The sequence below is a fragment of the Pyrgilauda ruficollis genome, unplaced genomic scaffold, assembly GCF_017590135.1.
Source record: "Pyrgilauda ruficollis isolate IOZ18807 unplaced genomic scaffold, ASM1759013v1 scaffold15, whole genome shotgun sequence".
Classification (NCBI taxonomy): domain Eukaryota; kingdom Metazoa; phylum Chordata; class Aves; order Passeriformes; family Passeridae; genus Pyrgilauda; species Pyrgilauda ruficollis.
In genome coordinates this window covers 9,732,916-9,866,876 of record NW_024513654.1, presented here as the reverse complement: position 1 = coordinate 9,866,876, position 133,961 = coordinate 9,732,916, and the positions used below count along the sequence as shown (strand labels likewise).

At 44.3% G+C, this 133,961-nt stretch overlaps 2 protein-coding genes and 1 long non-coding RNA gene across 5 annotated transcripts; 1 reads left to right on the top strand and 2 right to left on the bottom strand.

Annotated features, from left to right (window-relative positions):
* Positions 1–12,844: 12,844 nt before the first annotated feature.
* MXI1 (MAX interactor 1, dimerization protein) lies at positions 12,845–68,519 on the top strand. 2 transcript variants are annotated; one of them, XM_041461357.1, is made up of 6 exons: positions 12,845–13,116; positions 23,732–23,864; positions 39,978–40,007; positions 64,002–64,116; positions 65,286–65,457; positions 66,633–68,519. In XM_041461357.1, the coding sequence occupies exons 1-6, from the start codon at positions 12,921–12,923 to the stop codon at positions 66,794–66,796; spliced, it is 810 nt and encodes a 269-aa protein (XP_041317291.1). In that variant the 5' UTR covers positions 12,845–12,920; the 3' UTR covers positions 66,797–68,519. The 2 variants fall into 2 exon arrangements, with proteins under 2 accessions (XP_041317291.1, XP_041317292.1); XM_041461358.1 differs by lacking the exon at positions 12,845–13,116 and adding an exon at positions 22,528–23,006.
* On the bottom strand, positions 57,352–61,852 carry LOC121350211. The gene is made up of 2 exons (XR_005954638.1): positions 61,123–61,852; positions 57,352–60,974 (listed from the first exon to the last, which is right to left on the bottom strand). It is a non-coding gene; the product is annotated as an uncharacterized LOC121350211 (long non-coding RNA).
* Positions 68,520–74,213: 5,694 nt separating the features above from the next.
* On the bottom strand, positions 74,214–84,023 carry SMNDC1 (survival motor neuron domain containing 1). 2 transcript variants are annotated; one of them, XM_041461359.1, is made up of 6 exons: positions 83,870–84,023; positions 83,146–83,265; positions 79,646–79,788; positions 77,659–77,820; positions 76,684–76,837; positions 74,214–75,907 (listed from the first exon to the last, which is right to left on the bottom strand). In XM_041461359.1, exons 2-6 carry the CDS (start codon positions 83,263–83,265, stop codon positions 75,770–75,772), a joined length of 717 nt encoding a protein of 238 aa, XP_041317293.1. In that variant the 5' UTR covers positions 83,870–84,023; the 3' UTR covers positions 74,214–75,769. The 2 variants fall into 2 exon arrangements, with proteins under 2 accessions (XP_041317293.1, XP_041317294.1); XM_041461360.1 differs by lacking the exon at positions 83,870–84,023 and adding an exon at positions 83,385–83,838.
* Positions 84,024–133,961: the final 49,938 nt, after the last annotated feature.

The window sequence follows — 133,961 nt, the reverse complement described above, 5'->3', positions numbered from 1 at the left end:
TTAGCCATGCCAGGGAGAGCTGCAGAAGAGCAAGTTGTTTAGCCCTCAGCTAGATGCAGTGAGAGCCAAATAATCCCTGAACTGCAGGGAAAATGTAGCCCCCAACATCAGCATTTTGACTAGCTGTGCTTGAGGACCTTGCAGGGACTGACTTTCTCAGTGAACGTCCTGTCAGCCCAGGCCCTTCCCTCTCCTCCATGCCCCCACTGGGATGGAAGAGGAAAGGTTGCTGCAGATGGCTGAATTTCTGTGTCCAGGGTGTTGAGAGCAACTAACTGGCCCCTAATAAAGCTGCCGTGTTGTGGGCCTCTGGGTGTGGGGACCTGCCTGAGCTTGTCTCTAAGCTGGTGTTTGGCACAGTGGCACTAAAGCTTGGGGACACTTCAGGTCCCTGCACCAATGGCCATGTGGGGCAGACATGTACCCAGACAGGTGCTGAGCTGGGGCCTCAGGGGTGCTCCAGAGGACCAAAGCCACCTCATCTGAGCTGTACTTTTCCTAGAACCTACAGAAAACTCTGAACACACTGCAGCAGCTGCAGTTTACACAGTGCTTTGCCCTTGGATGTTGGACACTTTCAGCCCCAATCCTTCTTTAAGTGGATGGACAAGACAGAAGCTGGCTATTAAATCCACTCAGCAGAATGGGAATGTGGGACAATAATTCCCTTTCCCAAACAGGAACTACCAATTTCTTACTCCAGTGAGTATAAGCATCCTCCCCTTTCTAGCAGGCAGAGGTACAGTGTTTTCAATACTTACTCTTTCCATCTGGCTAGACAGCTCTCTCAAACACCAATACCTATAATTACATATATTATGTATATTTGTATATACATATTACACATGCTAATTATATCTACAGAGGCATTAAAACATTTACCCTGCTTGACTTCAGTTTTATTTTAAAGTTGGCAGCATCCAACCAACATTAGGAATATGCTGCATAAATAAGTAGAGTTTATTTAGATTTATTCAACAGTGTTTACAGCTAATAAGTAACCACGTCCATTTAAGTCCTGATCTGCTGGCTGGCATGTCACCTACATGTGATCATTCACCTTCAGCTGGAGCAGCTGGTTCTTCCTGGATTTATTTAATGGAGCTAACTTCACAAATGACCTGGAAGAGGCACATTGGGCAGAATTTGCTCTGCCACTGTCAGTCTAATGGGAGAATATTTGGGCATTGGAGTAGTTTTCTTATAAACAGATATGTTTATAATGTCTTACTCCACTTGGCTTGGTTTCTACCTTTCCAGTTCCAGTATGGACATATTCCCATAAGAAGAGAAGGTCTGGCAAGCAGAAAGCATTCCCCAGTATCAGCCCATGCCCAGCATATAGATTAAATAGCTTTTGCTGCACAAAGCCAGACGGGCTCTTTGAGCAACACAAGAGCACGTGTGCAAGTGCCACTTTTGGCAGCTGCCTTTAATTGGATAGATGCAGTTATGAATTGATTTTAGGATTTGGGGATTTAGACAATACAATTCCTCCAGTCATAAAGGAATGACAGCACCTCTTAGCTCCTGTGTTAATCAAAATGCTGTGTCCAGGTGCTGGGATGGCTATTTCCATGGTCCAGCTCCAGTGGTGGGAAGGATGCTCCTCCCTGCCAGCCAGTGGCTGTTGGATGCCCTGTGCTGCACTTTGGGCAGCAGGGATAGTGTCAAGTTACTGATGTTTCCCTTCATCCCTTTACTCCCCTGTTGGTTCCGTGTCCATTTCCTGTCTCTGTGAGTTACCTTGTCAATCTCCTTAACGCCATGTGCCACCCCAGTTCATCCAGCTGTGGCTGTCAGAGAGCATTTAACATGGCAAGGGAGAATGGGAGTGTAACTGAGCTTGTCTAGACATCACTAAGGCAGAGAGGTGAAAGGCTCCTTGAGTGGTAACGCAGTGAACAGGAGCTGCTCCAACAGCACTGCCAAACCTCTGCCCATTCCTGCCTCCAGCCCTACACTTGGGAACACCACCAGGCTGTGATTTGCCACCAGCCATGGCTCACATCTACTGTCCTGGCAGACAGGACAAAAGCCACTAGAAGTGAGGATGTGCAGTAAGTTACCAGCAGCTCCCAGAGAGCTGATGAGCAGGTGTGAGGTTTGCTGTTGCATCACCTGCTCCCAAACATGCTCAGGAGCACTGCTGCACAGGAACAGGACCTACCCCCAAACCTACCCACCGATGGGTGCTCCCAACCACCCCAGGCAGAAACATGCACTGTGTGTGCTGTGCAGCCCTTTGCCATTGCCCACACTGAGACTTTGGTGTGGTGGAGCTTTGGAGGAAGCCAGGAAACATCCCATGCCTGCCTGCCAAGGATGCAGCTCTGCAAAGGCAGTGGAGCCACATTCTGGAGACCCCCTGACCCCCCAGCTGAGCACTTGGCCAGGGCTCTCCAGCCAGCCCATCCAGCTGTGCTGGGAGCTGACAGACACAGACTCCTCTTCCATCTCTTGGTGGGATAAAAACCACCCACCCTATTGTTCACAGCCATCCTCTCAAAGTTTATAAATAAACCCCATTTCCCTGCTGTCTTTGTGCTTTCCCATTTTGACGCACCCTTGATTTCCTCCTGTTCCAGAGGCCTTCAAACAAACAGCTCCTATTTTTGTTGTTGGTTTGCTTCCTCCCAGCCCGTGTCGGGGCAGGCGCCGGTGGCAGTGCCTGTGCCTGGGCGCACGTCGGGTGCCAGGTGCCAGGATGCCGAGCGCCGGGACAGGGTTATCTGCCAGTTTCCCATAAATTACCCCATGGTGAAGGTGTGGGTGTTAATGTGCAACTTGGTGACAAAGCAGCTGGTTTTATTGCATGTGCAGCATGTTAGCAATGGCAGGAGGATGCTGAGAAGTCTGGGGATGGGATATGGGAGCCTGGTGCTGTCCCAAACAAGTCTTCCATCCACAGGGTGAGGCAGAGCAGTCAGGCTCTTTCAAATCCAAGCATGAAGTGGGTGATCCACAGGATTCACCGCTGACCAGAGAGCATCACACCTCCACTCTCCAAAAAATACTGGAGTGTTTAATATGAGGTGATTCCCCAATTAATTTTAATGGTGATACTTAATTTCTAGGCATTTTAAAGTTCACTTCCTGCTGGCAATTTGCAACCCTTTAACAGCGATTCTGGTTACCAGCATCTTTTGGGTAAATATTTAAGGAACACTAAAATCCACCCATGGTCTATATAACTGCCCTTCTCTCTATCAATACTGGGGATTGCTCATGTAATATATGTCTGTATTAGATGTGGTCATAAATGGAGGTCTGTGCCCTGGGCCAATACAAGGAAGGGTGTGTTTTGCTTTTTCAGCAGTTGCATTGCAAGGGCAGGCTAATTTTTAACTCTCTCCTAATATTCACAGCATCTGGGTGAAATCTTTGTCCGCTGACTGGAGCCTGGGGTACAAGCAGAGCTGGAGAGGGCAGGGATGCTCTGAGCATCATGGTGCTGCAGGGTGAGATGTGGATATGAATGAAGGTTCCCTTTTTGTTCCTTTTTGACTACTTCTGCTGAAACCAATCTCCTGAGAAACACTGAGGGCTAGCAGAGGTGTTATGACAACCCTTCTGTCTCCTAAGTCAAAAAAAACCTCTTGGGTTTTAATATCCACCTGGGTCATTCCCAAGCAGAGTGAAGTTGCCATCTCCCCTATCTTAACCACTAAGGCTAAAAAAGAGCAGAGAGAGAAGCCTTAAAATATCTTGATGCCTGAAATTCAGGAAGAAGAAAAAGAAAAGCCAGGAGAAGGGATGTGCTGAGCTGTAACAACACGTGGGCAGCCCCTGTGCTGGCACAGGCAGCCCAACCCTGGTGACGTTGTGGGTACTCATGACTTCACCCCAGCTCGCCGCAGCGCAAGCGGGTGTCTCCAGTTGTTTGACATTTCCCTTCCTCCTCCCCAAGGCCGAGACGTCTGTCTCTCCATATCCCGCCCATGTCTGGAGCCACCAGCTCCAAAGGGGAGCAGAATCAGACGGCGGAGTTTCCCCGCTCCGCTGCCTTTGTGTGCAAACCGGGTTTATCTGTATTGTTTGACCAGCGCCAGCAAATTACACCCTGCCTAATGCGTCGTTAGGGAGAGGCAATTAAATACCAACCCAACGAGTATTGCGGCCAGCGTGACTGGGGAGAAACAGCTGCAATCTGCATGGCAGCTGGGAGAGACGGGTGGAAAACATGAACCTCTTTATTGATGTCTTTGCTCTACCCTCTGCCGTGTCTGGCTGCCCGGCCGGGTGAAACCTGCGCGGGGCAGGAAGCGGGCAGGGATTATGCCTGGATCCAGTGAGTTTTCTCTGGTTTGACTTCAGCCCGAGTGGCTGGTGGTGCCCATCCTGTGTGGTGCTGGGTCAGGTCACCAGAGGTCACAGGACTTTGCTTTTGCCCTGCAGGGCATTCCTCCAGCTGCTTTGCAGCCCTTGCAGCCCTGTGGGCTGTTCTTGCAGGCACATCCTGTACATCCCTCTAGGATTTAGTGCTCCAGCTTAGTTTCCCATCAAATCAAGCCTGGTTTTCTATGGCATCTTCTTCAGTGCCCTTGCACCCAAGCTCCTGACACTGAGCTTGTGTCAGTGCCACCCCACCACAGCCTCCTGTGCTGTCCGCAGATGAGATTTTCTGTCCCCTTCCTGTTTCACCTGCCATGATCAACAGCACATTCACATCTCTATCCTTCAGCCTCCAGTGCTGAATCACCCCAAGTGTTTTGTAGACCACGAAACCTGTTGCTAATCGTGGACACCCTAATGAATCATTTTTTCTCCTCAGATGCTCTAGGGGAGGGAGCCATTTTGCTGTGGCCTGGAGTGATTTCTCAGTGTTATACAAATAAACAGGGGTAGGTTTGAACCAGGACCTCTGGAATCAACTTCTTGCAGGTGCTGAGAGAATTTCTGTGTAGATTTAGAGGGCTACCTTTGCAAACAGCATTTTTAAGAATCACTGAAGTGATGTTCAAGTGAAGTGCTCTGGCACCTGGAGCAGGTGATGAGAAAATCACCACTGGAGTCTCGTGAGAGCCAAGGATTTAAGCTGGCTGTGTGGACCAAGTTCAGCCATCTGAAAGGTAGAGCAGATAGTTTGTGCTGCTAGCTGCTACCAGCTGTCTGAGAGCCAACAGTCCCAGGTTTATAGAGAGTTTTGAGCCCTAAACAAAGGGTGCACGGGGGGTTCCCGGGAAGGGGAATACCCATGGCAGGGCAGCACATCAGTAACAGAGAACAACCATGTTCCTGCCAAAGCCATTGCCCACAATCAGCTGCTGATTTAAGCAAGGGTATTTGCCAGGTTGGCCCTATCAGAAACGCAGTCACTCTTTCCTGCCCTGCACATTGGTTTGGGGCATTTTATGTGGTTTTATTCTGCAAGTTGTTTGCTCTTTGGGGGATCCTACAGAATCCGAGTCCTGGGGGAAACAACAGTCACAGGGAAGGGCACAGGGTTAAAAGTGCAATGAACAGGTCACACTGATTATTGTCTTTACAACCAGAGATTTTTCTAGGCCAGGCAGTGCAACAGATCAAATCTCTTCTTCAGACAGGTATCTGACAGCACAGTGAGAGTCGTCATCAGTGGAATCAGAGCAGGTGAGGATTAGGAAATGGATTGCAAAGTGAGCAACACACTGGCTGAGGGGAGCAGAAGGGCTGGGGGTGTCACCCCCACTCAGCAGAGCTGGAAGCTGCACAAAAGAAGAGTCAAGACCAGCAGCAGAGGGTTTTGCTGTGACATGACTGCCATAAGATGTGGGGATGTCAGTCCATTGGATCCTGTGGGATCACCGTGGGCAGCAAACCAGAGTCTGGGATGCTGAGATTTGTCCCTGGTGCAATGATCAGCCACGACCAGGGTGAGGACTGGGGATGCCAGGCAAGATCAGCCTGGGAGGATGCACAATCCTTCTCCTTAGTTACAATGACAGAGGGCAGAGGAAGATGAGGAGGAAGCTGTAGGGAAATACTGGGGGGAGAAAATAGCTTTTAAACCGCAGATAATGTTGGCACATGAACAAATGGGTATTAAGTGGTGGGGGCTGCTGGGAGACTGGGAAATTTGTGAAGGGGATTATATGACGTGGCTGCTCAGAATAGTTGGACTAAATGACCCAGCCTATCCCCTCTGGTTTTGCCCTCCCCTTATGGCACCAGGTGCTTGGAGTAGCAGCAGGGCTGGTCTATTTCTATTTGTATTTGAATATTAGGGTGCCAGCAAGTAAAAACGAGAAAAAGCACATCCAAACACTGGTGTGCTTTTTCTTTTCTTGGGATGCACCAGAAAACCCTCCTGCATCAGCTTCTGGGGTCAAAACTTGCCTGCCAGTGGCCTGCAGAGGCACAGTGAGCTGTATTGGAGGGAGATGCTTGTAAGAAGTGAAGGAAATTATTAGGCAACAGCAATTACACTGCAAGAGTCACGAGTTGACTCTGGATGCATTCACTGAACCAGCAGAGCTGCTGGCTGGTGGCACTGGAGGCTCCCAAGGTCCCTCCCAAAGCCAAGCTCCTTGTGGAAGCACTGTCCCCTCCAAGCCATGTGCTCCCTTGCCAGCTGGTGCCCATCATTGTGGCTCCCAGGCAGGGACTGCTTTCCCCTGCCCACTGTGTTCTGGCATTAGGGCCAAGAGCAGCATCCTTGTGCCCCCAGCCTCCAAACCAACCCCAGCAGCCTTTGCCCACCAGGTTCCTGCAGTCTTTCCCTGTGCACTGACCCTTTCTTCTGCCTGCAGGTGAGCAGTAACTCCAGGTCTGAGCACGACCTCTTTAGCCCATGACATTTTTTCTGAAGTTTAACAAATTTTTAAAGTTAAACCTTCATCCAGCCTTTTATTTGGAATAACGAGCATTCTTCCCTTCATTTGAAGGGAAGAATGTAATTTTTCACTATTATTTAGTTGCTGCTGTTGCTGGAGCCGTGTCAGCTGTGCCCTGATGGATTTCCCCACCTTAACACCAGACTTAGGTACCACAAAGCCCAAGTTAGCCATGAAATCCAAGGAAACTAATTTTACTGTGCAAACCAGGATCTCCTCTTTGTAGAAACTGTCTGGTGAGTCCAAGCTGTGAAAGCTTTGGCAAAGCAGAAATAAGGAATTGCTGAAGGACAGTCTGGGGAGGCCAAAACTGAGCCCCTGCCCCTCCAAAACTCTGGGCATCATTTCTGAGTGCTCCATCTCGGGGTGGGGATGGCTGCAAATCTCCCAGGACACATGCCCTTGTAAAGCCTCTGCCTTTCTTTTCCTCTGGGCTTTATCTTCTGCAGCCAGTTTGCCCTCAAGGCCTGAGGGGGTGAAAGGGAAAAACGAGGCACCTGAGCAGGTGCAGTTTGTGCACAGCCCCAGAGATTCCTGGTTTCACAACAGCCACCACCTCAGGAAGGCCATCCTGAGCTGGGGGGACCAGGAGGTTTTGTGCTATGACATCAGTTAAAAGGCCAGCTGAGTGGAGGGACACAAAGCATTCCAAAGTGAGAAGAGGCTCAAACCTCCATTGGGAGGTGTGGGATCCTCTTTCTCTGCTCTTCCCAGCTTGTCCTAATGGCTCCTCAGCCCTAGCCCAGAAAGCACAAATCCCAGAAATGCGTTGGAGAAGTGTTGGATGTCACATTACTGAGTGGAACACAAAAACTCAAAGCTGAAGCATGCAAAATTGCACACTGAGAATATTACGAGATCCTCCCGCCTGGAGCAATGTCAAACGACCTTCTCTTGATCTGCCAGGACTCCAGGATCAATCAGTGTATTCCTAGGAGTGATGTAAAGCTTTCAGCTGAACAGACAGAGAACTAGATCCTCCACTTGGCTCTTTGCACTTGGGACCTTTTGCCACATCCACCCTCCCACCTGCCTTAGCAGGTCCCATCCACGCCTCACAGAGCCACCCAGACCCACCAGGAATATTCAGCATTTAATCCACCCACCAAGAGATGTGCCTTTTTTCTGCTGGCACAAAGCAATTTCAGACCATATGTGTGCTTTCCCTTAAGGGTGGGCAAGAAAAATTCTTTATTATTTTTATATCAGAACTGCACGGCAACTACTGTGAAAGGCCAAGTGTGAATGGCAGAGAACTCGTAGGAGCTGAGAAGAGCTCGTGTCATCTCCCACCCTCTGACAGGAAAGCTACTATTTATTACAAAGACGGAGAGTGGGGAGGGCAATTAGAAGGCTGGAAGTGAAAAAAAGAGCTTATTGTAAAAGCAGAGATCACAGCTCAGGTTTGCCTGATGAATGCTGAGATCAGGGGGTGCCACACAGGATTTCAAGGAGGACCAATCCTTACAGGATTGTAAGGAGGCATTTCAAAGGAAATTAAGTAGAAGCTTTAGAGGTAGTAGCAGGATGAACCTGTAAATAATAGCATCATAAATGGACCTGAGAGAAGCAGTATGGCAAGGCAGGAGCAGGCGAGAGGGACCATCACCATGATTTGTAGCTTAGTTATTCCCAGCACACACCAAAAGAGAGCATCAAGGACAGATTGCAGAGGCGATGTGGCAGCGTGGGCAGCCAGAGACACCCAGTGAAACCACAGAGCTTCCTGAGCCCCAGCAAAGGATCAGGAGTGCTCAAGAGCCTGAGGACCCAGCCTGCATGACAGCTGCTGGAGCAGGCACCTGAAACCCTGACAAGGGCTTTTCTCCTGGAGCACCCCTGAGTTATCCTGATCTCTTGTTTCATTTAGGCAGCAGTGGGGAAGTGAAAGGCCATTGTAATGAGGGCTTCATAAGAGGGCTGGATGCATCCCTCCACTCTGGCCAAGTGAGAGTCAGGCTCTGACAGCACCCCTAAGGACATGGAGCCCTTGGCTGCAAACATCTAGCAGCCCCACAGAAGGATGTGTGGCCCTGCTGTAAATCACGGTCCCATGTCATGCCTTGGGACAAGGGACAACAGGCAGCAATAGCAGGTGGCAGCTGGGGGCCTGGCAGGACAGCCTGGAGCTCCAGGGGAGAGCTACATGTATTAATTATTGACTTGTGAAAGAAGAGATATGAGATTTCACTGACCTCTCTGTATCCTGCGTGCAGGCAGATTTCTGCACCCCCATTAAATCATACTTGGGCAAGGAGAGGGATGATACCTGCACTCACCACTGGGCTGGGGCCATAAGGACTGATGCCAGTAACACTAAAAACTTCCTGGGCCCAACAGCAAAATTTTAGGAGTCACCCAGGTTCCGTGAGAGATCTTCTTCTCTCCCTCCAGGGTACAGCTGCTCCAGACCAGCTCTAGCCCATGCCCACCACAACAACTGTGTCCAGAGACACGTGATAGCCTCCAAACAATTTTTCAATATCTTTGTATCACTCTTGTGCAGCAAGAAATGCCTGCCCATGGCAGAGAGGCAGCACAACTATCACTTGGAAAATGAGTTAGTCCTTCCAAAATGACTGCAGCAGACTTTTATAGGCAGGTGAAATTTTAAAAGGATTACACTGGGATTAGCCTGAAAGGAAAGAGAGCAGGTGCTTCCAGGAGCTTTTGCAGACCAAAATCCAGGGTTGTCTTGGCTCCCACCCTTTAAAACCATCTCTGAACCCTGCCAGGTCTGTCCAGGGGATGATTTACACTGGTGCTGCCACTGGAACAAGCTGAATGGATAACACCTGTGATGTGGGGAAACAGCTGCTGTGTGTGATAGCACCAGAACAAGGTCAAAATACACCCACCAAAGGGGACTTAGCATTTGTGCTCAGAGCAGTAGATCTGTTTTCCTCTGTTCACCCCAGCATGGGCACCACCCACACACGAGATGATTCCCATGGCAGAGGGGAAGGGATGCCCACTTTATGCCCCAGGGGTTTCTCATGGCACCTCACGCTACCTGGCAGCTTTGCACCAAAACCCACACCTTGCTATGTTATGCAGCACTGCAAAATGAAGCACTCCAGCAATCTTACCTCTTATCTAATCCAATCCCCAAATGATGGGGTGGATATTTTCCCCACTTTTACAGGTGTGAATTTGGCAACATCCCTGTGGGCACCCAACCTCTGCAGCCCTGGGCCACGCTCCCCTCACTGTACTGAGGGCAGCCTGCAGCCACAGGCTGCTGATGAAAGCTCCAGGGATGTCCCACATTGTGAGAGCTGCCTTGGCCACGTGCCTGGAAGCAGGGTCCATGCTGATGGTGTGAGCCTTGGGCTCACCCCAGCTCACCCCAACTCCCATTGGGCCCATGGGGCTGCACTCAGATCTTCCACTTTTGCCTGAGAAGCAGCTTCCCATCACCTTGCAGAGAAAAAATTGACAGCGAAACTTCAGGATGAGCTCAAAGGCTGAACAAAGTACAAGAGAAGGGAAATAAAGAGTGCATGCCCTTAACTGGCTGTATTTAGAAGGCTGCAGCTGAGGGTGCTGGACCATGGCTGCTGGATGTGCAGAGCTGGCAATGCTGCAAAACTTCGTCTCTTGTCACTCCTGTGTTGCCTCTGACTCTGGGTGCTTTCCACTGCCCACCCTTTTTTTTTGTACCCCACATCCCACGTCCCCTAAAGCCTCCATTCCTCTTGAGCCAGTTCCCTTTGAGTGACTGCCCTTGGACCATTCCCTCAGGAATACTTTTCTCTGTGGAAGTGCCTTTAAAGAGAAATTATCCTGGAACTAAGCTAGAAGGGAAAAGGATCAAAATTATGATTATTCTGGCTTCAAACCTGGGAAGTCACTGGGAAAAGTGGTACCTGCTGAATCAGCACCAATTCATACAGAGCATTCCAAAAATCACTAGAGAAGTGTTGTCCAGGTGCACAAGGAGGACCAAGAAATGCAGTTGGTAACAGAGGATGTTGCTATTAGGCACAAGATCTACAGTATGGACTCTGGATGGCCATACACATCCTCATCCTCTGGGAGAGCACCTGAGATTTTTAAATCATCTGATTTTTAAGCAATCTGATGCTGGCTGCCTCTGGCCTCTTTGGTGTGTTTTCAGCAATGACCTCTTGTACTTTAAGGTGAGGTCATGGAAAGCCTTGTGCCCGATGGTGAGCCAGCAGAGAGGTGCCCTCAGTGTCCAGCCAAGCTGGACAGCTGCTTGTGTCCAGGTCCCCAGTGGCTGCAGCTGGGGTTGATTAGAGCAGTCCCACCACCAGCTCAATCCCTGCATGATTAGAAAGGCAGAGACTTTCTGACTGATGTTTTAATGGGAGTGTTTGCCCATGCACGCTTGTAAAGCAGGGATCGTGTCTTATCTCAGCCAGTCAGTGGAGTTAATAAAAGCCCAGTACATTCTGAGACCTTCGCTTGCCTGGATGTACCCTATGGCTCAGCCTGGCTCCCACCTCTGCTCAGCCCTTGCTTCCCCAAGGGCTCTTAGGGATGGCCAGTCACCTGCGGGTGCTGGGCACACCTGAGCCTGGCAGCGGTGCTCTGTCCCGCTCCACTCCCGGCGCACCAGGCTCTGCCTTCCTCACTCTTCTTCAGACCGCCAGTAAATCTAGATGATGCTTTGTGTCCTCCCCGCTACATCAGTCCGTTCTGGGCTACCAGACGCAGTGATGGGACAAGTGGTGGCATTGTTGATGTGGCAGCAGCCATGTGGTGCTGCCGGCACGGAGGAGGTGCCAGATGGCCGCGGGAGAGGCTGTGTTGAGCCGCCCTGCACGGGGAGCTGGCCCAGCCCCGGCATGTGCCGTGGGAAGGGCATGTGACCGACGAAATCCTGCAGCCATGCTTCCCAAAAATAGCCTGCCGGCCCCCAGCAATTGGGTGCCGCGGGGATTTCATTGCATGCGCTGCAGTCTGGGACACCGTCCCCTCTCAGATGATTCAGGTCCCCGTGATGCTGCGGGCTCCAGGTACCCATTAGCACTTACTAATACAGCGCTCCCAAACGCCACCACGACCTCCCTTCTCTGCTCTCCAGCCAGCTCCAGTCCCTGGGAGGCCGGTGAGCCCCACGGAGCCCCACGGCAGCCAGGTCCCCACGCCCCAGCACATCTGGGGCGATGTTTCTCCCCAGCCGCTCCCACAGGGCTGCTGAGCGGAACAGACCAACCCGACCGGCCGGGCAGGAGCGGGGCTTTGTGCTGCGAACGTAGCACCGTGTTTCAGGTGTTGCTGTCACGGATAGAAGGGGAGCCAGGAGGGTGTTGGAGGTCACTTGTTGCCAGCCTGGTGCTAGTGGAGTCCACTCCGCCTACCCCCTCAAAATTCATGGACCCGAGATAGCAAATGACTTCTGGAAGTGCAAATCCTTGCCCTTGTCTTCAGTCTGGGTCAGGTCCCGCGCTCCCTCCTCCGGGCGCAGCTACTCTTTCTCACCTCGCTGACTGCAAAACAAGGGAAAACAAGCTGTAGTGTGCCCGGCCCTGACCCCAGCTCTGCAGGGATGGATATGGAGAGGGTGAGGGAGGCTGGTGCATCCTTTGCCTGCTCTCCGCCTTCGATTTACTTTGGAAAAAAAAAATTTATTAATTGCTTTTACAGTTTGAACCCAGAGAGAGCTTTCTGGGGGGCACTGCATAATAGAGGAGGAGTAATTTGACATTAAACCGCTAGTGCTTCATGCCGAGGGGTCCGTTTGGAGTTCGGGTCTTGCCTGCAGTGCTGGCCCCATCGGCCCCAGCGCTGAGCGCAGCATGGGCTCCCCAGTCCGCCTGTCACGCTGGGTCCCTGACCAGGGACAGACCCTCGGGCAGTGGCGGGAGGTGACACGGGGTGACAAGAGCCAGGGCAGGCTTGGCTGTGCCTCTGTGTCCTGGGGGCGGGTGCAACTGGGCCCCCACCAGTGCCACCTTCCCTGGGGGCGCGGTGCCACCACCGCCGGCGCAGCAGCCGGCTGCCCTTTCCACGGGGTCGCTCCCCGCTGCGGAGCTGGAACACATCCCGGGGCTGCTGAGGACCGCGGCGGCCGCCGGGCTCGCCGGCAGACGGACGGACGGACGGACGCAGCGCAGCACGGGGAGGCGGCGGGGCATGGGGAAGCGCGGCCGGCCGCGGAGGGAGCCGCGGAGCGAGCCGCGGAGCGCAGGGGCGGCCGGCGGGGCCCGGTGCCCCCTCGGGGACATCTGCAACACGAGCCCCGCGGCGGGCATGGACACCTTCCTCTACAACGTGCAGGTGCTCCTGGAGGCCGCCAGCTACCTGGAGCGGATCGAGAAGGAGAATAAAAGTAAGTGCGGGCTGGCGGCCGTGGCCGCGCGTGTGCGTGACCGCGGGGCGGTCAAGGGGAGTAAGAAAAATAAACCAAACTTTCGGCTGGCTGCAGGGGCTGGCGACGCAGTGACAAAGGGCGCCGGGGCCGGCCTGCACCCCCCGCGGCAGAGGCGTGCGTGCGACCCCCGCCGCCACTGGGGAGACCGGGCCCGGGGGAAAGTTTGGGATGGAGAGTGGAGCGGGACGGTGCGGGGAGGGGGGGCGCATCTCCGGTTCTCGGGGAGAGCGGGCTCGGAGTGGCACCGAGAGGAGCCGGGGGGGCGGCGGGCCCCGCGCGGAGCCAGAGCCGGTGGCGGAGCCGGAGCGGCGGGGGAGGAGGCGATGACACGTCCCCGCTCCCCCCGCCGGGGCATGGGCAGAGTCACGTAGGCAAGTGGCAGTGCTCGCCAGGTAGCCGGCGGGGAGGAGAGGAGAGGGCAGGGCACAGCAGTGCAGTGTAGGGGAGGGCAGGGCAAGCGTCCGGTGCGGGGCGGTGGCCAGCCGCGCCGCTAGCCTCCTGCTCCGCGGGCGCGGAGGGTGCGCGTAGCCCGCGGCTTTCCCCCGCGGAGCGGTCTGCCGAGCGGGCACGCGAGCTGCGAGGGACGGCGGCACGGCGAGGAAGAAGCGCTTTGGGAACAAAGGGGCGGCCGTGGCCCGCGGCGGAGCGCGGCCGCGGACCCCGCGCAGTGGCGGAGCGCACTCCAGCGGCGCTGCGCCCGGCGCGCCCCGCCCCGCGGGCGGACACATGGCTCGCACATGGAGCCAGCGCGCCGCGCTCATTGGCCGCCGCCTGCTGGGGGCGGGGCCGCGCGTGCCGCTCCGCCAATGCGCGGCGCCGGGGTCCCCCGTGTGACGTCACGCGTTGCCGAGCGGGCCGGTGGGGGGGGCGCGGGGCCGGGGGGGCTCGGCCCGGGGGCTCCGGGACCTGCGGGGACCTGCGGGCCCGGGGGTGTCACATGGACACCTCGCCGGGAGCCCCGGGCTTCGCTCCGCCACCGGCGCTTTGCCCTCGTTTTCCTCGGGCTTCTCTTGTTATTCTTTGTTTTAGCCTTTTTTTTTTTTTTTTTAATTTTCTACCTTTTTTGTTTTGTTTTTTGTTTTTTGTTTTTTTTTTAAATTTCTCTGCCCTCCTCGCTTTCATATTTGGAGTTTTTTTCCCCCCTCTTTTTTCGTCCGCGGAGCGTGTGCTGCGTTTTGTTTTCCGTTTAACTTTACAAAGGGATCAGCGAGTCCCGAGCCACGCGTCTCCATCGCAGCATCACCCTCTGCTCGCCTTCACCCCCTATAGAGCTGTAGGTCCCGTGCAGGTGGCGATATAGGCTGCCCTTGTTCTGCGGGAAAAGCTCCGCAGGCTCCCAGGGAAAGGCATCCCACTGCGGAGGAGCTGCTCTGCCGCTAAAGCTGCAGCCAAAAGCCCTTGTTCTTTGCTCGCCCAGAACAAATCCAGGCTGCTGTTCTGTTTTGGAAAGTTGAGTTAATATTGGGATGTGATTTTTTTTTTTCTCACGTGCTAATTGTTATTTCGTAATGAATCTGCAAAGCCAACTGAGGAGCTGAGCTGCGCCGTGAGCAGCAGCTGCGAGCAGGAAAATGACAGGAGACACCAGCAAGAACTGGGTTTGCATGTGAAAACAGCAGCATCCCTGGTTTGGAAACTGAGTGTGAGACCGCTGGTTTAGGTTTGTTTTTTTTCTCAACGAGCGCTCTTATTGTGAAGGGGAATTGTCAAAATCATGGCTTTTTTTCAGGGTGGGGGGAGATAGATTATAGAATTTTCCTTGCCATTGAGATGGATAGTATCTGATCTTTTATACGCTCCATTTAAAAATGCATCATTTTATACGGTTCCTTGTTTGGAACAGGAAAATGAGTAGGACAGCAGGATGCAGGATTTTTTGTTGTTAGATTTTTAAAAGAGGTGTTTGCATCTAAACAACTCCATTCCTGAGCACTTGTTTTTTCACTGAAGCTTTCACTAGTAATTGTTGAGGTCATAATGTTGAAAATCATCACTTTTATTAGGAAATTCTGCAAAACCTTTCAGTATTTTAATGTGCAATCAGGACATTTTAGGGTGAAAAGTCCCATTTAACCAAAGGTTCAGCTGGTGAACGTGCTGTTCAGAACGTGACCGTCATAAACCAGGCAGCTTTTACGTGTTGCTCCCAAACAAAGAAAAATGCTGCTGGGATTGGAAAACAATCTCTGAGCCTTACTGGCCCTATCTAAACTAAGGAACAGCTGCAGAAGCGGGAGGGTTGTATCCTAATGTATATACATCTCCTTTCTGGGAAGGGATTTGCATGCAGAGCTCAGGTTATTGCACCAAGAGAATGCTGTGCCCTTTCATCTGCCAGGGCAGGGGTGATTCCTCAGTGCACCCAGTCCTGGCAGCCTGACAGAGATGTTTTTAACGGACACTACTCATTACAGTCTCTGAACTCACAATTCACAATAATGGGGGGAGGCAGCTCAAAAAAGTTTGGTGATGGAGACTGCCAGACTCAGTTGCAGTCAGACTTGGTGCTTGCCTGCTTCCTGCAGGATGCCCAGGTCATTTGACCATGGTGTTACAAAGGGTGTAATGAGCTATTTTGGTGTTACTCCCATCAGGAAGGTGGCTGAGTCACAGCCCTGTTGTGCCAGGTGCTGTACATGCAGGGGAGTGACAGTGCCCTGCCCCAAGGAAACAGTCTTAAAAAAACAGAGGTGACAGGTAGATGTTTGTCTCTTTCTGGCCAGGATGGGTGACAGGGACAGAACTGGGTAAAGCACCAGGATGCTGGTTGGGATCAGCATCACAGTGGTATGGAAACTGGAGGGCTTCAGTAGCCAAAAGAAGGAATTTAAGGAAGGGCTGTTAAGGCTGTGAGAGCTCAAGTGGTTTTCCTTGTTCCAGTTTTACAGTTTCTGATAAACTGCACTCAGGGTCCTCATTCATTCTTCCAAGCCTTTGGTGGCTGCGCCATGTTATTCACCTTCTCAAAACACTGTCCTCAGCAGGAGCAGATGCTGTTTGGTAGAGGGGCCCCCTGAGAGGTGGACACAACCTTTTCTCTTGTGGATCCAAATGCTTGGATATCCCAGATATGCGTGTCACACCTGGTGATAAAGAAGAAAGTGCAAGGATGTTTTCAGCCTCCAAAATACACCTACCCTTGTCTGCAGGTCAGCGGTACAAGGCAGACAGCAGAGCCTGCCATGTCTAGGGCAGGACTTTCAGATAAGGCAGGAGTTTCTTACCTGCCTGAAGCTCAGGCAGAAATATGGAGATGATGATGATTTACATTTATGGGTCCCACATCCTATCGTTGTGGTCACGAATAATAGCAGAGGGGCCATGGGTTGGCTGAGCGGTGTGGAAACGGAGCCACAGGGCAGAGAGCCGTGGAGCAGGGCAGGATATACTGTCAGGGCTGTGGCAGGGGGAGGCAGTGTTCAGGAGTGGCCTCTCAGCACCACCCTTATAGCATTCACTTGTATTTTAAAATATTAGAATAAAAATGACCTGTGTTACAGTATGGTGACAGGAAAGGTTAGAATCCCCTTGTCAGACTCCTTGGGTAAGCTGGAGTATTTTTGCTACTGAAATATAACTGAATTATTTTTCCAGCTGAGCCTCTGGGAGTGAATAACAGTGCTGCCTGCCTTCTTGCTGCAGTTCTCATGGTGAGACCACAAAACCCAATCCCAACACACCTTGCTAACTGACATGTACAGGTTTCCAAATGACCTGTTTCTAGAAATTTAAGCTTGGTATCCAAGGAATAGAAACATCACATGAAGAAAGTTACAGTGGCTGTTTTCAGAAATGAAAGTTGTGCTGAGGGCAGCTCTGTTGATACATCTGTAACCTCTGCAAATGCCACTTCATAAATAAGCAGGGCTGAAAATCTGTGGCAGCTGAAATGCTGGAATTTGGAGGATGTTTTTAAAGGGACCTGGAGTAAACTCAGCTGAGGTTTAGTACTGTGCCAGGCATCCCCTTTGTGTGTGTGGACTCATGTTTTTGTCAGCAGGAGTTGCACAAATACGTGATGAGTCCTTCGGATACGATGACTTATCTGTAATAGGCATGGTGTGTAATACATCCTGATCTCACTACAGATACAGACCTGTGTTGCCATGTCCTCTTCCAAAAGCATGAAGGCAATCAAGTCTCTGTAACAGGGGTGACAAGTTCACAAGTCTAATAGAGGTGTGCATGCGTGGGACAGTGGACCTTGCCCCTTGCAGGAGACAGCTAGATCTTCTTCAAGTGCTGCCTATGTTTATCGATCTTCTGACCAGGAATAACAAATGGGTGATCTTAGATTTGTCCTTTGCTCCTGAATAATTCTCTCTGAGGGAGAACACAACTGAGCCTTGGGGATGAGTTAACAGTATCTTCATCATGTGGCTCCTTCCATCGTTAATGTGCTGTGTAGGGTCTTTTTCTGACAAACCGAAGAAATGTCAGAAACCTGTGATTAGCAGAGGGCAGAAGAAGCTGAGACTGCCTTTGGTCTGCGTGCAGAGCTCCCATTGTATCAATGAGAGCTGACCACGTGGCTCAAGGTCAGTGTAGATGGTCTTGGATCTTCTGGTGATGTGATATATAGAGCAGTGTGGGACCCCTTTATTTTTATATTTTTCATCCAACTCACAGTAAACCCCTTTCATTCCTCCTGGTTCATGACCTGGCCACAGTGATTCATGTGTTAGCCACTTCCAGGTTGGCATATTTTGACTCATGCTGTTTGGGCATCAGCATAGAATTCAGAAGGAAGCCACAGCAGGAGAAATGATAGGGCAGAGGTAAAACCATGGAACTGTGCCAGAAGCACTGCTGAGAACCGATCACATCCCTTGTCAGCAGAGCACCCTGAGAGCTGGAAGAGAAGCACCTTCTGCCACTGGCTGAAGAACCCTACCTTCTTGTTATTTAACTGAAGGACTCTGTATATTTTTTCTCATGGAAATTCCCCTTAATTTTGCAGCTGGATCAGTTAAGTGACTTAATCAAAGTTACAGAGTAAGTCACTGACTCAGTATAAATTTGGGCACAACACAGGTCTGAAAACAGAGCACATCTCCTGGAGAGAAGGAGCAAGTGACCCAAAGAGCCAATAGATCTGTGGCTTTTATCTTATTGTTTGGCAGAGCTTAGTCTTTGATCAGAGCATGCACTTTATTCCTGTTCAAACTTTTGGATATCCCAGAGCTTTGGTTCTGAGAAACGTCTGTCCTCAGTGGTGGATGGGTTCCAGGTACCAGCGGGAGTGCTGAAATGGATTATCTGATGCCTTGCAAAAGGGTGAAGCTCCCGGATGAGAAATGAGGCCATGTCCTGTAGGCTCTTGTAGGTCCCTTAGTGAAGGTATTGCAAGTCTTGGAAGGGAGTTGAGTAGGTGGGACTTGGGTTGTGCTCCAGTCTGCTGCTGCAAGTCCTGCAATACTGAGCTATCACAGGCGTGACTACAAGAACAGAGACCTGTTTGTTACAGTGCTGATATGTTGTTCAGATGTTGTTCCCCTCTCTAGAGAAACAGAGATGGTATGGATCTGCTGTTCCCAGAAATTTGGGGAATCACTGAATCTGTGCACGGTTGTGAGAGTGCCAGAAAATGGTTCCCACCAGGGATCTCTGTTCATGCTTTGATTGCACAAGTGTTAGATTTCAAGGATTTGAAATCAATACTAAGAGTTTGGAGGGTTTGTGTGAAGGTGGGCAAAGGAACCGCTTATGGCTGCTGCCATCTTAATGTTCCTCCCAGAAAATGCAGATTTGGTTGGGAATAGGAGGATTTTAGCAAAAGCCAAATACAGAATGAAAAACAAGGCAGCTTAGCCAAAGGGCTTGCCCGTATTGAAAATAACTTCCACATAGCAAGGCATTGTGTTATTTCTAAGGTTTGTGTTCAAAGCAGAGGGCTGGGCATCTTGATTTGTGAGACGTGTTCCTGTTCCACCTCTGACTTAGGGTGTGTCTTCATGTGAGTAATTATGCTGCTTACACCTCAGTTTCCCTTCCTGTCGAGTGGAAAGAAAATAGCTAAAGTAATTTTGGGTTTGAGAAGCTTAAAGCATTACTTTTGGAAAGCTCTTAGAAAATTTCCCTGATGGAAGTTGCTAGTTTAATGTAAGTGATGGTGATGTTGATAAAAAACAGATCACATCTGTTATACTTGATGAAAATAGTACAGCAGCATTTCAGATGTAAATATTAATTGATTTCTGCACTGCAGATTTCTTCTTGGATATTTAAATTATTGCTAAGGAGGAGGGAAAGGCTATCAGGGAGATTAACAAATCCATTATTAAGGCTGGAAATGGAGGGTTGCCGAAGTGCCATTTAATAAAATGTAAAAAGCCCCTTTCTAAAGGGCGAAGCAGCAGAACACACAATGAAAGTGAATCACAGCTGCCAGAAGGGATGCCAGCAGCAAGCACTTATAATCAGAAAACTGTACTTACAGATCATTCGGAGCCACTAAATTAAATGATCTCATTCTCCCCTAAAATACTCTTCCCTTAGCCCCTCCCCAGTGTTGTCTGTGGATTGCTCAACCACATTTAAAATCTGACTTTGGGGGCTTTTTGGTCAGCAGTTGAATGGCATGGGGCCTCTTCATGCTATTTACTTTCCACCCACTTTTGTTTCTGTCACACTCTGGCATTTTGCAGGCTGACCTGCCCACACGAGCCCTTGGGATGGCAATTGCAAGATTTTACAGATCTGCTGTGGCTCCATAGTTGACTTGCCTCTTCTCTAGGACTCCTTCTTTGGGGAAATGTCCCACAGTTTATTCCCAAATTTGTCTTTGTTTCACCCAGTTTTGGTTTTTTTTTCTAATTGTACATTGTTTACTTCAGAAACAAAGACTTGGAAGCTGAGCTGAAGTATAAATGCAAGAGCTTATCCTACATTATTTCACACAGAACTGATCCTGCTGTTACTTCTTTCCAGGCTGATTTAATTCACCATGTGTATCAGGATCCCTCTCTCATCCTCTCTTGTTTTGTGTCTTGAACTTTACCTTCATGAGGCTGACACTCTGATATGCTCTTAACCTACCCTTTCATTTTCCAGCCGTGGGTTTCCCTTTTAACCCCTAGAGTGGCACCACATATCTCCCAATGTGCCATCAGAAAAGCCAATGGCAGTGGATACTCCCAAGGGCCTGTTGTACAGTGATTTTGGGTCTTTATCATGAGTTTGGGGGGTTGGAGTTGCAGGGTTTGGGTTTTTTAATGTTTAGTGTTGCTAATCCTGAGAAGCAAATGCCTCGCTGGTTTTGGAAGTAGGTTAAAGGAAGCACAGTTAGAGCCCCAGAAATGCTCTTGTGTTAACCTCTCTGCTGTGAAGATGTCTGTGCACCTGTGTCCTTTTCCCTAGTCCAAGATCTTATGAGTAGTCCTTGAGACTGCCCAAATTTGGAATTTCCCATGTGCTTTTGACAGTCTCCTCTATGGGCAGTTTCCAGTGTAGAAATATGAGGTGGGGAGAGAGAATGCTTCGTTCCCTGTGTTCTGCCCCGGCCAAAAGCCAGTCTTTGCACGTGCTGTGGTCTGGCTGGGTGTAGGTGCAGGAGTGGAGACTCTCCTGTCCAAGCTAGGGCTGGGACTGGCTTTCCCAGAATGAGGGAGGGATGTCCCAGCTTCCTTTATTTTTCAACTATCCCACCTTAAGAGAAACAAAACAAATGAACCCCTAGAGATTCGGGGATGAAAAGGTCTGTGTAAGAACTGAATAGTGGTATTATTTTTACCTCCATCAGCTGCAATCCTGCAGTTTTCTGAGGAAACCTCAGAAATGGTGAATCAGCAAATTGTGTGTAGAGAAAAGTTAGCTACCCTGAATCCACTTTTTTCAGCTCTTCTCTAGTTGAGTGCTGCCGACTCTTGCAGTTCCATCACGAGTCTCCTGATACTCGGTGCTCTGCCTAAAGCCCTTGCTACCAGCCATAAGCCATTGATTGAAAATCTCTGCTTTTTTGGGATTTTTTTCAAGGTACTTTTCTGTCTCCCATTGTGGTGGAGGAATGTTTGCAAATGTAACCAGCTATGGCCTGAAGGTTCAGAAAATAACCCCAGTCAGAACCACAAAACAATTTGGGGGATTCTAAGTCAGAATCAGTTGGAGATTCAGATATTTACTGTGAATGTTATGATTCTGATCTTGAATGTTTTCTGAGTGCATCCTTTTTGAGTAAGTCAAATATTTCAAAGACTGGTATAATACAATTCTATGTTATCAGGTTTTTAAGCTCCATTCCAACTAATGCTTAAGTTGGTAAAATTCAGAGTGATAGAAGTGATCCAAGGGTTTGTACCTAAATAAAAATCAGGATGTAAATACATTATTAAAGTTCTGAAAAGAGTGATCATACTGTGAAAGCATTTGTTAAAATGTTGAGATGGTCACTGTTGTGCCTTGTTAATAAGCTACTTCAAGTATAGTGTCTGTGGTATCTCTTGTCTATACTCTTGAATAAAGCACATTGAAAAATGGGCCTTGCTCCTTAACCTCCCATATAAAACAATGTATCAGTCACTCAGTGTGAATTCCTGGCACCTTTTTTTAGTTCCATCTCCACAGGTGAGATGTGGAAAGTTTCCACGCTGTGGCCGTGGCCGTGGCTTTGTCTTTTGTAGCCTCTGCTTTATCCTGCCCCAGCCCTGCCAGTTCCGTGTGGGTGGGCACGGAGCCCTCACCTGGGGTGCTGTTCCAGTTCTGGGCTTCTCCGTTCGAGAGGGACACGGAGCTCCTCGCGCAGGTGCAGCGGGGGCTACAGACCTGATCAGGGGGCTGCAGCGTCTCTCCTGAGAGGAAAGGCTGAGGGAGCTGGGCCTGTTCAGCCTCAAAAAGAGATGTCTGAGAGGGGGTTTTGTTAATGTCTGTCTGTTGGAAGGGAGGTGTCAGAGGTTGGACCTGGTTGTTTTCGGTGGTGCCCAGCAATGGGATAAGTGGCAACGGGCAGAAACTGATACACAGCAGTCCCACCTGAATATGAGGAACGGTGCGAGTAATTGAGCACTGGCACAGGTTGCCCAGAGAGGTTGTGGAGTCTCTGTCACTGGAGATATTCCAGAGCCACCTGGATGCACTCCTGTACACTGTGCTCTGGAGTGACCCTCCTTAGCTGGGAGGTTGACCCACCGTGGTCCCTCCCAGCGTGACCCAATCTGTGATTCTGTGACCTGACCACCACCACCTCGGGGTCTGGGTGGGCACAGAGCCATCCCCTCAGGCGTGAGGACAGACAGCCATTGCCCCGGGAGCTGCCCCCGACACGCTCCGGCGGTGCCTCGGTGCTCCCGGGAACTGCATTTCCCAGCCCGCCCCGCTCCGCTCCGCCCCGCCCGCCCGTGAGCGCCGGGCAGAGGTAAACAAAGTGCTGCGAGGCGGCGGGCGGGGCGGCGGCCGGAGGGGCCGGTCCCGCCGCGGGGCTGCCGGGCCGAGGGGGCCGGGGCTGGGATCCTGGCAGGGCCCGGCGCGGGGGCGATCGGGGCTGGCCGCGGGGGCAGCGCTCGGCCGGGCGGTGGGGACGGGGCAGGGGCAGGGTTAAGCGCTCGCCGCTCCCCGGCGGGAGCATCCCGGAGCGGGTCCTTCCTCCGGCATTTCCTCGCGTGTTCCCTTGCCGCCCCTCGCCCTCCCAGGAGAGCCGCCCCCGGGACGGTGTGACGAGGCCCGGGCACTGGGCAGAGACGGCGATCCCCAGCGCCTCCCCACCGCAGCCGCCCCCGTGTCCAGCGGGGAAGCCGGGAGCGTGGGGGCGGAGGGCGGCCCGGGGCTGCGGAGCCCCCCGGCCATGGAGCAGGTCCAGATGATCAACATCCAGCGGCTGCTGGAGGCGGCCGAGTATCTGGAGCGAAGGGAGAGAGGTAATGGGGAAGGACGGGTGCCCTCCGTGAGGGGAACGGGTCTGGGGTCAGATCCCCACCGAGGGGGGAGAGTGACCCCGGAGGAATCAGAGCCAGTGTTTGCTGGCGGGGTGGTGGTAAACCCCCAGCAGTGAGGGGCTGGATGAAGGATAGCGTGATGAGTCCTCCTGATGGTGGTGGGTGAGGTGGAATGTTTTTGCAGAGTGGGGGAGATTGACGTGGATGTGGTTTCTGGGAGGAAAAGGGGGTATTGGTGTGAAAGTTTTCCACTGGGCAGGAGGGATGGTGGTGGGTGGCTCTGGCTCAGCAGAGATGTCAGTGGCACAGTGAAATACATCTGGTTTGCCTGGTTCAGATAGGTTGGGCAGGAGGAGAGAGATGAGGCACTCTCTGGACTGTCATGGTTTTTTTTAATATATTTTCAATGTTTGAGTGGTGGTGACCTTCCTCCAGGGTTGGCAGAGACTTAATACTTCCCTTCCTCCCTTTTCTCCAAGCCCAGTCCACTTCCCTGTGAACATATCCTCTGTCATTTCCCTGAGCTGTTGTGATTAAGGGCCTCCCCAGCTAGGCCAACGTGTTAGTGGTGAGGCCTGCCTGCTGACTTCTTCATATTATTTTTTTCCTTCTTTATTTTTATCTTTGTCCTCTCCTTTTTGTTTTTGGGTTTTTTCGGTTGGTTTTTGTCTTTGTTTTTAATGCCTTGCCTGTTGATTCTCTTGCAGAGTGTGAACACGGCTATGCCTCGACCTTCCCCTCAGTTCCAAGCCCTGGACTGCAAGACCCAAAGCCCACGCGGAGGCTGAGCCGGGCACGGAAATACAGCGGCAGCGGCAGCATTGCCAGCATTGCCACCAGGTACCCTGTGGGCAGCACAGCACAGGGGGCAGGGCTGCCTGGGGGGGGGTCGAAGCTGCAGAAGAAGGTTGGAGGCAGTGGAGAGGAGCTTGCTCTCTTGGAAAAATGGGAAGAGTCTGAACAGCTAGAGGGATTTAGAGCTGGGGCACACAAGTGCAGCGTCCATTCTGGGTCCATAGCACTGGAAGTAGAGGGGACACAGGGGAGCTGGATCTGAAGTGGCACTGCCAGCTGACATCATGCCAAGTCTCAGATGCTGCAGAGGGAAGGAGAATAGGGAGATCTGTTCATAAGGTTTAGGGAGGAGGTAGGCAATAGCTATTCCCATTATATACAGCTGATGTCTTTCCAACCCAGAAATCACTGCTTTTAAGGGATAGTGCATGTGCAGCCTGGGTGCTTTGGGATTGTAATGACAGGCATGATTTGAAGCAAGGAAATGTTTTGAAATGGATCCCCTACAACAAATGGGAGAGAGGGAGATGACTGACTGTAATGTACAACATGTTAAAAATTCAGTTCAGGAAAACAAAGCTGTGTTTCAGTCTGCCTTTCAGGGCAGTGGGATTTTCCCAGCTTTTGATAGCTTGGTAATTGTAGAACTCCATGGTTTTGACACTTCTCTTATTATACAATGGCATGTTTTTTGGTTTCTTAAATCTAGAAGATACAATAGGATTAAGCCTATTGCCTGGTGCTGTGGTTGCATCTGCCTCTTCCCTCTCATACCCATTGTTTTTATTTTTGTTTGCTACCTTCTGTAGGTTTGTTCAGACCTTGTTGAGACCTTCTGGGATAGAGAAACTTTAGAAACATAAACTATGCCTTTGAAAAGGCATTTGCAAGCTTGCTTTTGCTGCAGCAAGGCCTGTGCAATCCATAAAATGGTGGCAGGTGGCTCAGGTGATTAAGGCTTTCTTAAGGCCATTGGGAAGGACCTGTAAAGGCCTAAGGGAAAGGTGCCTTTGCTTGCAGTGATTCTGCTTCGGCAGCATTTGATAATAAAGGTTGTTTGAAGCTATGTTAGGACACCTTGCTGTGGGGAAGTTTTCTTCATCAGGATCAGCATATCTTGAACTCTTTATATGCTCAGTGTTTGTATTTGCTTCTCTACTTCATCCCGCCTCTCCTAATTTGAGGCCAGGTGTAGCTCTTTACTGTTTATCATGAACCAAAGCCCCCAGTCCTGTGACTTTGTTGGAAAATGATGGCAAATGCTGAATTGAGGTCGGTATTTTTCTCTCTAGGTTTCCCACATACTATTTTTCCATCCCACACCTCTTTGTCTCAAAGGCCTTTGTCATGGCAACCTGCCCTTCTCCAGAGGAGGGCTGGAAGCACATCCCCCTCAGGAACTCCTTAGCACTGAATCCAGCAGCCTGTAGGCTGGAGAGGGATGCAGAGCACTCCCAGTCCCTGGGGCCAGGGTGCTCAGCAGTCCCTGCCAGCACACAGAGCTCCAGGCACAGCTCTGCCAGGGCAGCTCTGGTGCTGTCACCAGCCCACTGGGCCCTTGAGCCTGACAGGCTGAATATATTCATGTGGGGGGAAAGGCAGCAGAGAAGCAGAAGAGGTACTTTCTAGTCCTACTTAAACCTTCTTTATACAAGGAATACTGAGGCGAAATTGAATCTTTAGAGTGAGAGCGTTGTTATCCAGAGCGTTTCCTCCTGTGGTTGTTTCAGCCTCAGGGAGTGACCAGTGTCAGGTCTGCTCCGGAGTGGGTCTTTTGGGGAGCTCAGACCTTACATGCACAGTTGGAAATGGAAGTTTCTTTTAGCACAAGTCGTAGCAGCTTGCACTTGCTGCAGGAGATGGCAGGCCTTCCAGATGGCTGAAGTGCCGGGAAGTGACAACTGTGAAGTTTAGGGTGCCTCCAAATTCACTGCAGTGTCTTTTGTGTGATGCTGAGTATAGCATCGGCCTTGTTTAAGGAAGGCTCTGTATCATCTCTTCCTGTTAAAATCAAAGGGGCAATTCAGTAAGTTCTGTCTGGTGGAGTTGGAATGGACTTTGAATTAAATATCAAGTCCTTGATGAAGAACAAAACTTACATTTCATGTGTGGACAGGAGATTTTCTTAGATTGCTTTTGTCTCAAAATGTTTCATTAGTGTAGAGGAATTATGCATTTACATCTCATGCAGATCTTGTAAGAAAACAGCCTCCTGTAAAAATGTCTCTCAAGCAACCTTGAGAAAGCGACAATGTTTTCCTTTTATTTAAAATTTTTTATTTACACACTTTTATGAATTCTTTTACAAATCGGCACGTGTACATTGTTGATGGTCTTTATTGAACCAAGTAATCCATGATTTTGTGGTACAGGGTATTTATGAAGCCTGGTTGCTTGTTTGATTAATATTTTAATTCCAAGTATTTCCCTTCAGCATTTGCAGCCCAGACGTGACAGCTCTTTCCTTCTAACAGGCTCTGTGCTGTCATTACACAAACACCCAGAAAGTTCTGAGGAGCAGAGAGCCCAGTTCTGGATGGCAGTGGTGGAGCAATTCTTATTTTTACAGAACTATGGTGGTCTCACAGTCTCAGCAAAATAATTATTTTCTACCCCAAATAAGGGTGTGCAGATAAGAGGGAAGACATTGCTTCATAGTTTCTAATTCATGTGATGCAATTGTAAGGAAGGATGTTGTAGCTCAGGTTCTCTTTTCCTTTGCTTGTCTCTGTTGTGCAACCAACAGCATGGAGCTTGCTGCAGAGGGCTTCCCTCTGCAATCATCTATATGAATGTGCAGTGTTTCGTGCAGATATTTGGAAGACATAGTGAGTTTGAGTTAAAACATGAATGTGTTTAAAAATACAGTTTTACTTTAGTTGGGGATATTTTGGTATGGGAAATTATCCACCTGCAGAAAATAATTGGAGAATCACAGTCATTGTTACCTGGTGTTTATAATAGACAAGGGAAACTTTTTTTTTAACAAATTCTACTTAACACACAGATGAAAGCAAAAGCCCAAGCAAATTAAAAACCCAAGTTAGCCAACATGTGTTACATTTGAATTGAATATTGCCTCCTTAAATTTGCTCTTGACAAAATTATCTTCTAATTTTTGGAATGGGATGAAAAATGAACAGATGTTTTTTACAGCATGTAGTATCACTTATTTAATGTTACTTTCTTCAGAAGATGTTTCTGGGGCAGAACCTGAGTTCTAAAACGTTGCTAGAGAAGTGAAAGTCTGTGCTGGGAGTGCAGTTCTGTGGGTACATTAAATTGCACACAATGTCACTGGAAACTGCTGTCATGGACCCTACATGTGCAGTTCTAATAGACCCAATTATTTGAAAGGTTCATTATAGTTAGTTAGGATTAGCCTGGCTTGATATTTATACATTTTGGAAAATAATTGAGAAGAATTTTTAATCAATTAAATCATTGTGTCAGCAGGAAATAAAATAAACAGTAGGGTTGCTAAATTATTTTCCCCCCAATAATACCGTCAATTTAATGAAGTTAAGATTTATAACGAAATTCTGAAATTACATTATAATATTAGATTGTCATTTGTGTTTTGTTTTTATTTAGGCTCTCAGGCATCTAGAAAGCCTGTTGTTTTTTGGTCTAATCCTGGGGAAATACCAAGCATCCTCCCAGCAGCACTGGGAGCCTTCAGCTCTCCCAGGAGGCCCATGTTGTTAAGGGCTCTCAAATAATCTATTGCTCAGTTCCATGGGGGAGGGTTTGATCTCTGTCCAGTTTCTTTTTCGTTTCATTTTCCTCTCTTTCCATTATCCTCCCTTGTGTCTGGCACTGCCTCCCAAGGGCCTTTCAGACACCTACAGTCTGGTAGCAGGTTGCTAGCAGAGCTTGGAGTCAGCAGCTGTGATGAGTATGGTAAGGCATTTTGGGCTTGTTATCTTGGAAATCTGGGTGTCTGGGTTTCTTTGCCCTTCTGGCTGTTGTACTGGTGCAGCTCCTCATTTTCTCTGTTGTTGCACTCTCATCTACCCATATGAAACTTTTTTCCCACTTCTAAACCCATCACTTGGTTTTGTGCTGAATCTTCTCTGTAGGCCTTTGCTCTCATACCCTTTGGAACTCTGTCTTGAGGATTGATACAGGGACTGTACTGCTGAAACCCTCAGGTATCCTTGGCTTTAAGTTGGTTTGCTCACAGTGACCCAGAGCAGGGACTGTGGGGTGGGTGTGTAGCTGTGCATGAGGTACTCTGTGTGCCTTAGGTGATGGCTTAACGTGGCACAGGTTCACAAACACGGGTGCAGAAGCTCAGAGACTGTGGCTGCAGGTGAATCTGCAAGTCAGCCTTGGGTGACTGGTGCACAAGAAAGCTGATTTACCACAGCAGCAGTGCTGTGCAGCTGTACCTCACTGTGCAGGGGAGGAGTAGGGGGGGTTGGTGAACATTGCACAGTTTCAATATATTTTATCTTTTCTGTCAAAGGAGATTTCCACCCTCCTCCCCCAACATCTTGCTGCTGACTGAGTACCTGGCAATTTTCAGTCCTTCCTGGAGCCTCTGGAGTTAGGACAGTGCTGTAATTATGATTTTACTGGGAGAGAGAGGCTGTGCAGGTGGCTGAGTGGTTTGCCTGTCTTGTGTAAGGAATTCCTGAAAGAGCAAATAGCTGTGTCAGCTCTTGTTGATCTATTTTTCTGCACAAAGCCCTTACCCCTATCTTCATGTCCCAGAGACCTGGTGTCTGAGACTTTCTGTCCGCAGCTTTCCTGCTTCCTAGGCTTTATAGTTGTTACTTGTTTCTGGATGATACTTTGTTTATTTGCTTGTGAGTTTTATGTTTTTTTTTTTTTAATCACACCTCACTCCACAGCTAGTGGGAGTTGAGTTTTGACTCGCTGTGTGTAGGTGGGTTAGAATCTGGCCCTTGTGCAATATGGGGGTGATAGAGGCTGCTTTCTGCCTCAAGCCTTGTAGTGCCTTGTAGTGAAGCTCTATTCATGGCTCAGGACCTGGCTTTGTTTCATAGAGTACAAATCCACACGTGTAAAACAGAGAATGTGTGAGATCTGCTGTGCCATGTTTTGAGTTACGCTTCATTTTGATCATGTACAAGCAGTGTGATTAGTATCTGGAATCTTCATCTTGCTGTTGAAACTTTGTCTGGACGTACTTGGAGACAGGATCTTGCCTCTCAGTAGAGGGTATACCTGAATATGCTGATTAATTTTTCAAGAAAGGGAAGCTGAACAAAGCTGGGCTGTTAAGGATTGCTTTTCTCTTAGAGATACTGAGGGAGACTGGCCAGCAGTATTGAGTATAGCGAGGTATGTGCATGACTTCTTTTTGAGAAAGCATAATGACAGTATAAATGTTGGGCTGGGAAGCTGGATTGGTGGTCCATGCACAAGAGGCAAATCACCCCATATTAAAATCCCACTGTCTTTGTAGGTTTGTACCTGCATACAGGTGCTCAGAGAAGGCTGGCAGGTAGGACTGTACTGAACTGTTCAGCCTCAGCACATCCCCTCTGCCCATTTGCCCCAGTGCAATCTGCAAGTGTGGATAAGCAGCTCCCAGCGTTGCTGAACCTGCCAGCACTACATTATGTGAGATCCTGATGTGATTTGGAAAACAAAAAAGTACCCCATGTAGGTGAGGTTTTCTCAGCGTCTTCTCAGTGGTGCTTGGCTTTGCAGTACAGCTGGCAGGTTACCAGGAAAACACAGAAAGTGGGGTGAACCCAGCAAATGGCATGAGAAGCATAAACCCCACTCCCTGGTGAGGAATGAGGCCTCCAAAAGGGTAAGAGCTGATGTAGCAATTTCCATAGGGGAACCTACTGTGTTCCTCTTTGTCACCCTGTTTATTTTATAAGCCTCCAAGGAAGAAGATCCTGCAGAGCTGCAGTTCCTGTTTTCCTTTGTGTGTTAGCAATATAGCTGTGTATAGGGATATCTGGGTGGCAGGGAGTCTATGCAGAAACCCACAATTCTAGGCTCAATTTATATTTTGTACTTTCAGTAGTTGTAAAATGTAATTTGTGTTCCCTTTAGACTATCCAAGTTGTGCAAAGAGGCCTTTGTGTAAACCAGAAGTAGGCCCAGTTGTTGATGTTATCTGCAACTGAGCTATAATTCTCTGCTGCGGCATCTTTCTGCTGTGAAGTGTCTCTGTGTGTGGCTGAAGGCTCATGATCCCTTTGTCCTCCCAGATTTGGGGAAATCCTCTACAAGAGTGTGCTGTTGTACAGCAGTGGGAGTCAGTCAGGGCTCATGCTGTTGGTGTTGCAGCACTGCCTAGTTAGAGCTGTGCTGCAGCTGCCGTGGGCTGATTTGCATCACTGATCACAGTGCTGGTGTGATGACAGGAAACTTCACTTTCTGGTTCTTATGTGAAGCTTGTTAGACCCAGCCCCTAGAGAAATTTAGTGTCCTGGGATGGTGGGGAGGATATTTGGGCCAAACCTGGTCTCAGCTGTTCCCGCAATTCTCTTGTTTTCTCTTTCCATTGTATTCACTGTACAGGGCAATTCTCTGGTTTAAGTCATATTCCTTCCTTGTCAGTTGTTTCGGTTTTCTTCCCATCTCAGCACATTTGTACGCTTTTTATATCTTCTCTGTGTAATGCTTCATCCACAGCACATGCAGGGATTTATCCTTCATGCTTTTGTTTAACCTGACCTGGTGCTGTGCTGGGCAGTGAATTGGTTGTCACCTGTAGTGTTGTTTCCATCTGTTCTCCTGTTTGTAGGTAAGACTGACTTTTTCCTTTCCTGCTCTTGATGGAGCTTTCAAATCCATTTCTATTTCTGACCCAAACAGACTGGTCAGTGTCCTGCTGCTGAGTTAATTGTCTTGCTTGTTGGAGTTCCTGCTGTTCATCATCTCCTGATCCCTCCTGACAAACTTCTGCCCAAATTCAAAGACTGGCTGGTATTTGTTCTCCTCCTGAGAGTGTTGGCTCTTACTCCCCACCTTCTTTGAACCAACAAAGATAGGATTTGTTTTTGTTGACTTATTTTGGGCTCTCTTGATCAGAGGCTGTGGTCTCTGGGGCTGTGCACTTGGCTGGCCTTTGCCTGGATCTCTTCTCTATGAGACACTGCCTTGTTGATCAGCTCAGAGAGAACAGGCCTGCTTTTTCCATCTTGCTGGATATATTCCCATCTCTCTTTTCTGTGTTCCCTACTGTACTTTCAGTCCTTTCATTCACTGATATGAAAGTGATTTCACTTCAGTTCTGTTGCTTTATGAATCCAGTTTGAAGTAGACTTAGATGATTTCCAATATTATCTTAATTACTTGTTTATGCTTTGCTGCTTGCTCTGTGAGAAGCAGGCCTGTGAACTGAGAGCAATTCTTTTGCCTCAGTTTTGATTAAAGCTCCTCTCCATAAAATAGTCGATTATTTTCTGAAAGCTTCTCATTTATCTCCTACCATCTGTTACACCATCAAGAAGGGAGAAGTTGTGAGAAAGGACAGATGATACTGAGATTGCTGTTGGGGCTGCTACTCCAGGGGTCATTGCCCAGGTGCCTGGGCAGCACTAAAGCAGCAAATAGGTACGGTAAGGTAAGATGGCACTGCTTCTGGTTTGCCTTTAACAGTGAGGCTACAAAGTGCAGCAGTTCATGAACTGCTTTACAAGCAGCCTGGCCATCTGGGAGCTGTGGGAGGTAGCCACCTTGCAGCCTTCATGGCTGGGGCTGCTTGTGAGCCAGAACTGTAAGAACAGAAGAAATCTAAACTCTTCCATTTTTCTCAGCCTTTCTTTTCCATGGATCTCCCAAATGCTGGATGAGTGTGTCCCTGTTGACAGAATACGGTCCCAGATATAAGGACATCTGTCTTCTCTTCCTGATTTTCTTACAGCCTGTGGAGTCTTTGTGCCTCAATTTCCCTAGTACAGCATGCAGCTAACAGTATTGCCAATGTATTTTCCTGATTTAAAGTATATTTCCCCCTGCCTTCATCTCCAGGCACAGAATTTCAGCAGTATGCTTGTAACATGATAGAGAACTAACAAGCCTAGATAGAAGTGAAGGAAGTCTGGCCTGGCCCACAGCCATACAAATGCCATCAGTTTCTTTTCAAACAAAGTGCAGTTCAGTCAGGTGGTGTTTACTCAAAAAGCCTCACTTTCCCCAGTGCATCTGAAGGCAGTTTCTTGAGGGCAGAAGACGCATGTTTGCAGAGAAGTACATGTTCCCCAAACAGACTGCTGCACTGCAGAGGGCACTGCCTGGGCTATTTCTGGAAATGACCATCTTCCTCAAAAGGGTAATGTTATGTGTGGGAAGAAGCACGTTACAGGGCAAGGGCCTGGCATGCTGGGCCCTTGGATCATTTCCTGAGTCTGCTGCCGAAAGGCTGCACGATCTGGGCACGTCAGATGACCTACATGGGTCCTACCATCTGCACATTATATGGTTCCCACCATCTGTACATTGGGGTAATGCACACACTTTTCTAATCCTGTTTTCTAGAAGCACTATAGATGTTTCAGAGCTTGTAACTGTTTTGAAGAAGATGAGACTTAAGCTCCTAAGTTTTCTAGGTAGATTTGAAAATTGCCTCCTGTGCATTTATTCTTCTTCTGTGAACCACTGCAATGCAGGTACCAGCAACTGGGTTGCTGGTTCTGATGTGGCCTTGGAAGGGAACAAGTTCCTGACCACGTAGTGAAACTCTCATATCCTGCTGGAAGTCAGCAGGACAGGGACCACATAGAGAAGTGTTTGTATTTTTCTGTCCTCATTCTTTGTCATGCTCTTCCTTGTTCATGGGAGAGCTTGGAAGTGCATGGTGACATTTTTCTTCAGCAGGTCATGAAATACACAGTTTTGTCAATATATCAAAAAAAAGGGCAAGAATCTGTTTACAAAAAGCTCAAACCCCCTTGCATCATGGATCACAGACAGGAGTCTTGCCTTGGTGAAGGCAAAAATATTCTTCCTGACATGCGAGAATCTACCTGAATTGTCTGTTCTAAGTTGTTATAGAAGATGTCATCTGCTGCATGTCCCAAGGTGGATGGACTAGGGTTTTTCTACTGAAATGGCTAAGGTACTTCACCAAGTGAACATACATCAGCCTTTGCTCTGATCTGTGTGTACCAGCCCCTTTTGACGTGGTTAACTGTGGCCTGGGAAGAGAAGGAAGTGGTTTCTGTAGGACTTTTGCTCCCTTTTGGCAGGAGTTAGAAGGCAGACAAATGGAGCAATGAATACCACTTTGGAGAGCTTGCTTCGCTCTGGGCTGCTGTCAGCTGCCTGGTGTCCAGTCAGCAAGCCTCTTTCAGGCCATCTTGTTATGGGAGACCCCAAACTGTCTATTTCTCACACTGACCTTTTCCAGGATACAAACCTGGGATCTGATTGTGGAAGTGCTGGTGGTGCTCAGCCAGAGGAGGCACCAGCAGGGCTTGTGCTTAGAACATTCAAAGTGGCCCAGAAAACAAGGTCCTTGAGGGTCTTCATGGAAGTGCTCAGAGGGACATGAAGATGCAGTTCTGTTTTCTTTGTTCCTTAGCTTTCAGTTTGGAAAGTGAGGATGCATGACAATAAATGTGCTTGTGAACTGCCCAGCCACTGCTCTCGGTGAGCCTGTCAAAAAGCCTGTAAGGAAAGCGCCAGTTCTGTATTCAGAGCAGGGCTTGGCTTGAGGCCACACGTTGAACAATAAAGAGAAAACAAAATATTGAATAGCTGCTTGTTCAGCAAACCCAGTTCCTCTTGGCCGTACAGGGCCCTGCATGAGGACAGTTTTCCTCTAGCATTTGGGGCTAGGATGAGTGTGTAGGGTCTCAGGTGGTGCAGGAATAAGCCCACACCAGCACACTTGCTCCCAGCCCGCACAGTGCAGGGGGAAGCCAGCTGGGGACTCCTTTGCTGGCCCCAGACTGCAGCACTGAACGCAAACATTTCTGCTGTTTTGTCACTGGGCTTGGAAAACCTTCCCCTGCAGAGTGCCACCTTGTGCTGCTTATTAGGATGTTAGTCTGGTTTGGGGGAGCTCAGCTTTGGAACTGGGATAAACTCGTGGTGCTCAGCAAGGAGGAGCTGTCTTCCTGCTGTTTTCTCCTGTGTGCTGAAAAAGCAGAACATGCACCATCAGGACAGTGTTGCTTCCCTAGATGAGGGTTATGTCTGATATGTCTGTTGGTTGAGTTCTATCAGTAAATTAATACTGCTTTGTTATTGACTCCCATTTTAGATTGTTCTCTGGCACTTTGTACAGTGGTGTTTGAGAGTCAGGTTAGCCCACTTGGCAGACAGTGGGCAAGACATCAAGGCTGGTTTAGGTTTGGGCTGTTGTTGGCTGTGGGCTTTTTTCTCACTTTCCCAATTACACTTCACAATGGTTATGCGGGTTTTTAGGGGGTATTTGACCCAAGAGTCAGATGGCATGAGTGTTCATGTTAGCTGTCTCTGGGATGCCTGAGAGCAGTTACCTTATCCTGGGGTTCAGGGAACGCAAATTAAGTACCCTCCTCTGCCACAGGTTTCTTTTGTGACCTTGGGAAAATTATTTATAATTTCTGTGCATTGGTGTTGTCCCCCTGCATAAAAAGTATTTGGAAGACTTAATTTAGAAATGTTGCAAACAAAAATAATGGTTATGGGGAGCAGGTACCAAATTGAGAGAGGCTGTGTAAATACTGTAGGTGACTTTGAATATATTTACTTCTTGAAGGCAAGTATGTAGTATACTTTTAAAAGTTGTTTTGACTGGATCTTGCTGGAGGCTTTCCCAATACTGTGTAGAAACCCAGGAGTAGGTGACTTTCTACAGTTGTGAACCACGTGGAAGAGCTCTCTTCTGCTCTTTGGGCTGAAAACAGACTGTGGGGCCATTTCTCCTTTTCCGAAGATGAACAAACCTGAACAGATGCCAGTACGGCTGCGTTCCCTTCTCTGTTGGAGACGGAGAATGTGAACTTTGGAAAGGGTCTGGCTTGATCCTGGGAAAACAGCTTTGATCAGAGCCTTAGGAGGAATCTGATACTGTGTCCGTCTAAGAGCGACAGAAAAACTAGCCAGAGTTTGGGGCCAGGTTAATCTGGTGCATCGCCACTGACGTCAGTGAGAAGGTGAAACAGTCTGTTCTATCCCCTCACCTCAACTCCTCGTGGAGAAGAATTTACTCCGGACCTCAAGGCCAGACAGTGTAGGGGATCATGAGGTAGTAATGGCTTAAGATAATTTTTGTTTCTGGTACTGCTTGGAAGGAAATGTTTTGTTAGATTTGCTGATATGCAAGACTGAGGTGATATTCTTGTTAGACTTGAGGCTGCTACTTGCAAAGGGCATAAGGATGGCAGCAGAAGGACTCCTGTTCCGGCTGTGCCATCTTCTGTTCAGCTGCATTTTGCTCCTCCTCACTGTAGGAAGCTCATGGCAGTGTTGAGTATCCTAAGTTGCTGTGTTGCCAAGGCTCCCCTGCAGCTCTCTGAGGCCCAAACTTCTGGGCATCTCAGAAGTGGGGAGAGTTCACAACTCCCTCAGAAAGAGCCCTTGAGCATCTGTATCTGGGCAAGAAGAGTTAATTCTGTGCAGCCTTCATTTGTCTTGCCATTGGGCTGGAAGCCTCACGTGCTGGTGGGGATGAAGGTTCTTTGTGGGTTTCCCAGGTGACTTCTGCCCTGGCTTCATAGGCTGCTATGGTGTTGATCCACTTGGAACCCTGACAAAACACTGGGGTTCTTCAGCCAGTAAGTTCTGTTTTGTGGACACAGGTGGATTTAAAATGTAAAAAAGCTGTTGACCACCCTTCTTTTCCATGATTTCATTTTGTCTTTTTTGAGGAAGAACTTGCATAAAAGAGAGCAGTAATGTAGTTCAGTGATTTCAGAAGGGTTGGTTATTCTTGGCTTGGGGAATGGAAGAAGGCGTTTCCTGCAGGGAAATTTAGTGGCCCAGTGAATGGGTGTCAGCTGAGCCAGAAGGTGGGAAGGGTCTGTAAAATGAAGAATGAGTTTGTATATGGTGTGATGATGCATAAGCAGGAGAAGTAGCTTAACCGGAGTGAAGTAAGACAGAAGGCAGTTGGCCTGGTCTGCAGACGAATGTTCTTGTTTTGCTAAACATGATTCAGGTAACTGTACCCTAATTTTCAAAAGCTGGTGGGATGTTTCTTTCATTATTAAACTCTTGGTGAAGCTGAGTGGGGTGGGTGAATTAGAAGGAGGAGCACTAGGTCTGTGTAGGCATTAAGGACATACTGGAAGAGGTCACTTATGGCCAGCAGCACCCTCTGAGACAACAGTATATCTGTTGTGGTGCAGATGGAGCTCTTGGAGTCCTGGACCCCTCTGGAGCCAGGAGCTGATGCCAGATACAGGCGGGAAGATGACCAGTTTCAAGAGAGATGAGGGGGTCGTTGGGTCTAAATGCCATCTGTGTATTGTGTAGGACAAGGGCTCTCTAGGGCTGTGTTCTCCTCAGTAGAAAATAGTTACCTCACTGAGAACCCAAACCAAAATGCAGATGTTCTGCAAATGCATGTATTGGCCCATTTATCAATCATAAATGTGTAAGCCAGAAAGGTCAGCTGTGTTTAATGTCATGTGGCAGCTTTGTGATTTTAATTACAGTAAAAACCCCAGTGACAAATGAATTCAATGCTCTTTAGAGCTTGTTCCTTTCTGCTGCAGTTAGTTGTGTTGCTTTACCTGTGCTTGGGCAAAGTTGGGCTGCCTCTGCCATAAAGAAAAATGGGGTAAAGTGGCAAATTACTTGCAGATTCTCATTTACTAGGGGACTTCAGTGCAGCTTAATGTTTCAACAACGCCTTGTTACTGTGTTGGATGGCAAGGTTGCAGGCAACATCACTGTAACTGGTACAAAAAGGTTGTTGCATTTGACCTTAAATTGGAATGACTGACAATTTCTGCTTCCCTCTTTCTTGCCCTCTGTATTCTGTATGCAGAATATCCCTTCCTGTTCTGTATATCCCTTCCTGTTCTGTATATCCCTTCCTGTTCTGTATGCAATTTCAGGTATCTGGGGTAAATTGGGATAACTTGAGTTTGTCCTCTTTCAACTTTTTATTGCATAGACAGGGACTGCTCTGCTATTTTTGTTGTTGTTTGCTTGGCTCCTTTATCTTAAGCTTCTGAAACTCATTCTTGATCTTTTTCCAAGCTGTTTTCAAAATGAAGTGAGCAGGATCCTCCTCCCTAATAACATTTCTTCAGTTTTTAGGAGTAGTTATCAGTTTGGGTGTTTTAAAAAATGACTGCTAAAAAATGACTGCTATAGAAACCTGACTTTAAATGAGGACCCTGCAGATGGTTTGTGCTGGAGCTACTTTTAAATTGCAGCTGACGTTTTGAGCAGTGCCAGTATATGTGCTTGGTCTTTTGTTTTCCCCTCTGAATGTGTCCATACCCACCTGGCTCTGGTTTCAGCTTTGCAGGTTCTGCTTGCCCTGTCCACCTGACAGCAAGGATGTGAGTTCCCCTGGTTTGTGGTCCATGCTCAGCAGCAGTGTCCTTGTTCCCTGGGTGGCACAGGCTGTGGCTGACTGTCAGCAGCAGCCCAGCAGTGTCACACTGAGCACACTGGTTACTTGCTGCCCTACACCCAGAGTGTTCCCTGAGTTTTGGCAATAGTTTTCAGCTGTGGTGTTCATCCTGTACCCATCAAAAAGCTGGTGATGGTGCACCAGGATGAGGCCTTGATTTCAGTCTGCTGACAGTCTCTAAGTTCTCAGTTAAGAGATAAAACCAGCTCAGTTAAACAGATCCAGTTACATTTGTTTCTGTACCTATTTAAGATGCCTATTTTTCTGAGTTGTATCAGTAGAAGCTCTTCCACTTTCTTCCACTTCACTAACAGCACTGTCCTTGTTTAACTCCAAATAAACTCTTAATAACACGTGCAGCCCAAAGATGAGGGGTAAAAACTAATCTTTAGATTAGGAGCTGTAGAAAATGAAATGAGTAATGAACAGAAGAGAGAGGATTTTTTCCCTTTATGTGTTGTGCAAGCAAAAGGAAACTGTCACAGAAAATTTGAGTTAGTGAATGGTGATAGTGGGGAGCAGTGCTGGACTTTTTCCCTGAATTCGGGTGAAATAAAAAATGAAAACTTTTCCAGATGGTCCCCAGTGAGACCAAGCAAAACATAGGCAGGTAAGAGAAGAAGCCTCCCTGTAGGATTGATTCAATACTGCTGAGATTCTTTCGTTTGCATTCAGCTGCAGTGGGAAGGTGTTGGGGGGGGTTGCTTTTTTTCCTTGCCACAGACGTGTTTAAAAGTCACAGCAAATATTTCCTGACTTAGTGAAAAGCCTGTGACCTCTCTCAGTTGTCTTGTTCATCAGAAGGCAGATAGGTAATAAAGAGTCTCCTGTGTGAGAGGAGTAAGGAGAACCTGCTGTTTTAATTTTGTTCACAGCAGTGGGCCAAACTTTGTTCTTTCAGTGCTGGCCTTGGTAATTGGCTCGATATAATACAGGAATTCAAGCCATTGCATATCTTTGGCCTTATAACTGCTAATGTCATAGCCAAGAAGAGTGCCAGTCTCCTGCAGGAACATACAGTAAAAAAGAACAATAAGCATGTTTCAAACTATGCATGGGCAGTGGTTCTAAAGGGCCTCAGCTTGGTCCTGATGGGTTCATTTGGGTCCAAGTTGCCTGGACAAATGGATTTTGCTGGTTTAGGGAGGTGTGTGTAGGGGATTTGATTTGGGAGATTTTCTGGACTAAATATTGTGTTCATGTTTCTGATTCCTGGGAACCAGAATGAAGGCATCCACTACTTTAGGGAGGGAATTCAGGAGTTTTCTCAACATGAAGAGTTTGACTATAGTGTGCCTAGCCTTTAGGGTATCCCATGTCCTGCTAAGCAGGGTGGCTTGCACAGGTATATGCTAACATTTTGTTTTTCCTCTGCTCTCAGCCATGGTCAGCTAAGGCTAATTTACCTTGTTTTTTGCAGACATCCACAGTTTATTCAGCATTTTTAATGCAGTTCTAACACCTGTTAGGCGCTCCTCCTTCCTTTTTTTGGAGGAGCATTTAATTATGACAGGGTTTCCCTTGGAGCACATTCTCCATTCAGTTCCCTAATTGTAGAATTCTCTGTGGGATTCTCCAGATGGGGGATAGAGGATAATCTTCTCAGAGCTCCGGAAGAAATGTGATGCCAAATTAGAGAAAATAGATCCTTTTTATTAAGCTCTTGGGTTCTTTTTACTCTTAATTTAAGGTGACCTTCTGTTAAAGAGAAATGTTGGACAAGTGGCTATCCTTTTAAATAATCCTCAACAACCTTACCTGGGTTAGATTAGAAATCCTGAATGGATTTAAACTTTTTTTGCCACTCATTCTATCATCACAGAGGCAAGGAGAATGAGCTTGCCTGTTTCCCTTTTGTTTCTGGTTGGTTTCATTTTCAAGCTGCAAAGCTCTAAATTAAGAAATACTGGCAGCGTGCTTGGCATGGTGGGCAGGTATAAAGACAAAGCCCCCTCCTTTGTCAAGTGTCACAGTGTCACTTTATGGGTCACTTCACTGCATGCTGGTGTTGTGGCAGTGCTGTTCCCATCCCCAAGGGGTTTCCAGGCATCCTAAATGTGCTACGCAGTGCCAAAGATGTTTGCAAACACAGCAGTACTGGCTGTCCCATTTTGTGCCCAAATGCTGGCCATGTCTGCTTCTGTTAAATTGGCTAAATCTGGCATGTGATGGCTGAAGGGCTCCAGAGGCTGTCCTTACAGGGCCAGTTCTGCTGGAAGGAAGGTTCCCGTGTATTTGATGCACAAATTAATTCTCCAGGAGCTCCTGCGTTAGAAGATGATACCGATATTTTTATGGTGTGAATGAAGAAACTAAAGCACAAAGAAACAACTGCAGCCTTGTACAGAGTTGGTGGCAGTGCCAGGAGTCTGGTCCCTTGTTCTAATCATTGTCTCTCTTTGGGATGTTGTGTGCATTTAAGTCTCTAGGGAACATTTTCTTTAGCATTAAAGGTACCAGCATTTGCACTGGAGGGAAGGAACATCTTGTCAGTAAGGAGGATGAAGTTAGAGATTTTAATGTGTGTAGTTGGTTGGCTTTGCAGTGTGATGTGCCAGTGGGGATGTGTACAGCTTGCAGCAGTTGAACTTTGATGCTCAGAGGTCAAAGGTGTCTAATCCAAATTTTTTTTTATTTTCCAGGTCTACGCACAACGAACTAGAAAAGAACCGGTAAGTAGCTAATGAGCTGAATTCTAAAAAATGTAGGCCTGGTGATTGTAATGAGCTTTGACCTTACTCATGCAGGTGCTGTTTGATGAGCTTAGACAGCTATGAGTGACCACACTGCATCATGGAGTTTTAAAAGGTGGGGGGAAGACACAAAAAGATCTGAAAAAGAAGCTTTGTTTTTGGTTGGTTTTTTTTTTCTCTCTCTCTGAAAAGGCAAGAAGTGACCCAGTTTTGTGACTAATCTGTATGCAGAGTAAATACTGTTCTTCTCCTGACACAGTGAAATCTGATTGGGGCACTTTCCATACATGAGGTTGCTACGGGATCAGGTTTCTTGGGCGCTGGGTACTATGTGTTACCATGAACCAAAGGGCAGAGCCCTGTGCTCTGCACCCTCTCCCCCCACCCTGCACTGGGCTATGATAGTCTCTGTAGCACAGAAGAAAATACCATTGTCCAGAGGCTTGGAGCTCTGGCTACCTGTGCTCCTGTGGAGACTCTTCTAACCTGTTCTAGGATTGTGCCTGTTTATCCTTGAATCTGATGTTTTAGCAAGCCGTGCAGTTTTGTTACTTGGCTGGCTCTTCTATATGACTCAACCCTTTTGTAACAGGAGTTAAAGTAAGATAAATACCATTGAGACAAGGGGAGCTAGTTCACACACAGATCAGATTATCGCCTTCCATTCAGGATGCTATAGTTAAGGTTGTGTCAGGGTTTCCATTATAAACTTATCTTGGCTCTTCTGTGGGATTTTAGGGGGGCTGAGGGTGGGTGTCTGTGTTTTTTGTGGCTGCTGTAACAAAGGCAGTGCTTTGGCCAGCTGCTCCTATGAAGAAACCCCCAGGGTGGGAAGGAAAGCTGAGTCTAAATAGGTTGATTGCCTCCTCTTCTCTCTTAGCAGCCATCATTTAACGAGGGATGGGAGGACTGTGAGGATGGCCAAAGACACACAGAGGCTTTGAGCCAAGTGTGTATTTTCATTCAGACGAGATCTTCCCATGTGGCTTCAAGGGAATTGGAGCTGAGTACCTCATGAATTGTGTTGCCCTCAGTTTCCCCCACATCTGCCTCCCCCTAGAAGCAACAATGCTGGGAAGCAGCTTGGCCTTTGCATGGTGTGGGTGCTTTCTTCCAGCCTCTGCTTCTCCCTCCTGGTATTTTTGAGTATCTACAGAGTTGCCATGGTGTTATCTCTCTGGGTTGATATAGGGAAGGTTTTTTTATTTGGGTAGTGTTGCTCCCTGAGCTTCAGCCTTTCCAGTCCCAGGCAGAGCTGTGTTGAGGAGTGTTGGCTCCTGGGTTTTCCAACTCTCTCTGGTTCTATTTACCCGTGGGGGAAAGAAAATGCAGTCCTTGGGTCTGACCCAGAACTGAAGGTGCTTTTTTTCTCCATGACAACAGTAAATCGTCACTAATCTTCAATGTGCTTATTTGCATATCTAATTGTTACTGCAAATGCTGCTTTTACTCAGTACAGCTTTAGAGCAGAGCTGTTTCCATCTTTCTCTGGACCAGCTTGGTCCTATCACATTGGCCAAGTTTGCGTGGATATGTGATCATCTTCTTCTAGCCTGAGGGCAGGCAGCAAAACTTCAAATTCTTAGCAGCCAGAGTTACATACTTACTGTCCAGCTAAGGACTCTATCCACTGATGGAGTTGGGATGTGCTGGGTACCAGTTGTCTGTGGGAATTGAGGCTCAAGTTTCTGCCTTGATTCCCTGTCTTTAACTGAGGACAATTATATTATCTGAGGTGGGGATACCATAAAGATTAACTATTGACTAGCATGTCAAGAAGATTGACTCGTGAGAGGAGTATTACTACTTGAGCTTCCCCTTATGCCTCCTTTTCCTGAATATTGACAAGGTGTTTGATTGCTGCAGAGTTTGTCCTTCCATTTTCATCTGGTGTAATATCTCTCTCTTCCTCTCCTTTTGTCTGTTATTCTCCTTAGTCCCCACCTGCTCCAGGCTGAAGATTCCTAACCATCAGCCTTCTCAGCAAGGTCTTTCCTCCAGGGCTTCCCATTCTGGGCACTGTATTCCAGGTCTGTCTCAGACATGGTTTTACAAGCCTTTGGTTTTCATCCTTCTGGGAAGGGCACACATTTGATCACATTGGGTGCTCTGTACAGGCAGACTCCTGTATCTGGGAACTTTGGTCAGGAGTCTGATGTTCCTGGTTTGGGATTGTCTATCCCTTGATGCAGATGCTGTGGCTTGATCAGCTGCTCACATCTGCAAACCCAGCTGGATGCTGTGGTGCCTTTGCTGTGTTTGCAGCGTTCATTACCAGTGAGTTGGGCAGCGAGTTGCATACTGGAAGCATTTATTTTCAAACTCCACAGCAGTGTTTTCTGAGTGAGGGGGATTGCTTCCTGTGTTCCCCAGCTCCATGTTTTATTTGCTGTGTTGTTAAGTTTGTCAGTGTCTCCAGACTTAACTGTTGCAAATATAAAAGCCCTGATACTAATGGCTTTGTGGCTGACAGGTGCTCATTTTCCCTATTATTTGAGATTATTCCTTCTAGATCTCACTGTTATCTCTATTATTGACACACACTATAATTTTCAAAATTGTCCACTATTAGGTCTCTGACTTTGTTTTTTTCCCTTCTTGTCTGTGAACAGCAGTCTTCTTATATTCAGTTAAATTTTGGTTTAACCCATTCAGCAATTACACAGAGTTTGTTTCAAGCAGTGGCAAGAGAATATTAGTAAAACAAAATGCTCTTCTCCTTTTTGAATATGTGATTTAACTTGGACTCAGTATTGCAGAGCTGATGATATTTTAATGTGTACCCCTTTAATATAGAAAACCCCCTAAAAATGTATTTTAAAATATTAAAACAATTTTTAAGGTCTACTGCTTGAAAATATTTCGCTCCAGAACACTCCACTGGTTCTGCTAAGGAGCTGTTTGGTTTGATACCAAACATTAGCTGTAATATTTGAGTCCTCTTCTGGCTTTGATTTGGGTTTTTTTCTTTGAAAAGATTGCAGTGACATTTATATAAGGGACTTCGTTTGTTGTAAAAGATTAAAGTTAATTTATACTTATTATCTGTCATTAATCCTCACTCTGAAAAATTTTATTTAATGGGTATGTGTTTCAGTTTATCTATGCTCAGGATGAGTCATAGCTTGCATTTAAACAAGAAACCAGCATTCTTCTCATCTGCTGCAATATGTAACTAAAATGATATTTTTTAGTCCTTTAACACACCTACCAAAAAACCTGATGTGTAAGCAACACTCTTCATTGTTTTCTGAAAGAAAACACGATAAAGTGTGTGACTGAAAAATGAAGTTTGCAAGTGTAATATTTTCTCAAAAAGGGTAACAACTGAAATGCAGGTTAAAGGTAAATGTTGTGTGTTACACAGATAGTGGTGCTAGCTGTTGTCTGTGAACATTTTCGACACATGCCAGTGTTAGGAGGATGTGGTCAGTGTGGTATTAAGGGCAGACACAGCTCTGAGGTGACATCCTGCTGCTCTGTGAAGTGGCAGTTCTGGTAGACCAATACAGCAGTGATGTCTGTCAGAAAAGTTACATCTCCTGACAGAACAAGAAAGAGTTTTGTAATGCTGTTGATCAGATTTAAAAAAAAAAAAAAAAAAAAAAAACCAACCAAAGAAAACCACCAGCATTTTTCTGTAGATCATACATTGTTCTATTAGGTTTTGATGATGATTGCTTTGTAATGAGGCAGAAAGAAGGAAAACAAAGCTGAGTAATTGGGTAAAGAATGAGTTATGAGAGCATATTTTTCTTAGGGTAACAACAATTCAGTTCAAACAAAAGATAGATCAAGGAGGTAAAGAGGCTTCAGGATCACTGAAAATAGAAATTTCTGAAGATCTTGCAGAATTTGTGGCTTTGCAAAAGTACTTCATTTAGAAAGAAAAAGGAAAAAGTCTAAAGGAGGCAAACTTCTAAACCAACTTGCTAAAAGTTTGTTTTGTGTAAAAGCAGAGAGTGAAGTGGTGTAACATCCTTTCTCTCTGATATCTTTTGACATGATCGCAAGCAAAGCAGACAAACACATAGCAAGAATCAAGTACTGTGGTTTTTAGCCTGACTCTTACCAGAATTCCCCATCTTGTGGCTCCTCACCCATTCTTTTTTTGACGTGAGAGACTGTTTATTGCAGAGCGGTTCTCCAAGGCGGTTTCTCACCCAGAGCTGACTGTTGTGCTCGGTTGCCTATCTGAGGTAGTGGATAAGATAAAAAAAAGCCCCTACAGAAAGCTTAGGAGAGAACAATGACCTGGGTCAGCTTGCACTGAAACATGGGGGCCTTCTGAAGCTCTGCAGCATTTGCACCATTTGGTTCTGTTCCTTTAGAATAAGGGCTTTGAGTGTGTCTTAGGAAAAGCTTTTAAGGTAGGGCTTTTAAATAGTGCAGACAAGCTGTCTAGGCTGGGAAAGATAGAAGGAAAGGAAATGAAAGTATGGTGAATCCTTGCTACTCTGAATAGACAAAGATGATTGTGCTTTTGTAGTGCTATATATACTTGCCAAGGCAATCTGATCAGTGTTTGTCTTGAACCAACTAATCAATGTGGTGTTGAGTTCAGTGCTATTTATCAGGAGAGCTGGAACAAGAAACTAATCCAGTAAATTTCATTTGTTCTCTGGAGTGGGCTTTGTTTTCATGCTAACTTCATGTAGCAAACGTTGACAGTACATATTGTTTTCCTCATTAATAAAACTTGGAACCTGTGATGTTCCTTGCAGCAGTCAAACCGTATCCAGCACAGCTGAGCATGCATCTTTCTTTGACACATCCAAAGGTCAGAGCATGCACTGATCCAACTTGCTCCTCGTGGGAACTGGAGCTAAACTCTCCTGTCTCCAAGGCCAGTGTGGAACAAGAGCTGGAGGTAGTTAGCTGTCTTCAGCTCTGTTGTTTGGATGACAGATGCCTCTGTTTTCAGCTGGGACTAACAATTTTTAACAGAGCTGCAGCGTGTTTCTCTGTTTTAGGAGATCTGGATAACTTATTACAGTGCTGTTGCTGTTTTTGCTTAACCTGGAGAGGGTGAAGCTGGTGTTTTTGGAGTAAGGCTGTCAGAGAGCTGTTCTTTCTGGGTACATCAAGGCTCAGCCAGCATTATTTAGTGTCAGTCTGCCTTTTGCTATTTCTTTGCATTGCTCTGAGAACTCTCCAGTCACTGGTGTAACACTGGGGAAGGCTGACCACCACATTTGCTTGTGCAAAGTGCCTTCTTGGGCAGAAGCAGCATTTTGATTCAGTTACAACTGAAAGTCTGCAAAGGCTTTGTTTCACATTGGCTGGGTTGCTGAACATTCTGAACTCTGAGTACAGCTGCTGCAAAGGGACAGTTAGTCTCCATGCCAAGATTTGAAGGAAACAAAATGATCCACATTTAATTTCAAGTCCTTTAGTACTGCTCATATAGGAATTTCTATATGGTTTATTTTTTTATTCAAAGTGATGCAGTGAAGAATGTATGCATGCCTATCATCCTTTCTGCTCCCAGATCTCTGCACGTCCCTTAGGAATCCAATAGCTGTTGAAGAAAGAAGAGGAAAAAGAACAATACTACTATTTTGGATAAACTGTCACAAAGAAAAATGTTTTGGTTTCAACAATGTTGCACAATAAAATCACTGTTATAAGCCATTTTTCAGAAACAGATATTTATCACAAAGCTCTTCTTAACTAAGATGAGTTTGGGGCACTTTCTGATGTATTTTTCTCCCATGGTGTAGAAAGAACTGTCAGCACAATCTGCTTGGCCTTGTCATAATGGTCTGATGCTGAGAATCCTTTCATTGTCCTGCCTCCCAGAAGGGAGACCTGAGAGGAAACCCCCATCTTCAACAGAAACATTCTCTGCAGTCAGGTCTCTGCACCAAATCAGAGGTCACCGGTCTGATTTGGAGTGTGTCATCGCCAGCTGTGGTTCCTGAATCTCTTCCCAAACTTGCATCCTCAGATTTCTACTTGGGTGCATTGCCATAGTTTTGTTTCAGGCTGAACCCTCTCCAGTTCTGTATATTTATGGCTGTCCTCAAAAAATTACAAAGACTGGGCAAATGCTCTCTCTAATCAGTGAGCCTGGACCTCTGGTCCCAAGTAGAAAGTCAAGCATTCAGCTTTCCTGGCTCCATTTTCAGTCATGTCATGGCTCTGTACTTATCATCTCTCTCCTAAATGGATCTCTGGAGACTTTGCAGGCTTGCTATTTTTTTTTTTTTTTCTTCCAGGGTGCTCTTTGAGGTGCTGAGTGCCAGCAGTCCTGATGCAATAACTTTTCTTATTCAAGTGACTAACATTGCTCATGGGCCTGAAAGCATTGCTAGCTAAAAGCCAGTTGGGAATTTCTGCTGTAGGAAGGATGAGGTAATAGGAACATAATTTTCAGACAGATCACCTGTTAACAACAAATTTCAGGACCTTGTACTCTTGGGGCAGAAGTTGGAGTTGTATGTGTTGATCTACATCTGGTACATGTAATAATGTAGCCCATGCGGACTTGTAATAACCAAAGGAATTGGGGTAGGAAATGAAGGAAACATACTCTTGTTCTCTTTTCTGTTTTTACCAAAGTCTGACAGCTTTGATAACCTCTAACCTTATCTTGCAAGGGAAGATGGGAAGAGTGGGACGCCCTAGGTGTCTCCTGGTGTGACCTGTGCCAGGTGAGAAGCAGAAGCATGCACAGAACCTGGATGAAGAAAAGGAGTAGGGACAAGTTTGCATTGACCCAGTCCTTTGCTTCATTGAGCCACATCTCTGGCTGGTTGCTTGCCTTTTCTCTCCTTCACACAAGTTTCCCCTATCCCACCTTCCTTCAAAATTTTGTGCTCACTCCTTGTGTCCCTCTCAGTGTCCTTCTGTCCCCTCAGTGTTGGCCAGGGCCAGGAGGTGCTGCTTGACATCTCCTTCCATAAGGAAAGAGAAGAGGGACACCAAGTGTAGGCACATTTGCTGCTTTGGGAGGCAGCAGTATGGTCTAACTCCTAGTTTTGGTTGCTGTGATGGTAAATGCGAGTGTGGGGCAGGTGTTCACAACCTTGTCTGGGAAAGGAGAGGAGGGCTTCATCTTGCTGTGGTTCTTGTCTGGCTGCAAACGGTACTGGTCACCCTGAGTAGTTTGCATAACTGTGGGCAAACAGACCTCAGAGGTTTCCTGCCGAACAGTGTATGGGAAGACCATAAAACAATTAAATAAGCAATGCGGAACCAAGAGTCAGGAATTCACCTCACATGAAACAAGTGGATAACATGGACAGGACTATGTCGGGCATGGCAGAACATAGCAGTAGATGGTGTAATCTGCCAGTGTTCCTTCTGTCCTTGGGAGTTTGAATTTGTGTGGAAATACAGATCATCTCTTCCTAGTGCTCCTTGCAGTACCTGTGCAAAATTGGAGTATCCTGTTTTTTAGAGGTGAAACAGACCTAAGTCTGTTAGATGCAAGCTGAATCTCAGATAAAAATTTTGGATTTGTCTGAGTCTGGAGGAATGCAGAGGAATCCCTGCAGGTTTTTAGCCCAATGTTCCATTAAGAAGACCTAGGGGCTGTCTTTTGAAGCTATGCTTTATGGGTACACTGCTGCCTGAGCATCACTTCCCATTAGCCATGTAATAAGATTTTCTGTCCCTCTTGCCTGTTAATTATTTACCTTTGAGAGTACATTTATAAAGCAACATGACTTATTTAGGGGGAAAATGAAAAGCTCTTGCAAAGCATGGATGCATTTTTCTCCTTTTTTTTTTTTTTTGTTTGCCTGGGAGTTCAGTACTTATAAGGCTCAGGACGAAGAACAGATTGCTATGAATGGTAGATTTTGCAAATGAGCATGTTCAGCTCACAAAAGGTAAGGCAAGAAAGGGGATGTAGCAGTTACAGAATGGTCTTGTAACTGTCTGTACAAGGGTTTCTGCACATGAGGGGCTGAGGGAAAGGAGGTTTGGTACAGAAAAGCTTATTCATGAAGCCACCAGTGGAAACAGGACATGAGTTTGAAATGCAGTGTTACTTTTATAGAAGCAGACTGTGCATGGTATCAGCAGGTTCACACTTGGTCCAGACTGATTGCAGTTCCTATGGTAAGGGTGTGGTTTTTATCATGGTAGGTAGTAAACAGCTGCACAAAATTTAGTCATGCTTGCAAAGTCAAGTGCAGGCTGCTATCTCTGACTTGTCTGGTTGCTGAGCCAGGGTGGAATATCTAAAAGCATCTGAATCATTTAGAAGCACAGCTCTTAATGGCTCTCGGGTGAATACTTGCTCCTTCGCTTGGGCAGTTGTTGCTCCTCTCTGGTTGTCTCTACAGTGCTGTAGTTATGCCGAGTCATTTGGGGAGCAGTGCCAAGGGTTCCTTACTGTCCAGGACAGTGAATAATGCAAAAACAAAAGGAGGGCATTTGATAGACACTGCTCTTCTTGTGGATGTGTTTGTAGTAAAAGAGCAAGGACCCTTCCACATGGGTGAAGACTGGCAAAGCCATACAACCGTCAGGAGGGATATGTGGAAAGGTAGTTGACGCTGGATTTGATTTTGCTGCTTATTTGTGTACGGGAAGATCTCCCTGTGAGCATCCCAGGAAAGAAAAGGAACAGAACAGGAAGGTTCAGAGGTGAGATCAGCCCTGAGGAGCCCACTGTTACTGTCGCTAGCCTTGAAGAAGAGCCTGGTCAGCCAAGAGTGTTCCAGGACCCAACAACAGGAAGTCACCAGCATTTCCGTGTGCTACTGCAGTGTATGTAATCTCTTTCTCTCAGAGCTGGGTCATGCAGGAGGGATTGCTTTGGCTCTCCCAGGAAGTTCTGGGCAATGTGTCCACCACATTTTCCTCTCAGGAGAGGCTTTGCAGTACTACTTAAAGACATAACTTGGTGAAGAGTTGGGTAATTAATTCTAATTCCACATGGTCAAAGCCCAGCCCTTAGATGGGAATTGTTCTGCTCCTTCTGGAAACTCAATGAAATTGTTCAAATGAGTCATTCGAAAAGGAGGAGCAGTGCAGCAGGTTTATGGTAGAAATCAGAGGCCAAATCAGAGGTTATTTTTTATCTCCTATGTCTTTTATTTCCACCTATTTGGCCTTGTTCCCTGGGGTGGGTTGAGTTGTGGGTTGCCCAGTCAGGTTTTGCCCAGCTGTGTGGGAATCTTCCATAGAGCTTGGAAAACACCATTCATTCGCTACACCCCGCTAATGCCAGGAGCCCCAGTGTGGGGCGAGTGCGCGCCTTTGCCCAGATGCACGGTTACGTGCAAGCACTCACAAAGAGCTTGCAGTTAAAAGCTACGTGCCCTTCTCTTTTTAACAGGGGAAGACAGACCCAGCTGTGTATACAGCTTGGTGTTTCCCTTTGATCTGTGTTTGTTTCCAGTGTTTCTCATAGAGTGCATCCTGGCGCTCTTCAGAGCTCTCTGCCCTTTTCCAAGTTTGCAGCTGTGTAACTGTGAAGCTTGCTGGGGTGCAGCCGGTTTCAGCAGTTTGGGTGGGGGGTTCCTCTTCCCTGCAATCCCTCCTGTTGTTTGCTTTGCTCCTAGTCTTTACTTGCCAACGTGCACTGCAGGGAGCTGTCTCATTCTGCTAATGGAAACAGGCCTTGCAGATGCCTCAAGATCCTCCCTTTTACTTTGCCTGCTTGCTCCTACACACATGGCATTAATACCCTTTGCCAGCTGCAACTGCCACTCTGGAGCAGATCTACTCTGTCACCCAGGGCAAACCTCAGAGAGGTTTCCAGAGACTCAGCACGCTGCTCCTGCAGCTGACTCAGGAGCTGTATCTAAAGGAGAGCAAGAAACTCTGTTCTTCAGATTTCTGTGGTTTCTGAACTTTTCTGAAGCTGTCAGGGATGGGGCTGAGAGGGGCCTTGCAGCATTCATTTGGTGCCCTCATCCCAAGGCAGGATAAGCTCCATCTAAATCTTTCCTGGCAGGTGCCAATCTAGCATGGCTGTATAAGCATTTGTCAGCAGGATTGCACAGGGAAAGAGTGCAGCCTATTGACCTGATTAACTGTGGTTACTGCTAGAAAGTTTTGTCTAACGTCTGACTAAGAAGAAAATTATTTCAGCATTGTTCAAGGGAAGAAAAAAAGCTGTGCAAAAAGGAGTGCCTCTCTGAGTGTGAAGAGTCCCAAATGCTGAATATGGCAGTCAACTTTTCTAGCAAGAATCACTCTGTTAGACCCTCAAAGTATGCTGAGGTGTTGTGGCTGAGACAGGCAAATGCAGGGAACAAAAAATATGGATCTTTTTCTGATGCATGCATTTCCCACTTCACCTAACCCAAAGAGCAACGTTGATGCCAAAAAAAGTGGGAAACTGGATGGGAACACCTCATCTCCCATGGATGTTCTATGTAATGTGACCCTGTTAGGAAATGTGCAGAGCCTGTTCTCCATGGTGTGACATCTTTTAAACTTTTCTTGGCTTGGAAAAGCAGCTTGGTATTCACTGGAAAAAGCACATATGGGGATACATTTCAGTGAAGGGATTGTAAAAGGAGAGGAGAAGTAAAATCTGATATCTAGTGTCATGTACTTCAGGAAAACATGTGGAGGCTCTGCAGAGTCATGAGTGTCTCTTGGAGTTTCTTTGAGTTGTGTGTTGTGGTGATCTTTGCAAAGAGCCCACGCATGGTGGGGAAAGAGCAGAATGGGAAGGAGTTTGTGCTGTGTGTTGGGCACACTGGAAGTGTTCAGCAGCTGTCAGAGTGCAAAGCTTTGGTACACAAGCAGGGGACTCCCATAAGCCTTCCAGGCTGGCTCCCAGGTCTGTGCAGACAGCACTGGCTTGTGCTTTCCCTCAGTCGTCCAGGGAAAGAAAATTGCATGAGGTTCTTAAAGGATTTTTTATTTTTTCCTTTCAAAGGAGCTTTTTCTTTTTTTAATTGTTCTGTTACTTAAAGTGAAAAATATGATTAATCTTGCCAACGCTTGTAATCATCCCTGTAATTCTAGTGGTACTCAGGGCAACGCAGCACCCAGAGGTATTTAAAAAACAGAAAGAAGAGGAAACATCCTATGTAGGTGTTTATTTTTTAGAATAGTGTGATGTTTGAGCTACTGTGGTGTATATTTTTTTTAATGGGGCTTAAACCGTAATGGGATTAACAGCAGGACATCAGAAACTAAAGGTTTTAAAGAAGCAAAAAGTTTTATGACTGTGTGATTGCAGCGTCAACAATATAGCCTTTGTCTTGTCTTCCTGACTATGACTAAACTCCTTTGAAATTCCATCTTGAGAATTTCTGACAGAGATAACCGAAGACCTCAGATAGATTTTTGTTGCATATATGGAGTAGAGAGGAATTACTGGTCCATTTTGGGCAGTGTGGCCATGTTGTACTCTGAGCCTTATTAACTACCAGAGGAAGCTGGATGAATTGGGTTCCCAGAGAATCCTAGTCTCTTGGCTGTTCCCACACCTTTGTCATTGCTGAGCTGCATGAGCACCTGAAAACCAGGAGTAGCTATACCTGGGCAGAACTGTATGAAGGAATTAGGATTAGCTCCATTTTGTGGATGAGTGTGTACTTCAGTTCCTGAAGGATTTACCTGGGGTCGTGCAAGCTGTCTGTAGACAGGTCTGATTCTCACATAAAGGTCCTGCCTGCTGCATAACCCTTTCCTGCTTGTGGAATTGTCATCTCCAGTTTGCTACTTTGCCCTTCCTGAAAGTGCCTGCAAGCTCTGCCAGCTCCTGGCTAACACAGCACTAGGAAAGTCAAAAAGTTTGTCCTTCTGGTTTGTAGTTTGGCTCTCATGCTGAGGAAACCCAGCACAGGCTCTCTCTAGGTGAATTGTGTTTGGATAAAATTACCTTTTATTGTTGTTTTTTTAACTATGATTTTTAACAGCAGTGTTTTTTGAAACCAACAAGGAATCATTCCAGGATGGGATGCAACATAGAAAATAAAATATCTGATTGGTGAAGCAGTAGTGAATCTTGCCTAAATTCATGAGACCCTGAGAGTGACATAAGCACTACAAAAAAGCAAGGAAGGAGGGTGGGACTGTGATTATAAAGTGATGCTGCTGCAGGTATTTCTGTAAGGTCATTATTTTCTTAATACTGCTCTGATAGCAGAGCAAATGGAAACCAGTTTCCACCAAACCAGAGGAGTAGGTGTTCCAGCTCCTCTCTCTTTTTCTTTGTCTTTTAAAATAATTTTTCTTTCCAAAACAAGCCATGAACCTTTCAGTGTCTGGTTTGTTCCAAGTGGGGTCCTAACCCTTTTCCTGCTGGGAAAATACAGGGTCAGCAAGCATAAGGCAGCTAATCCTCCTACAAATGTTAGTTTACTCAACTACAGCTGTTCTTGGGTTGGAGAATCAAATTTGTATCCATTTGTGGCATTGAAGACCCAGACAGGGGTCATAATGGTCTTCTCCAGATGATCAAAGTTCACTAGGTAGAGCTTCCTGTGCTTAATATAATGATTTTTGAGCCTTATTGAAAGCACTGGAAGTTTTGTAGTTGAGCTGAGGCAAATGGAGCAATTTGAATGTCTTAGAGGTATATTTCTTTTCTTGCTTCCAGTCCAGGGAAGTTGTTTCCAAGCAGCCAGCTCCATGCTTTTTCCTTGTTTGAGGTTTGAGCCATCTTGCATCTCTTGGCCTTCACACACTCCTACAGGAGAGAAAGAAAATATGAGGAAAGTGCCCAGTTCAAGGGAAAGGGCAAGGCAGGGGGTTTGTATTGTTCTTTCCTCTTGAAGTTTATATTGTTTTAATTTTCTAGGCAATAAACTTGGCTCCTCTTTGGATGAACTGTATTGAGAAAGAGTTTGTATTAGCACATCACACCAGCTAAGCAGAGGCAAGGTGTGTTTTCACACTCTCTGCTGCCTTCTTTCAAAAACTCTTCTTTTTCCTGGTACCTCTCTATGTGAGTTTAGGGCATGGCTCACCTGCTGTCAGTGTGCTGGGAGCTATGTTCTGCTCCCCTCCTAAGTAACAAGTATAGGTAACTTGAGTTGAAACCATTTGTCACTTAATGTTAGCCAACTCCTAGCCTCTTGAAATACAGTATTGCTGGATTTTCTGTGTAAAAATATATATTTCCTTATATCCAGTAGGAAAAGTACTGCTAGAATGTCTCAAGTTCTCCTTCCTATGCTTTTTTTCCAAACATACATCAAAGAATGACCTTGGCTGGTAATTCATTTTCCTTGGGAAGTCTGAGGTTAAATTTAAAATAATTTTACAAGGTGAAATTGTATGCACTGCTTCCCTTGTTCCAGATGTATGCCCTCTATACCTGAAAGGTACAGTAGATATTTGATGACTCCTTAAATATTTTTGACAGTGTGAAGAGATATTAGATGAAGAGCGCATGCTTTCCTTCTGGCATAAAAGATTTTGTGTAAACAAGTATGTCAAATGGTCACATTCTTAGAATGTACTTTCATTAGGAATTTTCTTCCATGAGGTAAGCTTCAGAAAATAGATGCATGTGATGGGAAAATTCTTAGTGCCTATAACTTACCTGTGTAATTTTAAAAATTATGTTAATGACAAAGAGAACGTCTGGTACCAGATAAGAATTTATTTTTGATATTGACAAATTTCCCACTCATTATTTTAAAAACAGGAAATATGTTTTCCCCAATAACAAGTTAATAGCATCCTTTACTCTTTCAGTGATGTACAAATGTCTGTCTTATGAAGCAAATGCTTGCTTTTTTCATCTGGCTAATGAAAGTACAAGTTTGAAACCTGCCTTGGATTTGGAAGGCATCAAAGTCCAAGGTCTCTTTCAGTAGCATTGCAAAGAAACAGGGGCTTTGAGGTACTGTGTGTGCTTCTACTGCCATGACACCCTGTGGACCTGGGGAGCTTTTCTGCTGTAAGCAGGAGACCAGTCCCTGGCTACTCTCCAGCTGCCTGCTGGGTTGAGCTGTCTGCTGCCTCAGGTTCTGCCAGGCTCAAGTGCAGGCATGGGTCTCCAAGATCCTTGCTAAATAATCTGTTTTCTGGTGGGCACCACCTTTGATTTCTTCTGGAGAGGCTGGAAGGATCTGGTGGCAGTAGATCTGAGCTGGAGAACTTTCCCATTGCCTGGCAGTTTTAGAGGCCATTAAGGATTATGGAGTGAGAGCATCTCTGCTTCTCAGTGTTTGACTGCAGAAGCCTTGCAGGAGTCCAAAATACCTCTTCATTTCAAATGCATTGTGCTTAGCCAGGAAACCTCTGAACAGAATAATCAAGAATAGCTGGAGAGTTTGGAAAATCTTGGCAATCTTTGCCAGTGACCTAATTCTAGCAATAAAGCTGGAAATCCGTAGATTGCAGCAAAGCAGGTTAGTGCCTCCTCTGCAAGGAGGCAGGTTTCTGATGAATGGCACAGCTGCTTTGCAGGCATGTTGGCAACATGCAGGAGGACTCTGCACTGACTTGGCTTTGAGCATGCTGTGTATCCCTAGAAGGATAATTACAATGGTATTAGTGAGAACCAGGGCACAGGACACCGCTGGCTATTTAAAGAGCAGGTCTATTTTTAATCACCTTTTAACAAAGATGGAGTTTTTATTAGACTGGGCTTTATAATTAACCAGCCTGGGTTGTATGTTGATGTTTACAGCTTTCTTTGCATGTTCCCTGATAGTCAAATGCAGGATTGTAGCCATATCTTATGGCCAGGGTAGGAAATTGCAATACCTGCATGCTTGGCAGCACCTTGAAAAGCTGGTGGCAAATGATCTTTGCCTACATGTGGCCATGCCAGTGGCACCTGGGCTGTGTTTTCAAGTCAGAAGGAGAACATGATGTAGAGCATTTGTGGCCTGTGGTGGCTGTTGGGTTTAGCACAGCTCAGCCTAAAAGGGGTTTAGCTGGTAACACTGTCTTCTCTGCTACACTAAAATACATTTAATTGTATTCACCAGGCATTAAAATACTTTCTGACTAATGTCCAAGATCGATAATAGGAGATCCTCAATATATAAATTCAGGGGAAAATCTGCTCCAGAGCATCTGTTGCTATTTGACATCTCTTAATAACTGTTCAAATTTCTTGCAAGGAATGACAAAGAGGAGCTGGGAAGAGAAAGTGGCAGACGGGCGCTGAGGTCAGTGTTAGATATGTATGAAAATGAAGGGGTGAGAGAAAATGCCAGGCATTGATTGATTCCATTCCTCTGCTGGGCAGATGGCCACCTATGCTGCTCTCATCACCTTCTCATTGTGAAGCCCAGGTTATTGCACCTGATCTTTTTCTGCTGAGTTGAAGCAGCCCTGTCTCATTGGTGCCTCTGAAGATCAAAGGGGTTGTGAAAGGCTGAGCAGTTATGTTACCGAGCAACTGTGAGTTCATTCTGGAGGAGGAACCTTCCAAAATGGCATAATTTTTATTACTGTGAGCATCAAAAGCATTCAAAAGTTTTTCACATTGCTTTTTCTAGTTTTGGAAGTCATGAGATTACAGGTAGTCTCTCTTTCTTAGAAATTGTTTTATTCATTTAAATGAAGCTTCTGTCTTCTAGCTCTATAGTTCAAAGCAGGAAACCTCAATATGTGCAACAAGTAGGACCCAAAGGCCCTGAAGTTATGCTGTAAATAAAATTAGTACCAGATATATCACTTCAGATTCAGAATCATAGTGTTGCTTTAGTATAATTATTTGGGATCTGCTTGATTTAGGAATTTTGAGTGCAGACACAGGAGCCTGTTTCAATGTCTGTGCATTTGACAACTGTATACTTGTTCCAAAGAGTTTCCAATCCAGAAGACAGTCAGAGAAGAGGACAGAAACAAGGCCTGGACAGGCTGAAGGATGGCAGTGAAAAGGAAGGTAACAGAGACAGTGTGAGATGAGAGCAGTCCTGCTCCCTGAAGTGCTCTCTGAGATGAGGGTGGGACTCCTAAGTTTTCAGAAGTGTCCTGTTCACAGCTGTGTCTGCAGTGCTGTGGCTTTGAATCCTGGAAGTGGATGCTCTCTCACGTGTCCATGTAACTCAAAGTGTATGAAGGCCAACCCCTGCAGTCACTGAACAATGTGATTTGCACTTAACATCTGCACAGTGTGAACAGACTGATCAGCCACTGGGAGATACAGCTAGGACTGTCAGTTACCACTCCATGCTGCAGCCCAGGAGACATCTGTTCTGCAGGAAGTCCAAATCTTTCAGCCAGATCCCCCATATTTCACCAAAGGATTGGAGGCTGCCTGATTTCCCCTCCCTCCATCCCTTTTGAAAACCATGAAGTAATTAATTTGATTTTTCAAAATCATAACATAATTAAGAGAGCTCTCTCAACAATATTCAGTTTTATGCCCGGAAGGTTCCCAGGAAATGCAGAGATTTTGACAGCTGTGTGATGCAGAGGGAGGTGGAGGAGCATGTCTTTCTCCAGACTGCAGTAGTAGGCTAGAAAGATCCCCATTGGAGTGGACCAGTGGTGGCAAGACATCACTTGGCACAAGGTTTGTTGGTCTTGCAGCTTCTGTTTGCCAAGAACCTGAAACTCTTCCAAAGTTGACATCAGTAATGAGTGTTCCCATCTAGAAGAGTTGAAGATAGAAGTAATTTCTGTGTAAGGTGTGCTTGGCCATACACTCACACTGCAGTGCAAGGCCACACAGGGCTCAGGGACAGCCAGGGTTTGTAGCATGGACACTGTCAAAGTGTGCAGTGGAGAGTGTGGGCAGTGCATGTTTGGGTAAAACCCTTGCTTTATGCTTAAGGCTTGCAGCTTCTGTTGCAGATGGGGAGAACCCCAAAATCGACCATTTTTTTCCTGAGTATTTCAGTTGCTTGGCAAAGATGCTCCCTTTCCCTGAGTTTGGTTTTTTCCAGGTTTTGGTTTTGTCTCTGAGGTGGCCTTTGGACAAAACGCTGCAGTTTTGGAGTACATCACTATGTTGCTGTTTGTATTTTGCTTCCACTTACGGCCTTGAATCACAACTCTGCTTTCTTATGCCCTGTGCCACCCCTTATCTGCCTGGTGCATGGCTTGTGACCAGGCAGAGGTACATTGATTTGCGTGACTTTGAAAAACTGCATTGCCTTGGGGTTTTGGTTTTTTTTTTTATTATTTCTATTATTGTTTTACCATTGTTGGATCATAGATCTCATAATTTGCAGTTTGTTTTTCCTTTGCCTTTGATTTGAGAATACAGTTGGGCGCATGTTCATCTCTAACTTTTGTAGACAGACCTGACATGGTTAAGATAAAGTTGGAAATGTTGCTTGTAGAACTTTTTTGTTCCTTTAAATTCCTATTTATAGTATGTTGTCAAGTCTTTTTATTGTCGGTCCTAAATTTTAATTTCTTTGTTTATTTTAAATGGTAGATCTTTACATCTAAAAATTTTAAAATATGAAGGATTTTTTTTCAATTAATTTTCATGACAGATTTTATTACAATTTGGAATACAAATAATTTGGAATACTAATACATGCCAGGGAGCCATCGGTAGAAACTGACTGGAAACAGGGTCAGATGAGCAAGTATCCCCTTCCAGCTGGGAGCAAACACACGAAAAGAATCGCGAGGAGAGACCCGATTTAAAATCCAAAAGCAAGGCTTGTTGCGGGCGATTTCGCAGCTCGGGTAGAGAATATTAACTTCTAGCTGTGAGTCAGATTTCCTTCTGAGCCATGTGTCCGTGGTGCCCTGCGCAGCCAGGGCGAGCGGGGCTCGCTGCGCTCGCTGCAGGCGGGCCGGGCGCGGCCGGAGGGCTCGCAGCCCTGCATAAGGCGCTGCAGCACCGGCGGCGGGGTCAGCCCGCTCCTGCCTCCTCCAGCCCGCAGCCAGGCGCCTGGAAAAACCCCTTGGCTCGCTGGAGACAGGTGCTCGGTAAAGCAGGGAGCGGATACCTCGCTGAGAGGGCTGGGCTGGGGGTCAGGGACAAGAGTAAGGAAAAAACATCAAGTGCGATGGCTGTTGGAGATAATCAGCCTCTGACCTGTGAATTGCTTTTAGAAGGAAAGCGTGTTTTCCCTGCCCTGTGGTTTTTGCATGTGTTTCTCATTACTTTTATCTCAAAATCATTCCCGTACATTGAATTATTGATGTGGGGTCACATGTGTTTCTCCAGGAATTGCTTTCTTTAACCAGTGATCCCTCCTGAATTTTTTAGACAATCTGTTAGGCTCTGAAATCCAAACAAAGTTGGTGGTTTCTAATTTCAGGGTTAAATTAGATTCGACTTTGAAAAGGCTTTGAGGCAAGAGGTGACATATGATAATGTCCTTCTCCATGTTAGGATCCTCCTTCTTCTGGTTCTTTTGGTTTGGTTCTATTTTTTTAACATCTCACAAAGATCCAGTGTCTGATTTAGCCTCAGTGGAACTTGAGCATATTCCTAATGTTGAGCACATGCTTAAATCCACTGTTGAATTCAAGCCCTATAGACCTGGAGGCATTAGTACAAAAATATCTGGGAAATGCTTCTCTTTTCCCTCAGATGCTCCCCTCTTTCAACATACAAAATTAAGAATTCAGCATTTTGAACTGCTGCTGGAGGCGAGTTGGTCATTTCCTGCTGAGAGGGAGGCTTGATCTTTTAAAGATGGGAAGAGTTTGTGTGTGTGTCTGTGTGTTTGTGTGTGTTTTGCAGATGTTCAGGCCTTGATTCAGCAAAGTCTCTCAGCAGTGTCTGACGGGGTTGATAGTGCTGAGTCTGGTAAACCTGCTGCTCCAGAGCTGGGTGTGTGCACGTTTGCCTGACTCCTCAGCAGAGAAAGTTTCTTTTCTCAGTTTCCATCGCTTCTGCTCGTAGTGGAAGTTGGCAAGGACCCTGCACAAATCCCAAACCACTTCTGGCAAAGAAGCTGCTGTCTCTCTGGCAGTGTTAACATTCAGGGACGGCTCGTGTCTGCAGCGTTTCTGCAGCATTGACCAGAGGAGGATGGAGCAGGCGGTGGGGGGCACCCCTTGTCAGGGGCTGCCCAGGGGCTTGGCTGAGCCCACCAGGGCCCAGGAAGGGAAACTGCCAGTGGCCTTACAGCCCTGGGCTGGCCCTTGCAGGGACCCTGCTGGGCATTGTGAGGGGGTTAGGTTTCCAGCCCCTGTGTAGCCACTTTGTGACCAGCAGACACAGGGCTTGGAGCTGCCAGCACAGGTCCCTCAGCTCTCTGGGGACTTCCCAGCAGGGAGGAAGCTGGTGGCTTTGTGCCCAGCTTGCTGTGGTGCAGAGTGTTGTGCTAGGTTGGTTCCTAACCAAACTCCTCAAAAATGTATTCAGTGGTGGGGGGGAAGGAAACAGAGACCTTTTTTTTTTTTGCACCCACACCTTTTTCTGCAGTGCAGTTTTGATTCAGGCTAAAGAGAGCCCAGTTCCTGCAGAGGGATTTGCATGTGTGTTGTACACTGAGACAGCTGAAGCTGTGAGCAAAAAGCACGCATAAATAAAGGCTTCCTCCCTGTGCTTTATATAATCAGAGTGGGTGATGTCATTGGGAGCTGGAGAGGAGAGCAGGCTGTGAAATTACAGCCCTCTGCAGCCAGACAGAGCCAAGTGCAAGGGGGGGCTGCACAGAGCAAGAGCCAGGCTCCCCTGATACATGCTCAGGACAGAGGACCTTGGAGGGGAGCTGGGGGTAGAAGTAGATAATCCTGATACAGTCAGATAATCCAGATACAGTCAGAAGCTCTTGCACAGGCACAAAGGGAAAGCAGGGAGAACAGCAGGTGCCTAGTGAGCAGCACTGGGGCTGCCATTTCAAGGGCCAGCGCTCCCTTCCTCCACATGCAGCTGTCTACAGCTTATGGATCTGCTGGAAGAGCTGTGGGGCTGCTGGGCTTTGTCATCCTTCTTCTGCTTCAGTCTCCTGGCCCATTGCAGCTCCTGGCAGAGAAGAGAGGGCATCCTTGCCCTGCTTGCCCTCCACGCCCCAGAGGAACTTCCTTCTAGTCCCTTCCTGGCCGCACAGAGGGGAGGAAGCACAAGCAACAGAGGGGCTCTGTCCTAGCCAGAGTGGCCAGGTGAAACAAGATAAAGGGTGATCCTCAGCTCTTTGGGACAGGGCTTGTTTGGCTCTGGGTTTCTGAAACCTCTCAGGTGTTTTACTCAGTTTTTGGCCATCCTGATGCCCCCCAGCATGGGAATCTCAAACAGGAGTTTTCCCTCTCATCAAGCTGAGCAGGAAGAGAGGACCAGGCTCATCTCTTGGGAAAGTGGAGAGCCCCTTTCTTTCAAATCTTTCACAGATTTCTCTTTCAACACATCAAGCATCTACAATGTGCTCAGTATGCTGCTGCGAGAGCCTGATTTTTTCCCACTTTGGCAGGAGGAAGGGCTGCAGCTTTTCCCATCTCCCCTGCAGCTAGCATGCAAAAGCTTCAGCCTCTGCTGAAACTGGAATTCTCCTTCTGTCATCCTCTGTCTTCCTCAGGATCAAGAGAGCGAGAGGCAGCAGCCCTTTGCACCAAGCCTGCCTTGTTTCTCTGTTATATAACAATATGGGCTTTTAGACTTGTTTTTCTAGATATTGGCAGATGCGTCAAATATTGGCATAATCCAGTGGTTTACATGGAAAGCCGTCTGGCTCTGTCTGGAGGCTGCACAATGCTGGTATTTTCATTGAAAACAAGAGCCTGCAGCATTGTCAAAGCCATGTTGCAACAGAATCCAGGTAAACAAGGGGAAAAGACACTCACATCATGGCCTGACCTGGGGAATTACAGCTGCTCAGGGGCAGGACTTGATAAGAAAGATTAATGGCTTTGCAGTTGCTTTCTCTCTGAAATGGTCTTTTAGCTAAGTCTTCTGTGATGGTTTTCAAAGAATCACAAAGTCATTTTAGTTGGAAAAGACTTTCAAGACCATCGAGTTCAACCTTTGACCGCTCACCATCTTGTCAGCTAGACCATAGCCCTCTGTGCAACATCTAGTTCGGTGAGCAGTGACTCCATCTGCTCCCCGGGCTCTGGAGTTTTATTTCTGATGCACCCACCAGTCTGTCAGACCTGCAGTGTGTGCTCTGTGGTTTAAGAACCCATCATAGTCCACTGGGGCTGTTGGAAGTTAAGAGAGGTCAGGGACTGTGATTGGGTTAGATTTTAAAAATAAAAAAGTAAGGAAGGTATTGAATGCTGCAGAGGGGTAACAGCTGGGGAAGTTGTTCAGTTTCCTTCTCTGAAGGAAAGCAATGTGCTCACATACCAGGACAATTTACAGGCTTGGCTGCTCCTTCCCATCCCAGTGTGGCTCAACTTGGAGTGCAAAATAGGGGGAAAATTCAGCGGCAGCACAGAAGTAACGCCTTTGGTCAGACTTCTTTGAGACCTGTCTTAGCTCCGCCAGCACCACCTGCCCCTGCAGTGTGCTTCCAGCCCGAGCCGTTGTGAGCTTATCAGCTCATACCACACTCGTGTCCCAGGCAGGTGGCCCCTCCTGATGCCTGGTGCGCTGGCACAGGCCATCACCCCTGCTGCAAGCCACAGCCTTTGGCCAGCAGCCAGCAGAGCCAGGTGCAGGAGTGGCTTCTCTGAAAATGGTCTGCATGAGCCTGGGACAAGCAGTAACCTTCTTCACTCCACCTTGGTCCTGGGGCACAATGGAAAGATTTTCAAGTGTCTGAGGTTTTATTACATGGCTGGACCTTTGCCTGTAGCTTTCAGGTGCTTAACAGGGTTGATCTTGTTCAGTCTGCATATAACCCAGCTTTTGACGTGACAGATCAGTGCCACCCTTTTGATCGCTGTCTCAGCAATCCAGCCAGTGCTTGCTTCTGTCTGAAGCTGATCACTGGTTCCAGGAATTGCAGTTCCTGGTGCAGCACCTTCCCAGTTCCTGGTAAAACAAAGTGCTGAGAATCAGCCCAAAGCTCCGGTTGTACATGTGTTGTCCATTTCTCTCTGCATTCAAGAGTAGACTATGTTGTCTTTGTCACTGATTGGATGTTGATTCCCCAAACTTTTTTTTCCTGTTGCACAAATAATTTGATTTTCACCATGGGCTGGGAGCTGCCTCCAGGTCTGTGGTACCTGCGTGTAGCAGATGCTGTGTAGCAGTCTGCTGTTAGGTGGAGCCCCCAGATCTGAGCTCTGCTCGATCTGTGTTTTTAACTTGGGCTGATCTGTAGGTGAAGTGTGTGGCTGGAGCTCCTACTTGTGCTATGAGGAGACACATGCTGTAGCTTGATGCCTGTGCTCTGACAGCTCTGACTCAGTGACTTGCCTGTGTGGCCATTCAGGAAGTCTGTGCCATATCCAAAAATTGGTTTCAAACCCCAGAATGTCTTTGACCACAAGATCCTGCTCCTCTTCATTTCTGCACAAGAAGTCAGCATCCAGTCTCCCAAGGGATGACACAAACTGTAGTGCCAGTGTGAACCAGCAACACTTTTTCATTGCTTACCCTTTTGGTCATCATGGGACACTGGGCAAACACGTGTAGTGGGTGCACACTTCTGACCAAGCTCTGTGTTGAATACTGGCTTCCAGGTAGAAAAAAATCCCTCCATGTCAACCATATCGGTTTAATGACAGTGGGGTTTGCCCTAGAACAACTTGAGAAGTAAGAGATTAGATTGATGTGATTACTGTTCTTTCAGTTTGATTTTTGGATTATGATTTCCCTTTCCCCACCCCTGTATTTGTTAATGTTTAATGGAAAACATGCTTTCTTCAGGGCTCTTGCTGGTAATATGCAGCCCTGTGACTGTTATTGAAACAGAATGATGAACCCTTCGTAAAGAGATTTATGGTAGAAACTGTGAGGAGCTCACATCTAAAGCACGGCCAGTGAACACTCCCCTGTGCTGACAGTTCATCAGCAAAACCCCTGACCCTTCCACCCTTAATCATCCTTGCTTGTCACTGACATAATTGCCTGATTACAGACTCCTCTCCCCCACCCCTTTCAAACTGGGTGCAATAGTGCATTTGAAAAACAAATGGAAATGAACTGTCCATGCTCTTTTCTTCTTTCCTTTTTTTTTTTTCCTTCCCCTGCATTGAGATGGATCAGGCTAAGGTTCAGTTTCTTTGTGCCTGAGCAGGGGCTGGGATAGGCTTTCAAGAGTCTTTTGCACTGGTGTTTCTTGCATGTGAATGGTAAAGCTGATGTCATTGTGTTATTGATTGGGATGACAACTTTGGACATAAATCATTAATGTCTGGGAAAGAGAGAGGGAGGGGAAAAAGGCAACCCACACTCGATAGTTTTCCATAAATCTGCTGTTCATCCCTGCATATGTGAACTAGAGGAGGAGACAGTGGGAACAGTTTTCCTCTGCAGCCTGAGGACGATGTGTGTTGTCACTGCTGCCTGAACCATTTACCCCAGAACATGTTGCCATATTCTGCAGAAAATGGATCATATCACCAGCAGTGCTGTTGTGCTGGAGCCTGTCTTTGTAGATGTGAGCCAAGGTCAGAAGTCTGCCCAGGGGAAGGTCTTGGGTTCTCTCATTCCCACAGACCTTGCACCCCTAGCAGCATTTCAGACCTGGGCCCTGGAAGGAGTAAGAGTGCGGTTCTTGGGAACTACTATGCCTCTCGCTCCTTGAATTGCCACCAGGGATTGTTTCACTGTTTGGAATTGACCATTTTTTCATTGATGATCTTAATTTCATGCAAAAAGAAGGTATTCAGGTCAGTTCATAGCAAATGTCTATGAGGTAGCAATGAACAAAGCATGCAGGGGGTAGCAGTCATTCAAAACTGCTTTCACAAAAGTTCTCAGCAAATCAGACAGCAAATGGCTCAGAGAGAGTGGAAATCTATAAAGTACTTGTACCATTTTCCTATGTGCTTTTGCCCCTCCACAAAGTTCATCCAGATGGGTCAGATTATCTTTTCAGACAGCAAGAAAATAAACAGTGTCTGTCAGAGGTTAGCAATAATGAAAGTATTGGTGAGCAGCTGATGTTTGAGGCGTAAATAGTTCAGCAGCAGTCTGTGCTGGTACCTGAGGGGAATCTTGTGATGCGTGGAAACTGGGTAGCCTGAAAACTGCCTCATAGAGGGGCAGAAGAGAAAGAAATTACATTCCCTTGCAGAAAGCGTGGCTCTGATTGTCCTGTTCTCCCCTTGCAGCCGAGCTCACCTCCGCCTGTGTCTAGAACGCTTAAAAGTTCTGATACCGCTCGGACCAGACTGCACCCGGCACACCACGCTTGGGCTGCTCAACAAAGCCAAAGCACATATCAAGGTAAGAGCTGCCTTTCCCTGCTGCTTTCAGTGTGGGCTCTCTGCCTAGAGCTAACTCCGTTGAAGGAAACGTGACACTATTAAAAAATAAACAAATAAATAAAAAGAGCAAGCAAGCCTTGCCCCCTTGGTTAGCCATTTATCATTGCCACAAGCCACATTGTTGGAAGAGTCCATAATGAACTCCTTAACTACAAAAATGGTGGATTTGAAGAGCAAGGATCTTGTTCTGTATTGTGATCGTTTGTTGACAGCTGTATCTCTTTAAAGAAAAACATACCTAGTGCTGAGTGACTGCATTTTGATGGGAAATGCAGCTTTTTTTTTCTGGTGTGCTACTGAATTTCCACTGCCAAAGCATTAGCACAAACCACAAGAGTGTGAGACAGGTTTGGTTTGCTGGAGTTCCATGTGTGAACCTTCCAGCTAGCCTAGCTCTTCCAGCTCCACTTTTGGCAAAGTGAGATGTGAAAAGAAAAGGTAGCATTGTCAGTATCTGGGAGAGGCTGAAATACTTTGTTGCAGGTCAGGATATAGAGAGGGAAGATGGGTGATGAAGGAGGAAAAGTGCTGCCAAAGGGACAGTTAGCCTGAAATGACTCCTCCTTATGCAATGTGCTTGTCGTAGGAAACAAAGAACAGTACCCTGGTAGATTTCCCAGCTGTGATCAAAGAAATCTGTAGTAGGTTATGTAAATCACTCACTGAATAGAAAACTGTTTCTGAGAAATCCTTCTAAACCATGCAGTAAGGAACACAGAACTCCCTGGCCACGTTTTTATGTTGGAGCAGCTGGTGACAAACCCTGGAGTGGATCGGTTTGGGGGTGCGAGGCCCCGCCGTGGGCAGAGGCGGTAATGCAGGTGTCCGATCCCGGGTGGAATGACCCACAGACTGCTGCAGTGCACAGCGTGTCCCCTGGAGAGGCTCAGTCCTCAGATACTCTTTGTACTAATGGGTATGATTTATCAGGACCTGAGAGGTGGAAAGATGTGGGGAGAAGGCATTGTGCTTGGAGACTGTGAGGCAGCTTGGTTCAGGGCACTTACAGCTTGAATCCTTTCGAGGATTTCAAGGAAGGTCTAAGCAAGGCAGGTGACAGGGCAGTGGAGGTGGGAGGGAAGGAAAAAAGGATAAAAGCAATTACTGAATTATATTTGGTCATGTCAGAAACTTGAAGAGGCTGAAAGGAGAAGCCAACACCAGCTTGAGAACCTGGAACGAGAACAAAGATTCCTAAAGAGAAGACTGGAACAACTACAGGGTCCTCAGGAGATAGAGCGAATACGAATGGACAGCATTGGATCTACCATTTCCTCGGATCACTCGGACTCGGAGCGAGGTGGGTGTTGCTGAACCAGCACGGAATTGCCAGGACTCTTAAGTGGGAGAATGAGATTCATCCATTTTTTATCTCTCAGCTTCCCCTTCTTATGGCCTTTGGTGTTGAGGTTGATGATTCTGCTCACACACAGGCACATACACACACATACATATGGAGTGTTTAGTATTTTGCATGAGTTCTAAGTCTGGAAGAATTGTTCTTGCTGTCAACTTGATCTCATTTCCATGGCATTGAAAGAGATGGTAAAGTTGAGATGCTCATTGTGATTTTTGATCTGCTGAATCTCTTGGTATCACAAAGAGGAAAATGTAAGAAGATGTTAGTAAGACTGGAACCAATGTTTCACACACCTACCCCCCAGCCCCCCTACCAAACTTCCCATTGAGTTCACCTTTTCAGTCAAAACTGGCTAGATATATCTGAATGGCTAACTAAATTAAGATAACTTCCTTTTTAAAAATATCCCTGCAGTGGACAGAACATTAGGCGCAATAGATGGTTTGATATTTACTGACAGACCAGAAGATGATGGATAGCTTGGGTGTGAGTCTGTAGTTTAAAACAAAATCCTTTGGAAAATTCCTGAACAATATGGGAACGAAGACACCTGCGTAATTAGATCTTTGCTTTTTAAATATTTCTTAAAAACAAGATGTCTGTTCCAAAATCCACTGAGCATGTGTAAGAGTAACCCAGATCCCCATGGTAATGCATTGTAATTGTGTGTGGTCCTGGCTTTGGCAATATAGTGTCAAGCACTAGCATGTTTAGGGTTAACTTCATGCTCCATTTTCTCTCTAGCACTCAATTTTATCTCTTCCTTCTTTTTTTCTAACACTGGAGTATTAGAGGTCCAAAGAAAGAGGTAGTGGGACAAGCTTGGGGTGTGGGGTGGCTCAACTACGCTGACAGTGTGGCTGGCATGTGGAGGAGTGAAACCCCTTTGCTAAATCCCTACAAAAACCTCCAATGATTTATAAAAATAATACTAATACCTCCCGGTATTAGTCTTTTTATAAATCATGACCCCAGCCCATCCCATTCCAGGGCGAACCTGCCAGATGACCACTTCATTCCCTGCGTTGGGGGAGCCCCAGGAGCTCACTGGCACGAAGGGAGCAGTTGGGTGTGTAATGCTAACCTGTGTGCATTTCTCTCATTTCCCTTTCCAGAAGAGATTGAAGTGGACGTTGAAAGCACAGAGTTCTCCCATGGAGAAGTGGACAATATCAGCACAACCAGCATCAGTGACATTGATGATCACAGCAGCTTGCAGAGTATTGGGAGTGATGAGGGTTACTCCAGCGCCAGTGTCAAGCTCTCGTTTGCTTCCTAGAAACAAGTGAGACAACAGTGCAGGGTGAATTATTTCACTGGGATGATCAAACTGGGTCCTAGATGCCAGTATCCTCTTTCAGAATTGACATATTGACAGCTAGGCCTGGAGAGACCTGTATATAAAGCTTTTTGGGTAAAGGATGCCTCCCCAGAAACCCATATTTGTTCATTTGGTCATGTTACCAATCCCAATTTCTGCTGGCAAAAAGTTAGGCCAAATACTAGTCCCTTTGCAGTCAACGAAATCCGTTTGTTTCTGTGGGACCTGGATCTAGACCTTAGTGATGAAACACTTTGTTTTGAATTTATTTGAAATTGTTTGAAAGAGGATACTAGAAACTCATCCCTCTCTTTCTGTCATGAGATCTGAGAAATGTCAAAATTTCTTACACTGCATTCAGATTGAACAACCTAATTTAGGCCCTTCTGAAGAGCTTTTGTGGTCCTGAAAGGACTGTATCCTACAGTTTACCACAATCTAATGCTGTCATAATGTACTAGGAAATCTAAGAAGGCTTTCGTAGCCAGGAATAACAGTGCCGATAATGATGAGGTCTCATTCTGTGCCCAGAGGGAGAGGGGCAGCAATGTTCAGGGGAGAACACCATTCAACTCAGCTTTCTGTTGGACATCATTTAAACAGTGAGTACCTCTGAAGCGTGGCTAAAGCGAGAGGTACACACCTGTAATCTACCAGCACAGGGTGGGCTGTCAGGCCTGGGGCTGTGCCAGCGCCAGCGGGTCCCCGGTAGATGTGTGCCCCTCGCAGGCACACGGCCAGCTGAGGGCAGAACGAAACCAGCACTCGAGAGGTGACACACCAGACAGTCATGCCCAGATACTGAGCCACTATGACCTTTTTATTTGAAGTGATTTTTTGATAAACATTTGTAAATGTGTTGGGAGGGAAAACACCCCAAGTCTGATGCATCTTTTTAGAGCTTGTCCATATGAAACCTTAGGTGTCTTTTATATGAATTTATGCCATGAAAAGATCTCTGTTTTGATGAAGCACTTGACCCAATGAAATGCAAAGATCCTTTTTTTGCCATGCACACAATGGATGAAGGCTGTGCTAAGCTGGAAGAGGCCAGGTTTGGTGGGGGTTTCTTCAGTTTTCTTTTTAGAATCATTCCCTTTGCTGACTTTTGAAGTTCCAGTCCAGTAGTTAACCTAGTTAAGCTCAGCACGTCTCTCATGTTAATGTAACTTTTTGACTGCACGTCCTGTTCCCGAGGGCCTTGCCATCTTATCTGTGCAGGTGCTGTTAAGAGCTGTTATAGCGAATGTTTTCTAATTTTCTCCAAGACAAGCATTCTAACCTGCACTTTGAGGGCTTTGCTTTTTTATTTTTGTCTTTTTAATGGCCAGGATTATTTTGTTTTCCAAGTTTTAAAAACCTTAATAGAGTCTTCACCTATGGCATTGTTTGAAACTTTGTATATCCTTAAGTAATTTAATTACCCCTCATTACTAAGAAAAAAAGAGGAAAAAATGCTTTATAAAATTCATAACTTATTGCTGATTTGAATGGGTTGTTAATTTCAGTCCTTTAGATTTTATTTTATTGTTTTAGATAGGGTTGGGTAAAAAGAGGTAAAATAAAGTAAAAAAATAAAGACAACCATATTTAGCAGTGCAGTGGAATTGTGTTTAAATGTTAGCATATGGTCCCCATTAAAGTAGCACTTTAACGCCATTAAACATTTCTGTATCTGAAATGAGTTGTGTTCTTCCATCTTGGTCATTCCTGTCACTTCAGCCAGCTGCTGTTCTTCTTGTGCCCTTCGGTCCTGCGGTGACATCCGGAGTGAGTCTCATGTAGACTTTTGCACTGTGATAAGTTGCCTGTGTTTAAGTACTCTGATGTTTCCTCCACTCTCCAAAATGTGTCATTCCCTGTAAGAGGCACAACACACATGCTTGAGTAGAGAAATAATCTTTCCATGGATGTAATGAATGATTTCTCTCCAGTATGGGTTTTTTTAAATTAATTTGCTTACTAAGTTTGCATCTGGTTGCAGTTGTTAAACGTGTTTTCACTTGTGTGCATGTAATCCAGTGTCTCAGTCCATCTGTTCTTTCTGGGAGGTTACCTGGCAGGAGCAGGAGTCTGCCACAGAGTGAATTAAGCTCGAGGCTACAAATGGAGCCCAAGGGCTTTGAAAGAAGCAATGCTGCTTGAACTTACATTTGGGGTCTATATGATCTCTAGATGACACAAGGCTTGAAACAGTCTGTAGAGTGGTGAAAGGTAGGAAACTTCAGCTCTAGCAAGGTCTTATTTATTCATTATTATACTCCTTAGAAGTGTTGACAACTGGCAGTGCTGGTGCTGAGCAGTTGGATACCAGTTAGATTTATTTATTTATGAGCCCTTTTCCGTAGCTCTCACAGCACCTCCTCTTTCCTGTTATTCCTGTTTGTGTTAAATGCCCATTTTGGAAAGCAATTCAACAGCTGAGAAGCACTGAAGTTCAAGGGGTGGAGAATGGCTGTGCTCTCCTAGTTGGTATAAAACAGTGACATGCCTATGGTTGGAATAAATGCATTTGAAATGTTTGTTTGTAATGCTCTGGGGCAGTTTGGTATTTCCTACCTTTTCTGGTGTTGTGGTCTCAAAGGGGTCCTGATCTCAAGTGCAAGTAAATGGGGAAAATGTCACAGGAGATGAACTTCCATCACCAGCCACCTGCCTGGCTGCTCAGCCAGCTGCAGTGGTCCAGCCAGGGGGAGGTCGAGGACGAAAACAAAACTAAAAACCTTTCTAATAACTCCAAAGACCCGTTATTTGTTGCTCTGGTGCTGGTGGGTTCTTTGTAGCAGATCCTAGCAGATTTCAGCTAGAGTTTTGATAATTTCTTAAGTGATGGAAGCATTTCTCTGGCCTTTCAAAGTTGTCCTCTCTGCCCTGCTTTATTTCTGCTTTGTGGACTCTGCCTTTTCTCACCTCACTCACCTGCCATCCTCCTCAAATCTCCCTTCACTGTTCTGATCTCTTGTGTTGCAGCGTTCAAGATGACCAATTTTTAGAGAAGTTGCTGTAATTTTACAAGAATATGGTGACTTTTCCTGTAAAAGCAGAATTGGATGCACTTTCCTGAGGCAGCCCTCCCATGCAGCAGGCAGACATGCACACGCACGCACAGCTCCCTCATAAGCTCATTCTGTCAAGTCCTCCCTCTGTAAATTAGATCCCCAGTGGGTCTCTTTGCTACAGACAAACCCATTAAAAAGACCATCCAGCATTTTCCTTCTTTTGACACAAGTGTATTATGGAATGTCATCTCGTGTCTGCAGACAAGGTGGAGATGACTATCTGGCTGCATTTGTCACGGTTATCCTGTGGCGAGTTGTCACTTGAAGGTCATTTTAATGTCCGTTCCATTAGCAGCATGTCAGTGACGAAGGTGGTCTCACATCTGTCTGTCTCAAGAAATCTGTAGGTCAATAGAAAGGGGGTTAACTAGACAGACTTATCATTTTCTGTGGTTGGAGATTGTGTTTTCCTTTTGTCTGTTTGTTTGCTTGTTTGCTACCATCTGTTTGTGAGCTCCGGCCTCCTGCTTTGCCGCTTTGTTCTCTTGTACTCACTGTTCCCTGTTTGTTGTGTTGCCCTGTTGGAATGGGTGAAGCATTTGGCTTCAGTGGAAATGGGATCCATTGGGTGTCCTGACTGGAGATAGTTGTTCTCTTTTCTCCCCACCCAGGATCGTGAGCTTTTCTTGTGGTATTTTTTCTGACACCAAACATGCATCATTGGAGAGAGAAATCAAGGTCACTTCCTGGAAGAGAATGGTAAAAACCAGGGCTTTGTTCTGTGGTTACAGAGGTGATAACAATGAAAAGCTATATAAAAGCAGAATAGTCCTATTTTTTTTCCTGGAACTTTCTCCCATGTATACATTGTCCAGTGAGTGAGAAATTCCGTGACTTGATAGTGACTGAAACTCCTCTGCATCAGCAATGCAATCTCTGAATTGTCCTGTGGGACCCTCGGGGAAGAGGAGTGTGTCCTTCTGCCCCTCTGTTCCCCAGTCCGCACAAAATACCTAAAAAACACTGATGTGCTGCCACATCTTCTTGAAATGTGCCAACATATGAGTGACATTTGGGAGGATGAATACAGGAGAGTGGTGTCTGCACAAAGTTTTCCTTTCACTGAAGGGCAGGTTGTTTAACTGGGAATAATACACCAGCACTGGCCTCTGCTTCTCTGCTCATTTCCTCCTGCAAAGAGGGCTGATCCCTGCAGTTGTTAGGCAGAGGCAGGAACAGGGAGTCTGTGGGTGCTGGTGTTGTGGCTGTGGTACTAAATACCTTTCATGGAGGGGTTCTGTTTGTAGAGTTGTCTCACAACATGCATGTGTTGAGATCCCTTCAAAAGTGTCAAGGATGGGGGATTGCTCAGCAGCCTCTGAGAAGGGTGGATGTGTCCTTCGAGGTGTGGGTCGTACAGAGCTGAACTGTTGAGTCACATGGTGCTGCTGGCCTGGCTGATGAAGGTGGAAGTTCTGAAATGTAATTTATTTTGGGAAAGTTCTTCAACAATAGCCATGCCGTAAAAGTTGTGGGTAGTAGTTTATTTTTAACACAATGGAAAAAATCAGCTCCTTGGTTTGTAGTACCCCAGTGAGGCCTGGAGCAAGTGGTGGGGTGACCTGGGTAGTTTGGCCTTTAGAAGTCATCCAACATCTTGGCTTGCAGACTTCTGGACATGTGATGAAGCTTTATTTTAATACAACAAGGATACAGCTTCAGCAAGGATTATTTTTGATCTTGAGGGATGTTGCATGAAGGAATTTAAAGTGTTTTATGGTGGTTTTAATATTGTGGTTTCTAGTTAAAATGTACAGAGGCCTAGGCCATGACTTGGGCTACCAGTGCTCTTGCTAATGCTCCATTCAGCTAAGGTTAGGAAATTCTTTCCATTTAATCCCCTTTCAAAAATATGTCTCAAAACAATTAATTGGTTTGGATCTCCTCCTGGAAGGCTTGATGGGGAAATACAAAAGCTCTTTTCTATCCCAGAGTGGTGGATAACTGTACAAAATAATATCCATCACCCCAGGAAATCCCAGTTTCAGCAGGTCAGTCAGACAGGTAAGGTGTAAAATGCAGCATCACTCATATTCCTCATGGATAATGTCTCTGGGAAGTAACAGTCAGCAAAGCCTGTGGGAAGGCTTTGCACTTCTGTACAGACCAAGGAGTCTGTGTGAGGTCAGTTCAGTGTAGAAAGGGAATTGCTTTACAGAAGAAAGCAATGCAAGTGTTTTTATGTAGCAGAGCCTTCAGCTCAAGACCAGAGCTGGCTTGGGTAGGTGGCACCATCATCCCAACGCAAATGCCCCTCCTTATTTTACCATCTAAGTGAAGGTTTTTAGAGCCCAGATAAAGATTGGACAAATTACAATGCAAAGAGCAGCACCAGCTGCCAGACAGCAATCCTTCTCTTGAGCCTGGTCTGGGAATGCTTTCCACAACCTCACTCTTCACATAAATGTTGCAAAGAGAGTGGTTTCCCAAGACCCTGCCACAGCTGCTGCAGGTGAGCAGAATCTCAAAGGGAAGCACAGAAGTTTGCTGTAGATTTTGCCTTCTAAACATCTCCACTCTTGCAGTGCAGTCCTCTCAGGTAGAGTCCCTTTTTGTATTAACAAACCTGTGAGACTGAGCAGCCACATAAATGCCACAGCACTCACTGGCTTTAGGGAAGGCGAAAGAGAAATGGATTGCCATGACCATGAGAATTTCAATTTGCTACTACTGAGACTTCTAAATACTTAAACTGACTGGGGCAATCCTAGATCTGAGTCAGGTTTATACTGGTTTAATTCCCACAATCGGTTTCAGTTTGCACAGGACTGAGGCTGTACTAGATAAAAGTAAGGCCCTATAGGAAATGGTTGAAGAGGAAACATGCAGCCCATACTGGTCATTTTGCACAGTACCCTTATCTGACAGACACAAATCTCTGTTCTCCAACAAATATCTCTTCCATCTCTGTAGCTTGGGGGGTTTGAACTCTTTCCTTTTACAGTAACTTTCCCTGTAATTTCAGTGTTTTTAAGTACTCTCTGCCTGTAGCAGGATTTGCTGGCACTGGGGTAGGTAATTTGTGTGCAAAGGCCCAATGCAGAGCATGAGTTCCCAGGCTTCTTGCTGTCTAGACCAGCTTTATAAAACTGGAAAATAAATTGAAAAAAAAAAAAAAAACCCGAACCAACTAAAACACCATCAGCCACATTTCAGGTGAACTCAGAATTTGTAATGCAAGGAACCTTGTGTTTTGGCAATTACCAGCATTGCTTCATGCAAGATTTATTTTTATTACATGAATTTCTCAAGCCACTTTACTGAGGCTGTGTTCCAAAGCCAGATTAAATGAACTGGTCCATCCTGCAGATGAGGCAAGAGCATAAAAAAACTTGATGTGTTACAAGGAATGGCTGTGTGGCCAACACAGCAGTTTTGGTGGGGCTGCTTTCTTGTTCGTGTAAGTTGTTCTCAAGTTTTCTCTTCATAGATGAGACCACCCCAGGCACAGTGGTCTCATTGCTTCACTTACTCCAGGTAAGGTGTTTCAGGAAAAAGCCAATCAAAACTTTCTTTTAGCATTTCTTTGCAGTGCCCAACAGAAGAGTTGCAGCAAAGTTCATGGGGCAACCCCATTACAAGAGGTGACAATTAAATACTCAGTGGAAAGGTACAAGTTTTGCTAAACGTTTTGAAAGGTTCAGCTAAAACAACTTGGGCTGGACTGTCCCTTTCAGGGGTGGCTCACACCAGCCATTGTTTTCTGATGATTTACTCTATTGCTCTCCAGAGCTAGTGAACAAATAAATAGCCCTGGGATGATCTATTCATTGTATTTATTACATTAAAGATAATTGGATTGAGCCTTCTTTTCTAAAGACTATTTTCTGTTAAAAGAACAGGTGGAGTTCAGAGTAGGCTTCCTGAAAACTCCAGTTCTGCCTGCTTTAGCATGTGTCGGTTCTGACTTCAAGATGCTCCTTTTGCTTAAGTGAAAGGGACACTGTATCACAGCCACCTGTGAAAGACAACAGGTGACCTTCCTCAGCACTGAGCTGTCAGTGTGGCACGACTGTCACCTAGTTAATGTCACTGCTGGGACACGTGTTTGTAGCTGCAGGCTGCAGTACAAACTCCCTTTCTAAAAAGCAGATTATTTTACTCTTCGACATGATTTCTGTGCAAAAGAAAATTTAACCCCCGCCCCCGCTACCAGTGAAGATAAGGAATTAAGAGAGATACTCTCTTATGTAATGTAATACTCAGAGCCACTTCTGAGTATTGCATTCTGTCCAGCAGATTCTGCTGTACTCACCCCTGTCCTGATGATTTACCATTGTCCTCCCCCCATGAATAATTCCACTTTACCAAATATATCCAGCAGATTTTAAACACTTTATTTAATAAAAGTTAAACATACAAAACTGAAATTAACACACTTTGTATTCATAAAAATCACCTTCTCCCATTACAGGAAGAACCTTTTTCTATGTATGGATTCTAAACTACTGCTTGTAGAGTTTAGCTTGAGTTGTGACTCAGGTAACTGATGGACATTTCCACCAATCAGTGCATCAACAATTGCTGACGTGACCTGATCTAGTTAACAAATTACAAAATGAGCTACATTAACATAATATACAGGGAAATAATGGTCAGGGTTAATGGACAAGACACACATTTTATTTAATGGGGGAAATAGCTGATGTACTCTTGTCCATTAACTCAGCCCTAGATTTTACAAAAATAATATCTACATTGTATACAGGGCTACCCATTAACTTCTTTAAACACATTACGGGTTCAGAGGTGGCATCACTACCGTAAGTGCGAGACAAGGAACAGAGGAAAGCAAATCACAGAGAGAGTACAAAAAAGCAAGAGCTTTTACACGTGGATTCCTGAAGAAAACTGAAGGGGCTCAGCAGCACTGTAATACAGCTGAAGGTACAATGGACACTAGGGCCAGTCAGTTATGTAAGGACAGAAACTCCCGGCTAACCTTGACTCACTCACAACTAACTAAGTGGGATCTAGGCATTAACATCTGCTGTGCTGTGGTTCTCCTACTCTGGATGGGGGCCCAGGCACAGGCTGTCACTGCTGTGACTGTACCAACACACCTACAAGATCTACAAGGGAGGATAGGACTCCTTTCCACAGCACCAGCTCTGATCCCTGGGGATGGGTGGGGACTCTTAAGTACAGTTCCTTGTCCTATGGTTTTCTGGTTACGTTTCATTAACTTCCTATTACAATTTGATGAGTATTTATAAAACAAAGAAAGAAAAACAGCCAACAAGAAACAGCATCTCCTCTGCTGAAATTCAAGTGCAAGAAATTTGGACTGGAATTAAGTCAAATTTATTGTTTCTAGAACGTAAGTGATCATTAGTAATAAAGATCCTATCAGCCCTGTTCTGCCCTCATTTACAGCTGTACAAACTGATCCACAGTGGATTTGTAAGGGAGTTATTTAAACTTTCTTAGCAATTCCATGTGACATGTCAGCTCTCTCCCAGAGCTGCAGCAGCTCTGTAATGCTGAACATGTCACAGACAGCACCGTGACTACAGAAACCAGGGAGGCTCTTAAGGTGCCATTTTTATACCACCACTTTTTTTGAAGGGAAAAAAAAAAACCTTCACTACTGGTATGAATGAAAAGATTCAAAGCTGCAGACAAACACTGCTTTGAAAGTAACAGGCAACAGCAGTTCATGAATGTTTACCTGCTACAAAAAGTTTAATGGTTGGGGGGGGGCTCAAATCAATAACTGGAGATTTAAGGCTCAAATCAGCTGAAGCCAAAGTGATGGTGACAAAATGGACTACTCACTATGTGCCAACAAATAATTTACTTTTAGAAAAATATAATGATAAAAAGGTAAGTGTAAAGCCCTGCAGAGATGAAGTTCCACCTTTTCCACCTGTTACTGAGGCATCAGATGCCTGACATTATATTTAGAGGTATCTTGATACTGTGTCATAGGTTTGTCTGCAATTCCACATGTTCCAACGCCAACCTTGCCAGTTACGCTCTCAGGGGAAGCAAAAATACTCCTTTTCACCTGCAAAAAAAAAAAACAGAAAACACCATTACTGAAGAATTACTAGCTGGATTTTACAAAAAAAAAAAACCCAAACCCAAGCAATCATTACCATCTGAAGTGCTTGAACATTCTCAACTTTTTCCCTACAGATGGGGACACTTTCTAACAGCCAGCTCAGATGTGTTGTCACTGAGTGAAGCAATGGGGCTGGGAACTTCTGGCGCCTCAGTACTGGATGTGATTGTGGTACTGAGGATCTCAGGTCAGGCCAATAAGGAATAAAATTCCCCTCTCATAAGGGCACCTCTAATAATTGCTCAAAAGGAAGACTGAAGTTTTACCACTATGTCTGGCAGCCCTTGGTCAAGCCATGACAGAAATGGACTAAGACTTCATGTCCTTGCTACCTTTTTTGCCCTACACTTGCTGTTCCAGGGCACATCTTCAGCACTGTGCCTCCTGGGTCATAAACACAGCAAGAAGCCAGACTTGGAGGTTTAGAGGGGCCCTCAGGTTCTTGGCTCCAACAAACACCAGCTGGCAACTGATGCAAGCCTAGTTCTCCCAGCCAAGTGCAAGCTCACCCTCTTAGAAGCAGCACTCCTCCAAAACAATCCAGTAAAAAAACAGGCATTTGAAGTGCACAAAATACAAAACTGCTCACTTCAGAATCCCAAAGACACCCAAATCCTCGTGTTGCATCTCTTTAAAAACCACCTCCTTCCTTCTCCCAAGGTACTGCACAGAAGTCTATGCCCTGTTGCTACTCACATACTGACAAAAAGTAAACAAACCTGGCCTTTTTTGTTTTTAGAATAGGCTCTGTTGTTAAACTGTTGCCACTTGACTTTCTGGTCCTCTCGTTCCTGTTCAAGTTCTTTAATTCTCTGAGCTTTTTTCAAAGCTTTCTTCTTTTTATACTCTCGTTGCTGGGCTATCATCTCTTTTCTGCAGAAACAGAAAAAGAAAACAAAAAACAAACTCCACATTTTATGTTTGTGCCTCTTTCTGTAACAAACTAAAATCTGACTGTAACACAGACATGCACATTAGTTTTCCAGAAGTAAATTACAGAAATAAAGCTTGCAAATCTTCACCGTTTCTAGGAGATCAAAAAAAAAAAAAAAGAAACCCACCCAAAAACCTAAGAATCCAAACCTAATCTTTCCATTAATAAGCATTACCTTACTTATTTGGCATAACAACAACCACCAAGCACACTTGAGGAGCCCATGCCAAACAGCAACCCATGGGATTGGGTGCAGTTCATTTCTGGGTGAAATGGAACCTGTCAGCTCTTCTACATTTCAGAAACATCTCGGGTTTGGAAAATGCGAATAACCAACTGGAGTGAAAAGCCCAAACTTTTTTGGAGGTCTGCAAGATTCTGTTGCTATCAATTATTGGACAGGTATGGAAGGAAAAGGACAAAGATTACTTCAAGGACAAAGTGAAGATAAGGAAGCTGAAAGAGTCAGTCTATGCCGCAATTCCCTTTTAGGGAAGGGATCACTGGCTATAACAAACTCTGATGAACTGTACCATTTTTTTTTTTTTCCAAAGTAAAAAAAAGTTTTCAGCCCTTACAAATACCTTCCTGTGTTAGACATAGCAGAATACTAAGTAAATGTAAATTTAAAACAAAAAGAAACCAAAAAAACACCTATTTCATTAACCAATTTTTATAGGTGAGGGACAAAAAGAAAAAACAACCAACCCAAAACCAACCCACAAAGCACCATTCAGACTTCTATCTGTGTATTACTTACTTGGACATGGGTTTGTTGCCACTGTCCTCTTTTGCTTTCCTTCCCTCTTCCACAGGCTTGAGGTTGAACAGAGGTGTGACTTCAGCATTGCCATATCCAGCAAATGTAACCGCAGCTGTTCCATTCTCCTCATCTATTTCTTCAATCTCAGCTTCGTAACACCTGTAAAGATATCATGGCTGTAAGCATGTGAGTAAAGCTTTAATACTCAGCCCTTCAACACCTACATCAGCCAGCTAATGCCACTAAGTGAAAAATATGCAGATACCAGCCTGCATTTTCAGGAGTAATACACAAATCAAACCAAGATATTACTGTCTTTAGGTCAAAGGGACACAGGTACAAAGATGGAATCTGCTGTTATTTGACCTTTAGCTTCAACAAGCAATGCCCTCACAGCTATCACAACTAATGATTAATGCTGAGGCCAATCTAATCAGCTATCCTGATTTGGTTTTAGTTCTGGCAGGTCATGGGATAGGAAAAAAAATGCTGCAATCACAGAACTCATTGAGGAGTTTTAGAAAATGTCAGCTCAGAAGTGCAAAGCTTTGGTTTCATTTTTCTCCATAACACAAAGAATTAAGAAAAACTGAAGCTTTCAAAACATTCCCTCTTCAACACTTTAAAGCTTAAAAGTTTTCTTATTGATTTAAAGCAGCAATTTTGAAATTTTCACAGAAATCAGTCCATTTCATATTTATGTGTATGAAACACTTTGGTCAAACTGATCTCAAAATGGGAAAAATAAAAAAAAGACAAGTGACATTTCCAAAAATATTTAAAATAACTGTGTCTAACTTAAGGACAAAAGGATATATCTAGAGCAAACACGGGAAAAAATGAAGTGTTTCACAGACAATATTCTAATTAACATTTACTAAATTAATTTATTGTGTGTTTTCAGTGGGCCAACATCTTGAGCTGAGTTAGGTGCAAAAACACATGAAAACCCAAAAGTCTAGCTAGCTCTTTATGAAACACTGTTCACTTATGAAATGCTGCAACAGAAGAAGCAGCATTTCTACTTTTTTAAAAAAAGCAGAACAATAAAGTCCAATAAGATGCATTTCCATGAACACTGACACACTCTTCCCCAAGCTCGGAACCTGTAACCAAGGGATGAGGCCAAAAAAGAATGACCCAATGGTGACCTAAGACTAAGAGATTCAGTTTTTAAGTTCTAACACAAAATATTTTACTCATTAATAAACAGAAGAACTGTTTACTTTTAGATTACTTTTCTACTTAAGATATCAAGAGCTACACCAAAATCTTTACATGGTTATTAGGTTGTTAAGAGAAGTGTGTTCATCCAATAATAGAGCCTCTCTCCAAGGGGTAGCAATTGCAATATTGGTCCTGCATAATCAGGTTTTTTTAAGCTGCAAGTTACACATCTGCAGTATGAAAAGGAATTTCTGAATGTTTGTTTCCAAGTTTATGGAGTCAGAATGATTTGCTTGGGTTCCCAGAACCACACAGGATAATATATGAGACCAAACCCAAAAGGTTGATTAATTCTATAGTTACATTACAGTTATTTTATAGCCAAACCCAGCATTTTCAATTAAAAATTGAACATTAATTTTCCATTAGAGGCCCAAACTGAGATACAGCAAGAATTTTTCTTCACAGTAATTGGTAACACACATAGATGAATGCAATGACAAATCATGAATTGCACATCCCAAAAGCTTTACAAGATTGTCCTAACAGACCAATTCTTTCCATCTACCATTTATTACACCAGCAAATGGATTTTACAAAAGCTACCCTACTTTTATAAGGTTAGTGAAAAAAAGGGCCCCCATCTCTTTGCTACTTAAAATACTGACCTTTAATAAAACAGTCCAAGAATACTTAATACCACATTTATTTCATAATTTCTTTTTGCTTTTAGTCACCCTGGTCAATTCAAACTGAATGAAAGTCTCTTACCATTGCACTATTTCATGTAACTGTTAGAGAAGTTTTCTACACTTACTGTCCATCCTCACTCCATATGGCCATACACCTGTCCCCAACCTTCCATGAGTGACTGGGCAGGGCGGACGCGGAGCTGTCAGAACTCGCAAGAGTTTCTGAAGGTTGTGTTGAAAGGAGGTCTTTGGTTAACTCTATGACTTCCTATAAAAGACAAAAATCCACAAAAAATAATTTTTCAAATTCCTCTTACCAAGCATATTTTTACCCCAAGCTTACTGGTTTTGGTTTGATTTTTTTTTTAAGTTACTGTATTATATTCATTGCCGATGTGTGAATTACACTCACTTTCGTTTCTTAATAATTTAATTAAACTCATTAATTACAGTTGTAGATAAAAAATGTATGGTCCTCACTGTACTGCTGTAAAGCTGTCCATGCTCTCCTCCAATTCTCAAAAAGTAGCCTATTATTTTTTATAGCATCCCGACTCGGGGTGGCAGAGCACCCTCCAAGCTGTGAAGCCCTCTCATTTTGCTACAAAGCACACTAAAGAACTGGCTTCCTTAGGTCATTTTCATAGAAGTGTTTGTTTTTTTCCTAAGTTCCCTGACTTTGAGATTTCAGGTCAGGCCTTGCTAATTCAAGATGACACAGTAACAACATTTCCCAGTTCCTTTACACATGATTCATTTGCAAGCAGGAGCTTGCAAAACCCTCTCCCAATTTCCTGTAAATGTTATACTAAAGACTAAGCAATCAAGACCTCTCTTGGATTTCACTAGGGTTAAAAGTCAAAGGAGACAGCACCTAAAGGGCCATGTAAACTTTCTGTATAATGCAAAGAAACTTTGCTGGCTCTAAAGAAGAAAAATTCTTCAATTCTTTGAGTACCTCAGCATCAATGAGTCACTCTCCTTAACAAACAGTAAACATTTAAGTCAGGGGAGGGTTACAGGCAGCGTTCAAAGCCTGAACTTTCCTCCCCATTTCACATCTTACTTCAGCTATGGGCATACAAAGACTCAGGAAAATGCAGTAAAGGAGCTGTTCATCATCCCTTAAGAACCTAAAGGATTATAAGCACTTCCCAAGTAAGTTTATACATCATAAACTTGCATGCGCTTTTATCTGATAAACTATGCATCTAGCATCAAAGGCCCAACAGTTTGTTTCTGTTGCAGTATTTAATGTCTGAATTTCCAACAGCTAATAAAAGGTTTGCTCTTTGCTTTGGAGGAGCTGCTGGTTAACAAGTACTCCAGTGAGCACAGTCACTAGCAACTGTGAGCACAGGAACACACAATTACTTCTACTACTTAGCTCACCATTTTCCTAATACCACAGCTAAAGCACAACAGATTTTGATTGTCAAGTTACCTAATTTGAGAACATACAGCATTAGCCTAATTCTTCCTCCCAGGTGCAAAATCCCAAACTATTCCTTAACATACAGGTAGCTGTATTCTGCAAATGCAGGAGGCATCATGGCTTAAGACAAGTATCTCTCTCAGCAGGTCAAGTACATCACATCAGGCACAAGGCACTCCTGAAAACAAGTGTTTCAGGTATTGCAGCTACCAGTAACACCAAACTGTTGACTAATTCTTGCCTCAGAGATGGCTTATTCTAGAACTTGGATGTGAATAGTTTCAGACAAGCCTACCAAGAATCCTTTGAATTTAACCAAGTCACTTACACAGAAGGCTATTAAAATAACCAAACTTTTGGTAAAAATCTTCATCCGTTATCCACATACTGTAATGCTCAGCTGATAAGACAGAGACATTAATTTTATTGCAAGCCATGAGACAGTTCTCAAGTCTTTAAGAGATCATTCCAAGAAAATTTCTGAGCAGGACTTGGACTACCACAGCAGCTCAGTACAGCCAAACAGGTTGAACAGCATGGCTTGGTGCCACATCCCCGTGATAAGGAGGTGTGACCCACAGGGAACACTACGTAGTTTGCCAAGATTTTTCCTGACCAACTGGTCTTCACAAAGCCAGACAGAGTTCTACACTCCAGAGCACAACACCCACAGATCTCATCTCCAATTACAGAAGATGACAGCTGCCATCAATCCTAGAGAAGGTAAGTTTGGGTCTTGGGTGCACAGATACTGTCCTAGAAATGCTTTGGTGAACCGAAAAGCTAATTACTTCTAACAATTTCTTCTAATATTTAGTCTTGAATAATCTAAGCATACAAAATGCATCAGTACTTATAATAGGAAAAAGATGTTTCAGTAACATAGTAACCATCTTTTTGAACAGACAAAAAGCTGTTTAGTTGGGACACTGATGCATCAAACCCACTCTTACAGCTGTTTGCTTAGTTGGCATATATCAAGTCTGCAAAACATTATGTCATTTTCAAGGTGGAACATACGGATAGCAAACCTTTTGGGGACGAAAGTGTAAAGATCTTCCCCATTCTGTGCAGAAAGCTTTTATTAAAAAGTTTGCAAGTTGTCCTTTCACATCAATGATCTCTGCATATCAAAGCCGAGGTCGTGTTGGTATCGGAAATATCATCCCATATGGGTTTTGCTGTGCATTTTAAAAATATAAAAATATACACATGCTTTTAACAGTGTACAACAGAGCACATTCAGATGATCTATAAAGTGCCTTGCGGGCACAAAGCCTTTGCAGTTTACAAGGAATTCTAAAGATCACTCTTTGGAGGCACTACTTGTGTTTTGGTTTTGAAGCCCCAATCTTTTACTGTTATTTCCACACAGAGCAGTGGTCACTGAACCTTGCACTGGTAGTTGTATATATTTTATACCTGATGGCTAAAGCAATCCACAACAGAAATGAAGCAGCATCTTGCACTCTCATGGCAGATTTTAACAGCACTGCTGGGATTTGCTATATGCCAATGTGTCTTTATATGAACAAGAATCTAAAAGACCACTCACATTTAAAATTAGGCTGGTGGCCTTCCTGTCACTAAACCACATCCCAAGGACCAGAAATGGGTTTTAGCTGTCAGGAACTCACTAAACTCTTGTGACAAATGAAAAACACAACTGTTTTCCTTTCTTATATAGAAACACAATCAAGACTCAGATGCACAAGGAATACAGAACTACACTCCAAAGCTTTTAACACTGCAAATGCCTTTAATGAGTAAGCAGGTTCTGGATCAAGTTATTTGATAACTCAGTAAGAACATCATGGTAAGCTAAACCATCAGGCTTCAGCATTAGTAAAAGCAATAAAAAATAATGACTTTGAGAAATGCTTCAGGGGAAAAAAAATTAAAACCCAGCACACAGTAAAGACAGCACTGGCATATCTTTCACCTCTCTGGCCAAAGTTTAAAGAAAAAAGAGTTCTCTGTATAAATTAGTACATCTTTTTAGCAATCCAAAAAAATATACTTAAAATAGGTCACATACTTTGGGTTTTTCCAAACCAAGGCTATCAAGCTATGTGGAATGAAAGTAACTAGCCCACCAAGTGTCTGGTTTTTTATTTGCAGGACAAATATTTAGGAAAGTCAAAACACTTGTAAAAGACCCTGATGTTTCACCTACCCTCAGGTTCTCACCTGTAAGTCTTTCTTCAGTTTCAGTAAATCCTCATTGTCTGCATTGCCAGATAAGGCAGCCTCGACTTGCTGGAGCTGAGCTTTGTAGCTGGCCAACTGCTTCGCAAGGTCTTCTGACATCTACAAGAAACACACACACATCCAAACCCCTCATCAAAACAACGGCTTTGCTGCTTTTTAATCACGCCTTGTGGTCCAAGTGAGGTGAAATGACAACAAAAATAAAAGCTGTTACTAACGTGTTAGAAACACAGCTCATTAAGTTTCAATGATGAGTTTTTGTTCAGTAATTTGACTACAGATACCCGCTTATTTAATTTTTGCGCAGTTCCGGCTGCTCTCCAGAGCCTTCAGAAGAACAGAGCGCCCAGACACGTGCCCGTGTGCGGGGTACCCGCACAGCTTACGGCGTGTGAGCAGCGGGGCCTTGAGCAAGCCCCGCAACTCCCCGGCTCCTTAAAAATGAATGCACGTCCCAACAAACCCCGCGCACTGCGGTGTGTGCCTCCGGGTGCAGCACATGCCGAGCCTCAGCGCCGAAATCCCCTGCGGCACCGGGAACCGGCCCCTGCCGGGCTCCCAGCGCGGGAGAACAGGCGGGCCTGGGCCTGCCGCCGGCGCGGGCCCTTCCCAGGCCCAGGCCGGGCCCAGCCCAGGCCCGGCTCGCTCACAGCGGGCAGGGGCTCGGCTCGCGGGGCCGGCGGGGCCCACCCGGCGGTCTCACCTCGGCGGTGCGGGGTGCGGGCCGTGCCCGGGCCGGGGGCTCCGCTCGGGGTCCCGTCAGGCCGCGGCCGCTGCGCTCCGGCTCCTTCCGCCGCCGCAGCCGGGGGGTGGGGGGGGCGCCAAGGGCGGGGCCTCGGCCGGCGCGCGCCAGCGCTCGCGAGAGCGGTCACGTGTGCTGCCGGCTCGCGAGCGCGTCACGCGGCCCCGCGGGTCACGTGGCGGGCCGCCCCGCCCACAGCCCCGCGAGGGGGCGGGGCCGCAGCTGAGGGGCGGCTGAGGGCCGGGGTGGGCGGAGCCGGGAATTTAAAGTTCCTCCCTTAAAATAGCGCTCTGTGAGTCTCGGCTCCGGGAACCGTGGTAGGTTTGTGCTTCGGAGCACTCGCTGCTGCACGGGATCAGGAGTCCCTGACCCTGCCTTCACCCAGGGGCTTTGCTTACTCACGTCTTTATTCCTGACAGTATCAAGCAGAGCAACACCCTCTGGCTACTTACACTACCATCAGAACCACGCGCAGAAACTTACTACCAAGCAGCTTAGAAGAGAGTAAGTTTCAATATTCGTCCTGCGACAGGAGAGAAAACAGAGGAGAAAAGCTCAGTGGCTTCTTCAAGCCTGTCACAGGAAGAAATATATATTTCTAGTGGAAAGCCAGTGATTAATTTGGCTGTGAGCCAGACAAATTAAACAGATGCCCAAAAATTTTCTTCATATTAGCAGGAGGATCAGTGTCTCCTGCAAACATCCTGTCCCTCATGGTCACAGGCACATGGTGCTGCACAGGAAGCTGACTTCACTCCCTGCATTTGTTTATGTATTATGAGGAAAATATATCTACTGTGTTCTATGACACTTGATGTATGTCCTCCAAGGATATCCTGATGCTGAATGAAACACACTCCTGTATCTTGGTGTAATTAAAATGCAGAAATTACTGGACACTGTTCAGAGATGATTGATGAGACCAAGTGTAACAATGACAATAGCAACAGCAACTTTTTGGTGTTTTCATTTTTATGCAGTCAAAAACTAAAAATAGTTAACGAAACATTTTCTGATAAGACTTTGTGGACAGATCAGCAACTGTTGAAATGCATACAGAGCATTTTTTTATACAGAGCAATCCTAATGACGTTGTGAGCACATCTATCAGTCAGAATGGGCATTTGTACAATCAATTTCAGTTTCAATTAGTACAATCAATTTCAACTTCACATTTCAGGACAAGAAATCTATGCTGTATCTGTAGGACTGAGAGGGTCTGAGAAGGCATCCACTGTCCAGCTATCTCCAAAGGCAGCAACAGCAAACAGGAGAACACTTCTGTGGTTGCATCAGCAGGAGCAAGCGTAAAGAGGCATTTATTTCTGTAAAAGTTTTGGTGAGAGTTAATACTGAAGTAGTTTTATGGTTGTATAGTAGAGTATGTAGTTTATAGTAGAGTATGGAGTTTTATGTGGTCTGCAGAAATCTAAAAAGAGGCACCAACATTACAAGATATATATATGTATATATGTTATATATAGAAAGACAAGCCAGATCTTGATATGACTGATCTTTAATTCCTACAAATTGAAAATTCTCATTAATTGCATCATTAACACCGGATTTATCTTCACCTAAAAATAGAGACCTTTTTTCTGTCTTTGACTAAAGCTCTTTTATACTACATTGAGGAAAAACGGTGTAAGGAGGACATCTTCCTGCTGTCTTACAGATTACACTTTTTCTAAAAATATGTTTTCTAGTTCATTAAATGTTGTCTGCTTGGATGGATACGTACATAGTAGCACATTAGCATTACTTATAGCAATACATATAACTTAGCAACAGGGGAAAAAAGGCAACTTAATTGCCTTTTACCAAAGGCAAACTCTGTTGCCATTAGCTTTGTGCTTTCAGCTGTGATTCCCAGGGGAAGCTGTCCGAGTGACCTGGCTGTACTTGCAGAACAACGAGGTAAAATTGGTGTGAGCGGAGCCCTTGTGACCGCGCTGGGAATGGTAGCCGGGAATGGCCCAGCTGGGTGGACGGTGAGGTTTGCGGCACCGGGGCTGGCTGGGCATGCCTTGGAAGGAAGGGGCTGCCTGCCTTCAGGGAAATCTGCTGGCGCGTCCCCCGGCTCTGCTTGGCTTGTCCAGGAGGTGGTAGTGGTGCTGCACAAGAGCTCTGCATCGCCAGCCGTGTTTAACTGGCTACTCGGAAAACAACTCTGCTGCGGGTCCACAATTCCGCCTCTTTTTTGCAGGCTGCTGCGTGATTTTTATGGCCAGATAATGGGAACGTATATAGGAAGTTGTTTCTGAGGGTAACTGGGACTATGCGGTCTTTTGAAACGCGGATGTGCTTTGGTAAATAAGTACAATTAAATCAGCAGCATTCTGCATTCCTAAATGTTAAATCTTGAAGCATTTAAGGATCAGAAATCCGAGTGCTGAGCAGCAACCAATGCTGTGAAGATGTTATTATGTCAAAATGATTTAATGTCCTGTTTTTCAGCTTTGTATGGATGTGTTGTTGTGCTCAGCACAGAGACCTAGCCACTAGCCAAAAATTGGCTTCTGCAAACAAACCGGTGTGTCCTCATGACAGAAATTGCAACCCAAGTCTAGGCCAGAATGGAAACTGAATCTTTTTAGGCTTTTCTGGTAGGCTGTCTGCATGGCAGACATTGGCCTGTATTTGGGGCAGTATGTCAATCTTGAAAGTTATTGGTATATTAATTTAGATTAAGAAAATATAGTATTAATATTTCAATTTTAGGATTGTTTTCCTGAAGGTGCAGGGGTTTTTTGTTCAGTTGTCCTGTGCCTCTAAGCAAAATCTGCTTTATTTTTGGGGAGGCGGTTACCATTTGTCATTATAAGCAGAACTGTCAACTTTGTCCATAGATTCCATTATGCAATATTTCCCATTATGAGGCATTTTGTTGTTGTTGCTTCTGCAAAATTTACTTCTACCACTTGATTTTGGTTTTTTTTTCTGCACCAGCTGTTTGAGTCTGACTGAACTTAGCAGTTCAAAGCTTGGCTCTTATAAAACCACGTTATAGAAAGAAATTCTGCTTTCCCAGACGCTTGATTAAAATACACACACTGGTGAGAGGTTCAAGTGCCTCTTTGCTTTAAAGCGTGGGCTGAACATTTCTCAGGGAAGTTCTGTGTGTTTTGGGTCTCCATTTTTTGCTGTTTTACTCTCCTGAAATTTGGCCTAATGGTCAGATTTTTCAATGCCCACTTACACAGAAGTTTGTGTGGAAGGGAAGTCACGTAGTGTGTGCATTCCTGTAGATAATTTGACTCTTTGCAGCCCAGGTAATCAGTACAAATTGTGGTGCTAAGCAAAGAAACTGAAAGTTCAAACATGTTCTGTCCTCTGAATTACTGCAGAAATTATTCCCATTGAAAAAGGCACAGTGAATAAAACTGTGGAGGAAAAGTGAATCAGAACTCAGTGAAGAATAAAATCCAGGGTGAGGCAGCATGGGGATAAGAAAAAAATATCAGAATTAGGAAGAATGGAGTGAAAACTTGCACCCTTTTTTATGTCATCCACTTCAAAGGGATTTGAGGCTCTTGGATTTCCATTCTATTGCAACTGACAGCTTGTGGGAATGCCAGCTTACATGGGAAATGACAGCCTGCCAGTGTGATCGTTTACTGGCACAAGCAGCAGGTCCCTTTGCTGGGTCTTGATCTGGCCTACACAACACAGACTGTCAGATGGGATTTGCAGCTTTGTGTGAGCCTTCAGTTTGGAGCAATATTTCAAGTTTTTCTCTGAGGCAACTCTGCCATCTGCATCAGGGAGGGTCAGCCCTGGAGACCTGGCACTGCAGGAGAAGGCAGCTGGACATGCTGGTTCTTCTTCTTGGGGTGCCAGGAGTTGTGCTCCTGAGACTCCTTACGTCCAGGTGACTGAATGGCAGGAATGCTGAGAAGATAAGGGAAGTTTGGAAAGTAGGGAGCAAGGGCCATTGCAGAGGGTAGAGGAGCCTGGGAGGATTAGGAGAAGAGCTGAAGCAGCAAGCCAGCAGTGTGGGAGGTTTGGGAAGCAGGAACTTGAGGTTAATATGGGAACAGCGTGGGGGTATTTTGGTTAGTATGGGGGGCGGGACCTGGAAGTAGGGAACAAGATGGACTGCTGGGATGGACTGTGGGGCTGCTGCCGGGGAGAGGAGACCCAAGTCCTGCCCAGTGAGGGGAGACAAACAGGAGGGTACTGTATGTAGAGGGAGAGGGAAGCTTGTAATGAGCACATGAAAGGAGAGGGAAGGGGATATGAGGTGCAGCTGACAGCAGTGATGACTGTGTGTGTTTTCCCCAGGACAGGGTTGCTGCCAGCTGTGTGCCACGCACTGGCTGGGGTTTGTGACAGCTGGTCAGCAGCCGCCCACCACGAGCTGTGTGGCCTCTGGGTGCTGGTGAGCTGCTCTGCTGTGGCCCACAGCTGCAGCTCCATGCCAGCAGTCAGTCCTTGGTGGTCCACCCCCACAGGAGCTGCACAGGCCTGGTCTGAGCACTGTTCAGAACACAGGATTTACAGTAAGCAAGAATGTACAGTTAGAAATAGGCAGTTGTTTGTGGGTTCTGCATTGCTGTTTGCTGAATTTTAAAGGAAAGTGAGCTGAAAGAAGAGGAAGAGAACCTTGCAAGACAGCACTGAAAAGCCCTGTAAAATACTGTGTTTATTCTTCTGTGTAGGACTATCTACATATTGAGTGATGTAGATCTGTGTATGGAATAAAAACTCAGAGTGTAACTTAGAGCTGATTGCCCCATGGGACTTGTAGTTGAGAACTGACCACAAAAGCTCTGATTCATCTGGAGGTAACTTTGCTACCACAGGGGCATGGTTAGATTGCTCTTAGGAACTGTCAGACCTTTCTAGGTTTTGAAAGTTCATAGCGTCTTGGCTTGGAAGAGCTGCCACTCCTGATCAGTGTTACTTAGGCAGTATGAGTAGTTTTGGGGGCAGTCAAAAATAGGAAGAGATTTGAAGCAGTGTTATATATTTATAAAGAGGGTTTTGATTATTTTCTGCCTCTTCTGAAGTTACATCAAAATTTTAATTAGTCACATGGACACCTTTGGGCCTCTGTACCTCTTGTTTTCTTTGCCCTTATGTTGTAGAAATGAACAATTAAAAAATGCTGCCGCATAGTACTGATGAATACCAAATGAAATCTAGTGACAAAATGAAGAATTCTCTTTCTAAAATAGAATTCAAGGAGTCCATGGCAAATAGTGAGATCTACTGATGCAGAAACAGATTGTGATTAGCTGGCGTCAGAGCAGTGTCAAGGACTGTTGTAGTCTGGCTTTGTCATGCCACATTGTACTTCCATCCTGTGAACCTAGAAGTTGCCAGCAGTTAACATTTCTGTTTCTGAACTATGGTAAGATTATTTTTGCTAACTGTAGTGTACATGAACCTTTAAAAAGGTTGACTATGCCATTGTAGCTGTAGAATTCACATGCGTCGATGTAATATAACATGTACAATTTACATAAAATGCAAAATATGTGCTCCACTGTTCCAAACTTTTCCATCCTTCATTTCCTGACAGACTTTCAGACACATTATCCTGAAGTGAGAGAATTTCTGAAGTGTGCACATAGTGGTGAGAGATGGCATTCACTCATCCTATTGCATGAACAAACTTGTTAAACATTCCTTCTACATCATGTTAGTCACTACTTGAGCAGCAAGACTGCTTTCATGTGGTTTAGCATCCTGTTCCTGGTAATCAGAGTTTTTGGTAATCAGAGAGTGTTGTCTGTGATCCTACAGCTGATCCAACACTTAGAGAAACTGGAAATCCTTCTAAAGATGTTTCCTTTGAAAATGAAACTGAAATGTCTCTTAGAGAAATTTTCTTGCATGTCATTAGGGCCGTTTACAGCTGAAGTCAGACTGGATCCTTGGCCAGCAAATGGCAGTTTGCAGAGGCTGCTAATAGAAGAAGAGTATATCAGATGGGCATTTAGAACTATTTTTATCAAAGTTCCTACTTATATGTCATTTGAAAGAAAAAATAGTGGAGCTACTGGTGGATATTTCTTTAAATGCTAAGCTTAATAAAAACATATTGTGGTTTCCATCTTAATGGGAAACCAGGACAACAGATTGCCAAGGGTATAGTAAGATATACACAATTTAGAGATATAGTAAGATATGCACAATTTCGAGATATAGCAAGATTTGGCTTCTTGTTCACACAGAGATGTCAACACCATGTTTGGGCTCTGGGATAATTTTTGCTTATTGTATATTGGCTAAAAATCTGTGGGAGAGGTCTGGTAGGATTTTTTTTTAAATTTTTCTTTCAAGTTTCATCTTGCACTGCCTAAGTGCAGTGCTGTCTGCATCTTTTAGTTACAAAGAGGAAAAGGTGTAGTTAATATGTTGTGCTGTTTCATACACTGGGATGAGGATGTCCATGAGGATTTTGATTGTTTGTACTATGCTTCCTATGTGAGAAGTTTAAGTTCTTAAGTGTAGTTATCAATCTGAAGTCTTACAAAGTTTTAGATATGCAGGAACAGTTAGCACTTAGCTTAGTGCTTTGTTGACTCAGGGATAGATGATGGATTCTGATTAGGTCCCCTGCAATTATGGGGATGTTTGTCCTCACCTTGGTCAATCCTATTCACATAATTTGGTGAGAGGGTGCAATATGCTGTTCAATGGAATTTGAGCCTGTACTGTTACCAGCAGAGAGAGCTTAAACAAAAAAGCAACCAATGTCCATGGGAAGAGGGTGACATTTTTTGTCAGTGACCATTATAATAGGTATGAATTGATATTATTATTATTGCACTATCTTTTGAATGAGGCAATGTGCCTATAACATGAATTATTGAGATGCATATGCTTTGCTCTGAGTTTTTGGTTGCATGAACAGTCAGGAATCTACTGAACTATTTCAGGAGAAGTGCAGGCAAGACCATGTGTAGACAAATACCTGTTCTTCCTGTGTTCGGAAGGAGAATTTGATCTGTAGTTTTTACTTCAGTATGAGAAACCACAGTGTTTTGCAGCGTACATGAGGATGGACAGCTAACCAGATAAGTGAAACAGAAAACTTCTCAGTTTGAAGGCTTGGTGGGTTTTCAGGTTTGGGGGGTTTTTTAAGCATTGGTTTCAAAATTACCAAGGGATTTGCCAGTCAGGCATATAAAATGAAAACCTAAATATAGATCCAAACTGCTGAAAGGAGTGCTGATCCCTACATTTTATCTAGAGACAGATGACTTATGTATCTTATTTTTTCCCCTTTTCTATCCTTCCTCCCACACCTGATGAAACTATTTAGATTTGAAATGTTGGAAGGCCACATACCTGAAGCAGCAGTGAGCTTGTTTAAACACCATTTTCCGGTATTAGTTTTATAGATCCAGAGATGACTAATAAGGAAGTTTCTTCATTCGGTATTCATGGATGACCAATTTTTGCTAGCATGAGGAACAAAGCTGGTATGAGAAGGTCATGTTGCCCAGGGAGCAATTCAAATCTCCAGAGTGAGTCATGACACTGGTATCTTAAGACACAGAGAGAAAACATGGTGCAAAACTCAAACACGGCTTTTTTTCTTCTGCCTTTTAAATTTTTTGAGATATTTCCTGGCAGACTTATTTCAGTAGCACTCCTAGTGTCCAGTATTCCTGGACTTAGGGCATTTATTTGTGTTCTCTGCCTCCCTTTTATTGTAATATAATGAAGAAGGTAGCTGCCTGGTGAATCAGAATGGTGACCATAAGAAATACTATTGGCATAAATCCAGATGAGTTTTCATAGTACATTTCTCCTTTTTTAGTTACTTTGGTGATTTGAATATACATTGCAGCAGTGGAGAAGGTAGAGGTGTTTCCTTTGGCAGGCACAACACAGCACAATTACCATATCAAATTATTGCATATCCTAAAATCATACTGGTAATGTTAGTGGTCTAAAGGTAGTAAATGCACCCCTAGATGTGATGTACCTCAGCAGTTCTGTTCTGTATCAGAGACTCCTCCACAGCAGAGTTGTTGTAGTGTACATGGACCACAGTTTGCTCCACGCTCTCTCCCAGGATCACTCCTGAAGTCAGAAGGGCAGGATATTTGCAGCTGGCAAAGCTTTTAGTGGCATCTTCAGTTAAGTCAGTGGATCTCTCCTAATTCCATTTCCTGCTGCACTAAAAACTCCCTACCAGCAGATGATGATGCTTTTCAAACCATGAAACCATATTGAAAGTTTAATCTGGATAATATGTAAAATAACAGAATCAAAGTTCAATAAAATCTAGGCTTGGTTTCAGACTAATGTAAAACAAGGCAAAATTAGGCTGCAATATAATTTTAAGGCTAACCTTGAGGGAGATCTTGTCAGGAACTGTGGTGCAAATTGGTTGAAGTATTAGATCGGCTATGTTAATACTTTATTTTTTTTTTTTCAGTGAAACCACTTGGGAAATAATCTTCCCTCACTTTGAGGCATCTGTACAGATCTAAGCATTATTGGTTTTGAAACTTTAAATCACTGTGAACTAGTCCTGTCATCAGTTGTATTAATAATACAAGTAATTTTAGTACAGAGTGTTTGGTAGATATTGATTCACTTCTTTTTCAGAACTCATCAAGCTTTCAGACAATATTTTTACATTTACAGGGTATTAAAGAACTGTCTGTCAAGGCCCAAAGAAGCTTCTACAAAAATGTGTTGATTTGAGAAATTTTTGAAAAGTTTCAATGTTTATTGGAGAAATTGTTGGAAGCAAGGAGGAAAATTTTGTCATAAGTAGATGTCAGTCTCCTTAGCACAGAAACAGGAAGAGAGGAAGGAGAATACAGAATAATAGAAGGAAGGAAACTAGGCATGGTTTAACCTACAGGTGAAAGTTAACAATTTGTGTTCTGCTGCAGGAAGAAATGCAAAATTGAGACAATGTTTAGCACATACCCAATGGACATGCTAAACCAGATAAAATGTATATTCACCTCAAAAGAACTGTCTCATGGAGCTATTTATTTTCGTTAGACAAATTGACCTCTATATTTGTCTTCAAAGCTATAAACAATGCAAGCCAGCATGGAGCAACTTCACTGTGGTTTGCTTTTGTGTAAAAATATATTCAACAGTGATTGTAAGTTTATTTAGGTGCTAATTCTGTAATAACATAGCCTTTAAGTGCAGTTTTAATAATTTTTACTTTACAATTATCTTTTGTTTTCAATGTTTTTTTCATTAAGATAAACTTTCACTTGAAGAAACTTCAAGTGTGTTTGTAGTTCTCTTGGCTGGGGACAATTCTCTGCGATGCAGAAAGATGTAGACATCCCCTGGGCAGAATGTGAACAGCCTCTTTGGAAACAGCAGATGTGAACAGCATCATTCACACAGGTAGCATGAGGATGTGGGCACCAGTGCAAGGGCTCTCCATGTCTAAATTCAACATATGTGTAAAAACTGGAGGTAAGGTGCAGAAACACAACTGTCTTAGGCTTCAAAGGCTGGTTATGCTCTTCAGCCATTTAGGAATCCTGCATTTCTGGTTTTATATAGCTGCTCAAGTGGGCAGGTTTGATCTTCCTTTTGCTTCATCTGAGCCTCTCAAAACAGAGGATGTGCAACCAATTTGTGCATGCACCCATGTTTAGGCTCTGGTCAAGCTTGTGAGGAAAGGTAGCAGGCATGCCCTGTATTTGTTTGGCAATCCGATGAAGGCAGTTATTTACAACTGTCATGGAAGAGTCAGGCTTTACAAGGTCAGATCCTTCAGGCAGAGGATTTTTAGAGATTACATGGAGAGGGTGACTTGGAACCTGGTTGCCTGAGATATTGGTAGGGGTTTTATTCTGTCAGGGATTTGCAATTAAACCCTGGGCTAGGTTAGTTACCTCTTGTCCTTGCTCCCCAGGTGCAGAGTTGGAACACAATGGGTAGAAGCTCACAGGCACAGAAGCACTGCCAGTTGCTCAGGCTTCTCTGCTGGAGCACGTTATGAAAGGAGTGTGCTGGGTCGCTCAGCTAAATCATTTCATTTACCCATTGTCGCCTAAAATAGCGTCAAGTGAGCGTGACGCATGCTCTGCTCTGCTGAGGCCCACAGAACATATGTTGGTGTACGGGCTGGGAGCCCTCTGCTCCTCTTCCCTACCCGGCCGGCAGCCATCGCCTTCCCCTCTGCATGCTGCCACTCTGGCCCTTGTCTTCGAGGCTGTGGTGACGTGGAGGCGGTGACGGAGCCAAGGCTCCTGAAGCACACATCTTCAGAGAGCTGCTGCTCGCAGGAGAAATTAATATACATCAGGTAAATCTGCGGCTGTAAATGAAACCTTGGGACTCTTCCTCAGCCGTGACTAATCCTGTGCGCACTGTGACTCAGCTGGTGAAGCATTTATCAGGAGAGCTCCCAGAGCACTCAGCTATAAGCCTGTAAATAAAAATATCTTGTTTTCTTGTAGCAAATGGAATCATTGAACCTAATTTCATCGCCTGTTCCTTACTCCTTCAAAAATAAGCCACCCAAATGTTTATAGCCGTGCAAGAGAGGAAACATCATTGATAGCAAACATAATGCCTTAAATTCACATGTGTTTGGCTCCTGATTTCCAAGTTCAAAATCTTAAAGCTCTGGAACCTGATTGACTCCAAATTATTTTGTGAAAATGTGCTTTTAGTCTGCTTTGTGGTTTATGAGCTGCATGGTGATGAAACCAGATGTAATTCATCAAATTTATATTATCGGTAACCTGTTGGCTGAGGTTAGTTAGAGGAGACTGTGAAACTCACAGGTTTTTTTGAGGGCCTTGGAAACAGAACTTAAAATAAGTATATTATTCATAGTTTGGTTACCCCACCAAAAAAAAACAAACAAACAACAAAAAGAAAAAAAACCACAAAAAAAAAAAAAAAAAAAAAAAAAAAAAACAAAAAAAACCCTGCTAAATTCTAGGCTGAATCCAAACTTGACATCTGATTTATTACAAATTCGTGCAAAGCTGTTAGGCTTATTATACTTTCCCATATTTCATTGTGGTTTTGTTGACTTTTTGACTAAGTCAACCCCTCAAATCATAAGTGCAAATTTTCTTTCTCATTTTAGCTCAGTTGTAGCATTTACTGCAAATTGTTATTTAAGCCTGCATCTTGAACTTTGGAGTTGTTTTGTTGTTTATAAACTGCACCTGCCCCAAGATTTTTGTGCACAAAATGTAGCAACCTCTGCTCCAGATAAATGTACTGGGAGTATTGCTTTTGGTGCAGCGCCCTGATTGTACTCAGGATGCTTCTCTTACAACTCTTAAAACCCTGAAGTGTGGCATTGTCACCTCTCATGTCAACTGATACTGTCAAACATGTTTTCTGTATTACTTGTATTCTGCTGGAGTCCAGCATAATTTTTGCTTACTCATTCTTTCATGACAAACTTTTCTTCTTTGAACACAATCAATGTCTTCAGAAATTGAGCATTTTCAATGTTTTAGATAAATGTTTTGGTTGCTATCATATGGCTGGCTTTGAAGAGTCTGTTTGAGAGAGCCTTTAAATCAAGTATGTCCCAAATAACCTATTTTCTTGCTGTTTGAAATCAGAAATAGGCAAACAGCAGCTGAGTACAAAGGTTGTGTTTGAGCTTTGAGGGCTGCTATAAAAACAGTATTTCACATGTTCTGTATTTTTCCTGTTTTTTAGTTACGGGTAGCATGGGTGGATAGAAACAACTTCATTTTATATGGTGATAAAATTCCTTGCTGTGAAAATGTAATTACTTGAAAATATCTCAGTCATGCTTCTCAGTTGTGCTTCTCACTTTTGTTGGAGACACTGAATCAAGCTATTGGGCAGGGTGTGATTAGCTGATCCTGGAAAACAAAACATCTCAGGGTGTCTCTTCATTATTTAGACTATTTGTCCTTAGGTCATCTGGATTATTCCAGCTGGAATATGCAGGAAGTAAAATTTTACAGTGGGAGCCTTTTGCTAAATGTGAAACAGATGGGAGAATCCTAGCCTGCATCTCAGTGGGCAGGGATTTGTGTGTAAAAACTGCATCAGTTTTGACAGACCACCTTACAGGCAACAAATAGTTCCAGGGCTAAAGCGCTGAGTTATACCAATGCTTTATGTAATCCATAGGTATAATACACCTCTCTGTGTTTCCTTTTAACATCTTGCCTGAAATCAGCCTGGTTCTGTCTAGCAAAACTACTTCATTTCTTAGACTTGTTCTTGCTGTAGGTTTGTGTCATCAGGTAAGTACCCACATGGTACTTGGCATGAAAATGTCCTTGCAAATTAGAAATACACCTGCAAATACATTTTAGAGATGCTAAAACATCTCACTGCATGAAGCTGACACATATTCAATCAATTTAGCATATTTCAAAGCCAAGAAAATGCAATTGCAGGTTCTTTCTTCTTTTCATGGTGTTCCTGCCAAGGAACCCAGCTGGGTAAGTTTTGGAAGATGGCACAGTGACACCTCAGGGTCTGTCTGCAGTGTGCCAGTCACACAGACACCTTGCTTGTCAGTTCCTCCCCCCCACCCCTCAACAGCAGTTGCAGTGTTCACACCTCCCCATTTTTCAGCTATGGTTCATTACAGGACAGGTAAACTGGCAGATTTAGCTCACAGTAAAATTCCTCTGCATGGTGAAAAGGTCAGCAGATACTAGAAAATTAACAGTTTTATTACTATGAACAAAATGGTATTACCAGGAACAAAATGCCCTGGATTTTCACTTTAGAACATCATGTCATTCTTGCTGTTTGATTATTGAATAGTGTGTCATACACCAATGGCACCTGCCAAATACCAAGCAGGCATTTGAGTTATTTGTGTCATCATTCTCAGTGGAGTAAATGGAAGAGGCTTGGGTGAGAGCATACAATGCAGTCTTCATACATCAGCCTGTCTCTTTGCAAAGCAGCTGTGAATTTAATGGGAATATAAATGAGAAGTGGCTGATAATTAGGCTGCTGGATGTTTTAGCATTATTATTGTTAATTTCTAAAAATCAACTAGATAATCCCGAGAGTTCCCTTGAGAAGCATATATTTTTGCTTTTTAATATCCTAAGCAGGGTTTCAGCTGGGTGACATGGTAAGTTACAGCTCCTGGTAGGAAGTGGTTATCAGAAGGGACTTAAGGGTCCCTCAGAGATGAAAGGAAGAGGACTGTGATGGGAAAGATTAAATTTCCCCTTGCTCCCTCCACCCCTGAATCCAATAATACAATCCTTACACGATTTATTACTGAAGTGATTTATATACTTTTTATAGTGGCTGTGAGAGTAGGTATGAAAATTGATTTCTGTGACAATCCAGTCTTACTTGCACTTGGAGACAGGCTGTTGCATGGTGCTAGTTCCAGCCTTCCCCATTTACCCAGGCAGCCTCTGCTGTCTTTACCCAACTGCTCTCTAGACTGCAGAACAGCATTCCAGACCATGCTTTGCTTCCCATAACCTCCATCCAAATCCCTTGGCCTTTTCTGCAGCATTCTCAATTAAACACTAACAATGAGTTGCTTGGGAAAGCAGTTGTGTGTTGGAGCTGAATGCTGTGCCAGGTCAGCAAGTTTGTGCGTGGCTGTCTGCACCTCCTTCCTGTGCCAACACAACAGGCATTCTCTTTTCCTACACTGTGAAACACAGAGGTGGCCAAGTGCACTTGCCACTCTGGAGGGTTGATTAGGGAAGGGAGATGGCAGTTTGCTGCAGCAAAATTGAGATTGTTTAAGGGTAACAGGGAAAGACTCTTTCTGCCCTTTGCAGCATGCTTGAGAGGAGCAGTACCTCACTACTCTTGGTTTACAAGAGTAAATTACAGCTTGTGTTGCTGTTTGGGATGCAGCAATAGCATTGTGAAATGCTAGATCAGGGATACTGCTTCTACAACATTGCCTGAGATGAAAAGGTGTGAAAAACTGAGATTAATTCTTTGAGATTTGTTCCTGAGAATATGGTCCCTGTGCACAGGCATCTCTGTAATGATAGATCTGACTTGGCATATGAATTTGGCACTGAGTGACAGCTCTATACCTAGTACTGTCCAGATGGTGACATCTTGTAAAGCTTTGCTCCTTTTCCTCTCAGACCTAGTTATTAGGATCTTTTGAATCCTCACATGACCAGGTGTGAGAGCAATGGCTCACTGACAGCAAGGTGAGGGACAGAAGAAGTGGGATGACTCCATAAATGGTGGAAAAAGAGGCTGATTCTTACTGTCTTTTCATATATGAGCCAGTACTTGTTGTCAAAACGAGGATCCTGGTGTAGTTGATCATGGTTTGTTGTGGCTGGAGCAGAGACACTTGCACAAAAAGAGGCATCATCATGAGTGGGAGAGAGTGGTGCAGTGGCTGAGTAGATCATGGTGAAAAGTGGGAGGAAAGAGAAGCTGGGAGAGTCATTAATGGAGTAATGGAGAGGCTAAGACACCAAGGCAAAGGATGTGACAAATCTATCTGAAGCTCACTCTGTCAGCAGCCTGCTATGGTAAGGTAGTAGCAGCACATCCATTTAGAGCTGAATATTGCCTCAGTAATTGTTTTCATAATCCTCTTTCTCCTCTAATACTGCAAATTATGCAAATGTGCCAGGTGCATGCTGGGTGCAGGATGCTGCTCAGAATCCCTCATGAGCATTCAAGACTAATAGGCAGCTTTTGTCCAAAGCACAGCTCTTCTGTGTGACTCACAGTACTGGCTGCTGTTGGAAAATCCAGCAGTCTGTTTTGTTTCTCCAATACGCCACCTGATAGCTAAGGTCATGTAATAGGTTCTTGGCACTCTGGAACTGGTATGGAAATGTTCACAAGTGAATAACTGATCACCTTCCAGATCTCATGCTGCCTGCTTTGATGTGGTGGGGAAGAGTGCAGTGCCAGTGCAAAGATGCTGATCCAAGAAGAGAACACCCTAGTTCTGTCATGGATTCTCTTCAGCAAGTCATAGCAACTTGTTCAACTTGTCGTACAGTGGGATCATCCTTTACTGTGGTGGTTTCCTTTCCATCATTATTATCCCTAAGAGCACAACAAAACCGTAACACCTCAGATGTTACTTGCTGGTGGCATGACAGATGCTGTTACTGTTGTGGTAATCTGCATGATTACCTGCCATGTAGGGGTGGCTCTAGCTCACTAAAATTAGAAAGAACTGATGGCTCAGCCCAAAGTACAAACATTGCTATTGTGTGACTTGCTTGTTTTTGACTTTTAGCTAACAGTTGTCCCATCAGAGTGAGAAAAATGCATAGCAGAAGAAGAGCAGTGATTTTAGTGAACTCTCCACGCAGGTGATTCATGTGTTGTTCTATTTGCTTTTTTCTCAGTTTAATTTATTGTAAAAGGCCAGCTGCTAACCTAAAACATATGCCAGGGAAAGAAACATAAAAGTGCAATGGTACAGAAGTCTTCCTTTTGGATTGTTTCAAAATGTTTGCTTACAGACAGGAATTCCTGCTGCTTGGGTTTAAAGAGTTGTCTTTTCCACTACCTCCAAACTGATTCACTCTCACTTGTGATGAGAGGCATTTAGCATTCAGCTCCTCCATTTTTCTGTTTCTCTATTCTCAGTGAGTAACTTCAGTCTTTCTTTGGTTAATTAAAGTTTACTGCAGGAGGAGCAGGAGTGGGTTGAGAGCACTGATGAAGAGATGACTAACAAAGTAATCGGCATGTGATTAAAGTGTGGGCTGACAGGCACAGATTAGCCCTCCCTGGACTCTGCTTTTATCTTAGCTCCATGTTTGAAATAATTCTGTGTAATAATATATAGAATTTCTATCCCATCTAGCTTATCACATTAGAGCAAACTAGACAAAATGACTCAATTTCAAACAACTCTGATTCAGCTCAGGCTGCAGCCACACATTGTGAGATTAGGTGACTGACTCCTCTTTTGTTTCTTTAAAATTCTTTCCCTCTGTGAAGTATAGGGGGGAGAGGGTTGGTCAGAGTGGAAAGTTGAGGTGCATTATAAAGCCTCATGAGATGCATTGGTGACAGTCATGTCACAAAACGCTTTGTGAAAATTATGTCACAGAACACTTTGTGAACTGGCAGCAGCTGAAGGCTGGGGTGGATGTAAAGGTTTGAGTAGTGAATAAATCACAAAGGGAAAAATAAAACTTTTCCCAGAGGGAGAGTTACCACCTACACTTGCACAGAAAGTTGTTTGCTCTGTGTGGTGACTCTAACAGATTTTTTTTTACCAAAAAAGAGCATGAATTAATTTTTTTTTTCTTTTTAAATTATAAATTTAATTTGTTGGGTTACTGACAGCTCCTGATGCAAGATGACAGAAAGACCTGCTTTAAACATTTAACACTTCCTCCAGCTACTCATATCCTTTTTCACCTCTGTAATTCTTGTATCCTGTGAGTGTAGTACTGAGACATTACCTGAGCTGCTGTGCAGGTAATAAAATTGTGTTTTGACAGAGGCACCGACATGCAGAGAGAGCAGTGAGATATCTGTTCCCCCTCCCCAGGTTCCTCCATCTGCCACTGTGGCCCCAGTGAGGACTGTTTGGAAGCTGAAAGGACCAGCATCCAAGCTGAAGGTACCAGAGGATGTGTCAGGGGAAGGAAAGGGAAATCCTATGAGGAGGTGGTGTCCATGGCACACCAGAGGCACTGAGGCTTCCTCAGTGGTGACTGCCATGCAGTGCAGTGCTCATCCCATGGAGAGCACAAACAACATCTGAACTGCCTGAGCAGCTGCTGCTGGCAGCACTTTCCATGAAGTACAGAAATCATTACCAAGAAAGGGAACTTAAACCACTAAGTTATTTGTGGATTATTTGTGGAATCTTAGAATAAGGGAACAAAAAGAAGAAGGGAAAAAAAAAAAAAAAGAAAAAAACCAGGAACCCCTGGGATCCTGGAGAGTTCAGTAGTTTTAGTATGTCATTTTTCTCTGAGTATAGGCCACAGTAGCCCTGTACTGCCCATGCTTAGGAGCTTTCTTTTGGAAGGTGCAAAATTGCCATTTCCAGCTGCTGCAGATGTTGGGGAACCATCAGGAGACTGCCAGTGCAGTGCCATCATACTCAGTGGTAATAAAATAATTTGCATAATTCTTATCAAGGAAGGGATAGTACATCTGAATAACTCATTCCTGATTACTGCTTAAGACAGTTGTGACAACCTGCATTCTTTTGTTGATGGAATATGTGTCAAACTAGTCTAACAAATTGATAATTTTTTCTTCTTGCAGGATAGAATTGGTTTACCTCTTTGATTTTAAAATGTTCTTTTAAAAAAGCTCATTTGTTATCTGCTTAAAGCTGTCAAATGAATGCTTGTTTTAGAAGAACTTACAAGTTAGAACAGTGTCTTAATCAGGTTTCTTGGCACAGCACTTAATGATGCTCTCTTTAAAGCCAAAACAAAAAACCCAGGGATGCATTCTTTACAATACAGAGTGAAAAAATTAGATGCTTCATGCCATAATGAAGCATGGGCGTTTACACATTAGCTGAACAATATCTACAACTTCTGAGTTAGTTGTTTGTATACAGAAAAACAAAGTCCCAAAAACACAAGGTCTGCAAAAGTCATGCTTGAGTTAGGTATGATCCTTCAGGCTCACAAAGCAGGTCACAATGATTTTAGGTGTTGTGTTCAGTTCAGCATAAAGACCTTGAAAGTGGCACAACTATAACCCAACCTCCTCCTTCTTCTGTTTCAATTCTTGTTTATTTAAATATGGGACTTCATGGAAATGGCCAGGAAAAAAGGGTGTTAAGCATTAGGTTGCTCTTCTCTTAGAATTGAACAGTTCAGCTAAAAGGGATCTTTGGAAGTATCCATTCCAACCCCTATATCATCTTTATTGTGATAGAAATTGGGGCCTGAATGTGAATAACAGATGAGGGTGGGAGGGTATTTGGAGTGGCTCCCTCCACCCTTGTTCTGGACCAGGCTTGGGCAGGGAGCAGGTTTTAGTATTGTGGGCTGTTGTTTTTAAGTCTGAAAGAATCTCTCTGAATGACTATGGAATCAGTTAAACTGACTGAATTGGTTTGTTGGTGGGGTTTTTTTTCCCTTAATCTGACTTCAAGACCATTATTGGCACTGTTTTTTAGATCTGAAAGCCAGATGAGTGTTAAAAAGAAAAAAATGTGAGGGAGGACTGTGTAATGCAGTTTGAATTGAAGCTTTCAATATTTTGAAAATTATCTTAAAAAAAAAATCATCAAACAACTTCCTAGACACAGCAGACTATTTGTCTGTGGTTTTGCTTTTTACGGCAAAGTTGCTGAAGTCATGTTGACCAGCTTTCATGCCAGGTTCGCAATGATACTAGCACAGCAAAAAATGACTTTTTTTATTTTACATCTGGAAGCAAAAACCATCCAATACATCCAGTCTGGTTGCCAGTGTGGGTGTCCAAATAGCCATGCCAGCTCTAGTGGGAATTATGTGGGAACTGGACTGCTACAAAGGAAATTTTGGGGGAACCACAAGCACAGTAACTTTTGAACCAGTAAGTCTCTGGTGTAACAGTTCTTGGTCTGGCCATCCCAATGAGTGACTAATTGGCCTCCTTGGAACAAGGAAGCGAAGCAGCTCTTGGCATGTGGTTATCAACCAGCAGCTCAAGACAGGCAGGTGATGTGAGTTCCTTCTTTGAGTTCTGTCTGGGTTTTTTGTATGACATCTGAGCACCAAACCACCAAGTAAAGCCTTTGTGTCTGACCTGGCCAGGAGATTCCTGGGGTCTCTGGAAACTGCAAGATGACAGGGGGCTTAGCTGGTAGCTAGATTCTATTTTATCATTTAGTCTCTCAGCTTGTAATATTATTCCTTCAATCCTGACTCTGTAATGAATGTTGCTTTGCTTAATGGCAGTAAACACAAAACAATCTATTTGTCTGTGCAGCTGCCTTCAAAGGTGTCAGTTTTGGTTGACATTTTGAATGTTGCTGTGTGTGCAGCTTGGAAACCTGTTGGTCTCTACATGTTCCATTGCTCTGTAATAAAGTCCATTGAGAGAGAAGTAGAGCTATCATATGTTACACCACCAAGGGAGACTATGAAACTGCTCACAAGGACAAATAAAGAGAGCTGAAAGTTGTTTTCAAGCTTCCCCTTTGCTTGTCCTGAGTGAGGGGACGGGGGAGGAAGGACCTGCCTTTTGCAGATGGTGGAATGATTCACTGGTTAATGGGATCTTAGAGCCTGGCAAGAAAAGATGTCATTAGCTGTGCTGAACGTCTGTGGTGCGCACATTTGGTCCGACGTATAGCGCGCTGCGTGCGCTCGCTCTGCCGGCTGCTCGCTCCACCAGCTCCTCTCTTACTCCTCTGCTTACGCACATCAAATGCTGCTTCTGATAAACTCTGATTTATGGGCAAGTGACTCTCTAATGGAAAAGTGCTCTCATCTGCTAGGATGACAAAGAGCTACTCTTTGCTTATTAATAGTGGCTTAAGGGAGAACTTGCTGGTTAATCAGTGGTGAGATACACAATTGCATTACAATTTTCATTTATATCCCCTTAATTTTAAATACATAATAATATGAGATCATTGTAGTAACCACTGTGGGCAGAACTTCATGAGTGAATGACAAAATACCAGTTTTGTTAGTGCAAAAAAATGCAATATTCACTAGCCTTTCACAACTAACTAACTAACTAACTTTCAGCCTTCAAGAGTTCCAGGAATACTTGTGCAATGGGGATTGTTTCTAAATCTTTCACACTAAAACCAGTGTTCATTGTCAAACATCATAGTACTTTAGCAGTGACTCTTCCCATGACCACAATTCATGGGATAGGCTTCAACTTTACTTGTGGGAAGTTACACAAAGTGGTAAAATAAGTATTAAACTTTAGATAAACTAGGATGTCACAGAAGGTAACTTTTGTTTTCAGGTTGAAGGTTGGTTATTGTCCAAAAAGATAATTTATTTTTTGTGTTATAACACTTATACTATGCCATTTTAAAACTTTCAATATTTCTAAGAAGAGCAAAATGTTAAAAAAAAAAAAAAAAAAAAAAAAAAAAAAAAAAAGGAAGACTGTATCTGTTTTGAATAGGCAAAGGTGAAAGTTCTTCAGCTGGAGAGTTCTGTGTCTGTGTCAGTCAGCTGAGTGACTCTGTTGTGATGCTAATGCAAGTCTGAGTCTGGATTTGAAGCCTAAATTTATATAACTGAAAAACTCAGTATAGCTATGTTGAAAGAAGTAATTTTTGTTCTCTTATGCATTGCCCAATTTAAAAGCTTTTTTCCTTCTCCATTATATTTCCCTCCTCTTCTGCTCTTGCATATTTGTTTTGACATGCTACCTCAGAAATAACTGATCCTCTCTTTCTTCATAGTAAAGAGTTGTGGTTTTTCAAAAATTCTGAGAATTTATCTGCACAACATTCAATGTAGTGGTTTAATATTTAATAATAATTTATTATTCTGGAGACATGGTACCTCCTTCAGCTTTTTGCAAGGCAAATCTTTGAAGAAGATATATCATAGCAGTCCTACCTTTATTCTAGTTAATAACATGAAATTATTGAAAGACTACTATTGTCTTTAAATCTTATCTATCTTAATCTAAATAAACTTCCAATAGCAGGTAGGTCCCTTCTTCTGAATTGTTTTAAAAGATAAGAGCAAGCATATGACTAATTGTGGAATCATTGTGGAATCATACAGAGCTATTTGCTTTCTTTGGCCAGCTACCTTACCTGCTTGGTGTGCATTATATCAGGGAAACCAGCATTATTCATAATGCACGAGAAAATAAAGTGATAGAAATGATAACAGGTGTTGAACAATACCCATTTTTAAGGTATCCCATATCTCAAAGGAGTTTATAGCTGCTGTTTGACTTCCAGCTGTCTACTACAAGTGATAATGTATTTGAAGACTGTATTATGTATCCCATGGTGAAAAATTTGCTCACAAGGTTTCCCTGTAGTGAATGCTGAGATTTGGATGTACCACCCTAATTTATTTGCTCATAATGCAGTTGGTATATATCAGACAGCATTGTGCAGGCAAGGGAAGTGCTTTTTTGCAAGAAAAGTACTCTGTACTAAAAACCCCAGCCCTGTTACATTGCAGGCTCTCCTGCTGCAGCGTGCTGCCAGTAGGGCTCCTGAAAACACCTCTCCTTGATTCCAAAGACAGCCACAGTTGGCAGCTGTCTAGCACAGATAAAGCTAGAAAGATATTTAACAAATTCTGTCATCAACAATCTGGGATAAATACCTCTCTAGTTCTGCTCTGCAGAATGTGTACTCAAAAGTGGAAGGAAGACAAACCTTTGGGTTAAACAAAAATAGGTCTAGCAAATTGTCTTCTAGGAAAGCACCTCCGTGCTGAGAAGCTGACACTGATAGCATGGCATAACTGATAACGTAGCATAATTGGTCTACTGTGCTTAGTAGGGGAGTGCCTTATTAGGGAATGACATTAACATTTCCCTTGTGTTTCTTTTTCTTAAATGTACTGACAAGATTATAAAAAGAATGTATCAATAAATAAGTGGCTTTGTAAAAACCTATAAAGAACTGAAGGGTAATTTGCAAACACCATCAAATTCTTGCTTGGCTGTAGAGATACAACCTCATTTTACACACAGTTTAAAGGGTTCAAGATAGGAGTAATAAGTTTCAGCTAACTGGAAGTGGAAAATGGGGGCCTAGGTCTTGGCTGTCATTTGGAATTAGCTGCCTGTACCAGCAGTATGCTTGAGATGTGCCTGGGACTGTCCTAGCTTGGCTGTGAAGGCTTTTTCTTGACTCACATTTTCCTCTGCCAGCAAGTGAAAGGCACCAGAAATACAAATGCTGGCTTGGCAAAATGGGGAGCAGTTTGTACATGCCCAGACCAGTCATCAGCCCAGGATATTGGCTCAAAGTCCTGGCCAGAGAGGTGAGAAATGTCATCCTCAAGTCAGACATCAGTTCTTTTGCCATCCTGGTTTTGGCTGAGATAACTGGTCCCCAGTCTGGTACCTTCTGAGACCAGCTGTGCCCAACTAGGCACAAGCTGTGGCCAGCTCCTTCTGCAGCACAGCATCCTGTGATTTCTTTGTTCCTGACATTCTCAGATTTCTAAATCATGTGCTTTGAGGGCAGGTGGGTTGAAAAATGTGAGTTTTCTGCAGTGCAGTGTAATATACATCTTATAGTTTGTTATATACAGTACGAGAAGAGAAGAGAAGAGAAGAGAAGAGAAGAGAAGAGAAGAGAAGAGAAGAGAAGAGAAGAGAGAAGAGAAAGGAAGTTAGCTCTCCCAACATTGGAATGTGAACAATTCTCTCCTATTACCCAGCAGCAGTCACCTCAGGAGCTGGTTATGTGTAATGCACCAGTCATAAAGCAGTGGGAGTATGTTAAAAATCAAGAAATGGAGTGAAAGGGGGGCTGGGAGGTAGTCTTGGATATGAGTAGTTCTCTCCCACTCAGCAAGCCAGTTCCATTATCTGAATTAGTATAAAAATACCCACCCACCCGTAGGAATGTACTAAGTCACTCCCTCCATGCCAGATATCTCTGATTGAGAGTAACTGCTTGCTTTTGAGAGCCTGGAGTGGATCTCTGTGGAGTGCTTGAGTAGGAGGTGAAAAATCAGCAACTAATGTGATGGCTTCTGGTTTTGTTTTATTTATTCTGAAACATTTTTTCAAGCCCAAACAGCAGCCTGCCAGGGAAGGTGTCTTTGCTTGGGATTCATTATAGTTATTAACAGTAGCAATATGTCTCTGGCTAATTATACTTGGTTTGTGAGTGACAGCCTTTGATTGGACAGTTTGCTCTGCCCTCCTGGGCAGGGGGTTTCTTCTCAGGTCACAGATTAAGTCATTGCTAGATGACAATTTCATGGTATGTTATGGCAGTGCATGCTTGAACCAAAGATTACCACTGCTTGACTCTCTCAAGCTAGCTTTTTCACACATCTGCTGGAAATAGGAGACAGGGATGAGATCCTGCTTCTTAGTTGCTGCCAGTTTTCCGCAGAATGAAGATCTACTTGCAGAAATTTGCTACTTCAAACTATCTCTAATAGGAGCTGGATATAGAGTTCAATGACTTGATGCAGTGCTGTCCAAGTTGTACATGTGCATGCAGGGACAGTGGAAGAAGGTTTATGGTTGGGAGCTTCAAGATGAAGCATGTAAGAGTGACTTCTCTGGACAATCTATAGGCATTTGGGTACAATTTCAAGACATTTAGGAGCTCTTAAAAAAATGGGTTGCTGTCAGTAATAATAAGAACATTCCCCTTTGTCATTCAGTCTGCTGGACAACATTTCTGACAATCATTGCTGTGGACCCTATGCCACCTTTGGCACTGAGTGTGGGGCATCATTCAAAGACCCATCTGCTCATTCATTAGCAGCTTTTGGTCCCCTGGTCTTTGCTGAGGCCAGTGCTTTGGAAATGATTTGAGGATTGTGCAATTCCTGTAGTGTTTTGTGTTTGCTATTTGATCTGAGGTGCTTAAAGAATGTTTGCAGCAATTGCTGATGTTTTAGATACCCATCTGCAACCCTTAATGAACACAGTGTCCCTCTGCTTGCCCTGACTGTGGCTCTCAGTTTGCACTACTGCTGATGTGGAACAATGATGCAGATAGCCTGCTATCAGTATTACTCTCTCTATTAACTGTGAAACTCTTTCTTGACAGAATGGTGGGACTCTCCCCACTTGTTGCAACACTTGACATGAAAGCTTTTTTTATTAATCTGGTTTGAAATGCACCAGCTCTTTTTCTGATCTGAAATTATTGATTCTCTTTGTCTAGGGGAAACCTAGCACTGCTTAACTAACTAACAAATGACACATCTCTAAAGAAGTCAGAAGACATTGCTTGTTTAGAAACAGCTCTAAAATTTCTACCTAAAATGATAGCTCCCTGGGGATAAGGCTCACAGCAGTTTTCAGTAATGGTCAAAACAGAAGTGGCTGGATTGTCCCTGCATTCCTTAAATGAAAGAGAGAGTGGGATTTGACAAATGACAAGTATTAGCAAGATACATCTCACAAAGATTTCCCTGAATTGTTGCGAAGAAATGTCTCAACTTTGGCATTTAGGAAGGGTTGGATTTCTCCAGTAGAGGGGAGGTGATGCCCTGAGGTCAGCTATGTCTTTCAGCAGCTCAATCACTCCAGAACTTCCTCTTCTGGCTACCTCATTTGTTAGAGACAGACCAACTGTTCTGAAAAGTAAAAGAAGAGTCAAGTCTTTCTTCCTGGAGGGTATATGAGTTATGGAGAGGCAAGAGAGGAAGGAAGGCAGGGAAAACAACTGGTCTCTTCATTGCTTTTCTTTATTTCTCTTTTCAAAAGGGTTATAAATGTCACTTCTCTTTTAATGTATCTGGAAGCTGAAGCGCTCATATAATGGAAATGGTCATATGGTTCTAGCACCACTGGGGGTTTTTTGTGCAGTTTTTAATCTCTCTTCTTGAAAGAATCATCTAAGGGCAGGGTAGGTAGGAGTTTATCCTTTTCCTGTTAGAAAGCTTGGGTTTGAATGTTTCCTGGTTTTGGTGGTTTGGGTTTTTTTGTTTTGTTGTTTTGTTTTGGTTGTTTTTTGGTTTTTTGGTTTTTTTGTGTTGGTTCTTATAAAGATCATCTAAAATAATTCAGTGGCATTTATTACTCCAATAACAAGCAGGGGGCTGCCTCATATAGAGTTTTTCTTTTTCTTCTCCCTTCCCAGCTATATTACATTAGCTGGTAGTTTTAGGACAGAATTGAATGAATGGGTGCATTCTTTCCTGTCTTTCCTGGAAAGTTCCTCAGGTTGACGTGTATTGAGTAGGAGTAAAATTGGCCTTGCTCTTGGACTGCTTTGTAAGTAAACCAAAGAATTGAGCTCATAGAGATGTCAGTCAGTTTTGGTCGAACGGAATTCACATAACTTTCTTTACAGAGATACAGGAGTATCTCTGATTTTGTTTCAACTTCAGCTTGGTAGGTAGCAGAGCTTGCCACCAGCTCAAGTATTCTTTTGGGGCTTTGTTTTTGGGACACAATATAAATAGGTAAATAGGTGAGAGAGGGAAAGCTGAAATGCCTGTAGGCAACACAGGTAAAAATAGAGCTGAAGCAATCTATGCTTCACAGCCTCTGATCTCCTGTGTTTGTAATGGACCTTGCAGGCTATAGGCAGTGATGACCTGTCTGCTAGGCTGGTTCCTCCATTTGCTGCTCTTTTCACATGAGTACCTTTTTTTTTTTTTCAGTAAAATTCTTTAAAAAGCTTTGTGGCAAATAATTCAATTGTATCCTATTGCACACGCTGACTGCCTTTGCAATAACATACCTGATTAATGTGGTGGTAATTACACCTCCAAAACATGAAAACATGCAGACAGTTTGCACATGGAGACTTTGTCATATGCTAATACTCTCATTTCCAGCGTATTTGCATGCGCTGATGAATGGAACTCCTCTCCAGCCTCTCTTTTATCAGAGGCATGATTTATAGCTTTTAGCCACCCACGGTCACAGGGAAAGCTGGGAACAGAATCTGACTCTGAGTTGACTTAACCATGGAACCATCCTTCCACATGTTGAGTGGGTTTGGAAAAATGCAGGAGGGTTGACCTGGCTGTTTTTCCTGAAGATCTGTATTTCATTTCTCACCAGAAGGTCAGAGATGGGGAAAAGAATTCAAAAATATAACTGATACCAATCTAAAAATTATGAAGTCAGTTTTGCAAGGCTGCTTTACTCTCTTGATATTCATCTGCCTTATAAATGGGACAATTCCAGGCTGTTGGTAGAGTTTTTCTATGTGTTTGATTTGCATGTCTTCCCTTGTTCCTTGAAAAGGAAATACATGAAGTTGTACCTTTCTGATATGGGTCTGACTTTTCTGTTCTGTCAGATTGCTGTTTATTTTATACTGAAACTCTTTGTGATTCATCATAGCCATTTCCCAAAATACTACTTTACATGTACATTTAGTGTCTGAAGTTAATTGACAATTATGCACATGTGCTCAGTGTCAACAATGTTGTCCAGCTGTCATTGTTTGAGTAAGATCTTTGTAAAAAACAACTCAGCTACTGCAATGGGGTCAGAGTAGTTAAGTAATGTTTGCTATATCCTATTAATCTACATCATTTCATCAGTGCTTTATAATCTCCCTCATGTGATGACATGAAAGAATTTTGCTAACAGCAGTTATCTGTTAATAGGACTTGGACTATGGCCCATTTTTAAGAACTTTAACCAATCATTTTGAAAATTGAATGAGAAAATGAGTTATGGAATGACTTTTAATGTTCTCAGTTGTGATTTCAGATAGATAAAAATTGTTCTTTGTTCAAATAATTGTTCCTTTTAATGTCTTTTAAAAACAGAAGTTAACTGATGGCTATTCTGACAGCACAGGAGAAAAGAGAAACAGAGTTCAGCTGAACCAGTTGGAAAGTGGCATAAGCTCTGTGCTTTGGTTTGCCAGACCTGAGTTGTTTTGAGTCTTTGGGAAAATTATCTGATCCCTTGGAGGTTCAGTCTGCCCCGTGGTGGTGATGATATGACTGCTTCCTACCTCAGCAGTGCTTGTGGTAATAAATACCTTAAAGATTATGAGGTTACTGTCACCAGTGTTGCACCAATTATCTTACAAGTAGAAATGAGTGGTAGTGGTAGTCACAGTGGTAGTGCTGAGGTTTTTTTTCTCTTTTCTCACTGTTCCAGCTTCACCTCAGCACAAGCAGAGGTGGAAAAATGTCTTGAAAGCTCTAATGGAGTGTCAGGAACTGAGTAGCAAGTATGTAGGCTAATGGGATATCAGACCCACCAACTTATTAGGTAAATAATATCAGTGATATTACCAAGGACAAGTTTTTCTCTTGTTCCCCCCACCAAGGTGTAGCTTCAGTTTTTAATTGTGACCTTCAGTATGGATTAAAAATAAGTCTATGCCTTTTCCCTTTGTTTTTTTCCACTTGTACAGGAAAATATCTAATCCAATGCAGCTTTTTCAGCCACTGAATATTTACAGGGAGATCAGAGACCTGGTTCTACATTGGCCAGTGGTTTCTTGAGTTTCTCTGCCAGTGCTTGGTGTAATGAGCAACTCCCTTTGCTATCTGTGTTTCTTTCTAAATCTTTTTGAACACAATGTTTTCTGCAAGTTGTGGTGACAGAAGACCAGTGAAGAAGATTCCTGTGTTTCTGGTTCTGCAGCAGAGCGCTGGGCAACCCGTCACCAGATTTTAATAAATACAAAGCAGAGGCCATGACCAGTAGTAGAAACTCCCATGAGTTGCATCAAGCAGCAATTTGAAGTTGTGTTGCCTGGCTCTTGCAGCTACCTGGAAGATGGATATACTCTGTAGCCTGAAAAAACAGCTACAAGTCAGACAGAGATGCCAAGGGAAGGGAGTAGAGAAGTCTCTGTCAGAGATGCTCAAGAGAGGTTTTGGAGCAGGATCATGTCTAGCAGGGTTCTTGCCCAGTACAACCCACACTGGCTACAGATTGGTATCACACAGTGCTGCAGTCACATAGCTGTAACTCATCTGGAGTTCCAGGAAGGGAAAAGAGAGGTTCTCTACAGTATAGTTTTTCTTATATTTATGTATCTTTTGTCTAGCAAAGAATACTTCAGTGTTTCTTTTTTACCCCATGCAGGTTTTCTGGCCATCTCACTATCATCTTTCTTCTGTTTTAACTTCATATAAAAAATAGTCATGTTAGCAGTGAAATTGTCATTAAAGCCTCACTGAAATTACTGTGATGTGTTACTGTCAACAGATGAGTTATATGTCTTCATTTACATTTCAGGCAAGCAGTCTCTGAAAATGCAAATACATGGTTTGGTGCAGTATGGGCTGTAAGGAGGAGGAACAGATGTGTGGGAAAGCATTTTACTACTGCTTCCTTTCATGTAAGTGGTGATGGTAATTAGCAAAGGAAGATACAGTTTTATTAACATGTGTGTATTGCAGTAAAAAGTATTAGCCAGAGCCTGTGTCTCACTGAAGAGAGACTTGGAAAATGCAAAATCTTACACTGCACAGCCCTTGGGTTCAAATCTAGCCCAGGGTGTTTGCTGGATACTGTTGGATTTCTTATTAGCTCAATCCAGCACACAGACACAAGGTGTTAAGCGCAACAGCAATGTATTCAGCAGTGCTCATGTTTTAAAAGGTTTACAACCTTAATGCTTCTTTAAAAACTAAACAACAACAGAAAAAAAGAAAAACAACAAAATCAAACAAACAAAGTCACAAACCGGTTTTAGGCACCCACATGCTGGGTTTTTCCTCAGGAAGACAGCCTCCCTTAGTATTCCCTTGTATTCTTGCAGCACCTGTGTGCAGCTCAGAGGACACTTCTTGTGGTTCTCCTATTCCACATGTCCAAGGCCCATGTAATTAATTGGTATCTTTACAGGATGCCAGGTCTGCAAAGTAAGACATCCTCCCCTCCTGACAGTGATTCTCACGGTTGGAGACTTGCAGCCCACCCGCTGACTTTTCCTGCTCTTTTTCAGCAGCTCCATTCAGACATTAGCTGGGCTGCCCTTAAAGGCCATGATGCTTCTCCTCACCTTAGGGGGTCCCCAGGCTTCAATGCCAAGTGTTGTGAGCAGGGCAGCTGCATGGCATTTAATTAACTGACCATCTTGCCTTTGGCAGCTGTGGTCATTAGTCAGGAGTGACAAAAGCCCTGGATTTTTCAAAGTACATAAAGCACAATTTCAGCAGTGGAATATCTTTACAGGGAGGGAAACTAGGAAGAGGATGCAGCTCCCATGTTTCTGGAATCTCTGGTTCTTCAATACCCTGCATGTTACAGTCCCTTCAGCCTCTATGCTTTCATCTATTGCAACTTTTTCTTCCTGATTATTTCTGCTAGGGATCTTCTTGTAGGATGGAAGGTGAGAGTTTGCCTTCATTTGCCCATTCCTTATTACAGTGGTAAATGTAAGGAATATCTTTAGACTGTTCCCTTCCTTTACACCACTAGTTCAGCAAATCCCTAAAATAGGGAAGCACTCCAATATAACGGGACAGACAGATGGAGAAACAGCATCCATGGTATCTACAGTAGTATAGTGTTTTTTGCCTCTTCCTCTTGTCTAGAATCCTCCATGTCTGGTAGATGCTGTTAAAGACAGGATACTGGAGTTAATGAATTTCGGGTCTAATTCAAAATACAGGTATTTCCCTGTGCATTTGTTTTGTTGTTTTTAGATTTTGCTTCTTTGTTTTATGTGTTTGTTTCATCTGTAGTACATCAAAAGAAAAGAACATACAGTTCAAGGCAGGTTCAGTAATGAAAATACATCAATATCAAATCCAAACAATATTGTAAAGCTCACGCTGAGGCTTCTCCATATGGTATGTTGATATTGCCAGCCAAAAACACAACATGCAACTTCCAGAACTGGGTTCGGTGAACTTTTAAATCTGTACAAAAATAACTGGTGACAGCTTTCCTCATTGCAAAATCCTTTCTACTCTCTCCCAGAAAGAGCTGTTCCCCTGCCGCTTTTCAGCACCTCCTCCTCCCCGTCTGCTTGTTCCTTCCTCCCTCTGTTCTGCTTTTTCTCACGTTTGTGTGAATATTCTCCTTCCCCAGTTCTTGTGACGGAGAGACGATGCTTCCAAGCTCTCTGCCCATCTTGCTTTCCAGAGACATTACATCACCTGCTGCTGAGCAAAGCTGATTCCCTGCAGCTCCCCTCTTCCCAAACATGGTCTGTCTTGGATCAGTCCAGTTGTCTGGGTGTGTGAATGAGTATTGCTGACCAGTCTGCAGAATCTGCTGGTTTCCTTGTCCTCAAATTTCCAAAACAGCAAGCAGTTCCCAAGTCTTGGAGCAAAACACAAACGTGTGGCTGAAACCTCAGCTCAAGCTGAGGAGGGCGCAGCTGTGGGGTGATGCTCACTGACACAAGCTGTGTGAGACAGGAGGTCAGAAGCTTCCCCCATCACAGACCTGTTCTCACAGGGCTCTGCAGCCTACATGAGAGTGGACTAGATGGTGCTGATTTTTCTCTCCGTTGCTCCTACATTTGGGAGCCTGCTACTGCTGTAGTTCACAGGAAGAGCCATGTATGATGTTAGTGTGCAATAATTTACCTACTCAGTGTTGTAGGCCAGTAAGAAGTGAGACTGATTACCTTCTTTGTAGGTCACCATGATTTGCTTGGTTTTTATCAGGAATTATTCTAATATTACACCTGTGGGTATAATACTCAGGAGATTTTCACATATGTGATTTCCAGGAGAATTGTGGAGACCTCTGAATCCGAAGTGTTGGTGGGAACAGCACAGGGGTTGTGATCAGAGCATGAAGTACTTGTTACACTGAAGTGGGAAATCAGGGAGCAGAGTGCTGAGCTGGGAGCAATGCTAATAGCTGCAAGGGCCACTGCTGATGGCAGTGAGATGAGGCCATAAGGTGATTGCAGGACAACAGGAGGTGACAACATAAAATGCTGTTTTCCTGTCGCTATTTCCTGGGGAGGCTATCTGTCCTCAGATTGCTGTTGCCAATGATTTGATTTGTCTCTTTTCTGTCTCCCTAAATAATGCCTTTTTATCACATCCTACTCTCTCACTACTCATTTGGGCTGCTAAGTACCACCTGTTATCTACTCATCTTTTTCATGTGAAGAAACCTTCCATCTTAGTGCATTCCTGTTCCTTAAAGCAGAGCTTATTGGGTTAGTCTGGCTTGTGGCAACCCACACAAGTATGGGCATTAATGTGATTTCTGCCAAAACCTACCAAGGACAGTGATGGGCAAAATAGATTCTATTAAACATGTCAGTGTAGCTATTTGTTGTTCTTTGATTAGGTCAATTTCCCTTAAATCCGCCATCCCTGAGGGGGTTAAGCCACCCTTGGTGACTGTCACAGTGGGCTCCAAGGCCAGAAATGGTGTGTGCACACATTTGTGCCTGGTCTGTGCCAGTGTGACTGTAAATGAGGGCATGTCTACATGGCATGAGCTGTCTGCTAACTGGAGCAGTTAAATGAGAATAGAGGTCCCTATATCAGTAGGACTTATTCCTGACATATAAGAACCTTTTAAAAGCTTGTGTTTGATAGACATTTCCTAGAGAAATGGCTCATCTTTAACCTCTAGTTACACAAATGCAAAAATGTGCATAGAGCAGCACTGAGTGGGAATGTAGTGAATTAACAAATGGTGATTAATGACATCCAGCTCAAGAAAGGCTGTTATTTTGGGGGAATAGAGGTTTCCTCCTGTGCTGGTGGGTTTTCTAATGAAAAATGTGTCACTGTGGAGTAACCAGCTGACATGAGATCAGTAGGAAAGTTCTTTTTTTTTTTTTTTCCCCATAACTTCTCTCTTTTGAGCCATATCTGTCCATCAGTGTAGAAGGGAAAATGCGTCATAATACCGTAACGCATGAATTAGAAATGACAGGACAGATAATAGTGGACATCACAGAGATGAGTCAATGCTGAAAGAGGTGAATGAACAATATGAGTACCAGAAGATGTTCTGAATGACCAAAAAAAAAATATTTTTTACACTGTGGAAAGAGCTGGAAATATCAGTAAAAGTAGGTTGAAATGAAACTTTTAAAAAAAGGGCATGTCCAGTCAAGGATTAAAAATTTTAATCCACTAAAAAGTAAGAAGTAGAAAGATGTTAAGTTAGCTTAAGTTAGAAAATAACTTCATAAAGAGACAAAAATGAGAAGGTGTGCTTCTTTCAAAATCTGCTATTTTCCATGTGTCAACAGATATTGTAGGTCACTTTTTGGTAAAAGCAAAGAAGTAGTAATATCACATTGCATTAATTATTTATAATTTTATGGGCATCCTATAAGAGTATTTCTGTGAAAAAAACAATTTTAAATAGATGCCTAAGGTTTCTTTAATAAGACACCCTTGTAATGGAGCTGCAGGACTGTGGAATCATTGTAATTTTGACGATTGTAATTTTACCTGTTATTGTCATTTATAATGCTACATGAGCTTTGTTTTGGCTAATCATAGCTAGATTTTGGTGCAAGGGTTTAAGAACAGTTGCATAGTTTTGAAGTACATCTTGGTAGTACTTCTAAGCAAGTTGTTTTTTTTCTATTTCTTCTTTCTGTCCTTTCTGTCTTTCATTGGTTTCTTCCTTTCAGGAAGATTGTGTCATTATGATACTAAAGTTGAACGAATTGGGAATTTCTCAACAAAAGGTCTAGTAAGAAAATTGAAGTAACTTAAACCAGAAATATATCATAAACAGAGAGTGGGTTTGGGATTAAAGGCAGAAAATTAAGGTTGTAATGAATACATGTTACTTGTCTCCTTGAGTCATGTGGGGATTTCTCCACTGAACCATGGCAGAGCCACACTCAGCACAGGGAATGTGCTGGTCAGCATCGAGGTTCTCTCTGTTCTCCTCCCTGCTTACTGGCATGGCAGGGAACTTTCTTAAGTAAAGGCAAGCTTTCAAGTTACTGCACCAAAGGATTCCCATGAATTGCTTTTAAGGCTATTTCTGGTGTTAAGTACCACATTTCTCCCCACCTGTGTTCTTCTCAAGAAAAGGAAAAGAAAGCAGTTATTTGCAGAATGATGCAAATTTCATTGCAATTTGGTTTAATATCTCTCAGGCTCTTCAATCATGTTACCTTACTTCATGCTGTGTTAGTCTCTGTCAGGGTACAAAAAAGAAACTGTGAAAGGATGCTCAGCGATGCTGACGAGTTGGAAACATGAATCTGTTGCTGCATACCCACTGCTCACTCGTGTTACAGCACAGTCTGAAAGTACATCCATCCTCTATGTGCCATTTTTAAGAGCTGAGCCTCAAATTTTCTTCCTGGGTCACAAAAGGAGCAAAACAAGACTGGGCACAGGTGTAATTACGCTCCAAGACTGGCATCCTCAGAGTGTGTACAAGCCTCCAACCTTAGCTCCATGGAGCCCATTCTTGCCCAGAAGATTTTGATAGCAGGTGTAGGCCAAGGACAGCTAATAGTAGATCACAGGCTGAATTATTTAATTCACTTGTCACCTTCATGATTTTAAGAAATATGTGCTTTCAAATTCATGTCATTATTAAGAAGGCTTCCCCTGACTGACTGCTGTCCAATAAGAATTTATCTAAGGTGCTATGTTTACAGCAATTTTGTATGTATTGGCTATTCAGAGAACAGGGCTATCATTGCAAGCATAAGTAACCCAAGGAATTTTTTCACATATAGCCTACACTGTGGGATTTTTGCCCCATTGTGTCTGGAGCAACAAGTGTTTTTTCATGTATTTAATTTCTTTTATAGGATGCTCTGGGTCTTGTTCCCATGGACATCTACAGAAATACCCTCTTTGATGGCACTTGCTGTGATTTATTAATAAAAGAAAAAGTGTTAAGTAGTGGTGACAGGAGACTTGGAAACTGAAACTCTGCCCTTAGCCTGAAAGCAGTGTTTGTGTTCAGAGGTACAAGCACAGCAGCAGAAGAAAGCTTTTTCTGATAAGTGAATCTGTGAAGTCTTTCCCAGCAGTGTAGTTTGTTAAGGATTTAGACATGTAATTATTGTTCTGTTGGGTGTCTGTTGTGCATGCAAATCTTGTATGAATCACTAAGAAAACAGTTTTGTCTGTCACATGCAACTTCCACTCTGTCATCTAGGAATGTCTATAGGGAACATATTTCCTGTGCAATGCCTTGACCCCTGAGCAGTCTGCCAGGGTCTTCTAGTGCCAAGCTGAATCTTTAAAATATTCCTCCTCTACCAGGAGCAAAAAGGTTAACAAAATGCTTAAAAGCTGGTCATGGCAAGATATGAGAGATTTTGTCACAACCACCATTGACAAATACAATACAAATTGATTTTAGAGGATTAAAAACATAGGCAGAATTAATACTGAGTTTAGGCTTTATCAGGCTTTTAACTCTGAGAAGAAAATAATTCAAAATTCATATTGTGCAAAAGAGAAATCTAGAAAATTATAAGGGCTAAAGAAAGCCAGAAGGGACAGAGAGATTAAGCAAAAGCAGCAAGAATGTCAAATTGGAAAGTGTTTGGAAGAGTGGCATGTCTGGGTCTTGATCAGGGGAAAGTGTTGAGTCTAGACCTGACTAAGACTTGGTCACTACCTTCCTTAGCCAGCACCTGAGGCAGCCCAGAAGGGTTTATGTGGGCCAAAATTAATGACAGGTCAATACAAAACATTACATTGCTTTAATTATCAGCAGTAAATGGAGTCTTAGCAGAATAAATCAGCCTGTAGAGAATTTCCCTGTGCAGGGAGATTATGTGTGCCCAGACAAGCTCCTTTATTGTTAAGGAAAAAAAAAAAAAAAAAAAAAGCATGAAGAGTTTATTCTTATTTCTTTGAAACTCTTATTTAAGCAAGCATGATAGTAACATATCTTAATATCATCTATAGTTATTTTGAATACACTGGTAGTCATTTTTGGTTTGTCAAAGGCTAGGTAGTTACTTCTCTTGACTTTCCTTCAGATTCTTGGGGTTTTTTGAGGGGAGGAACATAAGTCTTCACATTTCCTGCCTCTTTACAATCCTTCAGTGACATTATGGGCCTGTGGGTGGGAAGCAGTTTGCAATTTTGTTCCTGCAATCCGCTGTGGTTGCAGTGAAAGCCCTCAGGAGATCTGGCTACCTGATGCTTTTGGCACATTAGACAGATAATTGGCAATTATCATTTGTGACTTTAGTTATTTATATATGCAAAAGAATATAGCTGCAGTGAAGATTTCTGGGACCCTCGGAAAAATGTGATTCCAAAATTGATAACGTTTCTATTTCTCATTAGTAAAGTGTATTTCAAGTGAATCTGAAGTCAGGAATGAAGATCTAAAATTAGTTCATTGGGCCAATTAAAGTTGTTGGTCCCTTGCACAATGATTAAATGTACTCTCCAGGAGGAGAAAGGAAATTGCATCTTGCTGAGGACAAGAAAGAAGTGGCCCTGAGAGGTTCACTCAAGAACGCAGCTTCAGTGAATGTTAATGAATGAAAAGCACTTTGCACAATTATAAATTACAAAATCCCCACCCCTGCCTCACGGTGGGGACATTTTGATCACTGCAGTGGCATCCTTTTGTACAGGAGAAGCTCCTTCCACCACTGTGCACAGCCCCAGGCACATTGTGATGCCTTTATTTCAGATGGAAAGGTTTCCTGCACTGAGAGACGCCCATGAGCAGCATGTGGAGTCTCTCCACCTCAAGTCATGTGGTGGAAAAAGCCTCCCCCTGCACGTGTGCACGTGCCTTCTGTGTTCAGGGCTGCCTTGTAGGTTTGTCCTGGAGACTTACCCCAGCTCCAGATGCTAGAAAGCTTAGACCAGGAGTCCTTGTGCCAGTGCACACACACTGTTGGCCTGGGTGTTCTTGTCCATCTGATGAGGCAGATTAGAGCCCAGGCTGTGTTTGAAGGTGAGCTCTGGCCTGCCCACACTGCAGGAGGCTGTAGTTTAAGTCAGGGAAAAGAAGATCAGTTGTAATGTTCCAGCATGCTCCTACCAGTTACTGGGCATGGGTACTCCTCAGGTTGCTCTCTTCTTTCAAAGTGAGCATTTTGACCAGGAGGATTTTGAGGATTTTGCGTACTGGTTTGGGATTTTAGGATATCTCACAGTCCATCTGCAAGTGCAGAGCATAAGAAGTTCCAGGGCACTGAGTGAACTGTAAAAGTGTGTGCAAAGTGGAGTTCACACCAACATGGACATACCAGACTACTCGCTCCTCGTGTGATCACTTACATAGATATCTGCTTCCCTCTGAGGTGCCCTGTGAAAAAGTGGATATTCCTGGGCTTATAAGGAGCTCTTTCTGTGTGCCTGTGAGAGCCAGACCTTAGTGGTTCCTGACTTATCTGCTTTGGGAAAGGGTGTCGTGCCTCGAGTCTGTGTTCATATGGTTGTGAAGTTGGAGATGGCCCCAAGCAAAAAGTTCCATGGCAAAGCCTCTTGTATTTCTGTAGCTCCTTCAACACCTTGCAGGACACCAGGAGAAGCTTTCAGAAAACCACCTGTCCTCACATAAGTTATGGCACATCCAGAACTACATGTCATGTCCAGGTCTCCTGCCTTGCTGTACAACTAGTGTCCAAGCTCCTCTGCAGTCCTCCAAAAGTTTTGTGACAGCTCTGTACCCAGTCTCACAGGACAGATGTTCTGGGAACGACAAAGAATGAGGCTCTTGGAATCTTCTCCAGAGAACGTGAAGAAAATTTTTATCTTCAACAATTCACACGCCTGCTTTTTCCTCATTCTTTGTTTGACAAATTGTTTTCTATTTACAGCCAGCACATTTTAATGCCTTCTCCCTCCCCCCAGCCTACTGGGTTCTTTTTTCTCCTTCTGACAATGTTACCATATGGTTCTATTATTCAGAGATTCCTCAACATGTATTGCAACAGTCCTGAAAAATAATTAGGTGCTGCTGTGGTGTAAAACCACATCTGTGATCAATGGCTTCCTCTGGAAATTATGGGATAAAATGTCCCAACATTTTTTTCTGTCTTTCTACTTTCTCTCTGCCCTTTTCTGTCCTCCTGACCCCCCAAAAGTATTATAATAAAGGGAAGAAATTCTGTGTGAACTGCTATTTTCATTTTCTTTCTTAAAAGCACTGCACAGTGTGATTGGTAGATTTTTTGAGCTCTGACTAGGGAAAGAAATCTCTGGGGAGAAAAAGGTATATATTTAGCCTCTGTACATTTAGAATAGAACTTAATTCTATGGTAATAGCCAATGATTTACACCCTTTAATCCAAAAGTCCTCCCATGCCCTGTGGGAAATACAACATATGTCCAGCAAATTGGTAACCATATGCTTTAGTGAACACATGCTCTCTCAGCCCTTCCCCTGTCTCATTGCATTGATGATTCCCTGCTAAAGTGCTCTGGTCTCACAATTTATTCTGCCTTCATTTAAGTCTTTGTGAAGAGAAAAGTTATTTTCAGATTCCTTCTAGTATTGCACATTCTGTATTTTTGCAAGGTTTCAGGCAGTTGTTTTTGCCGAGGAATTTCACAAGTGAATCAATGTCTCAGCTCCTGATAAGAGTCAGGCATATCTCCTACACAACTTTTTCTCCCAAGTGTGTATTGGGAAAATAAATTAAAGTCAGGGTTATCATAAACAAGTTTCACAGAGGCTTTTCAAAACAGATTTGTTCCTAAATTCTTTCTTTCACCTCCTCACGTTATCAGCCCTCTAGTGCTGCCACTGAAACTGTAAAGATAGTAATGAATAATCCTTCTTTGTCTATTTGGCACATGGTGAAATAGAAACAAAAATTACACCTATATGGTTTTTTTTTTCCTCTTTCTGGTCACTTTTAAACAGAAATGCTATAACAGAGCAGGAACACTGGCTGAAAGATAAAACTAGTTCATGCTAAGGGGGACCAAATACATTAGCCTGCAGCTACCCTCCTCCAGCAGGAAAGATTATCCCAGATAAGCAACAGCAGGGTAATGTTGAACAAATTAGCTTGACTGATGAACCCTGAACTCTTGTCAGTATTAATGCCTGCTAAGTTAAGCAGGCCCAGGCTTTATTATGAGGACTTATCCTCAGAGGCCAATGCAATATAACCTATTTTTTCTTACAGATGTCATGTAGGAGGGACTCTGGGCCTTTTCCAGTGATCCCAACTGACTTTTACAGTTTTGGATTTTTGCCTAACCTGAAGGACTCATTGTACTGACAGTGGCTGGAGGTTTGTGGCTTTGGTCGTTCTCTGCTGCTGGTGTATCCTGTACTAAATTCTTTGCATAAGGATGAACTTTGTTCTGTGTTTGCACCATGTGGAGGAGTCTGGGCTGGCTCAGCCCAGGACCAGTCCTTAGGCATTGCTGCAACAGTGATAATCAAGGCAAGCCGGGCCTGATTACCTCCCTGATAGCATGGTGTCTTAGAGATCATTTGCCTTTTCCACATTTAGACATTTGTTTCCTCTCACTGCATACCCTTAGCCCATTCCAAATTCAGACTTAGAAAACCAGAGCCCATCAGTTCTGTGTCAAAGGGTGCTTCTGAGTGAGCATGGCACAATGAAAGTTTACCACCCACTCTTTCTCTCAGCAGCCAGGTGCTACGTGGTCATTTTGTGGAGGTTTTCTCAGAGGGAGGTAGAAAAATATATATACTGCAAATTGCCATGGCAGTAACCTGCTGTCATAGTGGGATTCATGGACTGGTGGATGGCTGGGTGGGAACAGATGTGCAGAGGTGAGTGTGCTGTGGGGACAGTGTGCCTCCCAGGGTGTCAAAGTTGAGAAGCCCCTCTTCTGTTTGTCTGGCCTTTCTCATGAAGGCTGCCTGCTCTTTATCACCAGCCAGGGGAGAGCAGTGAAAGGAAGGTGGCACAGGGGGCAGTGCAATGCCACCAGCCAGAGATGATGGGAGAACCTGGGGTGATGGGTGCCAACTGCCACGTTGGTGAGCTGAGACATCCAAAGGGGCACCCCTGGGCGCCTAAAGTATGGAACTGAGCTTTGATTTAATGTGTTTTAATGTGCTGAAAAATGGTTTCACAGTTCAGGACTTTAAATTATTTGGGAAGTGAGGTACAGGAGAACAATCACACACTTCTCTGACTCTTCATTTCCCCCCTTATTCTTTCATTCATGGGCATTTCTTTAAGCCACACAGAAAAGCATTTGCTAAAAAGGAAAACACACCTTAAATATTTACTGATACGTATTTGAAAACCACCTGGAGTGAGTGGTATGATTGCTGTTGGATATGAACTCTCCTGAGATGCCAGGAAAGGGATGGGAAAAGTTGGTGCTCTGGTTTTATTGCTTGTCTATGGGTTCCCAGTGCTTCTGAGGTACAAGAACAAAGATCAGCTTTTTCTTTGAGCTCCAGCATCCACTGGAAGGGGCCTTAGAGATATATGTTCCCATGAGGAAGAGAATATTTGTCCTGTCACAATGTCAAATTCTTTTCCCCTCCTCTTCCCAATTTGGCATGGTGCTTGCATATCTCCTTCCCAAGGGTACTTGTTTGGTTTTAGTTGCCTAAGGGGCAGATTGCGAGACAAGATATCAAGATTCTTACTCTTGCCTCCACCAGAATATTCTTGTGACCTTGGGCAAGCAGATTTCTGAGCAAGACTGAAATAATCTTATATAATGCAGACAGTCATTCCTTATTTCAGAGCAGTATGAGGAAGTTGGTTCACATTTATAAGATTCAAACCTGAGCTGAATTTGCTTATTCTGGTTAGGGGAATCTGAGGTTGAAACTTGAGTTCAATCTGTTCAGTTCATTTTTGAGATTCTCTTGGGGAAGCTGCTCAAACTGAAAAATCTTCCCAGCAGATTGGCTAAAATATCTATGTTTATTCTGGAGGAGTAACACCAATAGTGTATATGTATCTATATATATAGATAGACATAAAAATTCTCCAGAAATGTGTAGACTCCAGTGGAGGAGCTATTTTAATTACAGGAAAGGCTCAAAAAGAAAATATCCCTGGAAAGCTGTGCTGTGTTCATTGAATATTTCTGTGTCTTTGCTTCTCATCACTGGAAAGGAATGACAAACAAAAGCCCTTTTGTCATGAAAATCACCCACCAACCTCTGCCAACTGTCAGTCAAAGAAACAATAAGTTTGAGAGCCAGATGTGCCACCCACCAAAAAAGGGTATGTGAGATTGGGTTAAAGGACAGAGAAAGAAATTTGCTCTCATAATAGGCCACCACAACAGTGCAAAAGCAGCTCTGCCAGCACTGCTTCTCTCCCCCATTAAGGGAGTTGATGTGACCATCTGGCTTTCTCTGGGTTCAAGTTTTCATGGGCACAGTTCCCATCAACACCACAAAACGGAAATAATTTGTTCCCAGACCTGATTGCAACACAAGTTGTAATTGAATCCTTGACTGTTACAGTCTAGATTGGGCCATGGGCTAATTTGGGATGAACCAAGAATATAGATGGGAACAAACATGACAAAGGAATGTCATAGGTTGAAACTAAATCTGGCCACAGCTCATAATTAAAAATTGAAATCAAAAATCCCCAGGCAGGCACAGAGGGGTTTATGAGGCTATTCTTGTCACATGATGCAATCTCACAGTTTAATGCCACCAGGACTAATGACTTTTCACCACTTCCTTTCACCTTCCTGATATCAGCTGGTACTTTTGGGGCCTCAGGAGTCTCTGATAATGCTGCACCCTGCACACATGTGTCCCACTGAGCCTTCAGAATGAGAGCTGGAGCAATCACAAGTGCACTGGAGTGAGTTGAAGGTGCAGTTGAAGGGGACTACCCAAGAAAGCAGATGGTTGCTTTAGGTGCATACTGCAATCATTGGAGCAATATAATTTGATATTGATGCTGTAGTTCTGAGACTGACTTTAGGCTATTCAAACCAGTCATCTGCTCAGCAAGCTCAAAATTACAGTGCCATGTGCTTAGTTTGCCTGAATGGACAAGCAAGGGGAGTAATCACAGTGACAGTCAATTACTGCACCAGAGCAGCTTTAATAGAGTAGGGCATCAACAGGGACATCTCCAGAGGCCTCTCAGCATTTACTGGAACAGTGGTCATTTCAAAGAAGGAAAAATACTTCACAATAGAATTAATTCCCTTTTACCCTCAGGTAAATATGTACACCATAATAATGTTACAGGTATTATGTAATGCAGGGATACTTTTGTCCCTGGTGGCCAGCTCAGGATTCCTGCTATCCAGTAATTTCCAAATGCTTTATTTGTCATGCCAGATCACTGGTGCTCATCTTACCCAGCCTGCTGTCCTGTTGTAGGTGTCAGGGGAACATGGTATTGGTGTAACTGCGCTGATCAGGTGTGTGGTTACTTCTGTTTTGTTTTCCATATGAGAGTTACAAAGCTGCTTGTGACTATGCTGCTGTTCTAAGAGGAATTTCTTTATATAACACAACTTATTCCCTTCCTACTCTGCAAACTGCGCCTCTCTGCTAGGTACAGATGGGACTCCATCAGCAGCACTAGGGGACTGGCTAATGAATAATATAATCTCCCTGTATAGCAGTGTCCTGGGTACTTTTGGGATTCTCGGTCTTCACAACACTCAGTTGTACTTTTGCCTCACATAACCAGGTAAGAGTTGCTGATAAAATCCCTTTCTTAAGGATTGTGTTTAGAAGCCGTTTATGTGGCCTGCAGCTTTGACTGCGTAATCTTTGGGGTTTGTTCCATTACCCACAGATATCACATATATTCAATTAATTTCCTGCTTTCCAAAAACGTTGATTTAAACAGTTCTGTGGGGCTGAGCTGGCCATTGCCCAAAAATATTATATAAGGGCTGTACAGCTACTGACGAAAACAGCAGAGTATGTCCATCAAGCCCATAACAAGCTACAGACATATTTCTTCCCTGTCTCCCTCGAGAACTCCTCTCTGCCTCAAAAGAAATTTCTTGATATTTCCCATTGATGAAGTAATAATGTGCTACTCTTTACAAAGCCAAAAAAACCTTCCTGACTATAGCACAAAAAGCTGCAAACCAGGCTTTCAAAAGATAATAATGCTTTAGTGCAGCTACATACAGGACAAAAATTGTTTGAGGGAAGCAAGATGCCAGAATTAGAAATTCAATGCTGGAAAACAGCATGCATTTCCTGTCACTGTGATGTTATTATATAGTAAAGGCTGCTGCCAGGCCAGCTCTTCTGTGCATCTCTTTGATAAATAGAGAGAAGCTACCCAAATATCAGCCCCTCTCTGCAACAGCTCAGTGATCTCAGCAACTTGTGAATAACTGGCTCTAACAGACTTGCTCCAATATAGCCAGCATGTATAAGTGCTTCCTATATACATTCCTACCTAGTTTATGGTGTGACACCAAATTATTCCTTCATTTGCCATTTTGCTACCTGAAGTGTTGATTTGGGAAGCCTGATAACTAAATGGGTGACCAGGAGAGATTTCCAGGTTCTCATGTTGTTGCAGACCAGACTGACTCAATATTCACAGCAGAATCAGGGATACAGCATATCTCCTTCTCCTCCAATGGCATGAACTTTGATCGCTCAGAATCAACCCCATTTGTATTCCCTTTCTCCTGGTTTACAACACAGAAATTAACTGCTGCTGTTCAGACTTGAAACTTTTTTTAAGAGTTCATCCCAGTGCTGAGCTCAGTAACTTCTGGGTTTGTTTCTTTTTGTGGGTTTGTTTGGGGTTTTTTTTAAAGCACATTCCTCAGCTATATATTCTTGGTTTCTGTTTGAAAATCCACAGAAGAGTCCAACTCTGTCATGGTTAATGCAGGCACAGGTGATGCAAGAGTGAAACAAAAATCTGCAAATTTGCTGTCACCTTTGTGCCCACTGAGCAGTTGTATCAAAGTTCATGTAACATTGTGGAAGGTTTTTATCAGCATTGAGATCTGAAAAAAGATAGAAACACTGTGTCCTGTCAAGGGTTTCTTCACCAAGTTCTGACCTGAGGTGGGCCTGGACTGAAGATTTTAGCCTTTTGCTTTTCCAGTGTTTGTGAAAGCACAGATTCCAGTTTGGACTAAAATTCTTACATATTAAAATAAGGTACATTTACAAATCAAAAGGCCAAATTCTTAAATGTGTGATGGGTTATAACCCATGTAAATGATATACTTTTGCTTTATGCCGGTCCGATGAATCTTCTAGATGGGCTGAGTCAGACAAACTGGTGAAAGTTGAACTGTTACCTTGTCTCTCTGGAGAGATGTTTGGAAAAATCAGTCTTGTCCACATGCTGCAGTGAGGAAATTGTGGCCCCAGGGACAAGCAAATCTGGACATTTCAAGTGACTCTCCCATGACTTGGCAGTTGAGAGCTGTTTCCACGCTGCCAGGAACCGCCTGTGCCCTTTGCACTGCCTGGCATCTGTGTTAGGGAACTAGGGGGAAAGGTCTGAATGGCTCCGAAGTCTCTGCTGGGAGAGACCATCCCCTCAGGGTTGAGATATTTGCTAAAAGAACATCCTATCTTCAACTGGTGTTTATGCTGCTGCACAGAGAGCCCAAGAGGTAGAGGGCATCAAGCTCAAGTCTCTAAATTGATGTTTACAGTATTTCTTTATGGTTTGTGTTGTTTCCCTTGCAGTTTTCCCTGCCAAAGAAGGAAAGTGTTCATTTGGGAGGGATGTCTCACTTCAATGTGCATATTTAGGCTACAGTCTTCCACAGTCAGTGAACCAAGGTGGAGTACCTTGAGGCTGATATTCTTTTCAGAAGTGCAGAACACTCTTGAGATTATTTGACATTGCGCAGGTGAGTGGAATAGGGCTGCCACTCCCACATTCTCTAAAATTAAACATTCACAAATCATAATCTCAGAAACTCATTGGTGGGATGTTCAATGCTTCACATCAGCCCAGCTTTACAGAACTGCATGCATGGATATCCAGCATAATGTTTGCTAAGAAGGAAAAGTCTGCTGTCACAGAGCTTCCCCCACTAAAATTTAATGGCCTGTACCCACATGAGGCCAGAAGGAGTTGTGCAGTGTACTGATTCTCATATTTTAATGTAGAATTATGTATGTAATTTATCTTGAAATATTATTGGTTCAGTTAATATAAGTAAGCCACTCTACCTTGGAATTTATTTTTATTTGTATCGTATCAATGTTAAGGAGCCTCAGTACATGCAAAGCAGGTTGGTTTGCAGCTGATGAAGCAAATACCTACTTCTATTATTATGTCTGACAGATGCAGAATGAACTTTCAGGAAAAAAGGTCAGCATTTAAACATGTTGCCTTGCAGGTGGTGCTATTATGTTGCTACTGCAGTTCAGTTTTTGGTTTCCTCTACATCATCTTCAGTTTCACATGAAAGCTCAGCTTGGAGGTGAGCATGCTCAGTGCTGAGCATGTACTTTAGCAAGCTGTTCCAAATTAAAATGGATTTTCTAGAGTGCTTGGAGTGTGGATTTATGCTTTAGGTTTGCACTGTAGCCAAAAGCAGCAGTCCTGCCCTCCCCTGAACATCTGACTACATCTTCCTGCCGCCTCCATTCTTGGTGCTCGCACTTGGAATGGGGAGAAAGATTAGTTTCTGCCTGTCCCAAGACTTTTCCTTTTCAGGATTTTGATTGCCAGCTGGATCAGCAGACCAGTTTGGCACTGCAATTAACCCTGTGATGATCAGTACCCACACAAGAGACTTGATGTGAGTCTATGGCAGGGAAGAAGCAGACTCAGAGTGGCTTAAACTGATGATGGAAACAAATCTGTAATGAAAGCTGCTAACTTGTGTTAGTGCTGGTTCTCCTTCCACCTCTGTTGCAACCATCCTACCTTTGAGTTCTTTCTGGATTTCCTGCTTAGAGTTCATTGCAAATTCTTCCCTCTCAGTAAGGTCCAGCTTTGAGGTAGGTCAGGCCACAATATGGAGCCAAACAGAGACTCCAGCTCTCATCTGATTTGATCTGTCTGGGGATTTACACTGCACTCTCACCCTAAGGTTTCACTTCTTGCTTTTCATTCAAAGGAAATACAAAACCTGAAACAAAAAATCATTGAAGCCACAACAGTTCCCTTCCTATCTTTTTGCCTTTGGTAGCAAAGGCATGGAAACTCGGTCTCTGAATGGTGCTGAACATCGTGTTCAACTTAATTCAAGAGGTCTTTAGCAAACTTAGCGAGCCAAGGTGTAGGTTGGACCCAGAGCACCTGTGGGTGTTGGGTTCTGTGGTGAGGGGTTTGTGTTTTTAGGGATAATTTCTGCACTGGGGTTTGCTCTCCAGGGGCTGCTGTGTGTTTCTAAAGCACATTGGCTAGGTGGCGCTGGGACACACTTGTGTCCCGGCAGGAATGGGGCTGGCTTAGGATCAAGTAAAAGGATTGTTTGAGGGTGAAAAAAACACAGTCGACACTGTTTTTCGGTGCAGACATGACTTCATGAGTATCCCATCCGGGGCTGAAAGGCAACCTCTGCTACTTGTTGTGTCCTCCAAGCCCAAGATTTGGGACAAGGCACTGATGAAGTGCAGGATCATTCAAGGTGTCTGTGGAGGTGGGGTGGGGGTCTGTCAGCAAGTCTGCACAGGATGTCCCTTAGAGGGTCCCCTTGTGGGGAATGGCTCTGCTTTTCTTCTGCATGAGAAAGGTAGTGTGAGTAAATTCTCTTTAGTGACCCTGCTGCTTTCTTTGAAGAGCTGGGAGGCATGATTTAGGGGAATTAGAAAACTTACCTCATTTCTGATATCCAGGCTGTCTCATAAGCAAAGCCTGAGCTCTGTACTTTTGCAAACTGAGAACTGAAATGGGAAATATCTCTTCTGTGGTTGCTTTTATGAGAAGAGCACTTTTAAGGTTTTCTCGTCAACTCAAAGTTATACAAAGCTGCACTAACTGTGAAGACTAAAGACTTCACCTCTGTTCTGAGGGTACTAGAAGATTGTACATGTATTTTGTGACCTTCCAGTGTCTGATTAAAGTCCCAGTGCATCTGGGTTGAGCTCCTGCACAGGTTATCTATGATGGTTTCAGCCACTCAATGAGGCCCTGAACAGGTTCTGAGTGCTTGAGATGATCTCCTTCATCAGACAGCATCATGTAAAGCAACATGATCCATTCATGGCCCTATAAAACAATGCAAAATGGGAGAGGACCTCTAATGAACGTCCTTGAAAGGCATCTCAGGGTTTTTTTGCTTGTCACCAGTCATCCCTTCTGGACATCTTTTCCTGACGTGATGCTTGTCCCCACAAGGAGATGTGTTGGTTGCATGGCACTGCACAATGAAGGGTTTTTGTTTCCCGTCTGACAGTTGAGGGATGTCTGTAGACTGCTTTGAGGCTCTCCCTCTGTGACTTACTTCTCTCCTGAAGAGTGACCATTGGTAATTCACAACATTTTGTTCAAAGGGCCTATGACCAGCATTATTTTGTAGGTTTCTTTCACTTGCTGCATCCTGTCCTGCTCTCTTCCAGCAGCTGTGAGCAGATAGCAGGGTTGATCAAACCTACCTCCACCAGAAGCTCTTCTTTATATCTATCCTCCCCAGGTTCCCATGGGAAGACACACCTCTAAGCACAGATTAAATCAACATCTGAAGAACAGCTGAGTCTTGGGCAGCTGCTTCTCTCTGTTAGAAACTTGACTGGAGGAGGAACTGAAGGCACTAAATGAGCAGAACTGACTCTGGTCTGTATCCAGATCATGAAAGCTCTGCCTTTTTTCAAAACCCCTGTCTTATAAACAAGTAATGGAGAGTCTCTAGGGCAAAAGATAGCATTTCTTTCATTGCTATTAATAGTCGCTTGGAATTTGAAGTCCTGCAGCTATTAAGTGTCTTAATGCTGGACTCATAAGTGTGCTTTCTGGCACCTGCCTCTCTTAGGAACTGTGTGTCTTCAAAGGCTGAGTAAGTCAGACAGGAGAATAGCTAATTGGGCATGACTAGAAATAGCATGGAAAGCTTAGTAAAGGAAATGGCATTCCTCATGGGGATATCCATGAGGCAGCATTGTGAAGGAAGTGGTTGAAAGCCATGAAAGTTGTGTCATGGCAGGCTGAATTGAGCAAAGCGCTGAGGCAGGGAATGGTCATGGACTGCTCACAGATGACCCCTGGGTCCAGTGGATGGATGGAAAATCCTGGAGCCCCATGAAACACTCACTTTTCGGTGGCCTGGCAAGACTTGCAAGCAGGGGGGACATTGTTCAAAGTTTGGGTACAGCTAAAGTCTAGCACTAGGTGATCCTTCTGGAGTTGTCAGCAGGGATTTCTGCTGTCTCTGCCTCAGTTCAGCTCACTCCCAGGCAGAAGGGTTAGGGTCAGTTGTTAACCTCTGCTGGCCTGCACTCCTCCAGAAGGCTGAGAGGCACAGGCTGCTGTGTATATGAAATTCTCAGTCTCTGAGGAAAAGGCACTGCACAGACCAACCATTGCAGCTCTCCCACCCCCAGTTATCCCACAGCTTTGTTCCCACGTTGTAGTAGCAGAGAGGAAACAGTGAGCTAGACCAAAGGCATTGCTGCTACTTAGTCACTTCGGCCACCAAACTCCTCCTTCCAGACTTTTGTGGAAAGGTGGATTTTTCTGTAAGTCTCAGCTTCTTGGTTCTCATCTGAGGGAAGCTCACCGGATGTGGGACCTGCCTTTTTGGGTGGATGTGCTCTTTCTTTTATCTGCAGGTCGGAGATTCCTTCTAAGATCAGTGCATACAAGGAACCAGACAAGCAGTGAGGTTTTTATTAATGAGGGAAGGGAATTTTACCAGAATAATTGTACTTCATGTTACACATGTATTTCCACCCTATGTGGATTTTCTTATTTTGAAATAAGCATGTCCAAACAGAGCTATACTGGTATTTTTAGCATTATAATTATGTTCGTAAGTTCTGAGTGAAGACCAACTTTTAGACACCAGGGTTATTTTGTAGGGTGAAAAGCATTATTACAGATAACCATTATCTTCTGATTGCTAGCAATCTTGTGTATTCTTATTCTATTACTTTTTTTCACAGTATCACTTTTCCAGACTCTTACAGAGTTAATTATTTGAGAACCCAAGAACCTTTTTCTTTGTCTCACATCTGAAACACACAGCTTTCTTTTACAGGCTGATTTTTTTGACAATCACAAGTACAATCTGAAAACATGGCAGCTCTGAAAAGCAAGTGCAGAATTTCATTACACACAAGGCCCCTCAGAGAGAATATACAACATGTAGCTGTCCCCACAAGCCCAGCAGCACTGCACTTAATAATTTAGGCTCAGCATTACTGTCAATATTTTTTGCAGATGGCAACAGCTTATGCCATGTGAGAGGGAAGAGACATTTCCTAGCAGAGTGCCGTTATGTACAAGCTTAATAGAGACACCTTTAGAAGGACTCTGTCATTAATTAGAATCACAATTCCCCCCAGGATATTGATGCAGGCTGTGCTTGCAATGTGTGCAAAACCACGACTCTTGGAAATAGGTTTGGTGAAGCAAACAAGAGACACGCGGCATCCTGAAATTCTCCACCTGAGGAAAAATCAATGTTGCTTTCCTTAAAGTGCTTACAAACATCAGCACCCAGCAGCCAGGAAACCTTATGAAAGGAAAGAGCAATAATTTAACAGATAATTATCTGTATTCCAGTATGGACAGAAGGTCAGTTTAGCTGGGCAGTGTACACGCAGATTAATGCCCAGCAGCACCAGGCCAGGGTACATCTGCACAGTCACATTCCCTGCCCAGGCTTAAGTGAACCTGAGATGGTCCCTGCTGATGCATCTAAATGGCTTCAGGAGCCCAGCAGCCCCCAGCCCTCTGGCAAGGCAGAGGTACCATATGACTGTCTGCATCTGACCATGTAGACACTTCCTGTGGTATGGGACGGGCTGTGCTGGCATCGGTGTACAGCACAGCCTGTGATGAATGCAGCCAGAAAAGTCAAGCAAAGGATCTTTCTTTTTCAGAGGCAAAGGCTTGTGTGTTGTCTCACAGTTGTCTCATTTCCCACCCATTCCCCTTGGTCACTGTGGAGCCCTAACAGGGAGCTTGGGCTGCACAACCAACTGGTTCCCAGTATGCAGCCATCTCATCCTTGGCATATTTTTAGTGAGAGGAGAGGCAGTTCATAGCAAAGCCACAGGGTCAGTAGTCTGATTCTAAAATTCTTGTGAAATAGAAATCTAAAAAAAGTTTCAGTTACCCAAAATTCCCTGCTTTTTTTCCCAGTTACATTCAATGGCCTCAAGGAAAGTTTGTTACTTCTCTCCAAAATCTGCCTTCCCAAAGGGCAAAGGAAAATCTCCACTCCTCTAAAGAGCATCTACCAAAAGCCCACATTGAACAAAGGAGTTTTTTTTAAGGGAGTCAGTAAGAAACTAAGAATGATTTAAATTTACCCTGTCCTGTGCCCCATGTGAGGCTTGCTGGGCTTTGCAGCACTTGAAGGTCAGTGTTGGTGCCATTTCTTTCAAGAGTCTGGCAAAAAACATTTCTTTCCAGCAGAATCCATGAGACAGGACCCCAGTAAGAAACTGCTGCCCACTGGGCTCTTCTCAAGAGGAGAGATGCCTTTCTAGAGCCCTGATTCATCTGCCGAAGGGCTGTCCTGGCCATCAGACTAGAGTCTGCTTTGTGGAAGAAGGGAGTGTGCAAGATGTGCTCTTGATCCATCTTGTTGGAGTTGGCACACTGCATAAATACATTCATCACTGAGCCAGAGTTCTGTTTCTGCAGTCCAGTGGCCCAGAGACTTTATGAGGGACAGAGGTGCCAGTTTCAGTGACTGCTTCAGGCCCTTAGACAGAGCTGGGAGAAATGATGGTACTGGAAAAAGAAATCGGATTTTAGCCCAAGTCCATATTGTGAATGCTGGGGCTCTCGTATTTGGCCCAGTTGCGTATCTGCTGAAGTAGAGATGGGCTCAAAACAAAAGGCAAGATGAGTTGTGAGAGGAGCCCACCACCTCAGCAATAGAAATGACAACAAACAATGGTTATTTCTTCCCTGTTACAGGTTTTGCAGGATGTCCTAATTACCTTGACATTATTAGTGCGGAAGTTGTGCTCTATCCACCCACTAAGTACAGGAAACATGCCCAGTGTGTAATTCTATCCTTCACCTCGCATGCCTCCGATGGGCTGGAGTCTGAGAGGAAACTGAATAGCCTGGAAAGGTTAGCCAGAGACAGAGAAATTAACCCTTTCATTTTCACTGACTACCCTTTATTTTCTGAGAGTGGAGTTGGTGGGTGGAGCACAGGTGTTGCCTTGGAGGGGATTAGAGAAATCTTGTGGTATTAGGTCCACCAGTTTCACATAATCACAAGGGGTGCTTGTTGTGCAGCCTGTTTGTTTCAGATATGTTCAGTAATTTAAGAAAATGTATTATGGTTTATTTCTTACTGGTTATTTACTATCACGTCACTAAGGCTGAAATCAAGATTGGAACTTCATCATGTCAAACTGAGAACAGAGACACTGACAGAGCAAAGAGTTTGCTGTCTAATGTGTGACACGTAACATGTGAAAGAGGAACAGCTTCAGAAGAGAGGCTGTGGTCATTATCTTTATTTTTCTCAAATATGCAAATTTAAAAGAAATATTAATAATCAAAAGAGGCCTTGCAGTTGTGGACTAATTATTTCCTCTCCATGCCCTGGCTGGAATGGGTGTCCAGCAGAGCAGCAGCTCATGGAGCCTCTGATTATTCTGAGTGGGT

Bases quoted from the DNA above. Each gene is read 5' to 3' on its own strand.
- MXI1 (XM_041461357.1), top strand. From the start codon at position 12,921: ATGGGGAAGCGCGGCCGGCCGCGGAGGGAGCCGCGGAGCGAGCCGCGG. The intron at 13,117-23,731 runs GTAAGTGCGGGC...ATTCTCTTGCAG, and splicing joins GATCGAGAAGGAGAATAAAA to AGTGTGAACACGGCTATGCC. The intron at 64,117-65,285 runs GTAAGAGCTGCC...TGGTCATGTCAG, and splicing joins AAGCCAAAGCACATATCAAG to AAACTTGAAGAGGCTGAAAG.
- SMNDC1 (XM_041461359.1), bottom strand. From the start codon at position 83,265: ATGTCAGAAGACCTTGCGAAGCAGTTGGCCAGCTACAAAGCTCAGCTC. The intron at 79,789-83,145 runs GTGAGAACCTGA...TGTCTTTTATAG, and splicing joins AACTGAAGAAAGACTTACAG to GAAGTCATAGAGTTAACCAA. The intron at 75,908-76,683 runs GTTTGTTTACTT...TTTTTTTTGCAG, and splicing joins CTAAAAACAAAAAAGGCCAG to GTGAAAAGGAGTATTTTTGC.